Consider the following 144,179-nt stretch of genomic DNA (forward strand, 5'->3'; position numbering starts at 1 on the left):
ATGATATTGTAATAATGTTGTATAGTAACAGAGGGTAGCTACATTTGTGGTGAGCCTAACATAATGTATAGAGAAGTTGAGTCACTACGTTATACACCTGAAACTAATGTAACATTGTGTGTCAACTATCCTCAAATTAAAAAAAAATAAGCTTTTGCACAGTGAAGGAAACCATCAATAAAACAAAAAGGCAACCTACTGAATGGGAGAAAATATTTGCAAATGATATATCCAACAAGGGGTTAATACACAAAATACATGAAGAAATTTATAAAACTCAACACCAAAACAAAACAAAACAAACCCAACAATCCTATTAAAAAATGGGGCAGAGTATCTTCTTTTCCAAAGATATATGCATGGCCAACAGTATGAAAAGATACTCAATATCATTAATCAGCAGGGAAATGCAAAGCAAAACCACAATGAGATATCACCTTACACCTGCCAGAATGACTAAAATCAGAAGGACAAGAAATACCAAGTATTGCTGAAGATATGCAGAAAAAGGAATGCTTGTATACTGTTGGTGGGAATGTAAATTGGTACAGTCACTGTGGAAAACCTCACAGAGGTTCTTCAAAAATTATAAATAGAACTATCATATGATCCAATAATTCCACTATTGGATATTTACCCAAAGGAAATAAAAACACTAATTCAAAAGGATATATGCACTTTTATGTTTATTGCAGCATTATTTACAATAGCTAAAATATGGAAGCAACTTAAGTGTCCATCAATACATGAGTGGATGAAGAAGATGTGACATATCTATACAATGGAATATTACGCAGACATAAAAAATGAGATCTTGCCATTTTCAACAACATAGATGGACCTAAAGGGTAATATGCTAAGTGAAATAACTCAGACTGGGAAAGACAAAGACCATATGATTTCACTCATGTGTGGAATCTAAAAACTAAAACAAATGGTTATAGGTCTGGTTCAGACCTATAAATGCAGAGAACAAACTTTTGGTTGCCAGGAAGGAGAGGAGTGGCAGGGGCGCGGGAGGGGGAGAGACAGGCCTCCAGTTATGGAACGGGTAAGTCATGAGAATAAAAGCACAGCATAGGGAATATAGTCAATGGTATCATAATAATGTTGTTTGGTGACAGATGGTAGCTACATTTGTGACCAGCATAGCATAGCATATAGAGATGTCGAATCACTATGTTGTACACCTGAAACTAAAGTAACACTGTGTGTCAACTACACTTGAATTAAAAGAGAGAGAGAGAGAAAGAGAGAGAGAGAGAGAGAAAAGCATACCAGTAAGACCTTACCATCGAGTTCTAGTAGGTAGTATGTGTTATCTATTATGTTTAGTCATAGTCTTCAAGCCAAACGTGTAAAATTAAAATAGTTTGTGAATGCTATATGATAATCACAGTCATTTACAATATATTACCATTTCAAATAATAGCAGAAGTTAAAAGTCTTGAAAAACATATTAAAAGATAATTCAATAAGAATTATCAAATGAATTGTACTTGACTTATTTCACCTATTTAAGTTAGCAAATAACAATTTTCATGCATTCTATTTCTAGAAGATACCCTGATTCTGCAAATTTTATTTTTCTTCACTTTGTTTTCTAACCCCAATACACTTGGTGCTCTCTGGTGTCCATATGGTGTCAAATTCTATGTCCAATACACCCTATCGTATGGTGCTGCTTTCCATATGACTGGCACTATGAATCCAGTCCCCTCCTGCACTGTTTTTCCAAATTATCAAGTAATAACAACTATCTCACTACTTGTGGACATACATTGTTGTCTCTGGACTGTTTCCTTATCAAACCTTGTTGGAGAATTATAAATTTTTGCTCAGGCAAATACCCCTTTTCTTCTTTTTTCAAGGATCTTATTTAGGGCAACTTTGACATCCTTATTCCGCAGACTGTAGATCAGGGGGTTCAGCATGGGCACAAGGATGGTATAAAACACAGAGGACACTTTCCCTTGGTCCATGGAGCTCACAGAGGATGGCTGCAGGTACATGAATGCAGCGGATCCAAAGAAGAGAGCAACGGCTGAGATGTGGGAGCTGCAGGTGCTGAAGGCTTTGGACCTGCCCTCAGTGGAGTGGATGCGGAGGATGCTGGAGAGGATGAAGATGTAGGAGGCAAGGATCGTCAGGCTGGGGGCAAGAATGTTAAATGCACTGAAGCACAAAACTACCACCTCGTTAATGTAAGTACTGGAGCAGGAGAGCTCCAACAGTGGGAAGAGATCACAGAAGTAATGGTTGATTATATCAGCCTTGCAGAAAAGCACTCTTAGCATGCAGCCAGTGTGAGCCATGGCACCAGTCAAGCCCATGATATATACCCCAACTACCAGCCAGGAGCAGACCTGATAAGACATGGTGACATTGTAAAGCAATGGGTTACAGATGGCAACATAGCGGTCATATGCCATTGCAGCCAACATGTGACATTCTGATATAACAAAAACGAGGAAGAAGTAGAGCTGAGTCATGCATGCTCGATAGGAGATAAAATTCCTCTCTGTCACAAAATTCACCAGCATTTTGGGGGTAATGACAGTGGAATGGCAGAGATCAATGAAGGACAAGCTACTGAGGAAGTAGTACATGGGGGTGTGCAAGTGAGCACTGAGCCCTATCAACGTGATCATGCCCAGGTTCCCCACCACCGTGACCACGTAGATTCCAAGAAAGAGGAAGAAAAGGGGCAGCTGGAGTTCTGGTTTCTCTGTTAGCCCAGCAAGGATGAACTCAGTCACTGTGGAATGATTTCCTGTTGTCATTTTCCTCTGGGAATTTTATGAAGAAAGAAAAGAATAAATTTGTGGTAGATATTTATTGTCCCAGTATGTAACGTGGTGTGAAACAGAATTTGTCTTTCAACCAGGTAGCTCTATGTCTGTTCCTGATCTATGTTAGCGCTCAAAGATCCGGAGGTCTCAGTAATATGGGGCATGTAAATAAATGTCAGATAGAGCAATCCCTTTTTTGTGCTATGCTGTAAGAGTGGGTCTTATGCACTCCTATATTTATTGCAGCATTATTTACGATAGCCAGATTATGGAAGCTGCCCAAGTGTCTATCAATAGGCGAATGGATAAAGATTATATATATATATTTATACACACACACACACACACACACACACACACACACACTCTTATGCAGAACAAATACTAGTATGCCTGATTTACATATTAAGTAACTGAGGGTTATAATGGTTGGATATTTGCCCATATTTAGGCATGTAATAAGTAAATGATCAAGGATATGAGCTAAGGCCTGTCTGTCTCACGTTCCATATCTTATTTTAGCTACTTATATCTGCTCTCCTATTTTTATCTCTTTGTCATAGCAGAGAAGCCATTCACAGCAATTAATGTGAAGGAAAAAAATGATGTAAAGTACTACAATAGTGTATCAACAACTGGTCCAGTCTAGACTCCCTGTAGTGAGTACCTCGACTATTGGCACTTCTTCAAAAATACAGAAATAGTGGCTCTGGAAAGTAACTGGATAGCTAACAACAAGTTATCATTCAACTTGAATTCCACATGCAGGAAGGGTTTGAGTTTCCTAATGAGGAGTTCAGAAGTATGAAATGTTAAAGTCCAAATACATTTGTTCCAAAAACACTTATGGAATATTCACCATGAGCTAAGTGCTTTGTATGATTTGATGTGGTCTGTGACCCTTGGAACTTATGTTCTGGGAGAACAGAGCTGCAAAATGTCAGTCTGGCGGATGCATACTACAACAATGTGCACATTGTCTTGGTGTCTTTGTACTCACCTTCAAAACCAGAGATTTTAACAGCACTCCTTCAGGGGCACAAGAAACCAAAGCAGAAAGAATATGTGTATCTTTCTGTCTCTGGGGTATGGGTTTGGAAAAAAAGTTGATGATTCCAAGCACAGTATACTGTGATGATTGTTCTATTTTCAAAAGAAAGAGATCCAAGAGATAGCATCACAGATTATTGGTGTATCAAAACCTATTTAGATAAAAATTAAAAGACTTACAATAGCCAAATTATGGAAACAGCCAAGTGTCCATCAACAGATGAGTGGATAAAGAAATTGTGATATATATACATATATCATATGTTGTTAAATATATATATATATGTTGTTAAATATACAATAAATAGTGTTAAATATGTTCACATTTTTGTGAACAGATCTCCAGAACTTTTTCATCTTGCAAATCTGAAACTCTATACCCATTAAATAAATCCCCTTTTCTCCCTCTCCCTTGGGCCCTGGTAACTCCTGTTCTACTCTATGTTTCTATGAATTTAATTACTTTAGATACCTCACATAAGTGTAATCATACAGTATTTATACTTTTGTGACTGACTTATTTCACTTAACATAATGTCCTAAAGATTTCTCAAACTTGAATGACTCAAAGGACCACCTTGATTTAAAAAAAATAAGAGGTTATGATGCAATTTGAAGAGCATGTGCCTGGTCAAAAAACATTCTGTTTTACTTTTTAAAATAACATCAGTGGCATCCATAAAAAAAACCACAGCTAACATCATACTTAATGGTGAAAGATTGTATATTATCCCCTAAGATGAGGAACATGGCAAAGATGGCCAACCTACCACTTCTACTCAGCCTTATACTGGAGATTCTATTGACAGCATTCAAGGAAGACAATGGAATAAAAGGCATCCACATTGGAAAGGAAGAAGTAAAACTAACTCTATTCACAGATTATATGATGTAACATATAGAAAATCTTAAGGAATTTATTTTTAAAAAATTAGAAATAAGTTCAGCAAGGTTGAAAAATACATCAACATATAGTGCTCAATTGTATTTCTACACACTTACAATAAAGTATCCAGAAAAAAAAAATCCATTTATAACAGCACCAAAACTAAGAAAATACTTGGTAACAAATTTAAAAAAGAAACACAAGACATGTACGCTGAAAATTACAAAACATTTTGGGAAGAAATTAAGGAAGATCAACATAAATGAAAAGACATCCCATATTAATGAACCAAAAACTTTAGTATTTTTAAGATGGCAATACTCCACAAATTGATTTACAGATCCAATGCAATCTCTATCAACATCTCATCTGTTTTACATATATTAACCAGCTCTTCCTAGAATTCACATGGAAATATAAAGGATTCAGAATAGCCAAAATAAACTGGAAAGAGAAGAACAAGGTTTGAGGACTCAGACTTCCTAATTTGAAAGCTTGCTACAAAGCTACATAATGAATGGTGTGTCACTGACATAAAAATGGGCATAATGGACATATAGATCAATGGAATTGAAATCAGAGTTTAGTAATCAACACATACATCTGCGGTGAATTGATGTTGACAAGGATTCCAAGACAATTCAATAGGGAAAGGACAATATTCAACAAATGGTTCTGGAATGGATAGCCACCTGTAGAAGAATGTAGTCAAATCCCTTCCTCACATCATACACAAAAATTAATTCAAAATAGGTCTGAGACCTAAACATAAAGCTAAAACTATAAAATTCTTTTTTCTTTTTAAGTAGGCTCTACACCCGGCACAAAGCCCATTGCAGGGCTTAAACACGTGACCGTAAGATCAAGACCTGAGCTGAGATCAAGAGTCAGACACTTAACCGACTAAGGCACTGAGGCACCCCTAAAATTACAACACTCTTGAAAGAAAATGTAGGAGTAAGTTTTTGTGCCCTTGGAATAGGTGATATTTTCTTAGATAAGATGTCAAAAGACGAAAGAACCATAGAAAAAAATAAATGATGTCATCAAAATTAAAAACTTTTGTGTTTCAAAGAGTATCATCCAGGAAGATGAAAAGACAACCAACAGGTGGAGAAAATACTTGGAAGTCATATATCTAACAAAGAACTTGTATCCGAAAAATGTAAAAATTCTTACAATTCAACAATAAAAACACAACCCAATTTTAAAATGGGCAGAGGACTTGAGTAGATATTTTTCAAACGAAGATGCACAAATTACCAAAAAGCACCTGAAAAGAGGTTCACCATCATTTGTCATTAGGGAACTGCAAATCAAAACTGCAATGAGATACCATCTCATACACATTAGAATGGCTATAATAAAAAAGACAGACAGTAACAAGTAGTAGCAAGGATCTGGAGAAATTGGAATCCTCATACAGTGCTGGTAGGATTGCAAAATGATACAGCTGCTTAGAAAACCCGCTGAGCAGTTCCTAAAGGAACATAAAGTTTAACGTATGACCCAGCAGTTCTACTCCTAAGTACATACTCACAAGAATTGAAAACAAATGTCCACATAAAAACTTCTACATGAATGTTTAGCAATATTATTTCTAATAGTAGAAAGAATGAAAACCATCCAAATGTCTATCAAATGATGAATGGATAAACCAAAGGTGGTATAGCCGTAAAGTGGAAGAGTATTCCACAATGAGAAGTAATGAAGTATTGAGGCATGCCACACCATGGATGAACCTGAAAACATTATGCTAGGTGAAAGAGACACAAAAGGCCACATATTGTATTATTCAAATTATACAGTGTCCAGGAAAGGTAAATTTATAGATAGAGAAAGTAGCTTAGTATCTTCTAGGGGCTGGGAGCAGAGGAGAAAGGAAGTGACCGCTGATGAGTACAGAGCTTTGTTTTTGGGGGGGAGAAGGTTGAAGTCATGGAAATGTTCTAAAATTAGGACATGGTAATGGTTGTTCAACTCTATGAATATACTAAAAACCACTGATTTGTACACATTGCACAGGTGAATTTTGTGGTGTGTGAATTATATCTCAATAAAGTGGTTATAAACAGTATGATAGTGGTATCATACTGACTATACAAAACATTCCACCACAACCTGCTAATTTGCCATTGTCCTCCAAGCCTTCCCCATCTAGGTTATGCCAGTGTATGCTTTTTTGTTTATGCCAAATATGCCCATTAAGTTTTTCTTCAAACAATGAGATCTTCCCCTCCAAAAAATTGTGCAATATTGGCTCAAAAATTATAACTATCTTTTACAATTATAATATTTTTTTCTTTCTGATACTAAACAAGAAAAATATAGGCATTAACCACAAATTGTTAATAAGTTTCAGATTAAAGAAAGAAATATACTCTACTTAAAATCTTTCCCCTTTGTCCCCTAAGTCTTCATTGGAGAAAAAAAAAATCAACAAGTACAAAAAAAGTAAATAGTAGAGAAGGCCTGAAAACAAGTGTCAGAAAATACCCAGGAGACTTAAGCAAGGTACCCAGTAATTTGCTGTCTGATATCTGCTTTCCTTGCACTCCCAGATAACCAGAAAGTTTGCCATCTCCAGCAGAAGCCAACCATCCCTGGCTCTGGGTCAATTCTATACTTTACTGTGAGGAATTTAAGTATGTCTAATGCACAAAACTGTGGACTCATAATCAAGCCAAACCTGTTGCCAGTTTTGTAAACCCAAAATGGTAGTTTCCCCCATTATCCTTTACAAAATCCCAGTTATTTCTTTTAATCCATCCCCTAATTTTACCTTACCTGATATCAAGGGGCAGAGCTGTGGTATCCTCCTATATTTCTGACTCTTTACAATGGCCAACTGACTGTTTCTCCTGTCCTCCTGGCCCTTCACAAAAGTGACCCACTAAGTACGCCTGCTCATCACAGAAGCTCCATTGTATCTTGTTCAATATTTGTAATTTTCATTGCAGGTGTTGGGCTCTTCCTCATTCTGTGTGACCGGCTCCCCCCAAAGTCTGACTCTGACATAGGGTCATAGTTTCCATTATTTCCTGGTCTGTCCAGGTGACACCACCTCTGTTTGAATGCCCATGACTGGTATACCTGGAGAATTCCCAACATCGCATCAGTGATCTTTTCTTATCTTAGTCAAATCTATCTTAACGATGAATGTGGCCTGAGAAAAACACCAAAACAGTGTAAGAAAGAAAAAAAAAATGTTGAGCTCTTATAAAAGAAATGTTATGACTTATAGCCAGAATAAGATCATTAAGGTAATCCCAGATATTTTTTCTTTAGTTTTACTAGATTAACAGACTAAAAGAATGTTCTAGTCCTAGATTATCTTGATTTTTAAAAAGTGTTAAATTTCTTGTGATGGTCTATGGACATGATAGAATTATGTGTGGTAGGTAAAAATATAGAGCAAACATCATAGTTATATGAATTCAATGAACATCTAAAATTAATCATAAAGTGAGAAATTTTAAGTTATTATTCCATGAGACTGTATACTTGTCTTGAAAAACATTCTACCAATAACTTGGATGATCCCATAGAAGAGATCATGAATTTCAGAGTTAATGTTAACATAGACAAGAGTAATAAACACTTGTATGGTGATAATGATTTACAAAGAGAATGTCAGCCTGTGAATCTAGACTGATATTAAAAAGAAGAATTTAGAAATCTTGCCATTTGCAATGACACGGATGGAGCTAGAGAGTATTATGCTAAGTGAAATAAGTCAGTCAAAGAAAGACAAATACCATATGATTTCACTCATATGTGAAATTCAAGAAACGAAAAAAATAAACAGAGCAGGGAGGGAAAGTGAGAGGCAAACCATAAAACAGACTCTTAACCACAGAGAATAAACTGAGGGTTGCTGGAGGGGAGGTGGACAGGGGATGGGAAGTATCGGCCTCAGAGCTCTCATGTTCAAAAGATCCAGATCAAGGGAAAAAAACACCTAAAAATGCTATTAAAGTCTTTAAAAGGAACATACTATCTAAAACGAGCAAAGTGATAGTCACACAAGATAAACTGCATCTGGTGAATTTTGTTTAGTTCTGGGGGTGGTATTTTATGATTGCAATTTACAAACTATAATTACCCATGAAAACTGAAGATTTGGATCAAAATAATTTATACCCAGTGTCTGCATGACTAGTAGCAGGAATTGGAATTCGATTTATTGTATGTTACCTCAAAGGAAAGAGCTGTGGTCAATGAGCTACCTGTTTCAGCATCAAATATCTCTTTAAGCATTAAATGTGCCTGAAAGTAGTATGGGTTGAATTATGAAAAAGATCATTTTCTATCTTCAGATGCGTTATAGCAAAAGATAAGTAACCATCTTCTTAAGGCTTTAGGAAATTCCTGTAATGTGAGGGATTAGACTCCTTTAACATTCTGAGATTAAAATTTCTAGAATAGATAGAATTGAGATACTCACCCTTTGCTTGGAAACCTTAGTCTGGGTTATATGTACTATTTAGACTAGTTATCCCTTATTTCTAGGGGAAATAGCTCTTGAGAATGACAGTAGAGGTTGTTCGAAATAGAAATGTCTGGGCTCTCTTTTACTTAGGGGATCAAAGGCAGGTCTCAATTACTGAGAAGTTCACATAGATATTATGTATCAAAAACCATGTTTCCCTTTTGTAGCCTCCTCATAATGCTACCAGAGCCACCTGCAAAAGTGACTTGTTTTTATCTCGGGTAACATATAAGTGATAACATCAAAGATATTTACATGCAAACTCCCTTGAGACTTCCTTTCACCAGGGATGAGCGACTGGGGCACAGCAGCAATTAAAATTTGCTTTTTTAAAAAAATCCTTTGTTGATGCTCTCATTAGCTCCCGTATGTATAATATTCTCTCTCAGCATAGAGATAGTAGACAGTAACTAGTTAAGAGCTAGAAATTAAAGTTTTGCAGACAATGGTCTAGAAAGTCTTTATGACAACAGCTTCCTATCTGAATATAATTTCTGAAATATTTGAAGTCATGATTTTAATTTTTTTCTTTTAATTTAAAATTTGGAGAAATATTTAAATATGTATGATTATTAGTGGCGGCTACTCTTTATAGTTTTCAAAACACCATATTTTTGTGTGCATAAATCATTGTTAATAATGATAATAGCCAGAACTTATTGAACACTTAACTACGTGCCACATATAATTCTAATCTTGCTACATTTACTGATTTATTCAATTCTCACAATAGTTCAATGTAAAAGATAATTATTAGGCTGAATTAGGTAGCAATTTCATATGATTCAAATTAACAATATATTTAATACTTTAAAAATAAAGAACCTGATGCAAGAAAGATCAAGTCATTTGCCCAAGCTTACCAAGATAGTAAATTTCCTCATAGAATGGTTGCATCTGTTATATTACATATTTTAAAGTATTCAATCATTTATTCCTTCAATAGACATGCCATACACCATAGTATGGTTTAGGACTGTTGGCACAAAATGAGCAAACCTTTTAGAATTTCTTCAAAAAAGAAGAGAGATTTATTTGAGTCCAAGTGCGGACAGCTGCCCAGGATACACATCTTCACAAAGAAGAGAGTGCTCAGGGGAAGGAATGATTAATACAGGGTTATGTATGTTTTTGTTACATCAAGAGTTACAAATCATCATGACAAAGGACATTCCAGAAAGTTACAAACTTTTAGTATGTGCAAGGTTGCAGGCTTCAGAGGTATGGGAATGGAACTTTGGGAGGTTTTTACTCTTAACTTCAGTTTGAAATGTATCTTTGAGGTTATTTGCTAAGACACAGATGTAAAAATGTGTGCTCAGGACAGAAACAGAGCCCAGGCTTTGAAGTTTAGTTAAGTCATTCTGACCTCGGTAAAAGTTAAAATGTAGCTTCCCTGGGAGCCCAGGAGGAGGGCCCACAAACACTAAGGGTTGAAAGTTTCCTTTATCAGGAAATAAACTTAGAAATGCAAGCTGTATGTTTTTAAATAAGTCTGTAATTGAACTTACTGCAACTATAGTGAACAGATCTGTGGCACGTAGTGTGTCAAAGAGTTTAAGCACTCTCCTGCTTCATACTTCTGTATTTATATATACTAGAATTATTCTCATTTCAAGGATGATGAAACTGAATCACAGAAAGAGTCATAAAAACTTTATAAATAATTATGCAACAACAACTGGCATAAACAAAGATCATGCCTGGTAAGCTGGGACATGTGGTTACCCTATACTTAGAAAAAACTGAATTTCTGCTAAGGACCAAGACTAGTAAAACCAGTCATTCATTCATTTGTTCATTAAAAAAATACATGTCTTCCTGCTTTGCATAGCTTTATGCTGGGTCCTGGGATTATAATGGTGAGCAAATTAAATATAGAAGGATTACTGTCTAATGCTATGCTATGCTCCTCAGTACGATACCCACTATCCTGGTGTGGCCATTCACTTTCTCTGTTACATTAACAGGTACTCAATAGCCACATGTAGCTAATGGCTACTGTATTAGAAAAGGCAGACATAGAACATTACCATCGTTTCCAAAAATTTTATTGATAGTGCTGGTTCAGTGGAAGAGAAGGAAGCTGATGAAATAATCCATCAAATATAAAATTGTAAAAATAGATCCATTGTGCTATGAGACTGTGCCATTTGTGGTCTCAAGCCTCTAAGCATTTGCATACTTAGAGGTGACCACTCATAGTTTTGAACCCTAAGGTCAGTCCCAAGGTTATGTTGTATCCATCTTGACAGTGAAGTGGAAGAGGCATGGGAACTTCTGGCACCCACACCATTCAATTTAGAAGTCTTCTTCCACCAAATGTTTCTTACATATCATTTCATGGACTATTTCTCAAGCCTTCAACATGCTGACCCCTTTGGTGGGTCCTGACCTGACCATGTCAATTTTCCTTTAAAAGGAAAGGATTGCCCAGAAATTGTCACAATGTAATATATATAGCCTGACTAGCAATTCTCATTTTACCTATAAATTGATGCCTTCAGGCTTTTCCTGACCTTAAAGCCTTCAGTCATATATATCAATCATAGGATTTTCTCTAGAATACATTTCGATCTCATGGGAGGACCTACCGGAAAAGTAACTGATTTCTTAAGGTCTTTTAATGCTAAGAGCTATGACTATGCATACATAGAAAACTATGGTTTATTGAAGCCCATATTGTATTTGTGGAATTCTTCTAATTGGCTTTTATTGACAGGATCTATAGAAACAATGCTCAGTGAAGGCAAGTCCGGATAATACTTACAGACATCAACCGACAACTTGGTGGTATCTGGACATCCCATTACTTAAAAGATACAAGTTGACATCTAGAGAGTGAAGCTGATCCATGATTTTCTGTGAATTTCTAGGTGTGTTTAAGAGTCTTACATGTGTGGTATAAAAAGCTAGATTGTTCAAAAATAGTAGATCAATAACACAAGATAGATGTTTGCAATGGGAAGTGGTCTGTCCACTGAAAACCTTACAAAGCCCAGTGATCTAGCCCGGGCAGGGGCATAGCAAAGCCACTCACCCTGTTGTTCATAATTTCACATAATGACCCTGAGAAGAAGGAAAAAACCAAGGTCTCAGTCTGAGTTCAGTGTTCTTTATTATATTCTGTATTGTATATTGCTATCAACATAGAAAAATGAACTATATATTTTTTAATAATAATATTTTTATTATATTATGTTAGCCACCATACAGTACATCTCTAGTTTTTGATGTAAAGCAAACTGAGGGCTTGGGGGGGGGGGCAGGGGGAATGGGATAGGCTGGTGATGGGTATTAAGGAGGGCACATATTGCATGGTGCACTGGGTGTTATATGCAAGTAATGAATCATGGAACTTTACATCAAAAAATGAACTATGTTTCCTCCAAGGTTCTTTCCATTTTTTTCAAAGCCTTAAGAAAATTGGAATCTACAGAAAAAAGGGATTAAATTATACATTAAAAACTATCACATTCTGGGCTAGATGACTAGCAGAGAATATAAATGTCTTTCTTGAAAAGCTTGAAAAGATTATAGTTAATGATTTCGTTTCATTTCTGCCTAGAGATAATGAGCTGGTTGATGGCCTCTTCTTGATTTTGTGTCTCTAAGGGTTTTTCTCACATTTTTAAGTTAAGATCTTTCCATCACCCCTGCTCCCATTTTTGCCACATCCAGTGTCAGCTTTTTATTTCCTTGGACCAAAAACAGACTCTACCCAAACCCCACAATTCACCTGCAAGGCCTGCATTTCAAGGAGCTCACTGCAGAGCTTTGCCTTGTCCTCTCAGGAGATGAGGAGCTGTGAGATTAATTAAAAAGTTGTGCTGTTTCTCTTGAATTCTTAGAAGGTGCTAAAAGAATTAACTATTGAGGGAAAATAAATCTGGAGTTTTATTAGTCATAAACCCCACAGACTTTATTTAATTTTCTCAGGGTATGAGTTCAATTCAGGAAAGAGTTATTTAACCTGAACTAAATTATTCTCAGTGTCTATCATTACATAGCAAGATATCTTTATTTTGACTCCTTTTCTGTTCTTGAGACCTAAATTGTCTATTTATTTTTAAAGATTTACTTATTTATTTTAGAGAGAGAGAGAGGGATCAAGGTGGCTGGGACAGACGGAGAGAGAATCTTAAGCAGACTCCATGCTGAGTGCAGAGCCCCAAGCAGGGCTTGATCTCAGGATCCCAAGATCACGACCTGAGTGGAAACCAGAAGTCAGGTGCTTACCCGACCGCATCACCCAGGCACCCTGAGAGCTAATTTAAAGTCAGTTCCATTTGTGGCCATCTAATTTCTACATTTAGAACAAACATCAGCATATCCACCCATAGCGATAGCACATTCCCTTTCTTGCTGTTGAAGGCACACATTTGCTTATTCTGTATGCAGAGAGGGACATTTTCATGTTCTGTTACTCTCTGTTTTAGTTGGGCAATTGCCCAGCTGAAGAAGCCCAGAGTCTGCATTTCACATCGGCTTCAGGTCACAGGCTGGCCTCTACCATCCTCTACGCGCTGAGTTACTGTGTTCAGAAACAGGCCTGTCTGTGAAAGGAAGGGAGGTATTACCGACACTCTGAGAAAGTTCTGCTTCTCTCAAAAGACTGTACATGTGTGACGAGCTGTTTAACTACTTATTTTCCCTCATTTGTGTAGAATTTGCCATTTGTAAAAACACAATCTCATGCATTACCTAAAATTAGTGAATCCCTGTGAAGACTTGGAATGAATTGTGAGTCCTGTTGTATAGATGAAGAAAATGAAATTTAGTGAATATTAGTCATAGTTGGGCTTGGAATTACCTTTTGTGGACCTTTTCCGTCAAATTTAATTTTTTTAAGATTTTATTTATTTATTTGACAGAAAGAGAGTGAGAGGGCACAAGCAGGGGGAGCAGCAGAGGGAGAGGGAGAAGCAGACTCCCCACTGAGCAGGGAGTCCGATGTGGGGCTTGATCCCAGAACCCTGGGATCATGACCTGAACCAAAGGCAGAGGCTTAACTGACTGAGCTACCCAGGCACCCCCAATTTCTTTTATAGATATTCAGATTGCCTATCTCTTCTCAGGGAAATTTTGTTAATTTGTAAAATTGGTCTTTTTCCATACAGGTTATGATTTTAGGCTTCCTTCTATGGGTTATGGTACTAATGTCAGTTCAGTTTTAGAAGCACCTGCCTTGTTATTTGGATCTGTCCCGCATGTTGGCCACCTCATGCAAGTCTAGGACCTGGGCAGTATACCCCATACTTCAGTTATCCAAACATTTCTTATGCTTTTTATGGTCATATTCATGAATATACATCAAAGGGATGAGCCCAAAGGGTTCATATACAAATTTTACATAATTACCATGTTTTATATAATTACCATGTTACATGCTTAGAAAGCTACCCTTTTAGCTCCAATTACTCATTTTCCAGCTAGAATATTGGAACTTTAGTTTTCCCACTCTGCTGCATATTTCTGTGATGGTATCTGCCTTTAGGGAAAGTGAAAGAAAGAGAGAAAATGCAACAGAGACTATTCCCACATTCTTGAAACCACAGTTCCCCTTCCTCAGAGTTCTGTGTCCTTGCTAGGCTGCCACTGCCCTGACTGTCACTGCCACCATCACTGCTGCCTCAGTATCTCATGGGAGCAGGGGAGTAGGAGAGAATAGAAAACACACACATCCACACACACCAGAAAAATCCAGGGACTTCCTTCCTGCTTTCTGACCCTTGGAATTTCCCTTCCACCCTTCAAATCAGAAGGTGCTTCTTCAGCAGCTCTTTCTGTCTGTAAAATGGTGTGATTTGGAGTTTCGACTTGCCTTCGAATCCAGGCTACAGGACCCTGGGAGTGAGGGGGACAGGAAATTCACCACTATATTGAGTCCCAGTTTCTCTCTCCTATGTGTTGGCTACCATTTACTTTTCAGAGTCTTCAGACAGCAACTTCATGCATTCACTTTGAGAGATTAGATGGAGTGTGCTTTACTTCCTCTTAATCAGAATCTTTTAAGTGATTCTGATGAGCAGGAATGTTTACCTTTTTGTTGTTGTTGTTGAGAGGTGGAGAGGGGCAGAAGAAGAGGAACAGAGAGAATCTTAAGCAGGCTCCACGCCCAGTGTGGAGCCCGCCACAGGGCTCAATCTCACAACCCTGAGGTCATGACCTGAGCCAAAACCAGGAGTTGGACCCTTAACCAACTGAGCCACCCAGGCACCCCTGGAATGTTTAGCTTTCTAACTGTAATTTGATTTTTCCATTAAATTTAACAATTTAGACAAAATCTACACATTTCCTAAAAAGCCTAACTTTCTAAAACTGACGTAGGATAAAATAGAAACTCACATTCGTTCTCTGACCATTAAATGCATTGAATTTGTAATACAAAACAAACAAACAAACAAAACTGCTGTAAAGGAAGCTCAAGGCTCAGTTTCCTAAAACTTTTAAGAAGAAATAATGTAAATCTTAGAGAACAGAAGAAAACACATACCGATCTATTCTATGAGGTAACTATAACTGTGACTCTAAAATCTAACAATGACATTACGAGGAATAAAAATTGGGAGGCTTAAGTCCTTAACAATATATTAACAAGAAAATACCAAAATACAACACAAGAAAGTGGGATTTATCCTATGAATGTTAGTTTGGTTTAACATGTGAAAATCAATGAAAATGATTCAATACATTAAGACAGTAAGGAGAAAAACCAAATGATCATCTCAATAAACACAGGATTATAACATAATATTTAATGACGAAATATTGAATGTTGTTACCCTAAGACTGGGACAAGTCCAGACTGTTTTCCTTGGCTACTTTTATTCAAGCTTGTACCAGATGTCCTAGCCAGTGCAACAAGGCAATGAAAGGGGAAAGAGGATATACAGTTGGAGAGAAGACAGATAATTCTTTATTTGCAGATGACATGGTTTTCTGTATAGCAAGTCCTAATGCATCTATAAAGCAATTATGATACCTAATACATAAATTCAGAAAAGTTACAGTATATAATCTCATTATACAAATATCAAGTACATTTCTATATATAATCATGAAACAATTAGATTGTTTCCAATTTTTTTAAAAAATCTTATAAATAATGTGTTAGTGAACATCTTTGTACATAAATATTTATGCAGAGATTGCCATCTCCTCCAAATTATCAAGTAACTTATAAAACACATTCCTTCATCCATCCTGGCCCCTCCAATGGGAAACACTGGATGAGTGTTCATCAGGGAGAACCTTTAATCCAATACTGATTGGGAGATGTCTCTACATCCAGCAGAGGGCGGCAGAGCACAGTTTGCAAAATACAAATTGGGTGGTGTCCACACTGGGCTAATTTATGTCTAGAGTTATTGACTTATTAGACAGCATCACAGATGCAGGATACTGCCAGAATCCCTGCTATCTGTAAAGCTAATACATGTTGAAAAGGAGAAAGTGACCATAGCTGCCATCCTCATGCAGGGAGAAATCAGGGGAACAAATCAAAAGATCCAGGGATGATTTAAAGAACTAGAAGAGACTCTGTATGCTTCATTCTTTTTGATCACAACGCCAAAATGCAAGGAGAGGGAAAAAGTGAGTTGCCCATTCTTCCACCTTTCAGAGTTTCCAATGGAGACTGCACCCGGTGATTTGCTTTCATTTTGATAAAGTGGATCACTAGCAGGATCACTGTGATTTCGAACCTACAACTTGTTGCATTTTGCATTCCGTTGACCTTATAAAACAGGCTAAATACAGCCTAGAGGCACAGCCTAGTGCAGCCAACCTTTGCTCACATTACAGTAACTGGAGACTCAAAAGAGGAAAGGGATTAAATCCTATTCTAACATATTGGTCAAAGGGAAGTTCCAAATTCTCCAGTTCCTGACGTTGCTAAAAATCAAAAGTTCAGAAAACATTCTTATGACCCGGGCTTACAAATTAGCAGAAATCTATCTCAGATTCATTATAGATTTAAAATGTACTATTTACATACCCCATATGTTTATTACTTCTCTTTTACTCAAATACGCAATCCTAAATAGAACTTTAGGAAAACCTGTGAAGGATTATCATTCCCTAAAATGAGGTGTTCGGCATAGCCATATTGAATGCAAACACATTCCAATGGCGACTATTGGTTTCATAATTGTCATGACCACTATGTGTCAGTTACCAAAAAAATGTCTTTGATTTTTATGGCATCCTAAATATAACTGCTTATGAGAGTTTATGAGTGTACTTCAAACCCTTCTTATAATTTGCTAAAACCGAATTTCAACTGTTCTATAATAAGATCTGTGAGGGGCGCCTGGGTGGCACAGAAGTTAAGCATCTGCCTTCAGCTCAGGGCATGATCCCGGCGTTCTGGGATCGAGCCCCACATCAGGCTCCTCCGCTATGAGCCTGCTTCTTCCTCTCCCACTCCCCCTGCTTGTGTTCCCTCTCTCGCTGGCTGTCTCTCTCTCTGTCGAATAAATTTAAAAAAAAAATCTTAAAAAAAAAATAAGATCTGTGAAACTTTTTAGGTCGACACTGCCATTTTTACTTTGTAGAACATTGACATCATAATTTTGTTCCCTTGCTAAAAATGTTTTTAGTGTGTTCTCTTGACTTCAAGGCTGATCTTGAGTTTGACATTCAAAACCTTTTGGGATCTGGTCCTAAACTACATCACCAGTTTTGTTCCTATTTCCCTTTCATTAACAACTTTCTTGGGACCATGTGGATGGTGTGATAATTCTTTGTTAAATTTTTTTCTTCATACTCTCTGAGAACCAGGAGCTCTGGCACTGAAAGTACACTAGGCTTGTGAGGCTGAGAACATGTGCTCAAGACCAATGTACCATTTCAATTCTGGGGCAGGTGAGAGCTGAGTGTTTACCCTGGTGTCTTTCTAGGGCCTGTCCCATTGAGCATCTTGGGTTTGTGTCCTCCTGTGTGCTTCCAGTCTGAGTGCAGATATTCTCTGCAAGGCTCACGAATCACGGGAACTTATGAGTCCACATATCCACCAGACCCTACCTCTCAGAACTTTGCCTAGTAGAGCAGAGGCCCAGGGCAGCTTCTGAATTAGTTTTCTATTGCTGCTGTAAGAAATTACCACAAATGTGGGTGCCTGGGTGGCTCAGTCCGTTAACTGATTTTCAGCTCATTAACGTCATGATCTCAGGGTCATGATCTCAGGGTTGTGAGATTGAGCCCCATGTCAAGCCCCGGGTGGGGCTCCATGCTCAGCACAGAGTCTGCTTGTTCCTCTCCCACCCCATCTGTCCCCCCACACCTCATGCACACACGTGCTCTCTCTCTCTCTAAAGTAAATAAGTAAACAAAATCTAAAAAAAAAAAAAAAAAAAAAAACCAGAAAAGAGGGGCACCTGGGTGGCTCAGTCAGTTAAGCGTCTGCCGTCAGCTCAGGTCATGATCTTGGAGTCCCCAGATCAACCCCCACATGAGGGTCCCTGCTCAACAGGGAGTCTGCTTCTCTCTCTACCCCTCACCCTGCTCTCATGCTCTCTCTCACTCTCTCTCTCTCTCAAATAAATAAAATCTTTTTTAAAAATTAAAAAAAAATATTACCACAAATGTAGTGGCTTAAAATCATGCCAACTTATTGCCTTATAACTTTGGAGGCTAGAGGTCCAAAATGAGTCTCACTGTGCTAAAATCAAGGTGTTGATAAGGCTGGGCTCCTCTTCAGCTGCCATTTCTGTTTTCCTCTTCTGCCTCTCTCTTCAGCTTTTAAGAACATTTGTAATTACATTGGGCCTACTACCATCGTCTAGGAGAAGCTCATCATCTAAGTCAGCTGATAGCAACCTTAACTCCGTCTATAACCTTGACTCCCCTTTGCTGGTAACCTAACATATTCACGGGGTCCGGGGATTAGGACATGGGCATCTTTGCGGAGCATTATTCTGCCTGCCACACCAGCTGACAGGTTTCTCCCCTGTTGAACATTCAGATTCCAGAATTAGTCAATTCTCCCTGGACAGGAATGTTAAACACTCCCAAGGATTGTCAGGAACACTCGGTCTACCCAAGCAGGGTTTCTGGATTTCATAAGAAAAGCCATCTCTCCTTTTATGTCCATCAAGAAGACTGGGTTACCAAAAATGTCACCTGAATACTCATTCACAAATCGAGGGATCTGAAAGGCAATACATTTCTTTCGCTGCTCAAAAATATTAGACAAGTCTTTCAGGTCACTTCATTTTGTTTCAAAAAATGATAGCTGAGTTGTTGCCAGAGGTGAAGTAGAGGCATGGAGACATAGAACCTGAGAGGGTAAGTCTGACTTCCTTGCCTGTTTTGCATCAGACAAGTATTTCTGTTTTATAAGTAATTGAAATTGATGCCTGAGCATGTTGCCATGACAATTTGTACACGTTGCTATAACAACAGACATCTTCCCAGAAAATGGATTATGTAAAAACAAAGAAAAAAAAAAGTAAAAACGTTCGCTCAACTAATCAAAATCAACAAATTATCTCGACTACCTAGTGACTGCCCCTGCACCATCCATGGGGATAGACTGATTCTAGAAAGACAGCTCAATTGTTCCTGTTCGTATGCAGCTTGGAGCCTGGCAGAGAACCTGATGTACTTCTGCATTAAGCATTTTGCTCAAGAGAGCATAAAGCAATCATCTCTAGCAAGACAAGTATGAGTCAAGTCCTTGGAGTGAGTCTAAAAGTCAGGCAGAGAGAACAAACAAACAAACGAAAAATTAATTCTAAGGGAATTTAAGTATTGATAAACAGAAAAAGAGTCAAAAGGCTGGATCCAGGCAATGACAAAAATGGAAATGGGTCATTGGTATAGCAAGTAGAAATGAATTTAGGATGTTTGCCATGAGTTCCATTAAATGCAAACCTGCTGCTTATCTTAAATAGTTGTTGTGGACTCAGTTTCCAAAAGGAAAGAGGGATGTCCTCACACATCTAAACGATTCTCTGACATCAGCTGGGTGTCCTACAATCCAGCTCAGTTCTGACACTATCTACCTGGAGGTAGCATCAGATCGCACAAGTTGAGCTCCCCCACTTGTACTTTGGATGCTAATCGCAAGTCTGGGTTGTCACGTGGGCTTCTGACCAATTGGTTACAGATTGGAGGTTCCCATGACCCCCTCTTTGAGTTCAATTAATTTGTTAGAGCAGCTCGCAGAACTCGGGGAAATATTTTACTTACTAGATGACCAGCTTGTTATAAAAGGATATAACTCGGGAACATCCAGGTAGAAGACATGCACAGGGCAAGGTGTGGGGACAGGGCACAGAGTTTCTGTGCTGTCTCCAGGCACACCACTCTCCCCGAGTCTGTATGCATCCAACAATCTGGAAGCTCTCTAAACCCTGTCCTCTGAGTTTTTATGGAGGCTTCATTACATACTCATGATTGATTAAATCATTGGCCAGTGCTGATTGATTCCACTTCCAAGCCCTCTTCCCTCTGTAGAAATCAGAGGGTGGGATGAAAAGTTACAACCTTTTATTCATTGTTGGTTCCCCTGGCAACCAGCCCCCATCTTTAGGTGCTTCCAAAAGTCATCTTATGAACATAAACCCAGATGTCGTGGAAAGGGGCTCATTATGAGCAACAAGACGCCCATTTCACCATTATGCTCTGAAGTGATCTCAGGAACTGTGGACCAGAGACCAAATATTATAAAAAATGGTCCCATTGCTCTCATCTCTCAGGAAATTCCAGGGGTTTGGGGAACAGTGGACAGGAACTGGGGACAAAGACCAAATACACATGACAAATATATATTTGGTCGTGTGAATAACCAAATATATATTTCTTATAAATCACAGTATCACAGCATGCTAAGTCATTTCATAGGCAAGTCACTTACAGAGTACATGAGGATATATTCAGATACATTTATTCCATGGAAATCTGCATAAACATCAAAAAAGCAAAAGTATTATTATAAGAAATTTGAAAACCATGTCAAGACATAGAAAATATGTATAGTGTTATAAGGGAAAAATGGGATTTCAGAGCTCATCACTTATGAAAAAATCCCATTAAAAGGATCTGTGTAGAAATTGGAACCCTTGTGCATTGCTGGTGGGGATGTAACATGGCGCAGGTGCTGTGGAAAATGGTATGGAGGTTTCTCAAAAGATTAAAACTAGAGCTACCATATGACCCAGCAATTCCACTTCTGGGTACATACCCAAAAGAATTGGAAGCAGGGTCTCAAAGAGGTATTTGTACACCCATGTTTATAGCAGCATTATTCACAATAGTTAAAATGTGGAAGCAATGCGTGTTCATAGACCAATCAATGGAGAAGCAAAATGTGGTCCATGCATACAACTGGATTTCATACAGCCTTAAAAAGGAAGTAAATTCTGCTGCCTTAGCGTCTACATGGGTAGAAGGTCATGATGCTAAATGAAATAAGTCAGGCACGAAAAGACAAGGACTGCATGATTCCACTTGAAGGAGGTACTTAAAACAGTCAAAGTCATAAAGACAGAAAATATAATAGTGTTGCCAGGGGCAGGGGCAGGGGAGGGAAGAAGGAGATTTTTGCTTAATAGACACGGAGTTTCAGTTTTACATGATAAAAAGTGTTGGGAGGGAGGAGGTGATGGCTGACCAATGTGAATGTATTTAATACCCCTAGACTGTATACTTAAGAAAGGAGATGTGAAAGAGTATTATTGGGGAGGGGGGGAGAAAACAGTTTTTTCTTCTCTTTTTCTATTTCTCCAATAATAGAATTATAATGATTTCTCTTTTCTCCAAAATTGATCTGTGTTTAAAGCAACTTTTATTGTCATTTTATGGTTATGAAATTAATGCATGAAATAGGAAAATACAGACAAATGTAAAGAAAAAAGTATTTTTTTCTGATAACGCATAAGCCATAACTAGTTTCAATATCGTACTTAATGTTCTTTATTTTGCAAATATGTGTGTATATACTTTTTTACGATTTATTTATTTATTTTAGAGACAGAGAGAGAGCACATGTGTGGGGGGGGCGGCACAGAGAGAGAGGATTTCAAGCAGGCTCCTCGATGAGCAGAGCTCAATGGGGCTCGATCTCATGACCCTGAGATCATGACCTGAGCCGAAATGAAGAGTCTGCCACTCAACCAACAGAGCCACCTGGCTGCCCCTGTACGTACTTTTTTTTTTTTTAACGTTCAGAACTGATTCCAGGATATAGGCCAGAGAAGCTTGCTCAGGACCAGTGGGTGGGAAGGGGTAGATCAGGGGGACTGAGCTTCAGGGCTCAACCATTAAAGACCAGACTGAAGGCCCTGAAGACTAGGTGAAGATAAGAGAGTAGGTAGGAGGAGATATGTAGAAAGACACACAGAAAGACAGAGAAGGAAAGCAGAAAAAAGCAAATTTCTTTTAAAATGACCACATTAGGGGCACCTGGGTGGCTCAGTTGGTTAAGCGACTGCCTTCAGCTCAGGTCATGATCCCAAGGTCCTGGGATCGAGTCCCACATCAGGCTCCCTGCTCAGCGGAACCTGCTTCTCCCTCTCCCTCTGCCTGCTGCTCCCCATGCTTGTGCTCTCTCTCTCTCTCTAATAAATAAATAAAATCTTTAAAAAATAAAATAAAATAAAATAAAATAAAATGACCACATTAAGATGTGAACGAGGATTAATGTGGGCTTGGGATTCTTGATGCAACAGAATTAACAGAATTTATCTTTATGAAGTCTGAATGACTTGAAATTTTGAGGATGAGAAAAATAGAAATGAAGTTGTTCAGAATACAATACAAAATATTCATTAATCAAATTTTAAATGACATTGAACACAAAATGGAAGCTTAAAAATTTTATTTCAAAGTTAACTGTTGTTCCCCCATCATCCCCTGTTCCCTCCCAACTTCATCTCATTCTACAGAATTTTCACTTCCCCCTCTTTAGAGTTGCGTCAATGGAACATTTTAAGAAACACCGGCTAATAGCATATGAGTAGGACCAAGAATCAGAAGACTTGGATTTGGAAACCAGATCCACCCAAATTATCCCATTTCCATGCCTTAGTTTCAATGTCTTTGAGTTTTTTTCTTCGTCAGTACAAAAAGGCTAAGAGTGTGGAACTCAGCAATATATATTGATGTATAACCGGGGAAAAGCCAAGCAGCTGTTCCAAGAGACAACAGAAACTGATACTTATGACCTCAGTGAATTTCTCACAGTCTAGACATCTGACCTTTAGATTTTTAGCCTTGGAAACTTAATTTTTTCTACACTCGGAAGGGGAATTGATCTCTCGCAGGAATATTTCACATTAACCAAGTACATAAAGCTGAGGCATAAAACCGGATTCTTAATTCATTAATTTATCATGAATCTAGAATACTTTAAATTGTTAAAAGAAATACTCTGCTACACATGGCAAGTCTGAATGCCCAAAGTTCAACTTAAAATGTGAATCCTAAATGTCACACTAACTAGCAAAATCTGAAGCCTGCAGTCTTTCTCCAGTAAGGTCTTACTAAGAAGCCAAATTAGATGGAAAATTGGTGAATTGAATCAAATTGTTGAACAGAATTGGCTTTTTTCAGGTTTGGGATTTTATTTGTCAACAAATTAAAAAAAAAGAAAAATATTTAACTAGGGCTACAGAGTAAAGGCAAACAAAGACATTAAAAATATAACACAAGAACTGCCATTTTTTTTTAAAAAAGGAGGAGAGACATATAATTGCAGAAGGAAAAATGCATTCCTCCCAAAGAAAGGAAACACCAGCCTTAAAATTTCATTTTTGCCATTGACTGGTGGAAATTTTATTGTACTTTCATGCTATTCCCTAGGCCAGAGAGAGTAAATCATCAAATGAGCTATTTTAAATAGCTGTTGCATTCATCTCTCTGGATAAGTAATTTTCCAATGGGCTGGTAACACCTAGAATCAACTGGCTACGACTTGTTTTATCCCTTTCTACGCAAGGGTGAGCTTGACTTTGAGACCAGAATATTTGGAATTCATCAATTCATTTGTTTAGATTTCTTACCTCTTGGATTTATTTTAGCTATAAATATTTGTCTTAAAGAGTTTTTTATGGTTCTGAGGCCCTACCCAACTCCCGCACACTGTCCAGCTGCTGTGGGCTGAATGTTTATGTCCCTCCAAAATTCATATGTTGAAGTCCTAACTCTAATGTGATGGTATTAGGACGCGGGGCCTTTGGTGGATGACTAGGTTGTGATGTTAGAACCTGCATGAATAGGATGAGTGCTGTTATAGAAGAGACCCCAGAGGGCTCTCTTGCCCTCTTCACCATGCGAGGACACAGTACGATGATGGCCACCTGTGTCCAGGAGGCAGGCTCTCACCAGATCCTGAAACTGCTGGCACCCAGGCTTCAGAACTGTGGAGAAATAAGTGTTTGTTGTTTAAGCCACCCTGTCTGTGTTTTCTGTTATAGCAGCCCAAATGGACTAAGACACTAATTACTGCATTGTATTTTGGATAAATAAACACATTTATTTGGATTATAGTCAAGTCCAGATGGGCCAAAATACATTGTTTCTTAAAGCTCATTTTTCTGATAAAGTATGCTTTGATTATAAAACATTAGCTTCAGAGAGTGATCTTTTTACCTTCCCAAGTTATTTGTGAACATCTGTCTTTGGCATTTGGTTTTAAGAGCAAATAACAATATCTTCTTTATACTTTACCAACCTCACAGGTTTATTTTGAGACTAAAATCATGTGGTTTGTATATAATAACCTTGCAAACCACAAATGACTATGCACATATTTAGGTTTGTTACCATTATTTGTAATAAGGGCTACATATACCAGTGATGGACATCTTTTTTATTTAAATTAAATTTAAATTACTGGCTCAAATCTGATAGTCTTCTCCAACAGGCCAACTTGTATCCATCCTACCTATCATTCAAGTTCTACTTCCTACTCTCTTTCTCCTGGCTCAGAGGACCCTTTTGAAGCTTTATCATTATCTTCTACATTGGCTGATTTTATGCCAATGACCAGAGAATGATCCACCAATTATGGGAAAGGGAGACATCGGGAGTATCACCAAATATGAGGAGAAAAGGACCTTGAACAGGTGATCCTACAAGGAACAGAGACTAGTTTCTAGCTTGGGCACCACCATTCCCAGAGCTTTGTACATGTATACTTGAGGACTCTGAGCAAGAATTGAAAAAAAGTCAAGAAAACGTCCATAAATGCATATGCATATAGGGGTGTGTGTGTGTATTTTATGTTTTAATGGGACTAAGATGAATTATTGTGTATTTTAGGACATTATTAATACATGCTTAGTTATTGAGCTTCAGTTGACTTGAAATCATTAGACTCAGAAAATGGGATTCCAGACTGGAAAAATATTTAATAGGTCTTGGAATTAAGCATTCCACTAATCCTGCCTGTACCGCTACTCGTTTGGTCCTAGAATGTCTCAATCTCTCTGGTTCTCAATTTCCCTGCCTATAAATGTGGCTAAAATAATTCTCATGTCCATTAACCTTCCTCAGTATAAATTAAGACATTCTACACAAATACAAGACACACTAAGTCTTCTAGCTTTTAATCTTTCTCCTTTTTTTCCATGTTACTACTCACCCTTCTGCCTTTTTTTTTTTTTTTTAATCACAGAGATTAAATTTTTCCTTTAGTGATGTAGTCCTTCCCAGGTAAAAGCTCAGATAAGAACAGGCTTTAGGAAGGGATACATTGTGTCAACTTCAATGTAATCATTTTTTAATTTGAAATCTATCATCATTCCTTGAATAATAAATTTTAAATTATACTTTATAAAATAGAACAAGTGTTCATATAATAAATTCAATAGATATGTAGTTTTGTTAATATTTTATGTGATGAGTATTTGGACTCATAACTTCCCCTCTCTAGGTCTCAAATTCCTCATTTGAAAGTGGGTAAAAGTTGTTAGATGTTCTTGAAGATCTTCAAGATTCTATGACCAAAAAACATAGGCGATATGTTTGTTTAACATGTTCCAAACACTCTAATAAGTGATTTAAAGATTTTTATCACTACATCAAAAACTAAGGATGTATTGCATGGTGACTAACATAACATAACAAAAAATTGTTATTAAAAAAAAGATTTTTATCATGCGATCTTCACAAAATCCTATAAGGGAGGTAGAGTTACTGTCCTCATTTCCCCTGCAAGAGAACAGGACTTGAAACCTAATATTTTTCTTTACAAAATTTATAATTTATCCAGAGATTCTGCCCATGAGCTCAAGGAGAACTGAACAATAGCTGAGTCACAACTAAGCATCATGGAGTGAACAATTTTAACCTAGCTAGCTTGATGAGCGGGTGTGTTGATTTGTGTTAGAGGAGTAAAGCAAGGTTGACCTGGTCTGCTTTCTGCAGTTCCCTGCCCATACTATTGTCTTCCTTGCAGTCAGGAAGACCTTGGCTCAGTGAGTCTTTGATGGAATCTACTATAACGGGTATCATAGCTCCTTGGAAAAAAAACATCCCCTGGGAGAGAATCTCAAGGTTTTCTGATATGATTCATAGGGAAAGCCTTCTGACCACTGAGCCTTACTACCCGATTCAGTGTTGTTGCTGTGCTTTTCAAGTAGTGGGGAAAATAGTGTCTTCAGAAGTCACAGAGACCGAGGGGCAGACTGTGCAAAGCAACCTGTGTCTCCGGCCTCTGTGCCAAGTCAGCACATAATCTAGGGGCCTAGGCCTAGTTTCACCGGTCATTATTACACTATATGGTAATCCCTCAATTCTGGATTTTCACACAGTACAGTGACTCAGGCAGGAGTCAAGCCCAAGATCAATCAGAGACCTGGCGTATCACAAAAACCAGAGAGTGAGAATAAGGAAAATTCCTGGGACAGAGGAGTAATATGGGTTAGAGTAACTCAACAGAGCTGTAGTTATAAACAGAATACAGAATGTAGAGTATACACACTAAGCTGAACAAATCACTCCCTTTGCTCCGCTTAAGTTTCTGCAATCAAATTAATTTTCATCTGCAATCAAATTAATTTTCAACATTGGCCTTCAATGTTTAATAAATTCCTTTAAAGTGAGAATACATTATCACTCTACAAATGAGCTTATTACCTGGGCTCTCTCTTAGTGGTTTGCAGGATATGAACAAAGAAAGAAATAGCAAAGATAGAGACCAGTGTGATACCCTTAATAGCCTTAAGAGAACTTGACATAAATTCTGCAGCATGCGGAAAGCTACTGTAATACCTCAAACCTAGCTTCAAAAAACAAACTTGAGAAAATAGTTCATATAAGCAAAGCCTCCCCTCCATAGTGCAACACCTTTCACAGCTCTTTACCACTTCACCTCCTTACCTTTACCTTAGGAGCTCAAACAATTGGGGACATTACGAGGGAGGGTGGTGTGTTTCGGGAGTCACATCTGGTGATCTTTCCATTCTTTGGGGGGCACTTGACATATTTAGCATATATCAACCAGCATCCATCCGTAAAAGTTTTCCTGAGTATCTAGCATCCAAACATCATAAATAATTCAAGCAACAAAATGTCCTAAGTATCAGCTAGAAAATACGGCCAAAATAGGTAACACTATTATTTAACCATAACTTAATCATAAAAGATGACTGAAACGCAGTTAAAAACCAAAGGGAATATAGGACTCAACAAATATAGGTGGGAAATATAAACTTTCAGAACACTAAAAGGTCATCCAGAATATTAAAGGAAAAGAGGCTCAAAAAATAAAGGAAAATTTGAAATACTCATTAAGTGTAGGAATCTTCCCCTTACATTAGTCCTTTATGTAACTCAACTCAACTCTAATCGATTACCTTCTTTTAAAGTCATTCCATTGGATGAGATTATTGGGGGAATGATTAAGTAGCGGAATATGGGCCAAACCTCTGAAAAAGGTAATCCAGGAGAGAGAAAAGGTCCGATGAGAGAATTGAAAGCAAACCATCATAAAGTAGTGTCACAGAATCTAGGAGCAAAGAGAATCTTGGGATAAGCCTTCATATCTATTTACCTGAAGATTGCTAGGAAGAATAATTTTGATTGAGTGGGAAGGGGTGATGAATAAGTAGATATGGAAATTGCAGACTCATGAATGCAAAAGTTTGGAAGTAGAAAGAAGATCAGTGGTAATGATCACTGGGTCTGTGAAAAGATGACGTGGAGATTCTCAGCACCTTCCTGGTCATAAACCTTGTGAGCCTAAGTGTCAACCACATTCTGCTGACTCTGAGACATTCCACTTAACAAAGCAAAACATCTCTCTATCTGATCCTTTGTGATGGCAGTTGTTTTGAGTTGAGAGCATATTTTCAGAGAGGCACTCAGTTTTACTGTGGCTTATCCCTCAACCTTTAGTCATGAACACCAACTCGTGCAGACGAGCATGCATAGATACTGAAGCACGATTCCCTTAGGTTTAGAAAATTAAGAACCTATGATACATATAACTCTATATAATAATATAGAAAAACAGAACATTACTTACTCACATTTGAGAAAAAATCTAAGTGGTTCTACTTGACAGAACGTAGGACAGAGAAATTGGAGGTTTTGATCCAGTCCTACTTCTACCACAAGGTTGCTGCATGAGCTCCGATAGGGAGGACAAAAGGTCCTGGGAGCTACGTAGCTGACTGGGACAGCCTACCTCTGATGGTGCAAAGATTAGTTAGTGTTAAGTGTTAAGTGCTCCCCACAAGAGTGTAAGAGAGCAGAGTTCTCTCTGTTAATGAAGTGCCCTGCCCACAATATGCTTGGCACTGGCTGGACCGGCAAATATTCTTGGCAGACGTAGGTCATACTAAGCCTCCACACTTTGATTGGGTCTCGGTGTCCATATGATTTCTCTCACAAGTCAGAGCACTTTAGGCATCATTAACAATCATGCACAAACTCCCCTGGTAAATATAGATATAGGACATCCCTACATACATATGAAACCCAATAGTTTGATTAATCTCCTTTCCATCACCCTCTTTTGTCTCCCTACTGTTTCTCTCCTCATTTCCACTCAGGCTTCCAATCATCTTCTATTCCACCAATTTTGTTTTCCCTGAAAACGATGCTTACATCACACCATCCCTGCTTCCTCGAGATGTCCCCTGATCTTTTACTCTATGCTCTTTCCAACCCTCTGTCTGACATTTACTCAACCTCCCCCATTATTCATCCTTTAAAGCCTAGCTCCCATGCCACCTTTTCTGCAAAGCCTTCCCCAAAACCCCTACATAGAAATAATCACTCACTCCTCTGAGCTTTTATACTTTCTCTGTGTTTATGGTGCTGATGTTGTCATTCAGTTATTAAAAGAAAGGACACTGGAGTCAGATGGTAGGACTTTTAATTCTTGTTTTGTGACTTACTAGCTGGGAAAATTACTTAGCTTTGCATGTATAAAATGCAGATACTACTACTACTGATACTTAAAAGGATTATGGTGAGGGTCAGATGAGTTAGTATATGTAAAATGTTTATGAAAATACCTAGCGTGTGGTAAGCACTAGGGAGTGTTTTCTGTTGGTATCATCACATTTTATTATGGACAATTCTATAATATCCGATTCTAACATCAAGTGGTGGAATCCTTCAGGACAGAGACCTTATTCATCTTTATAGACTTAGCACAAGAATAGTATCTGCTGCAAAACAGATATTTAATAATTACTTCTCCAGGGTGTCTTGCTGGAAAAGAGATTTGAGGGTATTAGGCTGAACTTGAGCCAAATCGAAACCTAGAGAACCATATCGACGTATCTTCTCATCTGCTTTTTGTTTCTCTTTCCCTCCACCATAAACTAGACAGCTCTCTTTCTCATTTCTGTTACTTCCAGGGGAATTTGCTTTTGAAAAGAGAATATAGAATTTGGGAGGAAATTAATTTTTTTAATTTATTTTGTTATTAGTTTCAGCGGTAGAATTTAGTGGTTCATCAGTTGCATATAACACCCGGTGCTCATTACATCAAATGCCCTCCTTAATGCTCATCACCTAATTCATTTTTTAATGGCAGAATTCCAGGCATGAAAAACATAAAATACTTTGTGTTTGGTGCTCTGACCAACATGATTTAGAGTACACCTTTATGGAGACTTTAAAGTTGGCTCAATGTACATGGTTTGTGTCCCCCTTCCTTGTTTTATTATAGTAGCAAGAATGTTAATGGATTCACAGGATCTGAATCCTCCTTAAGGAACAACACTAAGCTATATTTTATTGTTTAGGCCTTAGGCCTCCCACCATCTCCTAATTGGGGGTTCGGAGAAGAAATTATTGAATAAGCTAAATAAATGTATCTTGTAAATGTTTTGTTAACTGAATTTCAATATTCCTGAAGCAAAACTTGCTGTTACTTTAAAATTTTTTAAAGATTGCTTGAGCGTATTGTGGGAGGGAATGGAGAAAATCTCTGGGAACTGCTAGGTCCTGTTCTTCTTTATGAAACTATTTATTGGATAAAGTGAATGGCTCTGCTGAAAGGAGAACCCAAGTGGTGGTTGCCGCAGACAACTTGATTTCTAATTAAGAGATGAAGAGGGAGGAGGGTTAAAGCATAGAGCGCCACTCACTCCACTGTCTCTCCAGCAAACTGAAACAAGGACACAAAGGAGCATAACTTGGAAGCCTTAGAATAAATTCACAGGAACCCTGGGGCTCTTTGAGTCTTCCTTGGAAAATCACTGGTTTAGTCTAATAATCCGACCCAGTAAGACCACGGTTTTATCACACTCATAATCACACTATGAGCTGGTAGTGCAATGGAAGCATCTGGTCTAGAGCGCTAGTCACAAAGCTTTCACTTTCCTTACATAGTTGGGAGCTAATTGTATTTGCCTAAGGACCTACAAGGGGAGAAAACAGGCATGAGGACAATCATGGGATGGAGAGGAAAGCGTCTTTGCTGATAAGTTCTAAGTTATTCCCCTTTCATTCAGTTGAGGAGGCAGAGAAAACATTTTATTTTGCCTTTGACATTTAGTCTGTTCATATTGAAAGAGAAGATCCTATCATGCTCTCAATCAGTTATTTAGAATCCATTTCTCCAGCTTATTGCCTTTCCTCATAAACTTGGTCTCATACAAAATTTAGAGGAACATGAGCTGGGAAAGGTAGACAGAATGCCGCAGGGGAAAAGAACATCTTCCTTCCTTCCTTCCTTCTTTCCTTCCTTCCTTCCTTCCTTCCTTCCTTCCTTCCTTCCTTCCTTCCTTCCTTCCTTCCTTCCTTCCTTCCTTCCTTCGTAGAGGTTCTCCAGAAGAAAGGCAAAATAACAGCAACCCAGATGGTTATTTTGAAGCTGGGGGAGCAGACAGGTAAAACAAGAAAATAAAATAGACAAAATGATAAAGGATTGTGATGGAGTGAGCCATGCCCTTCAGCATGTGCCGAAAAGTCACGTTAGGATTCTAGAAGGATATTTTGCATGTGGGGCCAGAAAGAATTCCATGCCGTCAACCCATCCAGCCACTCTTACTAACTCTCAGGAACATGGTTTGTCCTGTGCCAAATTATTTTTAGGGCTGTTTTAACTTCCTTATTCCTCAAGGTATAGATTAAAGGGTTCAGCATTGGTCCTACCAGATTCATCAGAATTTGAACCACAGTTCCCAGCATGGGATTGGCCATGGGCTGCAGGTAAACAGTGATGATGGGCCCATATGCACAAAGGATGGCAATGAGGTGGGCACTGCAAGTGGAGAAGGCCCGGCGGCGGCCCTCTGTTGAACGAATATGCAAGATGGAGATGGTGATTCGAGTGTAGGATAAAAGGATTAGGAGAAAGCAGAGGAGAGATACCAGGCCAACATTGGTGAAACTCACCCTCTGGGCTAGGGATGTATCAGCACAGGCCAAAGGCAAGAGTGCTGGAATATCACAGAAGAAGTGATCCACTTCATTGGGACCACAGTATGGCAAAGTGAAGGTGAGCAAAGTCAAGATACTGGAATGGATACACCCTAACAGCCATGTGCCCACAGCCAGAGCCCCACAGATTCGAGGGCTCATGATGACTGTGTACCGCAGAGGGTAACAGATAGCAGTGAAGCGGTCATAGGCCATCACGGTATACAAGAAACATTCAATGCTGCCAAGGAAATGGAAGAAGAAGAGCTGGGAGACACAGCTCTCATAGGAAATGAGTGGGCTCAGTCCCATGAGGTACAGCAGCATTTTAGGACACGTCACAGAAGAGAAACTCATGTCAAACACAGACAGGTTCCCCAGGAAAAAATACATGGGTGTGTGAAGGCGAGAGGAAGAAAGAATAGCCACAAGGATGGACACATTTCCCAGCAAGGTGCAGGCATAGAAGGGCAAGAACAAGACAAAAAGCATAGTTTCCAGCCCCTTTGTGTGTGGAATCCCCAGCAGGATGAATTCAGTCACCACCGAGCAGTTCTTCTTCTCCATGAGAGATAGTCCTAGGGAAGGAAAAGGAAGCAGAGGACATGGAAGAATGCCCTGGCGTGATGTTAGTGAACATACTGGGCAAATGAAATGTGTAATTGAAATGATAGCATTTTGGCTCAAAGTTAAGGAAATATTGCTGATGACCATATCACAGGGTATTTTAACTGGAATATAGTTGCCATAGAAAACTTAATGGTTGCTGTGCCAAATATTTTTGTTATACTGATTCTAAATGCAGACATTGCTTATTAAAACAATACTTCAAAAAAAAAAAGCATCTTAGAACAAAGATTTTCAAAGGGAAGGACAGGGCCCACACAAATGTGTGCTCTTTCAGAGAGGAAAGATATCGGAAGCCTCAGAATCAACCAGGGCCTTTTTCATATGTTGAGATATGAACTACAACTTAGGAATCACTGTATTTGTGGACCACTGCCTCTGACAACATCATATTTTCTGTCTCTGATTTTTCAGAAAGCCATGTGTTCGACAATCAGTGCTTTACATTGGAAATGCTTATACAACATGATTTCAGTTCAGTTAACCTTCACAGTTACGTTTTTGAGATGAATCTGTAGAAAAGAAAACATCAAGGCAACTCTCCTAGAATGAGATCACTAGAAATGGCAGAGCTAGGGATCTAATTTTTTTTCTCCTGACATCATCAGTCTTTCCAATGTATGGCATCTGTGATGGACTGTGACATTACTAACCTTATCACATTTTCTCCATGTTATTCATGCTTTCTTGGTGATGTCACCAGGCTCTGAAAATGTTCCTGCTCCTCCTTAGTAAATAATGGAAAGCCAACCTGTCCCCCAGCCACCCGCACCACCACCACCACCACATACACCCTCAGATGTAAAGTGTAGGGGAGTAAATACTTTTTGATGTGCACGGCTATATCCTCAGTGCAAAAAACAGCATCCAGCACAGAGTAAGTTCTTAATAAATGCTTGATGAATGAAGTAGTGAAATGGTTCACTCAATGACTGGCAAAATTGGATAACATTCAGTATTTTGTCTTGTATAAAGACTTATATGATACTGTCGGATATTAGTCTCCATACACATCCTTGTAAAGAAGCACGATCATACACTTGTTCCTGTTTGGCCCTGTTTTTCTGAATATTTAGAATTTCTCTGTTTATCTTCATGGCATCTGTACCCAGGAAGAAGTTCTGCACTGTCCTCTAAAAAGTGACTAGACTCAAGATAAGAGCCACACATAATCTATACTGCCCCCCCAAAAGTCCTGGATGTTTATCAAGAGGAATCACACATTACAGAAAGAATTGGACCGAAGGTGTCCAGGTGAAGGCTCATTTGGAATATCCAGCCTTTTAATTATTTTGAATCAAGTCCAAATCCCTGGTTATATAGGACAATAATAAGAACGGAGTTTTTGAGTTGGTTGGCCAACACGATGAGTTGAAAGACAAACCAAGCAAATAATGTCCTATTCTTGGGGTTAGTAGTTCCATGCTCCTAGTCACCCTAGACTCTGAGACCCTTTATAAACCAAGGACTACAAGTACTCCTCTCCACAAGACGTATGAAAAACAAAAAAGGAGCACAAAGAGATGAAGATGGCACTTATGTGACTTACAAGGAGGCAGTTTGATCCTTTCACTCTGTCTCTCTAGGATCTTCTGCCCAAATTTGCCTTTGACATCACATCATAAACCGGGGTCAAGAATCTCCTCCCAAGGGGCGCCTGGGTAGCGCAGTCGTTAAGCGTCTGCCTTTGGCTCAGGGCGTGATCCTGGAGTTCTGGGATCCAGTCCCACATCGGGCTCCTCGGCTGGGAGCCTGCTCCTTCTCCCTCTCCCCTGCTGTGTTCCCTCTCTCGCTGGCTGTCTCCCTGTCACATAAATAAATAAAATCTTTAAAAAAAAAAAAAAAAAGAATCTCCTCCCAAGGTCTGGAAAGCTCTTTCTTGGTGAAATAAACTCAGGTTAAATGACATAAAGCTGAATGTACCTCTGTCTTCTGCAAAGATTTCTTCCAGGACACTAATAGCTGTTGTTTTCTCTTATGTGGAAATTTAAATGCCATTGGAGGCCTTTGGGATCCCATTCCTGAGTGAATTCTGATTCAAGGGGATTGTTGAACAAAGGGAGTAATTAGAAGTAAGTAAATGATCTGGTTGAAACAAAATATGCTAATATTCCCCTTTGTGGCATGACTATGGACATGAACAAGATAAAACCATATCTAATACTTTTATTTCTGTGGTTGATCTAGAGAAGTGAGACAAAGGCAGAGAGGTACAGCTCAATCTTAGGATATATGTAGAAAGCATTTCCTCAGTTTCAGAGTATAGTATTAGGATGAGAAGCAACTATATATCCTAGGCTTTTAAATATCCAGTTTCAAGTACCTTATCTCAAATTGTTCTCCATAGCTCTTCTCCTACTTTTCAGATGCTGTTTTCTAACATTTTGATTTGGAAATATAATTTCCATGATTAGACTCTCCAACAAGCAGTTTTGTCAATTGGCAAAGTTGGCTTCCCTGAACTAGGACTTGTTCTCCACATGATTTTTCTAGAATTGTATTAATGTATTTTTTTAAATAATTTTTTATTATGTTATGTCAGTCACCATAAGGTACATCCTTAGTTTTTGATGTAGTGATCTATGATTCATTGTTTGCGTATAACACCCAGTGCTCCATGCAATACGTGCCTTCCTTAATACCCATCACCGGTCTATCCCAATCCCCCACCCCCCTCCCCTCTGAAGCCCTCAGTTTGTTTCCCAGAGTTCATAGTCTCTCATGGTTCATTCCCCCTTCTGTTCCCCCCCCCTTCATTCTTCCCTTCCTTCTCCTATCGATCTCCCTGCTATTCCTTATGTTCCATAAATGAGTGAAACCATATGATAATTGTCTTTCTCTGCTTGACTTATTTCACTTAGCATAATCTCCTCCAGTCTCGTCCATGTTGCTGCAAATGTTGGGTAATCGTTCTTTCTGATGGCTGAGAATTGTATTAATGTATTAAACAATACATATTTATTAAGAATTTATACAACTAGGCACAAGACATGTTGCTGAACCTGGAATTTCTTTTCTATGAAGGGTGGCAAGAACCTTGCCCCTTGAGACCAGATATTTGAAATGTGAGAATTGTTCATCTTTCATATACGAGAGGGTTATAATTTTCAAAGAACTAAAATAGATTAATTAATTTATTAATTAATTAATGAAATGGAGAAAGCAAAAGGAAAAAGGATCAACAATGCTAAAATCTAGCTCTCTGAAAAGACTAAGAGATATATCTCTGTAAGATGACTGCTAGACAAAAGAGAAAAAGCACATATAAAAGTTAATTTCCAATAAATTGGAAAACCGTGATAAACTGTTCCACATATGAGTGTAACCATATAATAATCGTCTTCCTCTGCTTGCCTTATGGAACATGAGGAATAATGCGGAGGACCACAGTGGAAGGGAGGGAAAACTGAACGGGAAGAAATCACAGAGGGAGACAATCCATGAGAGACTCTGGACTCCGGAAAACAAATTAAGGCTTACAGAAAGGAGGGGCATGAGGGGAGGGGGTAACAGGGTGATGGGTATTAAGGAGGGCATGTGTTGTGATGAGCACTGGGTGTTATACACAACTAAGAAATCATTGAACACTACATCAAACACTAATGTACTACATGTTGGCTAACTGAACATAAAAAAAAACTGTGATAAATTGGACAAAAACTTTTATTTTGATTTGCATTTCTTTCTTTTTTTTTTATTATGTTAGTGACCACACAGTACATCATTAGTGTTTGATGTAGTGTTCCATGATTCATTGTTTGCGTATAACACCCAGCGCTCCATGCAATACATGCCCTCCTTAATACTCATCACTGGGCTAGCCCATCCCCCACCCCCTTCCCCACTAAAATCCTGAGTTTGTTTCCCAGAGTCCTTTTAAAGATACAACTTATCTGAGAAACAAACTGAGGGCTTCAGAGGGGAGGGGGATGGGGGAATGGGATAGACCGGTGATGGGTAGTAAGGAGGGCATGTATTGCATGGTGCACTGGGTGTTATACGCAACTAATGAATCATCGAACTTTACATCAAAAACCAGGGATATACTACTGTATGGTGACTAACATAATATAATAAAAAAATATCATTGTAATAAAAAAAACAGACTCAAAAAAGAAATAGAAAATATGAATAGTCATATGTTTTAGTTTCTGTTGCATAACCAATTATTCCAAATCTTAGTGGCTTAAAATATCTGACATTTATTATCTCATGGTTTATTTGGGTCAGGAATCCAGACACAGCTTAACTGGGTGCCTCTGGCTCAAAGTCTGTCTTGAGGTTTCAAACTGTTGCCTGGGACTATAGTGTCTTTGAAGGCTTGACTGGAGAAGGATTTGCTTCCCAGCTTATTCACATGGCTATTGGTAGACCTGAGACCTGCCCATAAGACTGCCTTGCAACATAACAGCTGGCTTCTCCCAAGGCAGTCATTCCTAAAGACAGCAAAATAGAGCAAGTACACCCAAGATTGAAGCCATAGTCTTTTATAATGTAATTTTGGAAGTGATATCCCATCACCTCTGCCACATTGTATTCACTAAAACCAAGTCACTAAATCCAGAGACCTGATTGCACAAAAGCATGAATCCTAGAAGGTGGGGTCATTGGAGCCCATATTAGAGAGGCATTGCAGGACAGTAGGGGATGTTGAAATATTAAATAAATGATGCTGGGACAATTAATTGAATACTCATTTTTTTTAAGTAGAAGGGAATTGAATTCTTACCTCATCACAAACACAAGTCAACTCCCGGTTATCAAGACTGTGTGAAAGGAATCTATTCAAAGTCCCTCCCGCCCCACCCCACCACAGTTACAGAAGACAAAACTCACAGTTGTCTGCATTTGGCTGTAACTCTTTATTTTTCTAGGTCATAGTACCCTATATTCTCAGAAAGTAGACTCCCAACTGCAGAACATATTCTTCTCTAGCCTGACCACAACCCGCATCCCAGTCGAGCCCCAGACAGAGTCCAAGAAACCTGCCACCTCCTGCTCTACCTGGCCAAGAGTCCATGCCCTCCCCACACCGTCCCTTGGGCACAGCTGCACCTTCTCACATCCTTAAAAAGCCTTTAAAAGGCCCAGCCTAACAGAAACTCAGGGCCCACCTTTGTCTAGATGTCTGGCCCCTCCCATCCCTCGGAGAGGGAATAAACTCTGTCCTGCTACTTGCTCCACTCCTTGTGAAATTCTTTGCCACCACGTCACCTGCCACCCTGACACTATGAAAACATTAAAGACATAAATTAAGAATAATATGATTGCTAAACAAGACACAATCACCTCTGAAAGAGATTATAAAGGAAAAGTTTGATATATCATTCACATTAAATGAACACATTGATTTTATTTTAAAAAAATGCCTTAAAGTTAATAGAGGAGCCACAGCTAGGAAAAGATATTTGTAGTGCATATTATCCATAAAAGACCAGTATCTAGGATACATACAGAACTACTGTGAATCAATTTTATAAAAGTCAAAATACTAAACAGGAAACTGAACTAAGAAAATAACCTAAATTTCCCAAAGCAGGAAACCCAAACTGTCATTAAACATAGGGGAAGTTGCTCAACTTTATAGGTAATTGAGTATCTGTGATTTGAGAATACAATGGCCACAATTTAACAACATCAGATTGGCAAGTATTACGAAGAACATCATTGCAAAGTGTGGACAATCATGAGATATGCTCTGAATTCTCGTCCACTGAGGGTGTGGCTTTCATTCTTAGAAGCACTTCAGAAAGCAGTTTGGCATTACCTAGCAAATTTGCTATTTGAATATCCTCCAATTCAGCCATTCTGCTCCTGAATGCATCTTCTAGAGAAACTCTTTGACCTGTGCTCTAGACACATGCAAAAGAATGTTCAAAACAAATTAGAAGCCACCTACATGCCTTACAACAACAGAATGAATAAAGAAATAATAAAATGTAAAATTTCAGCCATATGTGTCAAAATCAGTGAATCTCAAAAACAAGTTTGAAAAGAATAAAGGCAATCATGTATGAGTCTATTTAAACAAATTTCAAAACCAGAAAAAAAACTGTACAATATGTTGTTTAGGGATGCATACATAGTGCTAAATTCATAAATAAAATAAAATAAAGGTATTTCCTTAACAAGAACACCTTGCTAGTAACATGTGTGAGAATGAGGATAACAGAAGTACACAAAAGAAACCTCTAGATTATATTCTATTTTCTGTACTGGCTGAAAAATATGAGTATTCTTTAAATTTTATAATATTTTTAAAGTATGAAAGATATTTCACAATACAAATAATTTTTAAAACTGCAATAAATAAAAACATATTATTAAATTTGTTTTGGATACCAAAACAATATAAATAATAGATAAGATACATATATTGATTCCCAATCAATAAAGAATGCATCCAGTTAATTTCTTGATTATGGAAAACAACACACAATTTATTGATACATAATTTTTAACAGGTTGTATTATGTTATGTTTGGTTTATTCACCAAATAAATTTTAAAATTTCATTATATGTTAGGGCATATAAATGGACAAAAACATCTTAGGGTAATTACAAACTTCCACCCAAGCCCAAAACAGCCATGATTCATAACAACCTTTCTTGAAAAGGTCAAAATCAGTAGTTGGTGTGACTATGCCAAAGTATTCTGTAACTTTTGGCTCTGTCCTTTGGAATAAATATATATTTTACATTTATCCAGAGAATTAGGAATGTCAATAGAAGAACCCCATTATACTAAGTCCTTTGAAAGTTTTGGGGGCTTGACACCATGGAGATTTAGGGGGTTGCTTTTATGGGTAACTAGGAGAGAAGAAGTTACCTCAGTATAGCTAGAAAGAAGGCGATCTACCTATCTCTCTGTCAAGCCAAGGCCAATTCTATTTGCTAGTACAACCCTAAGAGCCCAGTTCCTTAATAAGAACTAGTCAGGTTCCCAAAGTAGATAGAAAATAATTAAAACATGCAGGTGGATGGTCCCTCCTAGAGAACTATCACCACAGCCCATCAGTTTGTTTCTCTGTGAAGAGAGGGGAGCACAAAACCCCATGATTTGTGGGATTATTCTCAAGGGTCTGGTCCCACCACTTGAACGAGCCACAGCACCTCACGTCCATACACACACCACACATCGTGTCCTTTAGTACCGAGCAGTCAGGCTACAGGCAGCAGGAGCAAGTTCACTCTGTCTAGCACCCCGCTAAATTGATGCGATAATCCTAGCTTGTGACAGATTCTGGTAGACTTGTCAAAATCATATTCCAAGGTGCCTACCCAATCACTCTTGGTGTTTGATGGATGGAAAACGAATGCAGTGATTGATGCTAACAGGCAGAAGCTGAGAAATTTCGGAGGTTAGTGGAGATTGCTTGTATGAGCAAGAATAATGTTCATTGACCTTCATGCCTAAGAAACCTGGCCACGAGGACACAGGAGCAGTGGCATCAGCATGGATCACATCCAGATGGCCCTGCTGCCATGAAGATTTCTCAGGTCTACTTGAGGTGCTACAGAGTTTTCTCACAGTGGGGGTGTGTCCCCATGTCCCTTATCATCCACCCTTTCACCCTCTGTCCCTGGTCAGTAATTCGCCTTGGGCCCTGGTGGTACCCAGCCCACGTGAAATCCCACTCTTCAACCATTATCCATATAGCCTTGAAGAAAAGTGTTCTCAAATTCAACTAACCTCTGTGATAGAAATCAGCAAACTGTGGCTTATGGGGCATATCTTTTTTGCTGCCTGATTGTATAAGTGAAGTTTTATTGGAACAAGACTCATCCATTTGTTGTTATGCTTTTCTATGGCACTTTTCATGCTGTCATAGCAGAGTTCAGTATTTGCAGTTTCAGACAATATAGTCCTCAAGGCCTAAAATATACACTATCCGGACATTTAGAGAAAATGTTTATTGATCCCTGTCTGTTAGATGGGGATTATGTCACAGGTTTCTATCAGTTAGAATTGCTGTTCAGTTGTCTTCATGGCAGAAAGACTTACAACTGTCATGGATATATATTTTTTTTAATTAATTTAATACACAAATGGGAAGGAAAAAAAACAGCTTTACCCACAAGGGGACTAGTGACCTTCTGAAGCAATCTGGCCCCCAGCCAGTTTTTTCAGGGCTCCTTTGACTTCTTTGTTTCTCAGAGTGTAGATTGTGGGGTTCAGCATGGGGGTGACTACATTGCCAAAGATTTGCACTGGGGTTACCAGCACCTCAGTCAAAGATGGCTGGGTATAGATGAGGGCACAGGGCCCGAAGAACAGTGTGACCACTGAGAGGTGGGAGACACAGGTGGACGCTGCCTTGCGCCTCCCCTCAGCAGAATGCATCTTTAGGATTGCAATGACAATACGGACATAAGAAGCAAGGATGAGGAGAAAACATGTCATGGGCACAAGGCCGATGTTGGTGAAGCTCACCGTCTCTATGATGAAGGTGTTACCACAGGCCAATTTGACTACAGGGAAAATGTCACAAAAGAAATAGTCTACCTCGTTAGACCCACAGTATGGCAGTTGGAAGGTCAGTGTGGTGAGAATTGTGGCATGAAAAGAGCTAGTAAACCAGGTGCCGGCAGCCAGCAGGGCACACACCCGGTGATTCATGATGATGGTGTAATGCAGTGGGTGGCAGATGGCAGCAAATCGGTCATAAGCCATCACCGTGTAGAGCAGGCACTCGGTGCTGCCTAGGAAATGGTAGAAAAAGACCTGAGACATGCAACCACCCAGAGAAATGACTCGGTTCCTCACCAGCAGGTTGGCCAACATCTTTGGGGTGCTCACAGAAGAGAAGCCGATGTCCAGCACAGAGAGGTTACAAAGAAAGAAATACATAGGAGTGTGGAGGTGGGGATCAGATGTCACAGCTACAAGGATAAGCAGATTTCCTAGGAGGGTACAGAGGTAGAAGAAGGAGAACACAGCAAAGAGCGTGGTTTCTTGCCCCTCTGTGTGTGGGATGCCCAGCAGGATGAACTCTGTAACCGAAGTGTGATTCCCCATCGCCATGGAAGTTAGGCTTTATCCTGGGAAGGAGGAAGAAGGACAAGAAGTTAACGACCCAAGGAATGAAATCGCACTGCTTACTACCAGTAGATTCATAAAGGGAAACATAATCATAGGCTCTATCAGTGAAAAGATAGTGTTTATTGTTACTTGGACTGCCCCAGAAGGACGTATGGTCTCTGGGGTGAGGACACAATGAGGTAACTTGACTGGTATATAGACAGGTATTATTTTATTATTATGAGATGGAGAAGAGCAAATGGCAAAAAGTGTATAAGTTTTGAGAGCTGAGAAAGGACAGGGAAGACAAAGGAAGGATAAAATTAGAGAAAAGAGGAGGCAATGGATTAGGCACATTTATAGTTGACATGGAATTTTCATAACCATTTTCTCTGACACTTGAACAGAATCCCAGAAGTCAGGTGTAATATCTCCATTTCATAGATGATGAAGAAATGACGATTCAGGGAAGTTAAATAACTTGCTCAGGTTCTCAGATACAAATCATGACAGATTCAGGAGTGGAACCCAAGGATTCTAAGTGCATCAGACCATAACTGGAAAAAGAGAAAAAAGAACTATGGAAATGCAAATATAAGAAAAATCAATATATTCTCTGAACTGAAAGGGCCTTAACGATAATTTAGCTCAATCACTGACTTTTTAATTTTGTTGTCTCCATAAACATCCTTGCCAGGTGGTTCTTGAGTTTCTCTCAGACCATTCTTATGTTAATTCTATCCTTTTATCTATTATTGCTCAACACTCCAGACAGCCATGCAGCAAAGAATGTTAGTGCTTCTTTATTTCAGTCGACCCCTCAAACATCTCAAGAACAATTAAAGCAACTTTGAGAACACTGTGACCTAAAATTGAACTTTCTCATATGTAAAACTATAAGGAAGATTTTCATCTTGGTTTCTGCTTAGTGCTGGAACCATTAATTTTTCTTGTTTTATTTTGTTTCTGCAAAATCACAGGTCCTTACATATATAGTTTAAAGGTACCCAGTTTCACCATTTTAATATTTACACACCACCTGAGCTTTTTAAAGCATCTTTGTGGATTTTTACTCTGTCATCCGGTGTACACTCTGTTCTTTTCTGGATGACCTTCCTTTAATCATGTGGCCTCCTGGTATCCATCTTTAAGTACTTGCCCACTAGAAATACACACACACACACACACACATACAGATTAGATAGATAGATAGATAGATAGATAGATAGATAGATAGATAGATAGATACACACACACAAACATATATATATATATATATATATATATATATATATATATATACATACATATATATACACACACATACTTTGAAGAAACTGGTAAGAGAATCTGCCCAAAAAAGTAGTAAATTCTCCTTGACTAAGAGTTGGAGACTCTTTTCCTGATCTCAGTAGAGAAGAGATCTAGATTATATGTAATGTCTCTCAATTTAACTATACTTGGGGGTTCCATTTAATATCGTGCAAATGTATATACACATTTTTTTGTATCCTATGGGTTAAGAAAGTCACTGCAGGGGCGCCTGGGTGGCACAGCGGTTAAGCGTCTGCCTTCGGCTCAGGGCGTGATCCCGGCGTTATGGGATCAAGCCCCACATCAGGCTCCTCCGCTGGGAGCCTGCTTCTTCCTCTCCCACTCCCCCCTGCTGTGTTCCCTCTCTCGCTGGCTGTTTCTATCTCTGTCAAATAAATAAATAAAATCTTTAAAAAAAAAAGAAAGAAAGTCACTGCAAAGATAGAATATTTTATAAGTTTCTAGAGAATTTTGTTTTTTGTTTTTTTTGTTTTTTGCTCCAAAAGAGATTGAGAAAGAACAAATTCCATGACGTGAAAGCTTTTCCTCTAAGAGCAAGAACAAGGTAAGGATGCCGAGTGATACCACTTCTGGCCAGAGCAATTAGGCAAAAAACAAAAGAAACAAAAACACAAAAACCAAAACAAAACAAACGGAAAACAACAACAGCAGCAGCAAAACGTCCAAATTGGAAAAGAATAAGTAAAATTTTGTAGATTATATGATCTTCTATATAGGAAACCTACAAGACCCCACATACACACACACAAATAGCCACCACAAGTGAATGGATGAAGCAAATGTTGTATATACACGCAATAGAATATTATCCTGCCTCAGAAAAATTCTGTAACGTGACACGTGGTTAGACCTTGAGGATATTAGGCTATGTGAAATAAGCCGTTCACAGAAGGACAAACACTGAATGATTCCACTTACATCAAGTATCTAAAACAGTCAAATTTATAGAACCAAAGAGTGGGATGGTAGTTGCCAGGTGAGCATAGGGAAATGGGGATTTACTAATCAACAGGCATCGTGTTTTGTTTAAGCAAGGTGAATGAGTTCTAGAGATCTGCTGTACAGCATTGCACCCAGAGTCAGTATTCTGTATATACAGCTGAAAATCTGTTAAAGGGGTAGATCTCATGATAAGTGTTCTTACCACAATACAAAAAATTCAGGGGAAAAAGTATTTCTAAAAATGAAAACAAAAGGATCACATAAGGGCACCTGGGTGGCTCAGTTGGTTAAGCATCTGCCTTCCTCTCAGGTCATGATCCCAGTGTCCTGGAATAGAGCCCAGTATCAGGCTCCCTGCTCAGCGGGGAGCCTGCTTCTCCCTCTCCTCCCTAATTGTGCTCTGTCTCTCACTCTCAAATAAGTAATTAATTTTTTAAAAAAAAAGGATCACAAAGACTAAAGGGAAAATCAAAGCAAATAAATAAATATGATACAGTGTAATAATTATAGCATTAAAGATATATGTCTGTTATAGTTATGATTAATACTTTCTGTTGGGGTTTTGCGGGAAGTCTTCACAAAGAGTATCCAGGGTACATGCTGTAAGAGGCACTATATGAAGGAATAAAATCTTTGGATTAAATCAGTGATGCAAAATTAGGAGCTTCATGTTTGAGATAAATGACTTTGATAACAGTGTATAGGGTTTTACAGGGGGAATAGGTTAGAGCTAGTGAGATAAGAATCTAAAGCAACCACCCAGGCAAGGGAGGAAAAAATGATAAATTCACATACATTTAAAAAGTGAATTAATGTCTTACTAAATAATAGAAAGACTAAGGATGCTGGGGTGGCTCAGTCAGTTAAACATCTGTCTTTGGCGCAGGTCATGATCCCAGGATTCTGGGATCAAGCCCGTGTCTGGCTCCCTGCTCAGCAGGGAGCCTGCTTCTCCTTTCCCCCTCCCCACTGCCTCATGTGCTCTCTCAAAAACAAATAAATACAATCTTTAAAAAAAAATAGAAAGACTAGGTGGATGGTAGTGCTTTAAATGAGATATGGAATTAAGTGAATTATAGAATGAATATCAGATGATGTCTAGAAAGCAGTTGGACGCATGACTCTGAATCTAAAAAGCTCAGGGCTAGACACGTAACGAAAAATGGAAGATTACTCCTTGAATGTATGAAGTGGAAGAGTGCTGAAGATAGAACACAAGATAGGACACAAGAAACGAGCTGGGAGCATCTGAGAAGCGTCTGGAGTTCTGAGGCCATTTTTCACTCCATCCCCCCACCACTCCCCAGATTATTCTGTGGCTCAGATACACTGTTAAAATCAGTGTATTTAAATAAACAAATGAAAATAACACTCATCCAGCACTCACTCTCAGCCAGAAAGGCATTACTCTAAGCCCTTTATAGACATTAATGTACTTAATCCTCTTAATAACCATCTGTAGTGGATACTATTATTCTTCCTGACTTATAGAAGAGTAAACTGAGTCATAGAAGGTTAAGTAATTTGCCAAATTACGTTAAGATTAGCAGGCAGTAATTTCTGGAGTTAAATAGAGATCGTATGAGTTCTTGGGCTAAGTGTGAGTCACGTGATTATGGTAGGTCTATTTTAGGAGATGATTATTTCTAAGTTTTTTAGAGCTCAGTCCAGGTTCTATGTTGGAGAGGAGAAAAAAAAGCCTTATACAGTTGCGTGGCGTAAACTGCATAGGGTGAGTCAAACGCTTCACTGGACATAGAGAAGAGTGCTAACTTCCTGCACAATAGTATTGAAGTGAATTCCACAAAGCGATACATTAAGCCATGCTAGTCCTGTGAATGACTCTCCAGAAACAATACACTGTGAGTGTGTTAAGTTAGTGACTTCAAATGTCTTCTCTTCATCAAGTACCGAAATGCATTAGAACAATTATGCTAAGGGATATTTAACAATCCAGGAGCCCAAATTTTAAGGGTCCAGTGGTTAATTCCATAGTACAATTCCTTAACTATAGAGACGTCTTTATCATCATGAGACCAAAGAGGGCCATAGCGCAGGCTTATATATTGGAACTCATGCAGAATAAATCTTAGATGATTCACTCTGGAAGGAAGCAAAAAGATGATCTCAGTTTGTGCTTCGAATATTACATGAAGAGGTGAAAATCAAGAACAAAGAAATTTGCCCAGTGTCGTAGACAAGGTAGGTGTGATTCTCAGTTACACCTAATCCCATGGCATCATTTCCAGCATTATTATGAAGAGGGAGATACCCCCCCACACACACACACACGCATGCATTTTTCTGGGGAAATGTCCAATAGTATTCTTGTGTTCTTAAAAGAGTTCACAACCATCAAAATGGTAAAGAATCTCTACTCAGGGGGGCGCCTGGGTGGCACAGCGGTTAAGCGTCTGCCTTCGGCTCAGGGCGTGATCCTGGCGTTGTGGGATCGAGCCCCACATCAGGCTCCTCCGCTATGAGCCTGCTTCTTCCTCTCCCACTCCCCCTGCTTGTGTTCCCTCTCTTGCTGGCTGTCTCTATCTCTGTTGAATAAATAAATAAAATCTTTTAAAAAAAAAAAAAAGAATCTCTACTCAGCCTAGAAAGATGATAACATGACATCTGTGATCGAGCAGGTTAATGTGAAGGTGAAATGAATACATTTTTGTTTACTTATTTTCCATAAAGAAAGAGTGAAAACATTGTAACTAGTTCACTAAGAGCGAACGGTGAACAAAACAGAGTAAAGAAGAGATGTAACAGAAAGGGCAGAGAGGAGAGAGAGCAATAGGGAAAGATAAAATGAGAGAGAGAAAGCAAACTATGTAAAAGAAATATAACCTTGGGGAACCTGGTGGCTCAGTCAGTTAAGTGTCTGACTCTTGGTTTCAGCTCAGGTCATGATCTCAGGGTCATGAGATCAAACCCCGAGTTGAGCTCCATGCTCAGCAAGGAGTCAGCTTAGGGTTCTTTCCCCTTTCCCCTTTCTTCTCCCTCCCCCTCTGCTCCTCCTCATGCACTCTCTCTCTCTCTTTCTCTAAAATAAAATTTAAAAAAAGAAAGAAATACAGGCTTACACCCCACATGTAAACTGTGTTCTGGTCCAAGTCAAATGCAGGCTTATTCTCTTCTGTTCTTCTGAAACCACTTATAGATGCTTTTCTGGGTCACCTTATTGAGAAAGGATCCTAGAGACTGGCTTGGTCCTGGGGCCTTTAGACTTATCTTACGTTTCTATGTTTCTACCCTTGAGCTAGTGAGTGTCTATGAAAATAAACCCCCAATCAGAGGCTTAAATGGTTTCCCTGGAGTCTATGTTGAGTCCCTAAGACTTAGAGGCAGCATCATTTTCTCACTAATTAGGTTTGGAGAAATTAATAATTATGTATTATTTTTAAAATTATTATTATTTTAGAATAGAACATAACCAATTAATCCTTGTACACAGATGATGAAACTTCTTCCCAAGACTATTTTGGAAGAGCTATCAGATACCTTGGTGAACATTCCACTTATTATCTCTGAAAAGCAAAGAGATAGTGCTACTTAAAAAGTGTTTATTTCTGACACTTTAATAGAATTCTCAATGATTGTTTCTTCCCCAAACCAACTACGGGGTTCATGATTGCTCTATAAGAGCCAGAGCATAATATTTTGAGTTGTAAGGTCTGAGTTCAAGTTCCAGCCATGCAATGATTGATGTATGAGAATGAACAAGTTACTTAAACTGTCCGATGATCACCAAATTTCTTTATATGTAAAATTGAGATGATGATACCTCTCACATTATATATATATATATATGTGTGTGTTTGTGTGTGTGTATATCAGTGTATATATATATCATTATATATATCATATATATTTATATACATATATATATTTACAATTTTTAAAGATTTATTTATTGTAGAAAGAGAGAGCGTGGGGGTTGGGTGGGGAGAGACGGAGGAAGAGAATTTCAAGCAGACTTCCTGCTGAGCACAGAGCCTATTGGGGGCACTTGATCTCATGACCCATGAGATCGTGACCTGAGCCTAAACCAAGAGTCAGACACTCTACTGACTGAGCTACCTAGGCACCCTGCCCTCACATTATATTTTTATGAATTTCGAATGAGATACTGTGTGTGCAAAGCAGTTTTTAAAATGTAAATCTCTCTGTAAATATAAAGAACTAACACTGCTTTGATTATTTTTCATTTAATAAGTACTATTAGAAATGGCTGGTATGATGTCTTGAAGAGAGCTAGACTATTGGCATTTTTAATAACAGTTTTACTGAGATAGAATTCACATACCATAAAATTCATCCTTTTAAAGTATACAATTCAATGATTTTTAGTAAATTTAGAGAATTTTGCAATCAATACTGCAATCCAATTTTAGAGCAATTCCCGCACTTCAGAAAGATCCCTCGTGTCCGTTTGTAGCCAGGGCTCATGTTCTCATCCCTAGCTCCGTGAATTTACTAATGTACTTTCTTAGTCTTCACGGACTTGTCTTTTCTGGACAGTTCATGTAAATAAAATCGTATATTATGTCTTCCTTTGTGACTGACTTCTTTCATCTAGTGTAATGTTTTCAAGGTTCTTCCACCTAACTGCACTTTGTTCATTTTTATGACCAAATAATAGTCCACCGTATGGATATACCACTTTTTGTTTATCCATTGCTGGGTACGTGGGTTGTTTCCACTTTCAATTATTATCAGTGATGCTGCTATGAAAATTTATGTACGAGTTTCTGGGTGAACATGTGTACTCAGATCTCTTGAGGATATACCAGTGCTGGATCTAGATGGTATTTCAACTTGACTTACAAACAGAAGGGGAAAAGTATTCGTGTTGACTTATACATTGCTTATGTGTTATATTATCTCAACTATACAACTAGATATGAACTCTTGCTTACAACGTTTCTGCAGTGATAAAACAAATATGAACTAAATGTAAAAAAAAAAAAGCCCATAGAACCAATACAATTCTAATAGCATTCATTTGTTCTAATGGATTATGGGGGTTTTTTCCCCTGAAACTTGATTATTGATACTGAATTTAAAGAAAAACATTAGATTTGTGAATCTTAAATGTTTTATTTGTGAGCTTGATTCCACTCCAGGTATATTCAACCATCATTTGAATTATCCTTCTTACCCTTTGTTGTAATCTTACTTCTTTTTAAAATGACCTTTTAAAATTATCAATATATGATGTTTACTGGTTAATTAAATTTTAAAGTAACGATGACAATGAAATTTCAAAGGAAAGTCATCAATCCAAAGTAGTGTCTGTATTGGATGTCAGTGTGGGGGCTGCTGGGGAGCAAGATCGGCAAGCCCCACACTGTCCCATGCAAGATGACAGGCCGCTGGGGCTCTGTGCTGGGGCCACCCCTGTCCCCAGAGGCACTGGTATTGTCTCAGACCCTGTGCCCAGGAAGATCCTGATGATGGCCTGTATTTACGACCGCTATACCTTGGCCAGGGGCTGCCCTGCCACCCTGGGCAGCTTTGCCATGGCCACTTTAGATGTCATTTTCAAGACCTACAGCTATCTCACCCCTGACCTCTCGAAAAAGACTGTGTCCACCAAGTCTCCCTATTAGGAATTCACTGACCATCTTGTAAAGGCCCACACCAGAGTCTCTGGGCAGAGGACCCAGCCTCCAGCAATGGCCACCACATAGATTTATATAAACATACATACATGCATACATGCATACATAAAGTGAATTGAAGCCTGTTAAGAAAAATCCATAACTGGAATGGGTCAATCCTAGCAGATGTGGAGACAGATAAGGATGACAAATGCCACCACAGGACATTATGCATATCAGAGGAGACCAAGAGAAGGTGTATCAAAGTGGAGGAGTGAACCTTCCTCCCCACCAATGCTGTAGTGTTAAGTAACTCCCAAAGCTTAGAATCTGTTTCGGGGAAATGAGGGATGAGGGCAGAAAGTTTAAAGTAGACTGGGTTTCATAAATTCCACATTTGAGTGAAATCATATGGTGTTTGTCTTTCTCTGACTGATATATTTCACTTAGCGTAATGCCCTCTAGTTCCATCCACACCATTGCAAGTGGGAATTTAAGAAACAAAACAGATGAACATAGGAGAAGAAAAGGAAAAATAAAATAAGATGAAAGCAGACAGGGAGGCAAACCATAAGAGACTCTTAACTACAGGGAACAAACTGAGGGCTCCTGGAGGGGTGGTGGGTGGGGGATGGGGTAACTGGGTGATGGGCACTAAGGAGGACACCTGATGGAATGAGCATTGGGTGTTATATGCAACTGATGAATCACTAAACTCTACCTGAAACTAATAATACACTATATGTTAACTAAATTGAGTTTAAATAAAAAGAAAGAAAGAAAGAAAGAAAGAAAGAAAGAAAGAAAGAAAGAAAGAAAAGAGAAAAGAAAGAAAGGGAGAAAGAGAGGGAGAGAGAGAGGAAGAGAGGGAGAGAGGAAGAGAGGGAGGGGAGGAAGGGAGAAGAAAGAAAGAAAGAAAGAAAGAAAGAAAGAAAGAAAGAAAGAAAGAAAGAAAGAGAGAGGAAAGGAGGGAGGGAGACTGGGTTTGTAACTTGAATGTAATAACTTTGTAATTCAAATATAACAAATGTAACTTGAATGTCACCGACTTGAATAAAACTAGAATATTTTTCCCCAGCATTTCGTAGAAATGGGGGTTCAAGATAAAAATAAACTTAGTTATGGAAAAATAAAGGAAGTGACATTTTGTACATTCATGTGCACAAAGGAAGTTTGGAGGATATGAAGTACAGTTTACCCTCCACATATCCTCTCAGTATGTTTGAAATTGTGACTCCCCAGGAGACACCCAGTGACATCAGCTATATATATTTTATATATATTTTATATATATTTATATTTATATTTATATTTATATTTATATTTATATTTATATTTATATCAAGTCAATCAAAGGCCTAAGAGTATGAGGGCTAAGAGGAGAATTACAAGGGAAGATAATAGCCCTAATTATGTTTAATGGACTTTGGAAATCGTCTGACCAGTCTGTTATTTTACTTGCAACATTTTCACTGACCTTAAAGCTTACACCTCATTTCACAGGGTTTAGCAAACCAGCTTTGGTCTGTTGCTGACTCACAGGGTCCTCTCTATAAGGTCTCCATGGAAACCAAAGGCTGAAAGGAGCACAGGGAAAGATAGTCTAATTAGTTTTAAGCCTGCTGTTTCTTTTTCCTTAGACTCTGACAATAGAGCCAATGCTTTTAGCGTGGCTTACGCCAAATGAATATAAATATATTATATATTTTATAACACTATGCCATAAACATTTTAAATACTGTAAAAATACTATATTTAGCATAAAATAAAAATAATGTATAACATTGTTATATATGTATACACATATTGTGTCTACATAAATCTGATATATAATAATAATTCACATTATTTTGTAATAAGATACTGCATTATAAATCTATAATATTAAATATTATATATTACTGGTTTTTTAGCTAAAGAAAAAAATGGCATTTTTCTTATTTTCTTAACATTTGTATGCCTTAGCCTTTCCTAAATTTTCCTCCAATGGTTACCCCATGCCCAAATTTTTAAATCCTATCAGCCAATAAGACTCCGTCTATATGTCATCTCTTCCTTTAGGCTCACCCTGATATTCCCAGATCAAATTTATCTCTCTCATTTGAACCTACTTCATATTTTAACTATATTTTTCTTGACAGGTAATATATAACTTGTTTTATAACTTAATTACATAAAGACCTCTGTCTCGTTCACTTTTTATTCTCCATAGCACCGAGCTAAGTGACTTAATAGATTTTCAAAGAATGTTTGCTAAATTAATACTCACTTAATTAAAATGGGAGAAAACCTATTTAGGCTTCAGATCTCTAGCTGAAGAACAGAACTCCCAATTTAGTACATTCATTTCCATTCATCATTTAGCTACATAGGGCTCTTTCCTCATTTTGGGAAGAGGTATTTCTATCAGGGATCTCTGAGGTCCCTTCCAGCACAAAGGTTCTGTTTAATAATCATGACATAAATATAAAACGTAATTGTGATGCATTTAGACTAGTTTTTCTTGTGGGGTCCAGTCTGAATTTTTCCTTTTAGTCCTACTTGACATTAGCTTCCAAGTAGATAAACTTAGGTCTGTAAATAATGAAACTGGCAGAAGACTGCGGTTCAGGCTACACAAGGATATCATTTACACGAGGATATCCAATTGAATGTTACAAATCCTGAAAGTCTTTCAACTGTGCTCTGGCCCGTGCTGAACCACTGCAGGGGGGGTAAAAGATGGGATCCGAGGTACAAGACATATGGGGCATACAGGGCCTATTCTCAGGGAATCAGCAATCTATGAGGTAGATGGGACAAATGCAAAGAACGTTGTAAAAACTTATTCTAAGGCAGATAAGATCTACAGATTTAAATCCTAGATTATATTCCATTCCTTTAAGTGAAGTAACTCTGAGTAGCAGAGCATCTCATTTTGTTCTCACTTGTCCTGTGTCAATTTATATATATTATTTGGCCTCCCAGGGTCCTGTTGTTTCATCATATCTAAAATGAGATAATGACTTGATGTGATATTTAAGGTTTCATCCATCTCTATCCTCTTAAAAGAACGTAAGAATTCATCTCTTTAGTTTGATAATGATAGTTTGTTTACTGAAGGCCCTAAAAAGATTTTGGTGATATTTAGTTAAAAACAACAGATTTCATTCAATCAGTATTTTATCAAAATTATTATTATTCCCATTGATTATGCTACGCATGTGTGCAGGTGTGTGTTTCTTTATGTGTGTTTAGGTAATTAAATATTCCTTAGTGCCCATGGGGTGCCTAGGTGGCTCAGTCAGTGAAGGGTCTGCCTTTGGCTCAGGTCATGATCTCAGGGTCCTGGGATTGAGCCTAGCACCAGGCTCTCTGCTCAGTGGGGAGTCTGCTTCTTCCTCTCCTTCTGTCCCTCCACCTGCTTGTGCGCTCTCTCTCAAATAAATAAATAAAATCTTTTTAAAAGATCCTTAGTGCTCTAAAAATACCTAAGAATGTAAAGCACTCCTAAATCTTGGATTTCAAAATTGGCAGGGCAGTGACCTGAGCCATGAAAACCCTTCGCAGCGTGCACTGATGGAAGCAATCATCAAGTGTTCAGTTCATTTAAGCCATGAGAACTGTCATGGTTGCTAAATTGAGCCCCCTGCATCCCGCTTGAAATTCACCCTGAGTCTCAAATTGCTTACTCTGGCCCTGCTGTTCAGTCTAACCACCTTGTTTAATTCAATTCGCCTTGTGCTGGGCAAAGCCGGCTCCGAGCCCTGAAATGAGATTGACAGATTCCACTGATGCTTCTCTGAGAAAGAAGATTCCACACTTAGAATACATAGCCATTTAAAGCCCTGATGTTAAAAACTCCCTGTTTTCACTGTTCTGTGAAGACTATGTAACTGCATCCTAACTGGCAAGCGGCATTTTTATCACCAACTCTCACAAGGAAGATAATGTCATACTCTCTCTCCCTCAATGCAGTGATTTAGGAAGAGTCAGCCTCATGTTGGAAATGCTAGAAAAACTGATGTGAGTGAAATTGTGTGTGAGCGTGTGCCCAGAAAGGAGGCTATAAGTTTTATGTGTGTTACATGAATGTTACATGTGTGGTTTTCATGCTTTGTTTTTCCTTGGAGTAATAATTGCAGAGGGAACCCAAGACTGTAAACACTTTAACAAGGCTTTTGCACTTCCTAAGCCAATTTCCAGTCTCATTAATTCACTTGGCCCTATTACACTACTCACAAATGGGGAACCAAAATTAGAGGGAAAAAAAAAGCCGAAGTCATAATGAGCTTGAGAAGCACCTCATAGGAATGAGTACCTTTGAGATTAATTAGCTAAAAAGTTCTCTTCTCAATGACTCCCTTAGGGAAATCTTGTAGCTTGAGTGTAAGAAAAGTTTTGTAAATATGTTTCTTTTCTGGAACCTTCCATTACCTACTTTGAGAAACAAGGACCATCTTTCTGAGTTTCAAACAATGATGTTAATAGGCACGAACACAGAAATTACTTGCTATGATCAGTCACAGAAATCATACACTGTGCAGGAGCGGCGTTAGAGCAGGGTTGGGCTTGGAAGTGTGTTAGTTGGCCAGGGCTATGGTCACAGAATACCACAGACTAGGGTGGCTTAAACAACAGACATTTATTTTCTCAGTTTTGGAGGCTAGAAACTTAAGATCAAGGTGTAGGAAAGGTTGGTTTCCACCAAGGGGACAGAGAGGGAATCTGCTTCAGCCTGTCTCCTTGGCTTGTAGATGGCCTTCCTCCTGCTGTCCCTTCCTGTGGCCATTCATCTCCATGTGCACTCTGGTGTCTCTGTGTCTCCAGCTTTTCTCATCTCATAAGGACCCTGGTCACCTTGGATTACAGCCTACCCCCAACAGCCTCATTAAATTGAATCACCTCTATAAAGGTCCTCTCTCCCAACACACTCACATTCTGACGTACTGGGGGTTAGGGCTTCACTATATGAATTTGGGGAGAAGACAATGCAGCCCGTAACAGAGAGGAGACACACTTAGGGCTGAACGCTAGCTGGAGCACGCACACATGACACGTGTGATCACGACCAGCTTGCTTAAGCTCTCAGTCTCGCATTTCTGAACTGTGAGGTAGAGATAATAAGCAGCACACATTTCTTGGGTTACTACGAGGATGAACTGAGGCGAGCGTGCAGAGGACCCAGCCCAGTGCTTAGCACATCACAAATGCTCTATAAATCTCAGCCGATCACCACTTCGATGTGTTCTTGGTTTCTCAGACACCTCCTGATGGAAATTTCAGTTTATCCCTCCCATGTACGGTTACAATGTAGTAAGTCTGTCAGCTCGCTTCTTTCATCTAAGTCCCAGTCGATCTCATGTAACCTTTAATCTTGTATTTTCACTTCTTTTAAATTGCTTTGACAGATTCTCAATCTCGGGTAGTATTTAGAAGCAACAGCAGCAGCATTTCTGGTATTTCTTGAGAACTTTGTGTCTCAAACTGGAAACGGGATCTTTTGGTTTGGTTTGGTTTGGTTTCCTTCCTAAGTCTTTTGTTTGTATCTGCCTACAATGTGTTAGCTGTAGCTAAAGCCCAAAGAGATGTTACATGGAGATGAACTGTGTAACTCCAATATTAATTCCATCATCTATAGCTTTGGGGATCATAGCTTCAAGGGTTCAGCATGTCAGTGACTTCAAATAAACAAAAAATAATTGTGAGAACGGTAATAGGAAACAGAGCCTCATCAATTTTGCCTCAATCCAAAATAGTACATAACTATAAATTAATGTATAAAATGAATGTATTAAGTTAAATTAAAATGTCATATTATACACAGTATTGGCTATTACCACGTACTTATTCAATGCTAAGCCCTGCACTAAGCCCCTTTGCATGGATAACACCATGTGATCTTCACAGTGACCCTATGAGTTGGGTACTTACATCCTTCTCAAAATACAAGTGAGGAGAGCTTGCCTAACACCACACAAATGACAAGTGGCCAGGAGGGGACTTAAACTCCCATCTGTCTGGCTATAAAAGCCAGCACACTCCCAAACACTGTTCTTAAACACTAGTCCCTGCCACTAACAGTCTTGAAGAATTGTTTCCAAAGAAAAATCTTGTAAACTGAACACTGCTTTTCTATTGTCTATCTTTTACTTAAAGAAATGCATTTTTTTTAAGAAACAAAAAGGGGAAGGTAACCTATTTATCATGTTCAAGATACAGTGTTAGGCAATTTAAAGAAACATCCAAGTCAATATTTACAATTCAGGGGTGCCTGGGTGGCTCAGTCGTTAAGCGTCTGCCTTCGGCTCAGGGCGTGATCCCGGCGTTCTGGGGACCAGCCCCACATCAGGCTCCTCTGCTGGAAGCCTGCTTCTTCCTCTCCCACTCCCCCTGCTTGTGTTCCCTCTCTCACTGGCTGTCTCTCTCGGTCAAATTAATAAAATCTTTAAAAAAATATATTTACAATTCAATGAGGTAGGTGTAAATACTGCCATTTACCAATTAAAATACAGCAATTTAAGTTACTTAAGTAACTTATTAAAAGTCATAACGTATATACATGTTGAGGTAAAATTTAAACCACATTTGTCTGATTTCTGCTGATTCAGCATAAACTAGTGCTATTTTTCTCAAAGTGGAGCAGAGTCTGTTCCTAGCCGATGTTTAGTAACATCTAACAGCATGTATAGACTGAGGTCCTAGCCAATAACAAAATGTCATCTAGGGGACCACCTAGGTGGCTTAGTCCTTTAGGCAGCCAACTCTGGGTTTCAGCTCTGGTCATGATCTCAGGGCTGTCAGATGGAGCCCCATGTCAGTCTCAATGCTCAGCGTGGAGTCTGCTTGAGATTCTCTCAGTCTCCCTCTGCCCCTCCCCCCACCCACTGTGTGCTCCCTCTTTCTCTCCAATAAAATAAATAAATATGTTTTTTAAATATTTTATTTATTTATTCGAGAGAGAGAGAGACAGAGCTGGTGAGAGAGTACATGACTGGGGAAGAGAGGGAGGAGCCTGTCAGCATGAAGTGGGCTTGAGATTCTCTCTCTCCCTCTGCCCCTCCTCCAACTCACTGTAGGCGCATGCTCTCTCCCTCTCCAATAAAATAAATAAATCTTTTTTAAAAATATATTTTATTTATTTATTTGAGACAGACAGAGATCGTGGGAGAGAGCATGATCAGGGAGGAGAGGGAGAAGCAGGCTCTCCGCTGAGCAGGGAGCCCAATGCAGGGCTCTATCCCAAGACCCTGGATCATGACCTGAGGAGGAGGCAGACACTTACCCAACTGGGCCACCCAGGTGCCCCCCCAAAATAAGTCTTTTTAAAAATGTCATCTAGAAGTCACGCTTTGACTTATTAATGCAACAAATGAGGGGTTGGCTAGTTCTGAACTGTAAGTACTCATCTGTCTCCCTTTCTTCACCTCTCTGCAGCTAGTTAGCTGTTACCCTTTAGGGTCACTTTGTCAATCTTTTTCTCACATGATGAATTGTTACTTTATGTCATAATATAAAACTGAAACACAGAGAAATAAGAACTTGTGTCTGAGATAAAGAAATTTCACAAAGGAAATGACCATTCAGCTTGGGTTTTGAAAGATGAGTAGAAGTTTTTCTAGCAGAGGAATCAGGGAAGGGCATCCCAAGAGGAGAGAATATATTCATAAAGGCACAAATTATGAATGAGTATACTTGAAATGTTTTTCGGAAGCCTCTTCAACCTCTTTTCAGGATTAATCATTTATGTTTTCATTTTACTAATCTATTATAATCTATTTTATATTTTTCATTAAATATTTAGTATATTTTTTCAAATTTTTATTTAAATTCTAGTTAGTTTACATACAGTGCAGTATTGGTTTCAGGAGTAGAATTCAGTGGTTCATCACTTACGTACAATACCCAGTGCTCATCATAATAATAGTTCCTCCTTAATACCCATCAACCCTCAATTTTTTCTCTGTCGTTAAGAGTCTCTTATAATTTGTTTCCCTCTCTCTTTTTGTTATATTTTACTTTAATCATGTGTATATCCGCCTCCCATGTTTAGCTATAAGCTTCTTAAGAATACGACTCACAGATATTTGTAACTTCAGTGTTTAGCATAGTAATTACTTAATACATATGTGTTTGTTAAAAGAACAAGACAATAAATAAATAATGCAAAGAGGTACCTTTAAGGAATAGCAAGGGCAGTTTAGCTAGAAAAGAGAGTATGTGTGAGAGAGATGTATGTGTTGCTGGGTGAACGTACGACTTTGAGGAGACTAAAGAGATAGGTTGGATCTCATTGGAAATTCTACAGATCCTTTACTAAGTTATTAAATTTTTGTAATTCAACCTATAAGCAACAAACAATTGTTGGAGAGGCTAAAGAAGCGGACTAGTATTGTGTGGTTTGCATTTTGGAAAGATACTAGTTTAGAAGTGGAAGAATTCTGACCATAACACTTCTTAGGACCTCACTCTGTATCCTCTTACCCCACTCCAGAGGTCACCTTCAGACAGTGTCCTTAGGTTCTGTGGACTCCCCATGTTTTCTGCCTGGGAGTAGTCTCTGGCCAAGGAATTGAGTCTACATATATGGAGCAGATCGGACATGTGTGATAATTAATGCTCCCAAGAACATCCACTGACCAATATGGGGCAGGAATTGGGATAAAAACACCCCAGATTCGTTTGCAACTCAGTAGGACAACTTGGAGGTTGTTATACACCATTTCTCAGAGGATCCCTGGTACAATTGAGCCCCAGTTCCTCTCAGTGGTGACCCTTTCACTGACACTTGCTTAATTGACTGCTCTTTCCCTGTGTCACTTTCCTCTCTTTTATCATGTTGTCTGGGATAATAATCAAAAAAATTGTTTATCTTCACCTTTGTCTCAGAATCTGCTTTTGGTAAAATCCAAACTAAATAAAATTTTCATTTTCTCTTTTCCCTATAGAAGGAAGTCTTAAAGAGAGGCTCGTGATAGTATCCTTGTGTCATATCTATATATATATTGAAAAGTAGAAAGAACCCACCAAAACATTTTGGCCGTTTAAAAGAAAAGGATTCTTATATTCTGGAAATTCACATTTATTTATAAGTAAAAACAAAAGAAAATAAACTTTGACAGATTCACACAACAGAATTTGCACTTTGGCAGTAATGAATTATTTCAGACACATGCAAAGACATGAATGTCAGAAGAGTAACATTTAAGTGAAAATAGTAAATTTCAATAGAATTAAATTAAAGTTCAAAAACTTGCAATATGGCATTGAGAGACACAAACATATAGGGTAAAACTTAAAGAAAAACAAGAAAATAATAAGCACAGAATCAGGAGAGTGATGACTTCTAGAGGGGGTGAGAGTATGGAATCAGGCTGGGGTCTACTAAGAATAGCCAAGACACTGACAGTGCTCTCTTTCTTAAACTAGGTAGTAGGACCCAGGTGTTCATTATATCAGAGTTCCTTATACTTTACATATTTTTAATTAACATTATAAAAATATGTCCATCAGGATGATGATGTTTTTTGGATGTTGTCATTGATGATGATGTCATTTGATATTGTCACTATGTTATTTCTCAGCAATTTAGCACTCCAATAACCACAGGCACTATTGTTCTTCTTACCCCAGATGAACTAGCAAAACATAAATAATGCTATTCTCTTAGCCTGGATAATTATTTTTGTAAAGATGAAGCCAGTGTTCTTAACCCACCAAAAATTGCAAACCAAGTGATGAAAGCATTAATTTTTAACTATACATTCATTTCAATCAATTCGATTGAGAACAAATCAGTGGGGTTCCAGGGAGAGCAAGGAATACACAGAATGGGCCTGTACTCCTGTGAACACTCCTTTGGACACCTGTCTTCACAACCCCCCCACGCCTGGTGAGAGCCATCATGTCACCACCACTGCCAGTGTCTATGTCATAGGTGCCCACTTTTGATGCCCACATCATAGTTTCTCTCTCCGGGAGCTGTAGGTAACACAAAATGCATAGGTAAAATTCACAACAAACATTGGTTATGTAACAAATTTAGAGAGGAGCCAAAAGGAACAGTGATTGGAGACTATAAGGATATGTTGCAAAAAGGGTTGGGATGAACAGGGATGCCTTTAAAGAATCTAGAATCTGGGGAGCCTGGGTGGCTCAGTCAGTTAAGCATCTGCCTTCAGCTCAGGTCATGATCCCAGGGTCCTGGGGTTGAGCTCCGGATAGGGCTCCCTGCTCAGTGAGGAGTCTGCCTCTCCCTCTCCATCTACCTCTCCCCCAGCTCATACTCTCTTTCACTCTCGCTCTCTCTCTCAAATAAAATAAATAAAATTCATTAAAAAAAAAAAAAAGGAATCTAAAATCCACCTGGAGTCAGGTCTTGGATGCCACTCCTAGACCATGCTTGAATCCAGTGTCTTAGGAGATGTTGCTGCTATAGCCTGCTCTGCTCCAAACATTCTCTGAAACTCTGCTTTAAAATTCTTGTTCTTCTCTGGCCTGCCGGCTCTTAGATCTTGATTCTCTGTCTTTGCTCAGTCCCTGGCATTAAATGTTCTGCTAAGGAGTCCACCTGATTTCAGGTTTCTCAAATTGACATTTTTTTTTTCAAATTCTTCTTACATTGTCCCTTTAACTATAGAATAGAGAAAAGTCTCATTCCATCATCAGACCCAGCCTAGGCCTCCACGCCCCAAGCTAGGCTCCTACTTAGGTGGAAGGATGCTGGACACTACTTGGAGACATGAGAGCTGCCAGCATCTTTTAGAACCCTGGGACAACAGAGAAGTCAATTGTTTCAGGAGACAAAGATAGAGTCCTTTTGTGCAAGGGAGTCCTCCAAAAAAAGGAACAAAGAGATGACCTGGAGGAAGAACCCTAAAAACAGGTGAAATCTTTTTTTTCCCCCACAAGAACTCACAGATGGCAAATAGTTAAGAGATACCCACCCAAGGAATTATCTCTCACCACTACCACTCTCCATACACACATGGGCACACATGCACACAAAACAAAAAATTAAGTGTGCTGCTTCTTACAAAATCATTCTTCATCTAGGGGGGTGGGGAACAAGCAAACAAACAAAAACTGCTCAATTTCAACACCTCTTCTGGGAGGTCCCAATCAATAAGTGAAGGAATGTAGGAGTGGGCACCAAATTCTAACCCCTTCAGTAAACAGAGACACCAAAGATACAAAACAATGATAGCGTGGACCCAGCATTGCCCCCTGGGTGTGGCGAGCAATACAGGGCCACGTCCAAAGGGAATCACAGCACAGTCACCCCTCCGTGGATTCCCCCGTCTGTCCTTTCCACCACCTCCTCCGCATGCTGCCCTTCCGCCCAGCAGATAGGGTTTGTAGCTGCCAGTACACAAGTCAGTACCTCCGCTTCACTCAGAGACCCGCCTCAGCCCCCAGCCGGAAGACTTTCTCTTTGCACAACTTCTTTATGTTTTTTTTAGGGTGTCACTTGAAGCCTTGGGCATGCACCCCTCCCACTTTCTTTCAACAACCCCTAGACCAATAAAAGTAGGGCTTTGCCAATGCAAGCATTTGAGGAGACAATCACTGCAGCCAGGACGGAAGAAGTGCCAGGGTGAGGGGGAAAGAAGCAGAGAAGAGGATGTAGGAAGAGGCAGAAAATAAATACTGGGAAGCAGAAGGTCCAGGTTGTTCTGCCTCGTGGGGAGAGCTCCCTCCTTCCTTCATCAGCAGCATGAGATCCTCATCCTGAGAGGGCACAAGTCCCAGAGTCAGAACACCTGCCCCGGAGTCTTCATTCTGCCATTCATTCCTCATGAGTCCCTTGACAAGTCACTTCAAGCTCTTGGAATCTTAGTCTCCACACTGTAAAATGGAGATAACCATAACAATACCTGTGCTTTCCGATTCAGAAATATTTGTGAGAACCCCATAAAATGGTCACAGAAGCTACAAAGTGCCGTTGAAGCCTTCGCTAGTGTTCTCTCCCTACAACTGCTCAGGAAAGAAGCCCAAGTGATGTAGCACCTTCCTCAGAGATGATTTTACTTCCTTATTCCTGAGGCTGTAGATCAAGGGGTTCAGCATGGGGGTGACCAGGTTATTCAGGATCTGGACTGTTGCATCCAGCCAGGGGCTGGGGGTTGGCCTTAGGTAGATGAGGACCACTGGCATGTAGAAAAGCAAGATGGCAGTGAGGTGGGCACTGCAGGTGGAGAAGGCATGGCGCCGGCCCTCCGCAGAGCGGATCTGCAGGATGGAGCAGACAATGCGACTGTAGGAGGTGAGGATGAGAAGGAAGCAGCTGAGGGGCATGAGGCCCACACTGACGAACCCCACCATCTCCAGCGCTGAGGTATCAGCACAGGCCAGCTTCAGCATCACCGGGATATCACAGAAGAAATAGTCCACCTCGTTGGGGCCACAGTAGGGCAACTGGAAGGTGAGAACGGTCAGAAAGGTGGCCTGGATGCAGCCAAAAAAGGAGGTCCCCACGGCCAGGATGGCACACGCTCTGTGGCTCATGATCACGGTGTAGCGCAGAGGGTCACAGATGGCAACGAAGCGGTCATAGGCCATCACAGTGTACAGGAAGCACTCCGTACAGCCCAGGAAGTGGTAGAAGAAGAGCTGGGACACGCAGCCTGCATAGGAGATGAGCCGGCTGTTCCCCGAGAGGTAGAAGAGCATCTTGGGGGAACTCACAGAAGGGAAGAATATGTCACACACAGACAGTTGACACAGGAAGAAGTACATGGGGGTGTGGAGCCGAGGGGAGGAGACAATTGCCAGGAGGATGAGCAGGTTCCCCATAAGAGTGAAGATGTAGAAGCCCAAAAACAGGACAAAGAGCATGGTCTCCAGACCCTCGGTGTGTGGGATGCCCAGCAGGATAAATTCAGTCACTGCAGAGAGATTCCTCATAGCTGTGAGAAAGTCAGACCTCAGGAAGGAACCCAAGACACCAAAGTCCGAACGCCAACATCAGATGATCAAGCTTTTTGCTGATGAGTGCTTTGGCTCTGTTTTTGAGAAGCAATACCAGCCTTCTTGTGAATGGCAAGATATATGTAAAAATACCAGGTAATCAGAAATGCCAATTTCCATCCCACTCCCGGGAGGAATGTTTTATAGAGGCTGATGGTTGTCCTCTGTGACAAGATCAGAAGTTTAGAGCTATATACAAAATATTCTCATGTTGAGAAATCATTTTACTACTGTTTAGTTCTCCCTTTAGTATTTTCTCTCTTTAGGCATATTTGTATTTTGAACTCTCGTGATTTCTTTGAGTAAAAAACCTCCGCTATTCATTTTCCTCTAGAAAAATCAGGGGAAAATTGTGTTAGAAATCAGAACACTTCATTTGAATCCTGGCTTTGCCACGTATTGGCTAAACTAGTTAAAACCATTTATACATCTTTCATAGACATAGTTTCATCATCTACAAAGTAAAAATCGTAATTATTATAACAACAATATCAACAATAAAAGTATCTAAAGTTTATGACATGTTTGTGAGGGTGTCTGGCAAAAACATAAATAAATCCTAATGAAAAGTGGTCCTAAATTTTATGTATCTTAAACTTACTCCTTCAAGTGCTTTCCTTTAATGTTGGCCTTCTGCAATTATTTGTAAATAAATGTCTGTTAAACAAATTATTGAAGAGACTTCAATCATATCGTCTTCAGATTACATCCCTCCAGACTTAGAAGGTCTAATACCCCATCTCTATTGGGAGATGTTGCTGTGGCTTTCCTGGTGCTTTTAACCTTTTCTAAGTAGGTGACAGGCAACCCTGAAATATTAAGCAAAAGAAATAGTAGCAAGAAAACACCAATCTCATGTTACTGTGATGAAGAAGTAGAGTGACCTTTATAGTAAGAAGTCAAAGAACAGCTCAAACAATGCAAGAGCAGGGAGTGGTTCCTGGAAGACACAGAGGCCTCTTACTCCCATTTCTCACTTAATAATACTACTACATAGACACATGCATATATATACATACATACATACATTTAATGAATATCTACTGTGTTCCAAGGACTGGGCTCAGCACTTTCCAAATATGATTCTTTTTTTTTTTTAAGGTAAACCTGTAAGAAGAAGCTAGTACTATTATTTTCATCTACAAATCAGGAAACTGGAGCTTGGAAAAATTAAGCAAGTTGCCAAAGGTCACAGAGCTAATAGGTGACAGAGCTGAGACCCTGTTTCATTCCATTCAGACTGCTTTGTTCTCCTAATCATTAGGAAAACTGCCTTCGGCCTCTGCTTTCTAAGACAGCGTGTTCCACTGCTAGGCAATGACACCCTTCTAGACAGGTTCACATCATCATTTTAAATTAAGGTGGGAAAAACCTTCTCGTCTTACTTCTTCCTGCTTATTTCCAGTCTTGACTTTATAGCACACCTAGTTAGTATCTAATTTAGTTTTAGAGATCAGACAATAGCCTTTTCCCTCCCTTTGACATGAGACTTTATTATCAACCCCAATATAGGAGCTTTCAGGTGATAGAGTCACATTCAAACATGGGGATTCCAATCATAAGCTGTGGAAAATAACACTGAAAAATATGTCAAAGAGAATGACCAAACCAAAATGAGTCACCATACATCACCCTACAACTGGGCAACATTGAAGACAGCAAAGAGAAACAGGGACATTTTGGGGGGAGAAATGCTGCTGACAACCTGCTTCTTATTACGATTCTAGTCACACCTGAATAGTGTCTCCAAACCATGCAAATTTTTGTGAGCTCTGGATCACCTCTCCTTGATCAAAAAAGATTCTCAGAGGTCTGTGGTCCTTGCCTACAATCAGACAGGCAAGGATATTATATCATTCTGTAGTCCTGTTTGATTTAAAAGTCTATTTCCAGAAAAAGAGTTCCCAGAAAAGCCCATGTGTGTGGACCTGCTGGCCTGTGAGAGGCAGAGGCTAACAGTGTGACACAGGCAGTAGCTGGACACACACGGTCCACCTGAGAACACAGTCACCTTTTCCAAAGTGTCGTAACAAGACCTCACCTTTACCGTCTCTGAGCAGAGCACAGAGTGCTCCAGCCAGCAGACCTTCAGTTCTCCTACTTATAAAGAACTGAGTCTCATAGGGTTTGTACAAGCAAGACTTGTTACGTACTCACTCTCCCTGGACTGCTTCCTTGGAACTTTTTTCAGATTCCCTTAAGCCCTACTTGGGACAGAGATAGCTCTAAGGGAACAATTAGTTTTTCAACGTTACTTATCATCCGGCTGTGAAATAATAGCAAGAAGATCATCAGAAAGAGATGCTCTAAAACAGGAAATTTCTGCTCCCTCAAGGTCACTTACGTGGTAGTGTGAGCTCTAATTCTATCCCTTTTTTTTTGGTTGCCTCATACACCCTCAAGGCTTTGCTTATGATATCATCTGTCAATTGCTTTTGAAGTTACCTATACATTCATGTGACTATATAGTTATCTCTAATAAACATCATTATTCAAGACAGAAACCTATCAGTAATTATTTATCAGGTCAGTACTCCTAAAGAGAAATATTTTTATACTGGACACATCCATAGCAGATGACCAGGATAGAAAAGGGAGCTGGCTATAAATTTTCTCAAAATGACTGACAAAAATGATTGACTAGCTAACATTGAGTTAATCCATAGTAAGCATTTACCATGAGCTAAGTGCTATGCTAAATTATAAATTCATGATTACATTTGATCTCCAATAGAAACCTTATAAAGTAGGTGGTATTATTTGACAAGGAAACTGAAAAGTAGGGGCACCTGGGTGGCTCAGTCTGGTAAGCATCATTGATTTTGACTCAGGTCATGACCTCAGGGTGGTGAGATCGAGCCCCAAGTTAGGTTCCTCACTCAGTGCGGAAACTGCTAGGGATTCTTTCCCTCTGCCCCTCCCCACTCTCTCTCTCTCTCTCTCTCAAATAAATAAATAAAAATTTTAAAAAGAAACTGAAAAGTAGATGAAATCACTTGAGGATTACACAGCTAGAAAGAGACTGAACTGAGACTCTAATTGCCAAACCAATGCCTTTAACCATCATGCTATGATGAGTTCCAGAGATCTGAGTTTTGTTCCCAGACAGAAACAGAGATATAATGTGGTCCTCAAGTGCTTGCAGGGCTGGTAGTCTTGATATGTGCCACTCCATGAGATGACTCAGGAAACATGGACAGATGTGGTATAAAGACAGATTTATTTTCAGAATAGAAAGAAAGGATTTAATTATTAGCAAATGTACGTAGATGCAATACACAGGCTTCTGAGATGGTTAGCTCCTTGCCACTAGAAAGATCCAACGTGTGGAGAGAATCATCTTGTAAGGATGCCATTAAGAATATTCTCAATTTGGGGGCGCCTGGGTGGCTCAGTCAGTTTTAGGCATCTGCCTTTGACTCAGGTCATGATCTCAGGGTCCTGAGATCCAGCCTCACATGAGGCTCCCTGCTCAGCGGGGAGTCTGGTTCTCCCTCTCCCTCTGCTGCTCCCCCTGCTCGTGCTTGTGCGTGTGTGTGCTCTCTCTCTTTCTCTCTCTGTCAAATAAATAAATAAAATCTTTTTTTTAAAAAAGAATATTCTCAATTTGAATGAGTAACTTGAATTAATGCTCTTACTAATTCTGAAAGTATTTGGTTTTATTTATACTGCAAAACTTTTCAATGAGGGGCGCCTGGGTGGCTCATGTTATGATCCCGGGGTCCTGGGATCAAGTCCACATCAGGCTTCCTGTTCAGCAGGGAGCCTGCTTTTCCTTCTCCCTCTGCCCCTCCCCCTGCTCGAGTGCTGGCTTGCTCTCCCTCTCGCTCTCTATCCCAAATAAATAAAATCTTAAAAAAAAAATTTCAAGATACTGACCTGACAAAATAACAGTAGAACTTTTATTTAATGATGATAATTCTACTAATCCCTATGCAAAAGAAATTACAATATGACCATAGTGATTACAAAAGTAACTATTGTAATACCAAGACTGTTGTGAAAACATTTTTGAAAAAGGAGAAACAAACATAGGTCATGGAGGGAGTCCAGATGCTACTCAGACAGGGTCTCATTATATGAGAGTGGCCTGTTAAGATGTCTTAGCACAGTTTTATTTTATTTTATATTTTTATACCACGGTTTTAATAATAGCTAACATTTATTGTGCATTTGCTATATGCCAAAACTGTGTTGAGTGTCCTACAAGTATTATCTCTTTCAGTTCTCACTAGAACTCTATTAGGCAGGTAGTATTATTTCCCCCATTTCTTTTTTTTTTTAAGATTTTTATTTATTTTTATTTATTTATTTGACAGAGATAGAGACAGCCAGTGAGAGAAGGAACACAAGCAGGGGGAGTGGGAGAGGAAGAAGCAGGCTCATAGCAGAGGAGCCTGATGTGGGGCTCGATCCCATAACGCCAGGATCATGCCCTGAGCCGAAGGCAGACGCTTAACCTCTGTGCCACCCAGGCGCCCCTCCCCCATTTCTAGTAGGAAATTCAGGCTCAAAGGGTTTAAGCAATTTAATCAAGGTAATAAAGTTGGTTAATGGTAGAGCTGTATCTCAAATCCAGGATAACATGGCTCTTTCTTTTGAGTTATAAAGAAAAATGTTCAGAACTAATTCTGACTTTCAAATACTCATTCATAACTAATACCACCTTACTTTTGTGATTGCTTCAGTTTTCTGGGGCACTTTTGTGTCGTTTTTAATTAATTCTCTCAAGAACACTGTAAGGTGGCCCTTAGGAGACCCATTTTACAAATGAGGACAGTGGAACTCAGAGCAACTGTACTTTCCTAAAGTTAGACAGTAGAAGAGCCCAGGCATTCCCAGGCTTAGCCTTCTTTCCACTACATCATTCTTGCTTCCAAAAATGACTGCCTACAGACAGCAGCTGTCCCTGTATGAGAGGAGAATTATTAGTAGACTCTAATTCTACAGATTTAGAAGAGGCTTATGTATACCCTCATAGGCATTACTGTTTTTATCTTGTATTATCTGACAAGATTATGGCCTTCCACTATGAGAGAGTGAGAGAGCAAGAGAGATAAGTTGGTTCAGCTCATGTTCTTTTTCATAGGAATGAGAAAGTTCAGTAGATACCTCACAAGAGAATGGTCTCACTATCCTATATTTGCAGGGAAATTCACCTTATATTGAAATCATCCTTGTTTTAATCAGAGAAAGTCACCTGCCTTGTTTAACTCTTTTTCCCTCTACTCCAGGAATTTAAGTTAGTCACTGGCATGTTCCAGAAACAACTGGTTTCTCAAGTAATCATTCAGCAGAACTTCTGATTATAGATAGTAGGGCTAAGTCTAGGCATTCTTGGTCCAGTGACAGGTGCTTTATCGTTTGTTGGCAAGACTGGGGTCAGGGGGGAATGGCCAAGCAAAAGTTTCCTCCCTTATTGCAAAAACTCTGGGGAAGAATTGGACTATGAGCCAAAATGGAAAAGAGCAGGATGATGGCTAGTTAAGGGGTGATAAATTTCTTAGGCTGTTTGCTTTCTTTCTTTCTTTCTTTCTTTCTTTCTTTCTTTCTTTCTTTCTTCTCCTAGTGGGAGAGTGCTCAATTTCTTTGCTTGACTTCTTGACAATTTAATGGTTTCTATGAATGGATGTGATCCATCTAATGGAGTAGTTAAGTAATAAATACAGGAATAAAACTCATATTCTCTACATTTTTGGTGACAGAGAGATGGGAATGATAGAAATATCAGGGACTTAAACCTCTGGAACTCTCTTGAATGACTTGGTGTCTTCAGTCATCCCCAATTCCTAAGTCATTTCTCATGCTCCCATCTGGTCCCCACTCCCATTATCAAAGCCTGTAAACTGCTGGGATATGGTTAAGGGAGCCACAGCAGACTAGAATACCGGAACAGCTCCTGGATCAGAGGGCAGACAGATACCAGCAGAGATGTCATTAATCTGGCAGGGTCTGAGATATAACCCCATCTGCCAAGCAAACTACAGTATCCAATTTCCATGGCATAAGCAGACAAGTAGGTCAAGTTTCAGAAAGAGTAGAAATTTTAGTAAGCAACAGATATCCTAGAAGATGCATCCCTACAAAAGGAAAAATATATATAAATACAGAAAGAAAACCCAAAGATGAAGAGAAAATCTTGAAAGAAGCCAGAGTGGGGGAAAACATCTTACCTGTCAAAGAAGAAGAAGAAGAAGGAGGAGGAGAAGGAGAAGGAGGAGGAGGAGGAGGAGGAGGAGGAGGAGGAGGAGGAGGAGGAGGAGGAGGAGAAGGAGAAGGAGAAGGAGAAGGAGAAGAAGAAGAAGAAGAAGAAGAAGAAGAAGAAGAAGAAGGAGAAGAGGAAGAAGAACAGGAAGAAGACGGGCCGATTTCTTGTCAAAAACTATACAAGCAAGAAAAGAGTGGAGTGAAATTATTAAAATGCTTAAAGTATAGGATATAAAATTCTTCCAGAAAAATATTCCTCCAAAAGTGAAGACGAACTATAAGCTTTCCCCCCCAAAAAATCAAAGGAACCCATTTCCAGCACACCTGTCCTGCAAGAAATGTCAAAAGGGATCCTTCAGGAAGAAGGAAAATGATATAGGTCAGAAATTCAGATCAACATTTAAAAAAAAGAAAGTGTTGGAGAGTAAATAAATAAAAGTGAAACAAATCTTTTCTCGTCCTTAATCGATGTAAAAGATAAATTTTAAAGCAATAATAATAACAAAGCATTGGGTAATCGTAATACACGGGTAAGAGAAATGAATATCAGCAACACCACAATGGGTGGGAGGGGGATTAGGAAAGCTCTGTTACATAACTAGCTGTACTACACATGAAGTGACATAGTGCTATTTGAAGATGGATTTCAGGCTAGTTTCACATGTATATTGCAAATTCTAGGATGGCAATTAAACAAATTAAGAAATATAATTGATAGGTCAAGAGTGGAGATAAAAGGAAATCAAGTAAAATACAAAGAGAAGGCAAAATAACATGGGGGAAAATAAAAAACAAATGCAGCAAATAGAAAACGGTTAAACATGGTAAACATAAATCCAGTTACATTAATAATTGCTTCAAATATGAATAAGTACATAAATTAAAAGACAGAGATTGACAGAGCGGATAAAAAAAAAGAAACCCAAGTATATGTTGTCCACAGGAAACCTACTTTGAATATAAAGACGTACGTAGGTTAAAAGTAAGGGATAGAAACAGAAGGGGGACTGAACCATGAGAAACTGTGGACTCTAGGAAACAAACTGAGGGCTTCAGAGGGGAGGGGGTGGGGGAATGGGATAGGCTGGTGATGGGTATTAAGGAGGGCACGTATTGCATGGTGCACTGGGTGTTATACACAAATAATGAATCATGGAACATTGCATCAAAAACTGAGGATGTGCTGTGTGGTGACTAATATAACAAAATAAAAATTATTTAAAAAAATTAAAAAGCAAAAAAATAAAAAAAATAAAAGTAAGGGATAGAGAAACACATACCATGCTAATGTTAATCAAAAGAAAGTTGGAGTGGCTATACTCATTTCAGACAAAGCAGATTTCAGATCAAGGAAAACCATCAGAGGTATTACATAATGATGAAAGGGCGAATTTTCCAAGAAGAGCTAATATTCCTAAATGTATATACACCTAACAAGAGAACATCACAATACGTAAAGTGAAAACCAATGAAGCCAAAAGGAGAATCCATGCATGGAGTTAGCTCATTGCATGAGGTTTTTCTTGTTTTTTGTCGTTTTTTTTTTCTCTGGTCAGTCAGATACTAGAAACACATGGCCTGTTTTTAAGGAAGCGAGGTGAGCTGGGAGAGGAACAGCATATGCTAAATGATCACCAGTGTGACCGTGCTGGAACTGGGGAAGATCTGCGTTGGGCTTCTAAATCTATGGGCACCAGGGTACCGTGCACTGGAGGTACTGGGCTCAGTGTGAGTGGGAGAATCTCAAGGCAGTGCTATCTGCCATCTGCCTCGTGGCCAAGACTGTGCAGCCAGGAAAGAGCTTCGGGGTGTGGACGACCAATGGGAGCTGAGCTCAGCTTCTCTCCTGGGCTCCTTGCCTGGAGCATCAGTTCCTGAAAATACAGATGGTGCTTTATATTTTCCGAAAACATGAGGCACCAGCCTGGAAAGCGGGCTTCAATAAATGTGCCAAAACATACTTGTTGATGATGAAGACCGACGCTTGTTTAAATGTGGGGAGTTTACAGTTGGCATAACATTTTATCGCGTGAGCCCAAATGGAAATAGAAAATCATGCTACTTTAAAACCATAGCTGGTTCATGTTAAAGAAGACAAATGGAAAGTTGCTTTTGATGTTATTTTCTGTTTTGTTTTTTGCTCTTGAAGTCCCCAAGCCCTAGCCTAGTCCACAAGCTGAAGGGTAAGAAAAAAGGAAGGAATAGTAAATGTAATAAATGTAATAAAAAATGATCCGTATAGGGTGCCTGGGTAGCTCGCACAGTTGGGCGTCTGCCTTCGGCTCAGGTCATGATCCCAAGCCCCTGTGACTGGGCCCTGCATCGGGCTCCCTACTTGGTGGGGTGCCTGCTTCTTCCTCTCCCTCTGCCATTCCCTCTGCTTGTGCTCTCTGGCTCTCTCTGTCAAATAAATAGATAAAATCTTTTTTTAAAAAAGTGATCCATATAATCAATGTAAAGGGCCATATCTTTGTGAGTGCAGGATAGCTTACAAGTTGCATGGTCTTTAGGAAGCTGTCTCTTGTCATAGCAGGGATAGGACCTATCCAGAGGGCAGCCGTGGATAGAAGCCTAAAGACTGAGCCCTCAAACTGTAATGTGCACGGGAATTACCCGGAGGCAGACTTTGATCCAATAGTTTTTGGGGTTGCCTAAGACTCTGCATTTCTCACAAGCTTCCAGGTGATGTCACAGCCCTACTCCACGGGTCACACTCCGCCATAAACAGACTCAGGAGAAAGTCCTGGGCAATCAGTCTCCACTATGCAAGTCAGGCTAATCTCCCTAATGTTCAGTCAACAGCTCAGAAGAACTCAGGTCTAGGCCATTCTCTACCTGAGTGAACAGATACTGAGGTCCCGTTCAGAATTCTTGAGTATTCGAGATGAAAGTGATAATGGAGTTCTAGTGTAATCCCACTTTTACAGATAGGGACGCTAAGTTCCCGGGGGGTTAAAGTCATTTGTCCATTATCACGTAACTATTTAAGTGTACTGTCAGGATTCTAATAGTGGTTTTCTGATCAGTGTTCTTTACTTGCCTCATGTAAGATAAGAAATCAGCCTACAACAGAAGACAGAGGGACAGGACACGGTGTGAACGGTGTAGGCATCAGCAAAGCTGGGAGGGAGAATAAGGATTAATAAAACTAATGCAGGTTCTAACTGCACAAAAGAGCGGATACAAGAAAATGCAGTGTAAATATAATCATTTTAATACTGATACAATCATATTTTGGGGGACAGTACATCAAACAGGTCATTTCCGCTAGGATAGAGTCTGTAGGACAAAGGTCAGAAACAATCATGAGGACTTCCTTTCCTCCTCTTGGGCTGAGTGATCCAGGCTCAGGCCTCAGGCAAAGCTGCCTTTAAACCCACTTTTTTCTTTATTACAGATCAGAGCCCAACTTAGAGGCCTCATGGGTTCAGGCCAGGACTAAAGATTTCATTATCACCTTCTTACTAAGATGTTAAACAATTCAAGAGAAACATCTGTATCCAACAGGTATGACTGAATCCAGTCCCGTAGGCAGTGAGAGGGAAAGCGTGCAGTATTGGCTAGCGAAATCCAAGCAGAATCAACCAGGAAGGCCGCCAGCTGTGCCATCTCTCACAGTGGACCCCTGGAGTCTCCCTCTCTGTGATCTTGAGGTTGTATTGACCCCGATGTTGGCTTTCAACCTCCCCTCCAATTCTCCGTCCTATCTTAGAATAGAAAATTGGATAGCTCCCCTGTCTGGTCCTGATAAGTATATAAGATCAAAAGGAATAGATAAATATAACGCACAGCAGTCCCTCACTCAGGCATCCCTCACATCAGTGCTGTACCCTCCGGTGTGGAGTCTACGCCACCTGTTTTTCATGTGGTCACTCTGGAAAACCCGGGAGGAACGTTACTGCCTATGAAGGCTTTAAATCCCTCCAAGAAAGGGAACAGGTCCTGGGACCACTGACGCTGGGCTGAGGGTACATGCTGGGGAAAGTGGAATAGAGAGGCCAGATGGTGTGGGCATCCTTCACTTTTATGGCAAGAAACTGATAGGATAGGGGTAAAATACAAAAATACACTATAGCAGGAGAGCATAAAGGAAAGGGCAGTAGCATGGGAGAGGCACTTGTTTTCTGGACAGTCTCCTCAGAGGGCAAAGATGGAGGGGTCCACGGATGACTTGGTAAAAGCAATAGCAGCTTTCACAAGCTCTTGCATGATGGAGGCTGTTAGGAGGAGAAAACAAGAATTAGGGCTAAGGAACCATGGTGAGAGGAAATACTCTTCCCCCAGTCTCCCCTATGCATGTCTGCTCATCTCGCCTGACTCCTGCTCCTTTCTTCAACACCACTGACTTTGCTTTCCCTACTGCCCAGATTCCCCTTCATCTTCTCAGGCCTCAAAAATACTCAAAAGTGGTGAGATAATAAACCCCCAAGGAGTGAGAGCTCCCATCCAGCTCTCTACTCAGTATAGTACTAAGACAGTCCTTCTCACAACTCACAGTCCCCATCCATGTCCCTTTCCCTCTTTACTCACCCCTGCCCCGTCTCCCCCAATTTAAGATCGCACCCTCATCCTGCCAAGGAGAGGACTATCTGGGAGACCAGAAAAGGTCTGAATCAGGACAGTCAGGGGAGGGAGCTATGAGAACTCCTCCCCAGCCACCTTCTAGCAGGCCTGGAGGCTCCGTGCCTGGGAAGCTGACTCGCTTCCTAAGGAGGGAAGGAGATGGGGTCTTAGGATTGAACTCCTACCTGCATGGATGTGGATCCAGGTTCTGGCCTTCTTTTCCAGAAGTTCCCACTCACCCTTCATTTGCTTAGCATTGGAATGCAGCCAGACCACTGCCAGGACTGTTGCCCAGCTTGAGGAATCTGCATCCTGTACAATAGACAAAGACTTCCCTGAAGCCCTCCAGTTGGAGCTGGAGCCCCTCACCGGATGCAAACGGCTCAGCTCCCTCCTCACGCACTTTGCCCCAACCTGCTATGAAATGTAATGACCCCTTCTCTCTGTCCCTCCTCTATACTTGTTTAATGCCAGGCCCTGAATGTCAGGGCGATAATCCCCTGAGTCTTAGGGTAGAAAAGTCTTCAGTTTCAAATCCAGCATAACCATCAGGACAGTGCTTAAAACTCCTACAACTTCCCCAACAAGGATTACTAAGCTATAAGAAGAGAAACACGTGCATAATTGCTTTGTATTTTATAATGTATTTTCATTTGAATCTTTGCCAAACAAAAAAACAGGAATTATCAATAATGACATTTTTAAGAGAGAAAACTGATTCACACAAAAGTGAAATGATTTGCCCAAAGGCAGCCTTCTAGCTAATGTCACAGTTAGGACTGGATTCCAGTCATCCTGCTCATGTCACTCTAGAGAGAGTCTCAGCCACAGAACAGAAAACAGTCCCCGTGAGTTTTCACCCAGGGTCCCAACTTCAGTTTTTATTTTTATTTTTTTTAAAGATTTTATTTATTTATTTGACAGAGATAGAGACAGCCAGCGAGAGAGGGAACACAAGCAGGGGGAGTGGGAGAGGAAGAAGCAGGCTCATAGTGGAGGAGCCTGACGGGGGGCTCGATCCCATAACGCCGGGATCACGCCCTGAGCCGAAGGCAGACGCTTAACCGCTGTGCCACCCAGGCACCCCCAACTTCAGTTTTTAAAGTCAACAGATTAAGAGAAATTGCTCTTTGATATCATGACATTTACACTTTGGAAACAGCTATCAAGTTTTCTCTGAGGAGTCCTGTTTCAATCAAAATTCTCAATTCCTGGGGCACCTGGGTGGCTCAGTCAATTAAGCATCTGTCTCTGGCTCAGGTCATGATCTCAGGGTTCTGGAATCGAACCCCACATCGGGCTCCCTGCTCAGCGGAGAGTCTGCTTCTCCCTCTCCCTCTGCCCACCCCCCAGCTTGAGCTAGGGCACGTAAGCACATGTGCCCTCTCTCTCAAATAAGTAAATAAAATGAATAAATAAATTTAAGAAATTCTCAATCCCTTTAATTTTTCTTGAAAAGGACTGCTCATGTCAAAGCACGAAGAATCCCCATGCTTGACCTAGTCTAGAAACAAACATCACAGCGATTTTTAAAATGTAGCTCCTTAAATAGTCATATCTGGATGTCAGTATACTCATGAATTTCTATGACCACAGCCCAAAATATGTAACATGCACAACTCTTCTGACAGCCCTGTTGCCTTACTGATTGCATATCACATCGGCTGGTCCCCCTGAAGTTGGCGGTCACCTCAAATCTCCATGTGCAACCGTTGTTAAGTCATTTTGCTTCTATTTTTTTTAATGATTTTTTATTATATTATGTTAGTCACCATACAGTACATCCCTGGTTTCCGATGTAAAGTTCGATGATTCATCAGTTGTGTATAACACCCAGTGCACCATGCAATACATGCCCTCCTTACTACCCATCACTGGTCTATCCCATTCCCCCACCCCCCTCCCCTCTGAAGCCCTCAGTTTGTTTTTCAGAGTCCATAGTCTCTCATGTTTCATTCCCCCTTCTGATTACGCCCCCTTTCTTTATCCCTTTCTTCCCCTACTAAGTCATTTTGCTTCTAATCTCTACTTATATTGTTGAGGATTTAGAACGAAAAACAGTATTTTGATTCCTAGTAAGTTGTGTTTTTTTGTTTTTTTTTTCCACAAAATATTGCATGTCTTTCATTGTTCAAGGTCTTTTGAGATCTCAATTTTCTCAATACTCCATCTCCCAGTTTTGGCAAATTTACAAACAGGAAAGCACGGGGTGTGAATCTTCACTGAAAATATAAACCTCCAGAGAATTCAGAGCCCGGTGGCTCTAAAAATCTCTTTTAAGTTTGAATAAGTTCATTACTCAGCACAATGAATTTTCAACAAGTTTGTTCTCAGTCCATACACTCATCATTTAAAAAGTTCAAATTCCTAAAAAAAAAAAAAAAAAAAAAAAAAAAAGTTCAAATTCCTTACTGAAATTCAGGTACACCAGAGTTCCTGACTCTCTGGATTTACTGGCCCAATTACCATTATCAAAGAAGGAAATGTTAAATAATTAATTAATTAATTTTTAAAAAAAGGAAGGAAATGTTAGTCTGACCTCTCATTGGTTTCCCAATGAAACCAAGTTAGAATGTCATGATTCTTGTATCTTCTTCCACTTGTTCATAAATTATCCTTTGCATTAATTGTTCTAGAACAGTGTTTTTCAACAGATATATAATGCTAGACACACATATAATCTTAAATGTCCTAGCAGCCACATGTAAAAATATAAAAATAAACAGGTGCGATTATTTTACTGATCTGCTTTATTTAACCTAATATATTCAAAATATCATTTTAACATGTAATCGATTTAAAAATAATTAATGAGAATATTTACATTCTTTTTTTTTTTTTACATTAAGTCTTGAAATCAGCATGTGTTTCACAATTATAGCACATTTTAGTCCAGTTAAGATTTTGGCTCCTCATTTGCATTACCCGTATTTCAATTGCTCAAGAGCCACATGACTAGTGGGTACTACAGTGGACGATGCGGTTATAGGATCTCTGAGGTTTATTTAACCACCTTTCACATATTGAAAATTCAGAATGACACCCGTCCTTCAGGCTTTTGGCATTTTGTCCATATTTAACAATTTCTCAATTAGAAGATTGGGTCAGTGACCTTAAAATTGTGGAATGTAATCTGCCCTCGTCAGTACACTCAAACACATTTGAAATGACTCGGTCATCCCTACTAATACTTCACCTATCCTGACTTCAGTAAAATTTTGCTAATTTGTGGACCACGTCCTTTAGTTTGAAGAGAAGCAACATGGGTCCTGAAGACAGTTCTAGAATCGAATCCAGCTCTGCCCCTGACTGGCTGGTTAAACTCAGACACATCATTATAGTTCTCTATAAACAGCAATGTGAATAGTATTTACCTTATTTAATTATGATGATGAATAAACAAGTGGATGTTAAGTGCTTGCACCCTGTCTGGCACAGAGTAATTGCTCAAAAAATATTAGATGATTGGCCGGGAATATAAAGTGAAAGAGGATGCTTGCTTTGTCATCCATCAACTCCCACCAACTAGGTTATTCGTTCCTTGTTCTTTCTGTTCTAACACACCAAGAAAAACCTTCGACCTCTGCTCATGAGACATTAATTTAGTTTACGGCCTCCTCTATTCTCCTTTCTCAGATGAACAATGATTCACTCCAAATCTCATTACTGACCCCAACCCCTCAAAAACATGCATCCTCCCTTTTTTCTCTGACTCTTACCTTGACAGGGACTGCAGCCAGTAGGTCTTCCAAACTTTTACCTAGAATCACAGCCAGATTTTCATCCAGATACCAGGAACCATCTGCATTCTGGAGGGAAATCAGCTGCACGAGATGATTATCTCCAAAGACTTTGGGGAAGAAAAAAAGAGAGGATGAGAAATTATGGAGCTACTGACCCCTTAGCATACCTGAGAAAGACAGAGCTGACTTCAAAGATGGGCTATCGCAAGGGTGCAGAGCAGATCCTACCAAGTTGCCTGTTTAGTCCTTCCCCTGTGTTTTCTCTGTGACAATGTAGGTCACCTGAGTGACCTAACTCTAGGGGAGCTGCACTTAAAAATTTAGCAACAAGGTAATGAAAATGCTGCTTAACGCTTTATCCAGTCCTACTTAATGGGCCCGAAAACCTGACATATATTTAAAAATTCTAGACCAATATAGCTTGAATTTTAATTTTAGAAAATTTTAAAAGAAAGCAGATCTAAAGGAGGCACTCAGCAATGTACCTCAGAGTAGTCTAGTGTCTAATCCTGGTGGTTTGACAATTGCTTAAAGACCACACAGAAAGTACCCCCATCTGGCTCCATCATAGATGGTGATGTACTTAGAGCAACTTAGATATTAGCAGGCAAGAAAAACCATAACTAGAAAAACAATTTGACTCTTATGGGGGAAGAAAATTTAAGGCTCTGAATGTCAACAGTCTACGTCTGAATCTGTTTGGCTAACTCTCAAAATGCAATAGTTATGTAAACATAGGAATGTCAGCCTTCTCTCTAAATTGGAGGCAATAATGCCTAATGCATGGGGAAGAATGCAAAATACCTAGAAGGCCCTTTGTTGGCTCCCTATAAGAAGTAGTTGCTAATTAGTTCACAAAAACCAGAAGCCTAACACTCTTGGGTAATTTTTCTCTCTACTTTGGTAAGAGGATTCATAAGAGAGAAAGGTCAAAGCTGGAATATTCTAAGTTAGGAAGACCTAGGGAACTAACACGAAGTGAGAAACTACTCTGTGACTAAAATTAAGAATTTTCTCATGAGAACCCTGTGAGATGAGTAGTTGTGCAGCTGAGGGAGCTAAAGATCTGGAAAGTGACTTAATTTACCCCACAGTAACTGGGAAGACAAGAGACCTGACTCCACCTGAGACCTTGAAGGCCTCTCTTTAACTAGCAACCTAAAGAGAATGAATAACTAGAGGGTAAATGGCAAACAAGATGTTTAAACGAGTAAACAACTGTATACCACAAACTCTTGCTACAAAAACTAGAGACTAGAAAGAAGTTGTCTTTAAGCCAATTTTAGTAGAAAAGGTACTTCTTGGTGGCAAAATGTACTTTGACTCAATTTATCACGTAAATGAGAAGCCCGGCTGTTCGGAACACAAGGTAATGACCAAGAACACCATTTGGTCACACAACGGAAGTCATTAGCCAGCATCAGGAAGATCTCTTTTCAAACCCAACTTGTAAAAGGCTGACTAGCGCAGCAGATGGCCCAAACAGGTTGCCAGCAGAGTTCTGCAGGGGGAGGACCCTGGCCTGCAGGCCACCTGGATGAGCTGAGATGGCAACAGGGGTATATTTAACCGGGGCTTACCCCAGACTCCATTGGCTAGGTTTCAGGGTCCATACCATAGACTAATCTAAGGCTGGCCCTGGCAAACACAGAGACTGGACAATCTCACCCTCTGCCTGACACGTTTCAAACAGATTACCTCCCAGCTAGAGGAAGCCAAAGGAAGTAGTGTGTGGAAGATTAGTTCTTCAGTCCCACAGGTCAGAGAAGAGAACTGAGGCCCATCTCACCTGTACAGTGAGTTTCCAAGTTCGTCCTATTGGTAGGAGAATGAGCCCTTTCCATCTGAGGAGAGGCCTTTTTGAAAAACATGCATTTCTTCTTTAGTCTATGACCAAGAGCATTGGTTCCATCTAGTCCTACACAGGTGACAGACAAACAGGGGTGAGGAAAAAGTCCCTGGAAAGATGCTTACCTAGAGCACACAGGTCCTTGCTCACCATGGGCCTACACGGTCTGCAAACATCCTGCTGATATGACGTACCCTTGTAACGACTGGTCCGTGTGGACTGAGTTGTAGGAAGAGGGCAGGAGGACATGGCTTTTGGAAGAGCTGAAAAACGCCAGTACAGACATTAAGACTGAGGCCTCTCTGCTCTCTGCTATGGGAAAAGGGCCCTGAGAATGTGGGACACCTGCCCTCCTATCCATGTCTGCCTCAGCCACCATCTTTACTGTACATTTTTTTCTTCTCCCATGACCCCACCTCCTACACACACCCTCACCCCCTGAGCCCTTCCTACTGTGTCCTCTGGAACCTTGATACCTGACAATGATCTTTCTTGCACCTTTCCTTTCATTATAGGAGGCTTTTTTCCAACTACTTGTCTTAACTTAAAAACTAATTTTTTCTTCCAAAAACTGTTCTCCCTCTATCCCTCTCACAGGGTGCTCCCTCGAGGTACAATAGCCCAAGTACCCAGGTTCAGAAGGTGGGATTGGCAACCTCTTCAGTCCCAGTTGTGGCATCCAGCTCATACTGCTCCACTCTGGATTGCCTTCCTCGTATTCTCAGTGCTGTCAACCTCCAACCTCTCTGTCACTTCCCATTATTCATTAAAGTAGTTGAATGCTAGTTTCTAGACTTGCACTTCATTGCAAGGTCTGCCATCATCTGGAGAGATTTCAGTACCCTTGTAGATACCCTATCCAGCACCCTCATTCAAAGCTTCTTGACTTGCTCAAATCAAATGGCTTCAGCCTCCATTCTATTTCAGCCTCTCCCTCCCAAGCCAAAATCATTACTGTTCCACGTGTAAAAAACAAATTGAAAAAACCAAAACCAAAATCACAAGATTCCTACTTTTTAAATACAGTATCGAATTTTTTCAGCCTTCTAACTCAGAGATCTGTCTTCTACCTGGTCTTTGACTTCCTCTGGACCTCTCAATCTGTGTCTCCTCTGCTTTTTCCCTACAATCCCCTTCCTTCCATCTTTAGTCTCTTTTCTATTTAGTTTCAATCCCCAGTCCTACACTTCACCACCCTCTTACCAGTCTCTCCAATTCCAAGTATCTGACTTCCTTTTCATCACACCTGTCTGGCAAAACCCCAACCTCGAAAGTGAGCCAACACTCTGCCCCCTTTGTTCTTACACCAAAGCTTCTGAGTCCCACTGACATGAATCACATGGGGTGTGCTTCCCTTTGCTAGTTTAGTGCCACTAAAACAGTCAAGGTATCAAAATTAAACTGGACCCTCAACACCCCTTGGCCAGTGCTTTATTTCTCCCTGGGAATTTCACTCTCCAGTTGCCCACGATGCTACTTCAAACCCTTTCCTCAAACCCTCTATTCTACCACTTCTCGTTGCATACTCACTAGTCACTTTTGCTGTCTCTTTCACTAAAACTATTGAAAACCTATCAGACAGAACTCCAAGCGCTTGTCTCTCAGCCTGTGAACTAGAATCGAATCCCACCACCTTTCCTCCTCTTCCTGGCAACAGTGGGAGAGTGTCCTAATACTTGTCCTGTTACAGGCTAATCCTTTCACTGCTGCTCTATGAGTCATCTTCTCTTCCTTAAACACCTGTCTCAATTAACTACCCCTCCCCCCCCCCCCGCCCGCCCAAAAATGTCAGCCCTCTCTGCTGACACTCTCCTACTGGTGTTACAACATCCTCAGATCTCTCCCTTTCTGAAATTCTAAGGAGATATAATAAACACACAAAAATCTACCTCAACTCTACAACTTCTATACATATCACTCTCTATTTATTCCCCCTTTCGGCTAAATGTTTATCAAAAGTATCTATACGCCCATTTCCCACCTCTCTTTCTCTTTAACATTCTGTAATATAGGTTCTTTCCCGATCTAAGCCAATGAATTTGCTCTTGATTACATTAGCAAGAACATCTTTGATAGTAACCCCATTATCCCCGTTCAAGTTTTTACTTTGACTTGCCTGCAGTATCTGATACTTTGATAACCCCTTTGTTATATCATAGTTTCCTTCGTCTGGAATATGCACTCACGTCTTTTCTTCCTACTTCATTCCTTCTTATTCTGGTTTGAGGAATGCTCTGCTACCCATCCCTAGATACTGGGTTTTCTTCAGTGTTTCAATCTCATCCCCCTTTCATCTCACTCTACATCTGCCCTATGAATAATCTCATCTATTTTCCTGATTTTAGTTATGACCTACATGTTAAATATGGCCAGATGTGTATCTTTATCCCTGAGCTCTGCTCTGAACACCAAACCCATCTATTTGTTTTCCTACTGGACAATTTCATGTGCATATTCCATACAGATCTCAAGTTCAAAATACTCAAAAATAATTCAACATGCTACCTTCTAAACTTGCTCCTGTTCTTTTGTTGCTCTATTTAAATAACTGATCCCATTATACACACAGTTGTCTCAACAAAACTCTGGGCTCACCTTGAAGCCTGCCCCTACAACTCAGATCACACATTCCCCTCCAGCCACAGAATCCTGCCCAGGGAATTTCTCCGCCTGATTCTAACCTTCAAGCCCCTCCTATCTATATGCATATGCTTGCTTGGCTTTCACCTGGGACACCCATCCCCTAACACTCCCAGATCATTACCGTCAGCCTTCTGTATAATCATTAACCATCGAATTATCAATAGGATCCCCTTCAGATTTAGATAGTTTGAATACTCAGTGTTTATGTGCACTTTCTGTTTGAATTGTCCTTATTTTTTTCCCCCTTGGATTATTTAAAATCTCCTTGCCTATGGCATATTTTCTAGTTCCCTAGAAAGGCACCACACCAGCCAGAAATCCTAGATGTGGAAAGACAGGGAAAAAAAATCAACATCCCAGGCTTTTACTTCAAATGATGTGTTTAGATATCCAAGAACCCTTAATTTGCCTGAGTACCAAGGGGGTAAAACTTACCACATCCCTCGTATTGTGGCATCATTAAAGCTGCACTGAACAGAGTTGGCCTTGGAACATCTCTACGAGTCAGGGGCCCCTGAACTGGTTTGTTGAGATTCTTATTGACGGCAATGAAGGCTGTCTGGGAGCTTATGACTCCACAATCAATGCTGATTTTCAGCACATCTTTTTTATCTTTTGCTGAGGTATCCCTGAAGCCCATGTCCTTGGTCTGGAGAAAGGACTTGGCAGCAAGGCGGTGAATGGTGAAGCTAAAAGAGAATCATCCCCATGACTTAGGGAAGAGCACGCATGCGCCAGTTACTCAGGGCCCTCAGAAATTAGCATTAGCAGATAGAGGAAAAAGCCAGATAAAGGGAGAGATAAGATTTGAATGGGTTAGAAAGATGAAGTGATTGTAGGGACACAACTGAGCCCCCAAATTAAGAGAAAGAAACCAACCCTCTCAATGATGGGAAAGAGAAAGAAAGAAAGAAAGAAAGAAAGAAAGAAAGAAAGAAAGAAAGAAAGAAAGAAAGGAAACAGCAAAGCAAAACTGAATTCTCACTTGTCATCAGGCTTGGGTTGTAGAGCAAATGTCACCTTATTCTCAAAACTCTTGCCCTGGAGTGTGTACTTGAGATCGACTTCTCCTGTTGCTTCTGCTGGCTACAAAATAGAGAAGAGTAGACATGATGGAAGGGAGAGGTCACCAAGAGAAAGGTCACAACTGAGGCTGCTCCCTAGACCAACATATTAAAATGTCTGACTAGGAACCAGGTAGCTCAGGAAACCAGAAACCGGACATTATGGAGAGGGGGATAGGCTGGCTCCATCTGGCAAGTACGATCTCTTGATGAGACTCCACCAGTTTTAAGAAAGCTGTCCAGAACACTTTAGGGAAGTAGCTATTCTGATAAGAGGAACAAACAAGAAGAGGAACTCACAGGCATGGTCCCACTCAAAAGGGCATAGACGATTAACCTCTGACCCTTATAGAGGACAGTCTGTTCTGGTGAAAGCATTTTAGCAGACAGGCCATGAGGCAAGTTCCAGCTCACAGAAACATCGTCTACTGCAGGCTGTAAAGCACGTTTCAGGGCCCTAAGAGCCTGGTGGAGGAAAGAGAACAGAATCAGCACAAAAAATAATAATAGCAATAATATCCACTGTTAGCTGAATATTTATTACGCACCATGTTCTATGCAACATGGTATATGCTATGTCTATTCCTTAAACTATACTAGGACATGGTAAGGGGGGAATAAGGTAAAGGATGACGCCGCCCGAGAAAGAGGAACTTCCAAGTATAAGCAGAGCTAGAAGGTGCCTTCCCTTGTGCATACTGATCAAATGGAGTATCAGTCTGCCACACGCACTACAAGTGTTCCTTCTTGTTTTGTCCCATGTGCATGGAGGACAGGATATGCCAACCAAAAGAGTTCCTCAAGCACACATCTAGACTCTCAATCATGGCAGTCCGAATTCTGTTTCTCTATTTCTGGTCTTAAACACAAAGCTCTAACCTCTTCCAGCACCTTGTCTCTGGGCTTCCAACCAGTAGGACCAGATGCCATTTCTCCAGAAACGACAGTGGGCCCCTTTTACATAAGGCCCAAAGGAGCCCCACCATGTATGTATGTATTATAGCTCAAGGCGCTATGGACGTAAGAATGTGAATCCTGGTGTCAAGCTGTTGTCTCTGCCCTCATGGCAATGTCCCCCCGCTCCACACTTCCTCTGGATCACCCTCTCCGGACACAAGCCCTGTGCCTCACCTTGAACTGCATCCTGTCCTTGCCTGTGATAAATTCTGAAGTGCCACCTGCCACCCGGGCAATGCCTTTTATTAGGCTGGTAGAGGCTCCTTCTCCAATTCCAAAGGAGAAGCATCTGCAATTGTACAAGGATAAGAGCTTAGAGACAGGCACCAAAGAGTGAAATTATAAAATTAATACGAAGTAGTCAAGAATACATAAAGAGATAGTCTACTTCTTCGACCAAGAGCATAATAGCTACAATTTGTTGAGCGTATTCTGTATTTCAGGAGACAAATGCCTTAAACTGATGATGCAGTTTAATCATGACAGGACTCCTAAAAGGCAGGCTTATGTTTCATTTTACGGGTATGAAACGGAAGCCCAAAGAATTTAAGAAATATGTCCCAGATCACATACCTACTAAATGGTAGAGATGACATTTGAGTACTGGTCTGTCTGACCATAAGATCCCCTGGCAACAAATATATATATATATATATATATATATATATATAAAATACTGTATTATATATATATATATATTATACTGAATCTAGGAGCAGAAAAAAACAAAAATCACAGGATTATGTCTTCATCAATTATTTTAATAATAAATCCAAAGAATGGGTTAATCGGACAGTGGTGAGTTAGGGCAAAATAGACACTATCGTCAGTGCTTGACTAACATTGTACTGGAACCATATCTGCACTGGCAAGACCAGTCTTAGGGTGGGAAAGAGTTCTAACTGGAGAGTTCTCTCCTTGCCATAGTCCATGTGCGTCAAGCTTTTTAATCACAATTTGGCTTCGCAAATAGAACTGTCTATAAACAGAATGTGTTGGTAATACGAATACAAGCATTTTTAGAAGGCATGACAAGGGGACTTTTCATTGTAAATTAATACACTGGAATTTTTGGCTTATGTATCAGTCTTTTTTGAATTAGGTTAGTGTGAGTCATCAGCCCCAATTCTAGTGACGTCAGCATCAGGATTAATATTCTAAACTTGTAGGGCTAAGAACCGAACTTCTAATTATGGTAACCTACCTTTGACCGTGCCCCCTAGAGACCACAGCCTGCCAGCATCTTGATATCATCACCTTCAAATTTCCAACACAATCTTGCAACTGAAGCCTACACTCCTTATGGCTTACGAAGGGCATTTATGTGTATGTTTAAGTGTTTTATGTATAAAACTAAAACTAAGCAATATTTATAGATGGCTAACAATATGCTTAGAACTTACTTAAGCGCTTCTTGTGGCTGACAATAATAAGGAATATAATTATAATAATGGCAAAAATTTATATAGCACATATTTTGTGTCAAGCACAGTTCCTAATGCTTTGCTTATGTATACCCTTTGAACCCTCACTATAAACCCATAAGGTAAGTGCTGCTATTATTCCCATTTTCAAATGAGGAAACTAAGACTTAGGGAGTTCAGTTGATTTATCCAAACAGCCAGCAAGCAGCAGAAGTAGAACTTAAATACGTGATTTTGACTGAAAGTAGAATGCCATAGGACCTTCTGCTCACAGCAATGCCAAAGTTGTTTTAGCTAGTAAAGAACTGGAAAAGCTGTATACAATATTATTAATAATCTTTTTGAAAACATCAGATGGTTACCAAGACAACAGGGATCTATGCTCCAGGACATGGGGGAGGAGGGAGGCAAGAGAGATGAGTCTGACATCTGGTATCCTGTTACCCCTTAAAGCTGCCAGGTATAATGGATGGCTCAAAGCCTGAAAAGCCAAGTGGTTTCAGACTTGGACTTTCCAAAGAGAAGTTGCCCTTAGACACCCCAGGTTTTTTAACACAACCCTGTAGAACTACAACCCAGAGGTAGAGGTGAATCTGAAATAAACCAGCTAATAAATGACTGAAGTTCATTTGACTCTAATTGGACTCAAATTATCTGCTTCTAGTCTAGCAATCCATCAGAAGCAAAGACTACATCTTTGCAGAGGGAAGATAACATCGTCTAGAGCCTCAAATAATTTCTACGACTTTTCATTTAAAATATCTGACAACTAATAACAGAAAAGAAAAATCCCCAAATATTGGGAAATTATACACTATACTTCTGAGTAACATAGGCTTTAAAAAATCAAAATGGTAATTAGGAAAATCTTAAGTGGACAGAAAGTCACAGATCCAGATTTAAGATTCAGATGTAGATATGCTTAAATTTAAGGATCCAAATACATATATTAGAAAAGAAAAAGAAGTCTCAAAATAAACTACTTGAGCACCCATCTCCAGATGTTAGAAAATGAACAGCCAATAAACCCAGAGAATTTAAAGGGAAATGAATATACATGGGGGTGACTTTAAAGGGAAATAATAAAGAGAGGGGAAACATTATTGATATTAAAAGCTACTATATAATAGACAGGATTTCAAAACCTCAAAAGCACTGGTGCTCTGAAAGGATTACTAAAATTGACAAGCATTTAGGACAAGGAAAAAAAAAACAGAGAAAACACAAATAACCAACATCAGGAACGAAAAGGTAATATATCACAGATTCTACAAAATTTAGCAACAGCATAAGACAATACGACATAAGAGAATTTTATGCAAAGAAATTTGAAAATTTAGATAAAATATACAAATGCCCATAAAAAGCAAAAACATATAGAAGTATGACTAGTTCTTTTCAATGAAAGATATTTAAAAACTTTCCCACACAAAAAAAGCCTCTTGTCAACTTCTAGTAAACATTTAATAAAGAAAATCTTGCAGATAATTGAAAAATAGACAACTCTTCTCAGCTCATTTTATTATGCCAGCCAGCATAACCCTGATTTCAAAACCTGACAAGAATATTACAGGGAAAGAAAATACATGTCGATATTCTTCACAAAAATAGATTTAAAAATCCTAAACAGGTATTCACCAACCGAATCCAAAAATACATAGAGAAGGTTAATAGATCATAACTAATTTGTTTTTTTTTTTTTAGAAAGGCAATGTTGCTCTAACACTAGTCATTATAATTCACATATTTAAAAAAAAGGACAAAATCATACACTTATCTCAATAGATATAAAAAATGCATTTGATGTAATTCCACAATCACTCATTATTTTTGTAAAAAAAAAAAGAAAAGAACAAAGAACTCTCAAAGCAGAAATAAAACTTCCTTAATCTGATAACTCTCAAAACAGAATTAAAATTTCCTTAATCTGATAAAGGATATCTATTAAAAAACCTATAGCCAACAATCACACTTATTTTTTTTAAAGATTTTATTTATTTATTTTGAGAGAGACACAGGAAGTGAGAGAGAGAGCACAAGCAGGGGGAGCTGCAGGCAGAGGGAGAGGGAGAAGCAGCCTCCCCACTGAGCAGGGAGCCCGATGGGGAACTAGATCCCAGGACCCTGAGATAATGACCTGAACCAAAGGCAGACGCTTAACCAACTGAACCACCCAAGTGCCCAACAATCACACTTACTGATGCAGTGTCGAACACATCCCCCTGAAGGCCAAAGTAAAATAAAAATGCCAGCTATGACCACATTTATTCAGGTTTATACTAAAACCCTTTTCCAGGGCAACAGAGAAGGGAAGAAAAAAAAAGATGTAAGGACTGGAAAGGAAAAAAATAAGGCTGACATTATTTGCAAATATGATTATCCATAGAAAATCTATAAGAATCTTCAAATATACTATTAGAATTAATATTTAAATAAGGCAAAGTCAATGAATAAAAAGTCAATGTAAAATGTAAAAGCTATTAGAACCAATTTCTACATAGAAATAAGTGCCCAGTAAATAAAATGTTTCAAAAATACTATTTAAAATGGGGGAAATCACCTAGGGGAAAATCTAATAAAAAAGGCATCTACACAGAGAATTAGAAAACATTATAAAGAGATTTCGTGTGTATTGTTGGATTAAGGAAATGCATATATTTACTAATCTTATGGGAAACCAGATTTTTCACCATGGAGGAAAGAAAACACAAATATGGAATAGAAGAAAAAAGAGAGAGAATATTATGTCATTACCTTGGAAGTAGGGACATCAGTTAAAAAAAAAAAAATTAACATTTGCTGGTTCAGTCTGCCAAAAATGCCTACAATCAATAACAGCCCAGTAACAAAGAGTTACACCTAATACTCAAATATCGACTTCTATTTCTCATTTTCACTAATAGAAATGAGGCTTCTTGCAGAAATAGCTGGCTACAGGAATGGGAAAGTATAGGTGAGTCTGAAACTCATTTTGTAAGAAAGAAAGGAAATCTTCCAAAACCAAAGAGACACACAAAAAAGATACAGGAGCAAGTGAAAAGCAGCTCCCAACTGACCCAATCTGGAATTTTGAGAATCTAAATGAAAAATGAAAGTAACAAATCTTAAAAAATTGAAAAATAATGAAAGAATCCAAAAGTATATATTGATACAAAAAAAGGAAGGGAGGGAGGGAGGGGGAAGAGAAACTTCTTTACAGTAGGATGCCAAGTAATCTGGAAAAGTTGACAGAATTTAAAAATCACTGTTTTTTTTTTGTTGTTGTTGTTTTTGTTTTTTTTTTTAATAATTTTTTATTAAGTTATGTTAGTTACCATACAGTACATACCAAGTTTTTGATGTAAAGATCACCATTTGTAACCATCGACAGTAATAACATTTGGACAGTAATCATCAACAAATGCTGAATCTAGTGACTAATATGTGTTGAGAACAGGATGTTTACAAAATTTCAAAGTTAATTGTCGGATACCACCTTGAACGAAGCAGTCACACTTACCACCAGACCCAACATTACTTTTGGAATATTTCTTCCTGAAATATTTAATATTACCCTAAACATGAATTTAAATAGTTAAAAAACATAAATTGAGATTCTACAAAAATAACTAGCTAGTATTCTTTCAAAATATCAGTGTCATAAAAGATAATGAAAAGCTGAGGATCTCTTCTAGAGTAAAGAAGATTAAAGAAATATAACAATGAAAATATTTGGTCTTGGATTTCCTCCTGGAACAAAAGCAAAGACAAAAAAAATCTATAAAGGACATTATTAGAAAACTTGTTGGGGCGGCTGGGTGGCTCAGACCATTAAACATCCAGCTCTTGATTTTGGCTCATGTCATGATCTCAGGGTCTTGAGATTGAGCCCAGTGTTATTATCCAGACTCTGCAGGGAGTTTGCTTTTCTCCTTCTCCTTCTGCCCCTCCCCCCACTCATGCACTCTCCCTTGCCCCCCCCTAAAATAAGGATGTAAATCTTTTTCAAAAATTTCTTAAAAAAAAAAAAAGTTGGCAAATATGGCCTGTATTTAGATAATAGTATCATCTCAACATGAAATACCCTGAATTTAGTAGTCTTATTGTGGTTATTCAACAGGATGTCCTTGCTTTTAGAAGATGAGTGCATTATTATTTGCATATGAAGAATTACAATATCTGTGGCTTGCTCTCAAATATTTCAGACAAAAAAAAAAAACAGGTGAAGCAAATGTGGGAAAACGTTGACATCTGGTGGAAGAGTATATTGTTCTATTCTTGCAACTTCTCTATAGATTTAAATTTTTTAAATAAAATATTGGAAGCAAATATTTAGAAGAATCAAAAAAGACCTAAATAAACAGATGGACAGACCATGTAAACAGATTAAAATACTCAATCTGGTAAATACTAAATTCTCCCAAAACTGATCTATAAAATCAATGCAATTCTCTTTTTTTAAGTGATCTCTATGCCCACCTTGGGGCTCAAACTCACAACCCCAAGATCAAAAGTCATAGGCTGTACTGACTGAGCCATCCAGGCACCCCTAAAGTCAATACAATTCTAATCAATATCTCAAGAGTCTCCTTTTTAGGTAAAAATTGACAAGCTAATTCTAAAATACACATATAAAGAGTCATGAATAGCTGAGACAATCCTGGAAAAAAAATAAAGTTGAGTACTCACTCTATTGGAAATCAGTATTTATCAGAAAGCTACATAAATTTATTTGGTATAGTTCTAGCACATGTCTAGATAAATACACTATTGGAATGGAACAAAGGATCCAGAAATAATCAATACGTGTATAGATGTTTATTTGTGACACTGTATCAGGGAGGAAAAGACAAACTTTTCAATAAATGGTACAGGGTCAATTTGATATCAACATGAAGAGATAATGAAAATTGGCCCCTACCTTCCACAATGCACAAAAATTAAATCCAGGAGAACTATAGATCTAACTATAAAAGAAAAAATGATAAAACTTCTTGAAAATACTAAACAAAAGTGGCTTCATGACCTTGGGTAGGGAAAGACTTTTAACAGGACACAAAAAACACTAACTGTAAAGGTAAAGACTAAAAAATTAAACTATATTAAAACGAAGAACAACAATTAATCAATAGATATCATTCTGAGAGTGAAAAGGATAGCTAGAATAGGAAAAAATATATTTCCAGAACATATTAATGAAGTCCTTGCATCTTGATCACAGATTAAACTAGAGATCAGTAAAAAAAGAAAGTCTAACAGAAAAAAAATAGGAGAGACTTGAAGGTACATCACAAAACAGGACATCCAACTGGTTAATAAACATGAAAAGGCACTCAACTTCATTAGTTACCAGGAAAATGCGAATTAAAACTATAATGAGATACCACTTTACACCTACAAAATTAGTTAAGATTTACAAAGACAAACAATGCCAAATTTTGGATGGGAAGCTGGGCAACTAGAACCCTCATACAATGCTGGTATTTATTAAATTAGTGTGGTAACTTGGAAATATACATAGGCACATACACATATATATGAAATAAGTATGTATACATGCATATGTGTGCATGTACGAAAATATACATATGTAAGAATGCTAGGATATTCACAGAAGAATTATTTTCAGCAGCTAAACCAAAGTCCATCAGCAATAGAATCAATAAATAAATTATGGCCTAATCACCCTATGGAATACTATACACCAATAAAAATTAACCACAGCTCCATGCAAAACATGTAGGAAAATCAACATACTGCTGAGGGAAAGAAGATACACAAAAACAAAAACATATTGTATAACCCCTTTATTTTTACTTAAAAACAAGAAAAAATAATCCATGGTGTTCTAAGTTAGGAAAGCTATTTCCTTTGGAGAGGAAAAGGTTGATAGTGATCAGAGTGATATAGTGATCAGCTGTATACTTACAATTTGTGTAGCTTTGTGTATGTTTTACTTTGATAAAAATGTTCATAATTTTCAAAAACTGTCTTACTATTCAATTTTTGTTTCCACTGTGGTTTGGAAAGAATAAAGGACAATGACTTTGTGGTGTTACTGATGTTATTTAGAAAATTACTTTTATCTTTTAGTAGAGAGGGGCGGAAATGATAGAGAAAAAACTTGTCAGCCAGTAAAACTAAAATTCCTGAATCACTGTATCCTCGGAAAGGACTGTCACCACTGGTACCCCGTGGGTTAGACCACAGGCGGCCCTACCTGGGTCAGTCACCCAGAAATCACATTCTCCACCTACCTGTGCCTCAGCCTGTTCCTCTTGACTTCGTTGATTACATTAAACGTGTCAGTAACTTCTCCATCTGTGAAGACAAAAAGCTGTCGAAAGAAAGAAGACATTCATCAAATCTCTGTGAAGATCATTTTTAAAATACCGGAATTCGCCCTTGGAAAAAATCGACCATTTCATTGCAGAGACTGATGTCTCCTCAGACTGGCACGAGGTCCCTAACTTGCCACAGTCACTTGTACCACGTTCTCACAAGGTTTCTTGGGCGCCTGGGATTTTCCTCACCTCCCTCTACTCGTCTCATCTAAGGTTCTTGTGGCACTCTGCAAAAGGACGTCCATCACCCACAGCCCACAGCACGGAGCTAAAGAAGACGAACTCTATGACATGCCTCTTGTCCTTTTCTCTTTACTATAGGATAGAAGACTCCAAATTATATATCATATTTTAACAATCCTACAACAAAGCTCAGGGGATGGATTCTTGAACAGAGATTTTTCGTTCCCTCTTTCGCCTTCTATCAGCTCTCTTCCAGTTCCTACCTGAAGGGGGTGGCCCTCAATGGAAGGTTCCCTGTAAATGATCTGGAGTGGCGTCAGGATTTCTGTGCCCCCCAGGTCAGCCTGCATAAGCTTAACTCTCTTCAGTGCCTCCTCCATGGTCTGCTGACTGTATTTCACACTATTCCTGAGAAAGAAACAAACATGCCCAATGACATCGTCCTGTTTAACATCATGCAGTACCAAGTCCCTGAACTGAGAAGCCCCCACTGTAAACACCCTCACCTGAAACACCCAATGCCAAAGTCAACTTCCTTCAAAAATCTAGTCCTTTAAAGTATCTTTCTGGACTCTCAATGGGCTTTCTAGAAACTTACGGAAAGAACGCCTCATAGGAACTTCCAAATCCATAGACATTGAAATAACAGCCTAATGGCAAACTCTTCAGCAGCAAAATCAGTGTTTCCTGAAGGAAGAGAGTATGGAGGACAGTGAGAGAAGATCCTCTCAGACCCACAGATGCTGCCAATCTAACTGCTGAGGGGGTGGACCTTCGCCCACTTCATGAGTCCGGGCCCTTATATTCCAGGGCTAGCCTCAGGGTGGTCATGCTAGATGTAGCTCAGATGCGGAACACACCCAAAGTTCCAGATGGACTCTAATTTAACTGCTGAGATTCACCCCCACTTGTGCGTGTTCCCTGACAGAGAAAGGAATGAGCTTACCTTGGCTGCCTCTATGCGAAGCTGAGATTGATCCTGTTTACTTATGGGGCATTGCATACTTCCCGAGCGGTCCATGAGGAAGACGAATTCTCCACAGATAACTGGTGACGGAGCTTCTGGGATATTGGGGTAGAAACACACCATCGCAGACGGATCTTTCATGAAACCATCTACTTAGAAAGGATAAGGACACTGTAATATGAAAAGGAACTCAAGAATACGAAAGACCTCAAGAATCAATTGTAGTGAGTTAGAGAGGGAGCTGAGAAAATGCAGACCTAAAACACTGTTTGATCTTTATTCTGTGTCTGCTGGCAAAGGGTTTGAGGTGAGTTATAAACATAAAAGATATAGAAGCAGAAAAGATATGAAAGAGAAAAAAGAAGGTAGAGCTTACCAGCCACAAGCAATAATGAAAATATATAATTGGATGCTAGTTTCCTAGCAGCTAGGTAAATGAGTGAAATACATGAAGTTAAAATGTTCCAGCATTTGCCAGAAGAATCAAACTAATTTATTTTCAGAGACACCTTCCTTTCAAATCAAATCAATGGGAAATTTATCACATGGGTCCTTGTTTAAGTCTTTCATTACACTTTTGACAACATGATGCTCATGAGCAATGCTTACGTTGACAAATTGCAAGAGCTGAGAGTATAGTGTCAAACACACCAAGGAAAGTCCGTCTGCTTTGGGTATGAAACATCTCCAGAACTAGGATGTGTTAGACTCTAAGAGCATCACCCAAACAATACCATGCAGGAAACCATGGGAGAGGGCCTCTGTTACCAAGTTGTCAAAGCTTTGATTTTATTTTGAGGAACAAGTGAAAACTGATGCAGGAATTAGAATGTTAGTATTGAGATAGAGATGAAATGAGAATGGCTGGTTTATATCCACTTATTTTACAGTATAGAAAATGTAAATTAACAAAGAGTGGAATTCCAATATCCTATTTTTATACAGTGATTCCGGGATGATGCATTTAAATTCTCATTAGCCTTGAGATTCAGTATGCCTGCAGGACATGGCTTGGTTTAATCCCTTAATCCTAGGATATTCCAATGACCAAACTGGCTTCCAAATAAAATGGGTGCAGCTCAGCAAATATTTGCATACACACTGGTTCAAGGATAACTTCTAAAAAATCCAGATCTCTAGATACATGGTGCAAGAGTAGCTTTTTTTAACAGGAAAGGTAAATTCCCTTCCATTTTAAGAGACAGCTGATTTTAGTGGGATTAGCACTAGACTGGTAAATCAGAAAGGTTGCCATGACAATGAAATAAGTACATATCTCTAATGTGTTCAGAACAACACCAGATACACAGTGTGCACTATCTAGGTATTTCTACTATAACTCCTTTGGTGTGACTCAAGTTATTTTCACCTACATGAGTTTCTGCTTCCTCATTTTTAAATAAGACATTTCAAGCCCTAGCTCCTCAGTTTGCTAGCCTCAGTTTCTTCATCTGAAGAATCCAAGTGGTAATACCTGCCTCAAGATTATTTTAAGGGTTAAGTGATATCATACATTTAAGGAACTCAACCTAGGTCTTAGGTTAAACTCTTAATAACAATTTTAGAAAGTTTTAATAATTTTTATATTATTTTTATTAAATTATACATACAATTTTTTAAAAATCATGTTCTTAATATGGTTAAGTACATGCTAAGTTTAAAAAAATACATATTTTGTATTTTCATCATGTAGTGGAATGCTTCATTTGGCAGAACTCCCAATGGTTTTAGTGAGCCAAGCTGCCAGTTATCATTTGCTTCTTTATATGGATGGGAACAGCAAGTCGTCTTGACCAGATATATGATCTGGAAAGCCAGATTTGAGTGGCTTTGCTAGAAGGGATTCAAAGATCATAAACGCTGCCCCTAATGTCCCCCTCTGGCCTGCAGAGCCCACCATAGGAACAGATGAGGAATTCCACATAGGGACCAAGGGAACTGCTTGGAAGGAAAGGAACTGAGATCTCAATTCATACCTTTTAAGATTCAGCCTTATAAAACTTTCTGTGCTGGATTAAAATAATCCTGACTGAAGACCAGACTCCCGCTACTGTCGGAGTATTTCATGGACACCCAAGGGGGAACCCACCAAAGGGAAAGGACAGAACCAGTACAACTAATGTACAGAGAGAGCATGGAGCTTCACAGAAGAGGAGCTAGAGCAAACCTGGTTGAGATTGGGAGCCCCTCTAACGGCTTTAGCATGGACAGCTTGCCTGGAGGAAAAATGGTCCAACAAGTGAGGACAAACAAAGGAGCTCTCAGCAGCCTTGACCAAACATTAACAATGAGGCCAAAGAGGCCTCCAGAGGATGGCCTATGGAAGACTAACTACAGGAGATTGTCTTCACAGTGGTTGTAGTTACAGAAGTAAGAACCTAACCCAAGCTATAGCACTTTGACTATGTTCCCAAACATCCATCCACTCAACCAATGCGGAAAATGCTTCAGAAGTGGCAGGATCTTTCTAGTTAAGTTTCATGGTCCCTGCAATCCAGGGGCATGGCTGCCCAGGAAGGCCCCAAGAGAGCAACGGACTGACATGGGTGATATCAGTTATTATCATAAGAAAAAGTACACACATAGATAGGAAAATTTAGAAAATATGAGAAATTAAAGAAATTAAGAAACTAAATGTATTAAGAAACTAAACTTATTTGTTTATTTACAATACACGAGAAACAAATAAACAAATCAAAAAATGGGCAGAAGATATGAACAGACACTTTTCCAATGAAGACATACAAATGGCTAACAGACATATGAAAAAATGTTCAAAATCATTAGCCATCAGGGAAATTCAAATCAAAACCACACTGAGATACCACCTTACACCAGTTAGAATGGCAAAAATTGACAAGGCAAGAAACAACAATTGCTGGAGAGGATGTGGAGAAAGGGGATCCCTCCTACATTGTTGGTGGGAATGCAAGTTGGTACAGCCACTCTGGAAAACAGTGTGGAGGTCCCTTAAAAAGTTAAAAATTGAGCTACCCTATGACCCAGCCATTGCACTACTGGGTATTTACCCCAAAGATACAGATGTAGTGAAGAGGAGGGCCATATGCACCCCAATGTTCATAGCAGCATTGTCCACAATAGCTAAATCGTGGAAGGAGCCGAGATGCCCTTCAACAGATGACTGGATTAAGAAGTTGTGGGCCATATATACAATGGAATACTACTCAGCTATCAGAAAGAACGAATTCTCAACATTTGCTGCAACATGGACGGCACTGGAGGAGATAATGCTAAGTGAAATAAGTCAAGCAGAGAAAGACAATTATCATATGATTTCTCTCATCTATGGAACATAAGAACTAGGATGATCGGTAGGGGAAGAAAGGGATAAAGAAAGGGGGGGTAATCAGAAGGGGGAATGAATCATGAGAGACTATGGACTATGAGAAACAAACTGAGGGCTTCAGAGGGGAGGAGGGTGGGGGAATGGGATAGACCGGTGATGGGTAGTAAGGAGGGCACGTATTGCATGGTGCACTGGGTGTTATACGCAACTAATGAATCATCGAACTTTACATCGGAAACCGGGGATGTACTGTATGGTGACTAACATAATATAATAAAAAATCATTAAAAAAAAAAAAAAGAAATTAAACTTAGTCTTAGAAATTCAGAGACTAGGGTGAGATGAAAAATTTCTGGAGATGGATGATGAGGGATTATCAGATTTGGAAATCTTTGATAGTTTGAAAAGTGAAAATGTCAAATCGTTATTTTTATTTTGTTTTTTTCCTACAAATGAATGTTTACTTTTTTATTAACGTATAATTAATATACAGTGTCATATTAATTTCAGGTATGCAACATAATGATTCAACAACTCTATACATTACTCAGCACTCCCCACAGTAAGTATAGTCACCATCTGCCATCAAACAACATTATTACAATCTTGTTGACTCTATTCCTTGTGCTCTCCTCTTCCTCTCTGTGACTTATTTATTTTGCAACTGGAAGTGTATACCTCTTAGTAAAAGAGATAATAGATAAGGGGAGAGAATGGGAAAAAAATAATGTAAGGGATTAAGAGATACAAACTTCCAGTTGTTTTTATTTTATTTTAATTTGCACTTGTACCAACTGATCATTGTCGTTTATGTTTGTAAACCAGTTGTGTTTCCTCTTGTGAATTATTTGTCCATGTCCTTGATCCAATTATCTACTGATCCACTTAAATCTGTCTACAAGACATAAGCATGTAGCTAAATTCTCTTTGTATCTAACCATTTTTGCACACCATAATGTAAGCTATTTGAATGTTTCACCCACTACTGAATAGGAGGAAAGAAAAGTGAGGGTAATTCCAAGACAGGAGTTCCCCTTTAGACGGTAGTGACCGTCTAAAGACAGGAGTTCCCCTTTAGACGGTAGTGATGGTAGTGACCTACAGAGGAAGAAAGAGAATACCTCGGTTGTCTTTAGGTTGCCCCATCTCCACAGCTACAGTGGGGGTATGCACCTCACTGTAGTAAATCAGGAGTTCCACATCTCGATCAAATTTGTGTCCTTCAGCCAAGGAAACCTAAGTTGAGACCAAGCAAAAGATCCATTGTTAGAACCATCCCTGCTTGCTGCGTGCAGTGGAGGTCAGGGCTGAGAGCTACAGGCTTCTTCCTATAGTGTGGTCGGGAACAGGGACAAGAATTGAGAGAAGGCTCTGGAGAAGAAATGGGGATAAAGAAGGAACAAAGTGGGATTCTCTCTAGTTAATAGGGAAAAGTAAGGAACATTTTGGAAGGACTGAATGAGGAACAAGATCAGAACTCAAAGAACAGGGGTGCTGGCAATAACAGTGCTTCCTTACGAATTACCTGGGCAGAAGTCTTATCTTCTCCAAGGTACTCAATAGGACTGAAGGGGCAGTTGGATTGGATCCTCTCAATGCCGTGCTGGGAACTGATGGTGGCAACCATGCTGAATGTATAGGGCAGGTCCTCCAAAGGAACTATCGGAGTCTTCATATCAAGGCAACTGTCCTCAAACGATCCTACAAAAAGTTGCCTTAGTTCTGTTTCCCCTTCCCACACTTCTTAGCACCCCTACAACCTTGAGGGGGTTTCCCAGATTATATCGCCCACCACTGGGATTTGAAAGGAAAGGATACTCACCAGAGCCACGGTATCGAGGATTCAAGACAGCCGGAAGCACGTAGCGCAGGGCTCCATCTGCTTCCAAGGGCAGTTCCTGAACATACTTCAGGGTGAGTGCCACCTTCGACCCTGGGTTCAGGTTCCCCACATTGCAACAGAAGACGTCCCTGGAGTACTTGTCCTCCTCCAGTAGGAAAGCTTGGCGGCGGTTGCTGATGGCACTCTCATAGATGCTGTGGGCCTGAGGAGAACAGGGAAAGAGAGGCAATATCAAAGGTGGCTTGGTTGAATGAAGAGACAAGTAGCACAGGAAACAAAAACTGATGGAGAAGGCCTGTGAAGCTCACGTCTACACTTTGAGTGCCTCTGATTGATTCCCCCCACCCCAGAGGAGTTTAGGAAAATAGCAGCTAGAGGGAAGTAGAAGAAACATTCCACATCAGCACTTTTTGTGAAGGCGTCTTTGTAGAGATCCTAAGACAATGCATTAAGGAAATAAGAAGGGAGGAGGTAATCTACTCATCCCTAATACCTTCTTCTTCTCCTGTAATTCTGCTTTAATTTTCTTCCCATCCACCACGGCCTCAAAGCTGTAGACAGCTGAGTCGTCATCCATGGGGAACACAAAGAAGGTCTCCAAAGGCACTTTCTCCTCATTCTCATAGTTTAAGGTAGCAGACACACCAGCCACAAACTCACGAATGGACAAGATCACACCGATGCTCTTCAGGGGTACTGAAGATAGACCAGAGTTCAAGAGGTGAATAAACTTTAATAGAAGGCCTCCTGCCTGCCAGGCATGGGGCTGGATGCCAAAGATACACTGGCAAGTAAGGGTCATGAATCAGGCTTACCTGGTTCCTCTTTGCGGGTTAGTAGGCCACCGGGGAGCACCATGGTGATGCAGGGCTACTGTGGAAAAGACGCATTATGAATACAGTGACATGCTGGGGATTATCTATTCAAATACCAGACTTTATGTGCTTCTCTCCGGCGTAAGAATATATTCAGAGGACTAATGATGGAGCTGGAAGGAGAAAGAAGCTATAAAGAAGGGGACAAAGATACCAGTAGTAAGGCTCCTCCTAAATGCCAGACCCGAATGGGGGAAGCTGTAAGATTCCAAGGCCCCACTAACTGGAAAGTCTCCAAAACACCCCGAGGCTGGTTCAAATATCAGTTCCACTTTTTCACAAGTGTATTTAATACACCATTCCTTAGGTACATGGAATAAGTGTAATTAACTGCACCCCTGTGAACCTCAGTATTCTCTTTCTAAAATGAAAACCATATACCTTTTTGTCATATATGCATATGTGAATTCATATACGGAAGTCCCTAGAATAGTGCCTGGCCTATGGGAAGGATTTAGTCAATGCTAATAGACTAGTGTTGCTCCTGTTATAATTATTACAGTTGTTAAACAGACCTCGGCTGTTACTTTGACTCATGCTACCAAGAGACCTTCTTCATAAGAAACTGCTTGATCCAAAATGGTCCCCTGCAATTTACATCACTTCCCTTGTGACTCTTCTTTTGGGGCTCATAACTGAAATGCCGTTTGTCTCCTCTGCCCAAGGTATTCTAATATACATATATAAATATCATATAGGCAACACATCCTCTATTTTAAATCATGCCATCCTAACTGTATCTTCCACGTTTTATTATAATCTTAGACAACCACTTCATGTGAAAGGGTAACAAGGAGATAAATTTACATACTGAGATTACGATTTACATTATAATTCTTTTATCTGGAGAATCAGCTGGTGGGTCTGGTCCTAGTCCTAGGCCCTAGTAGCCCTGGAAGCTGCCCTCCGACCATTCTGAACAGAATCACTTGTGACCTTGCCTCTCCCTGCTCTGTCAAGGGTGACACGAGCTGCAATGTCCAGCACAAGTTAGGGGACTTTTCACTGAAAATACAACTTAAGGAACTAAAATAGGATTGCCTGGTGCACAGAGAATGCCGAAGGAAAGTGATATTAATGTGCTTATCCAGAGTCCCAGGGCAGATGAGTCATGGGGAAGCCCAAAGTTCACTCAGGAACCCACAGTCCAAAAAAACATGGAGGCTCTCGAGAAAGGCAACTTTCCTTCCTAGAACAACACCCCCCTCAAGGATCCTGAAGCTTTTGGCAGAAATACTTCTAGGCCTTCTTATGCTCAATCCAATCACCATGTAAAACCTCACACCCTATCCCCATCCGGAGCAATATCCATGTGGCTCATTCGTGGAATAGCAACGGTGCCTCTTGTGTATGGTGTCCCATCTCCACACACCAGCACCAATAAATCAGGCTTCTGGTTTGCTGTTTGTTATTTTAAAGAACTGGATAAAAACTGAGCGCGGGTAAATGGCTCGCATTTGATAGAAACACAGAGGGCAGTAACAGCTGTAGGGAGAGGAGAGAATGCTCAGGAAAAGGGGTATCACGCAGATGCTTGACTGGGGTGAGATCTCTAGTGCAACAGGCTGGCGCTGGGGGGAGGGAAGAACTTCTAATAACATCAGCAGGAAGCTTAGAACAGGACAAGGACCCAGGACACAGGGGCACAACGGCTAAAGAAACGTGTCAGGCACGCAAAGCTCTAAGGCTTGGCAGTGCTCACCAAGGGTGGTTTTCAGGTGAAGAGACAAAGCAGAGAGGTGTCTCCTGCAAAAAAAAACAAAAACAAAAAACAAACAGAAAAACACAGCCTTGTGTCCCCACAACAAATCCCTCATTGAGGAAAATGTGCTTTTCTGCAGCTTCCGCCCCACCCTTCCCAGTACAAACTATGCTGGGTCACAATTAGTCCTCTGCCCCTCAGGATGGCATTTTAGAAATGCACCTAGCAACAGGTACGCAAAGACTGACCACAGCAGCTGACCAAGGTCAAAGCGTTGAATCCCAGGCAGCTGGGAGAATTGAGGGGGGCTCCCTGAGCCGGGGGCTGCATGTTAAGGTGGACCCTCAGGAATCCAGGAGTCTTGGCACCCTGCGGTTCAGCCACCAGCCGGGGAGAGGGAGGAGCCGGCCGGCGAGCTAGCGGCGCAGCGAGCCACACCCCTGCAGCCTGTTGCAGGGAACAGGCTGAAAACTCGCGATCCAGCCCGAGAGGCTGTTTGAATGCGGAGTGGGGCTTAGATAGAAAGAGAAAGTGATTTAATCTTTAAAGTTTCCGCTCCAGATTTGCGGTGTTCAAGCATTAACAGAAAGGATCAGAGTCGGCCCCTTGAATATCTCTATATGAAAGCGGTTAGGGGCTGAAATCAGGCTGGGGTCGCGAGTGGGAGAGGTTTTAAACTAAAATAAAAGAGAAATAAAATAAAAGAGAAGGAAAGTAAAAAGGGGGGAAAAGGACCTTGACAGGATCAGGGATGCCTAAATCCCCTATCCAGCCCCCAGAAGACTCCCGCTAAACTGCCAAACCTGCAGGAAAACCCCCAGGGACCTAACACCAGGACTCAATTCCCTACCCCTTGGGCTTGCAGTTAAAACAAGCCCCTGCAGATGTGGCGATGGGGAAAGAGCGGGTCTCAGCCATCAGAGTGAAGGGGTGGGATCCAGCCCCAGTGAGGGCTGCCGGTCACCTACCTTCTCCCGAAGTCTGAGGCCTCTGAGGACTCAAGAGTCACAGCCAGCAGGAAACAGCCGCTGTCAAAATTTCTGGGAAGACCTCCCTCTTCTAGGGACCGGTTATAAAGTAGCGACTACTTGATTAAGGGATCAAGGGAAAATTCCTCAGCCCTAGAACGTTTGCTCGTTTGCCTAGTCTCAGTGAGGGAACCATCAGAGGCTAAACAAAGGGAAGAGATTTTTTTTTTTTTTAATCCGTGAAATGCTTGAACATCAACAATCACATCATATTTCTATAACAGACTTAATTATCAAGGGCTTACTGTGCACTGGGCCCTGTTAATAATGCTGTGTGTTAGACCCTGAACTTCATGGGCATTGTATCATTGACTCTTCGTCTTGAATTTGAGTCATTTGTCCCAAGATTGCATCCTTCCTAACAGCATGGGGGGGTGGGGGCACAGGGGACGAGGAGACAGGGCAATGTTCACAGGGACCAAGTCTTCCAGTCTTGAGCGGTTTATGGGTTTTTCATTAGGATCATAAAATTACGGTGTTTGGATTTGGTTTTGGGGAGGTTTTATGTTGCTATTTTTTTTTTTTTTTTGGATTTTTTGATGGTGGGGGTAACAATGTAAGTGAGAACATCAATGCTCATTTTCCTGGCTAAAGGACACTCAAAGCGATCAAGTTTCTTATGTCTTCTTTATTTCAAAATGATGTTAAATCTGACACTTAAAGAAACAATCATATTGCCATTGAGAATATGTATAGGATAAAGAGAATATATGTATGAAAACTCAGGTTGATTTTGGTCTCTGCAATGTCACTCGTGTTTACTTTCTCTGAGTTTGTTGTCTTATTTGTAAAATGAAAATAATGGCATACCTACCTCCCTGGGTTGTTATTAAAGCTTTAATGGATCTTAATGGAGGTGATATCTGTGTGTGTGTGTGTGTATGTATACATGTGTGTGTATGCGTGTGTATACACACACGTATAGTAAAGCACAATATAAGCACAGATTCCATGGTATTATTATTAGGCTTTAGGACTGCGTTTTTTACATGTACCAAACTAATTGTGAGAGGGAATGATCCTTTTCTCTTGGTAGAAATCACATCTGGTATTGTTTCTCCTGACTGTAAATTCTGTTGGCTGCAGTGTCTGGTCAACAACAGGGAAATGCTGGAAAAATGGACAGAGTTTATCATCTGACCCAGGTGGACTAGAGAAATGAAAACTAGAAGTCTGCCACAGACTATACATGGCAGCAGGGTTGGAAGGAACTGAATCAGGAAACATACATATGATCCTGGTTATTGGAAAGACACTTACGTGAAAAGCCTTTGAACCTGGCACAATATACATAATTAAACAGACCTTTATAGCTATTAAAAATATGAATACATTTTATTTATCTGTTTATTCATACTTTGTGTAAACACAAAGTGAAAATAATTTCACTCTTTGCATATAGACTATTAAATGAATCCAATGATCAAATTTTTGTGTAAACACAAAGTGAAAATAATCTCACTCTTTGCGTATAGACTATTAAATGAATCCAATGATCAAATTTTGAAAGAGAACATGTAATTCATTCTTTTAGTCAACATATAATTATTGGACTTCTACTGTAAGCAAGGCATTGTTCTAAACATTGGCATTGTGGCAATGAGAAGACACAAAGACCCTTCCCTAGCTGGAGTTTACATTACAGGGAGAGGAAATATTCAATACACAAATAAGCAAGTAAATAAACAAGAAAACATCTGGTAGTATAAATGCTTAAAGAAAGCAAAATTTATAATATGATAGAGGATAAATGCAGCCTACTTTAGATTAGGTGTCTGTACCCAAAAATCTGTCCTCATGACTGCCTCATTCTAAGTATCCTCCAGTATCAATTCTCCAGATGAGCCCAAGTTGAGCCAAGTCTATGGCCATTCAGAAGAAAGACATGTCCCAGCCTCCCTTAAAGCTAAGTGGGCTCTTAAGACGGAGTTCTGGCCAATGGGAAATAAAAAATGATGTGTGCAACATCACCCCACACCCTTCAGGGAAAAGATTATGACGTCCTCCTCACCTTCCCCTCTTCCTGTTCACTGATGGGAATGCAGATATATTCTGAGCCACTTTGGACTATGAAGACGAGGATGAAAACCCCTAAGAATGGAGACTCCACAAGACAGATGGGTTCCAAGTCCCTGAGGCTTTCGTGGAGCAGAACCACTGCATTCGCACAGATCTCACAGGACAAAGTAGTGAATTTCTCTATGATTCATTACAGTTGTTTGGGCTCTGTGCCACACCTCCTTATCCTCCCTGACACCTGACTATGATCAACAAGAAGAGCAACTTTTAAAGCCAACAATCTTCTTTGGAATATGAAAAGCATATTTACATAAAATGGAAAGAAAGGTCTGAATTATGAGAACAGTCTCTGATCCATTTCAGCACCTACCTAGACAACACATATGCCCTGCTTATGCCCGTGTGTGTTGATCAGAGAATGCTGCTTATTTTCATCCAGTTCTTTCGGCACTCGTTTCCCTTCCTGAAAGAAGAGCTGTTTCTGTTTCTGCATAGAAATCCTTAGCACGGGGGCACCTGGGTGTCTCAGTTGGTTAACGGTCTGACTTTGGCTCAGGTCGTGATCTCAGGGCCTCTGGGATGGAACCTCCTGTCCGGCTCCCTGCTGAGCGGGGAGTCTGCTTGTTCCTCTCCCTCTGCCCCTCCCCCTGCTCATATGGTCTCTCTCTCTCTCAAATAAATAAATAAAATCTTTAAAAAAAAAGGGAGATCCTTAATAAGGTCAGAACAAGGTGTTTTGATCATCCCCTCATTTCCTGCTGTTCTCTCTCTTCTGTCTCTTAGCATCATGGAGTTTCATGTAAGTCTCCGGTTGTTTTTCTCTCTCGATGTTTCCTCAGTGATTCATCCAAGAGTTCCTCTTGTTCTTATCATACTTGAGCCCTTTATGTGTGCTTAAAACTTTTAAACCTTTAAGTTAAGAAATGCCTAAAATACATGAAATTATTTGATGAAGGAATAAATATGTACCAGTGCTGATGGCTGCGTACTCTCAGGTCTTGTGATTGCTATCCATCATAGTATTGTAAGATAGATTTCAAACAGATCAAATGAATAAATGCTCAGAAATATACACAAGTCTTATAAGCATTTATTACCTGACCTATCAGTGATAACAATTGCAACTAATAACCATCATTTTTATGTAATCACTGGTCACTTGCAAATGTTGGAGAGATCACATGAAAACTGAGCCCAACAGGAACTTATCATAGATGGATGGATACTCAATAGGATGGATACTCAATAGGATGGATTGAAAAAAAAACACTACATATTGAATTCTTATTAGATCTAGCTATTACATATTGAAATCTTATTAGAAACCAGTGCTAAGTAATTTACACAGTAAGATGAACGGCTTACATTTCAGATAGGGAAAATGGCTGTCATCACAAAACCACTTAGTCGCTTGTCAGAAACTCCTTAGAAGACGCTATTATTTAAGAGTAATAATTGTCATCGACTACAAGCAAATATACTTTGGGCAGATAAGCACAAGTAAGTACAAAAGGAGATAGGCAAGATGAGCTCATGGGTCTAAATTCCTGCGGATCAATAGAAGGCAAACCCTCCTCATCCAGAGGCTCAAAAATTGTAAAGAAAACTCGGAATCAGGTTCTGATGTTTTAATATCAACTTGGTTTTGCCGCTGAATTCAGGCTGTGAGTCTAGGCTCAACTCCTACCTCTGCTACTGAATAGCTGTGTAATCTTGAGGAAGAAACTTAACTTCTCTGGTGATCCACGTCATCACTTGTGAAGTAGACTAATAATACTTACTCTGTATGTATGTTGTGAGAATTAAAGAAAATGCGATTTTTAAAGATGCCTCTCACAAGTAGGTACTCTTTAAATGCTACTTCCACTTTCCCTTTCTTGGGACTTTTTCCCCTTTCTTACAATGGCCTGATTAAATGCTGAGAGTCTTGAAATCTTATATCGCTTAGATTCTCTAGACAACAGGCTATTATTATGATAAGGATTCCTAGATTTCTTATATTTTTTCTAACTCTAGAAATATTTGTATGTTTTGTTTCTGTTACTCACTGTCTTTCACTTTAATTACTAATAGTTAAAATAAACAAAACTAAAAAAAAAGCAAAACAAACAAACATAAAATTAAGATAACAGACAAAGAAAACAAAACTTCATCCTAAGATTGGGTAGGGCAGGAGTAAGAGGGGGAAGAAAGCAAAGTTTCTGATAATGAAGAGAAATCTATATTCCATCCACTTTCAAAAAAAATCGTAGAAACAAGTAGTTTGTGTCAGGAACTGTGTAAGCATTATTTCATTTACTCCTCACAGTCACCTTGTGAAATACTATTATAACTCCATTTTATAAATGGCTATATTAAGGTTCAGAAAGGACTACTGACCTTCTCAAGGACTTAAAGCTAATGAGAAACGAGCTGGTTCTTCATCCCAGAACCTTCTAGCTCCAAGGTGGATACTTTTTCACCATGCTAGAATTTCTCCTACAACCAAAAGAGCTGAGGGAATAGATGGGAACTGGGGGGGGGGGGGGGGACACCAGAGAAGCAGCCAAATCTCTGAGGTTTGTAAAGAACAAAAGGATTCCATGGGAAGTCTACTCAGAGCAGAAAAATAGGGTGGTTGGGGGAGCCACAAGCTCTCTGACTCCCAATTCCTTTCAAGATTATCTTGATTACCATGTACTATTCTTTCACTGTTAAACTCTCTCGACACCCAGCATCTAATTGCTCCGTGTGCTCAGAGGGCTCCTGTTCCCTGAGTCTTGGACTACATCTGCATGGGGCTCCAGAGGGACTATGAGATCATTTAAAGTCCTACAAAGGTAGGAGATCATTTTGCTTCTGCTCACTCTGAGGAAATCACACTAGGTGATAGGACAGTCATCGAATGTATAACATCCTCCCTCTGTGTGAGTCTGAATGCAAAAGACCATTTGGGGTCTACAGCTAGAGCACCCAAGTCCAATTCCTTGGACATTTGAAATGAGCCCCACACCTCTATAGAAGAAGCTGAAGATAAAAGGAGGGAAAAATTTGTTGTCCTTACTCGCGCCAGGCATGACCATTTGACCACGTAAGTTTCAGAGCATCTCCCCATCTTTCTCAATTTTTTGCTTTGACTCTCACTGTGGAGTCTTGGGTAGCAGGGACTGTTGGAAGACATCACAGTCGAGGGTTTCCTTCTCATTTTGTGCAATGACTAGTATCCTTTCCTCCATTCACTCTATCAAACAGCACACAGGAATGCATTCATTTATTCTTTTTTGTTCATGAAGCCTTAATTCAGTAACTTTCATGTTCAAAGCACCACAGAGTTGCTTAGGATTAAAGAATTAGATATATTCCCTTACACGGAGAAAATATATTTCTTTTTTTTTTTTTTAAGATTTATGTATTTATTTGAGGAGGGGAGGGGATGGGGGAGAGAAGGAAGCTCCTCACTGAGCAAGAGCCCAACCTGGGGCTTGATCTCATGACCCTGAGATCAAACCTGAGCCAAAATCAAGAGTCTTCAGCTTAACCAACTGAGCCACCCAACTCCGAGAAAATATGTTTCTATGGCATAGAGAAAATAATCTGTATGATACAAAAATACATAAAAGACATTCTCCTGGTTCTCTTTCAGATTCTTCGAAGGATGTATATATTTCTTCATATACATTCCCTTTCCATCTCCTCTTAAAAATGTAGTATTTCTCAAGGTTTGGCCTCCATACCTACTTTGGCCTCCTTTATCGTGTTTCCCATAGCGACCTCATTCAGGCTTAAGAGATTGACAGTCATCTTCATACAGGTAAAAACTTCCCAAATTCTTTAACACGAGACTGTCTATAGTAAATATAATAATAATGGACCATTATATAGCACTTTATTATGTGTTAAGAGCTTTCATAAACATCATCATATTTAATCTTTATAACAATTGTGTGAAATAAATTTTATCTCAGTTAATCAGAAACATTTAGTGGGTACCCACTATATACCGAGCATGATTACAAGACTATCCCACATTTTGGGGTACCTGGGTGGCTCAGTTTATTAAGCATCTGACTCTTGATCTCAGCTCAGGTCTTGATCTCAGGGTTGTGAGTTTAAGCCCCACGTTGGGCTCCATGCTGAATATGGAGCCTACTTAAAAAAGAAAAATACCCCATGTTTCAAGGAACACAATTATAGTGGTGCATATCAAAATACAGATTTGTGGGACACAAATGAGGGGCATAATGCTAAGGAGATTATTCAGTGATATGGCAGGAAGTTTCCTATGTTACCCCTATTGCCCTGTCTTAATTATTAATAATGCCCTCTTTCACTCTAAAATGTCCTAGTTGGAATGATAAATTTAGGTTGAGGTTACTGGTACAGAGAATTAGGTTGAGGTTACTGGTACAGAGATTACTGGTACAGAGATTACTGGTACAGTTTTCTGCTTCTTTATCGATGAGAAGATGAGGTTCAGAAATATTAAGCTACTTATCCATAGTCATACCACCAAAAATCAGAACTTGAACATGGGTCTTTAGATCTCTAATCCAAGTTCTTTTAATATGTCATATTGTTAAGAGTTAGTTGGACAGTTAGGTAGTCAGGGCCAGGGTCCCCAACAAGGAAACAGGGAGCCACGATAGCTAAGATGAAACCACATTACCATCCTGTTTTACAGCTTAGGCAAGATCACAATAGTATTCTGTCTAGTAGCCTCTGCAGAAGTGACTTTTGCGAAACATCCTGAAACTAAACAATTAACGATAAAACAGTGGTCACTGGCACAAGTTGAGGCAGTTAATCTCCTGATGTCAGCCCAAAAGACCATCATCACAGGAACAATAACCCAATAGGTGCATGATCAAAACCCTGATTGGCACACTTTAGCGGCCAATCCTCAGGAGACCCATACTCACGATACTCAAGACAGTTCCCAAAACAGCTAATAAAAACCCCTAGATTTGAATGCCAAAATGGCAACCCTCTCGGGTCCCCTCCCTCTTTGGGAGCTTTGTACTATTACTCAATAAACTTTGCACCAATCATGACCTACTCCAGTACCTTCGCTTCCTTAGCTCTCTACTTCCGCCTATCATTTACATGTTTTTTCCCCAGCAAAAGACAATGATGAGTTACCAGCAATTATGAAGATGTTCAATGTGTGGGTGCCCACATTAACCTTTGATGAATATTTAGGGCATTTGACGATGTTATTGAGTAACCCTGGGCATATTCTGAAAAGGAATCAGGAGGATGAGGCTTCCAAGCTAGTCTAGTCTAGGGCATTTATTGCTGTATAATCAGTTGTGGATGTTAATTAAATTATGTTCATCTGTTCAATATCGAGGTCTTTGTTCCCTTAGCCCCTCCAGTATTTTACTATCGTAGTGTTTCATATTGCTTTGTATCTGTATTCATGAAGGAAGATAATATCTTGAGATATGAAAGCATAGATTTGCATTACCATTCCCTAAATATCTTTGGCAGAAACTCTAATTCTTCATTTCAACATCATATTTATATTTATACAAAGATTGGGGCACATGGCTGGCTCAGTTGGCAAGCATGGGACTCTTGATCTCCAGGTTGTAAGTTCAAGCCCCATGTTGGGTGTAGAGATTACTTAAAAATAAAATGTTTAAAAAATTTTAAAAAATATTGGTGGTGATGAATGTGTCGGTATTGTGTCTGCCACGAGTCAGCCTCTGCATTCATGCTTTCATCATCTCGTCTGCTCCAGGAACATGAGGAATCACACAGAGCTCCATGAGCTTATTCTACTGGGGATACCTCAGACAGAGGGACTGGAGACTGTGCTATTTGTCATCTTCTCATGTGTTTACCTCTTCACCTTGCTTGGCAATTCACTCATCCTCACAGCGATTGTTTCTTCCTCTACCCTTCACACCCCTATGTATTTCTTCCTGGGACTCCTATCTATTTTTGACATGTTGTTCCCGTCTGTAACCTGTCCCAAGATGCTATTCTATCTCTCTGGCCAAAGCCAAGCCATTTCTTATGAGGGCTGTGCTGCTCAGCTCTTCTTCTACCATTTCCTGGGGGCTACCGAGGGCTGCCTCTATTCTGTGATGGCATATGACCGCTTTGTGGCCATCTGTCACCCTCTGAGGTACATGCTCATCATGAGACCTGGGGTCTGTGTCGGCTTGGTCATGGCAGCCTGGGTGGTGGGTTGTCTTCAAGCTACCATCTTGACCTCCTTCACTTTTCAGTTAACCTACTGTGGCTCCAACCGGGTGGACCACTTCTTCTGCGACATCCCTGCCGTCTTACCCCTGGCCTGTGCGGACAGCTCCCTGGCCCAGAGAGTGGGCTCCTCTGCTGTTGGCTTTCTGGCTTTAATGCTTTGGTTCAGTGTTTGTGTCTCCTACACGCGCATTGGGATTGCCATTCTGAGAATCCGATCGGCAGAGGGCAGGCAGAAAGCTTTCTCCACCTGCAGTGCCCACCTCACCGCAATCCTCTGTGCCTATGGCCCTGTCCTCATCATCTATCTGCAGCCCGCACCTGACCCCTTGCTTGGTGCCGTGGTGCAGATATTAAATAATATTGTCTCACCCATGCTGAACTCATTAATCTACTCCTTAAGAAACAGAGAAGTGAAAAGCTCCCTGAAAAGAGTGTTCCACAATGTAGTATTTATTTCTCTGGAATAAATTATGGGTTTTTTAAAATGGATTATGGAAATTTATTTCTCAACATCATCCACCTATTTCCTCCTTTTAAAGGATAGAAAATGCTTCCTTGAAAGCACTCTATTTTGTTTGCCTACTGAGATTTTCTGTGTTTGTTGTCTCTGTAACCCCTGGGGCTCTGTAACGATCTCTACAACTGATGTTCTCCTCAGTGCCTTATTCCTGGATAAGGAATCCATGTGGCATAGCAAGCAGCTGGAGACAGATTTCTTATTCTTCTAATGCGCAGCCCAGTTTTGTCTGGTTGAGGATGGTGAGGACTGTGGTGGTCCAAGAAGCACCCCTCAATAGCCCATCTCTGTGCCAGATCACCCTTCATTTCATTTGTCTTGTTGCACTTGGAATATTCTTCTTTTCTTCCTATAAACATTTTAGTTCCTCCCTGTTGCCAAGAATGTATTAATTAACATTTATAGAGCACGATCTGTTCTCCAGGCACTATCATGAACGTTTCACAGATATTATCTAACCTTCACATCACCTTCATAGTAGAGTTTTGGTTTTGTTAAGCAACAAAACAAACAAACAAAAACAGCTTTGAGGATTGTGCTATGATATCTGGTAAAGCCTAGATGGTGGTTATGGGCAAATATTCATCACAGTAATAGTGATTGTTGTTCAGTAGATTTCTGTTCTGTCTCATCCACCATCGTGTGCTTAGGACATCACACAGTGACATAGTAAGCATCCCACGTAAGTTTGTTGAATGAATGAATACCACTTACCCATTCAAATTATGATATATTACATATTTATTCACACAAAAAGAACATGAGTGAAATAATTAGAATGCATGACAACAGGCACTAATTTAAATATAGATCCACATTTAAGTAAAATTAAAGCTACGTAAAAGCTGAGATGTAAATGGACTCTGACCACCTTTTTGACCACTTCTAGATCAGTGTTGTAATGACTGTTTGGCATTGGAGAAAAAGAAACAAAACCTTTCAGTTTAAACCCTTCATATATCCAGAACTTTAGGACCGCACTCAACAGAACATTTTATTTAAAACATACGCACACATACATGATCAACAACAAAAAGCCAAGTAACTTGATCTAGAAATGCACGGCTGCACTTTTAAACAGCTACTTCTCCAGAGAAGACATACAAATGGCCAACAAGCATATGAAGATGTGTTCAATATCGCTAATCATTATGGAAATGTAAGTCAAACTCAAAATGAGTCATCACCTCCTACCCTTTAGATGGCTATTACTTAAAAAGGAACATAATTAAGTGTTGGCAAGGATGTGCCAAAATCGGAAACTTTGTGCACTATAGGTGGGAGTGGAAAATGGTGTGGCCGCTGTGGAAAACAGTATGGCGCTTCCTCAAAAAATGTAAAATTACCATGTCTTCAAGCCCTTCAAAAATCCCTTCTCTTAACCAACTGTAACTCTTCCTTTTATTTTCCACAAGTTACTCTGGCCTTTTCTATTACTCATGAATCTTTCCTTCTCCTTACCCAATACACTGATTCTATAAAACAAAAGCCCAGGGACTAGGACAAAGACAAAACACAGCCGGTGGAAGCAACGAAAAGATTGTGAATATTTATACCTTATTTTTTATCTCCATATAAATGTATCTGTATATAAATGAATGGTTGAAAGAGTGTTCAACCAAATATTAAAAATGGGTAAAACAATTTGGGGTGATTTCTACTTTCTTCTGTATGGTTCTGCATTACACTTACGATTTTGCAATGAGATTGCAACACTTATTTTTTAAAAGAACTATTTTCTTTCTTTTTTTAATTTAAATTCAATTAGCCAACATATAGTACATCATTAGTTTTTGATGTAGTGTTCATTGATTCATTAGTTGTGTGCTCATCACATGATGTGCCCTCCTTAATGCCCATCACCCATTTACCCCATCCTTTCACCCACCTCCCCTTCTGCAACCCTCAATTTGTTTCCCAGAGTCAAGAGTCTCTCGTGGTTTGTCTCCCTCTCTGATTTCTTCCCATTCAGTTTTCCCTCCCTTTCCCTATTATCCTCTGCATTATTTCTTATATTCCACATATGAGTGAAACCATATGATAATTGTCTTCTTCTGATTGACTTATTTCACTTAGCATAATCCACATCGATGTAAATAGTAGGTATTCATCCTTTCTGATGGCTGAGTAATATTCCATGATATACATGAACCACAACATTTTTACCCATTCCTCTGTTGAAGAACATCTCAGCTCCTTCCACAGTGTGGTTATTATGGACTTTGCTGCTATGGACATTGGGGTGCAGGTGCTCCTTCTTTTCATTACATCTATATCTTCAGGGTAAATAAGTAGTGCAATTGCTGGGTCCTAAGGTTAAAAGAGCTATTTTTAAGAGAAAAAGAAAATCGATATCTCATTATGGGACCAAAAGAGGATAATTATGCAAACCAGAAAGTTTTAGGGGGAAAAAAGAACAATTACTTTGGAGGAAAGACTGGACAATAATTTCTAAACCCAAAGGTATAGTATGTATTATGTGGCTTATAAATTGTGTCTGAACTAATTTGTAATAAAATGTCTTAATCCCCCAGAGGGTGGTCCTGTTTTTCTCATCCTCACTAGTTTCTATCCTCAGTTGGCTCTAGTCTTCTGAGTGTTCCCAGAAGATACCTATGTGGGGGCTCTACCGATTATCAGAATCAAAGTCTGGTTCTCAGTGTATGTTCAGGTACAGAAACTCAAAGAGCACAAAATGAAGTTCTTTCTGTTCTGGTGTCATCAGATTAGGCTAAAGCAGGGCATTAATCCACATACATTCTCAGTAGCATCTCTCTGACCTAGTGACTGTCTTTTCTCCTTTTTTCCTGACCAAGTATCTCAAATTCTGTAGTGCAAAGATCTTCCTCATTTATCACCCTCGGTGTATTCTAGCTCCCTCCAGCAGTTAGGATTATCTGTTTGTATTCCCTCCCTCCCATAATACACTCAAATGCAAGGCTGCTGAAATCCTTCTTAGCGCTTCTTAAAGCTCTGCGCAGAGACACCATCCATCCCTTTACAGAGATCCGCCAGGCCCTGAATTATCATTTCCCATTCAGCCTCTCAAGCCTGATCTCACAATTCTTTTCCTCTCTTTCCTTGGGTCGTTCAAGCTGTGCTCCCTTTCAAAGCATTTGCACACGCTTTGCCGCACCTCAAATGTGCTGTGCTTTCCCCTTCCTGCACCCTTACTCACTCTTCAGGTCTCAGGTGGGATAACATTTTCCCAGGGAAGTCCTCCCTGACCTTCAGGGAGCACCACCTAGCTCCAAATTATAATGTGCACATATGTGTACTGACGGGAAGGAGGAACTTGAGCAAACACAGATATTCTCTCCCTTTTCAAGCCATTGAACTTTTCTTCCTAGCATTTGCCACATTAAATAATTATAAGTTATATGTATGATTATTTGATTAGTGTCCTTCTTTTAGTAGACTGTCACCTCTTTGAGAGCAGAGACCAAAGACAATCCCTGTTCACCAGAACAGAGTTGTTTTATTTTTTATTTATTTTTTCATGTATTTGAGAGAAAGAGAGAGCATGAGCAGGGAGAAAGGCAGAGGGAAAGAGAGAAGCAACCTCCCTGCTGAGCAGGGAGCCTGATGTGGGACTCCATCCCAGGACCCTCAGATATGACCTGAGCCGAAGTCAGACACTTAACCAATTGAGCCATCAAGACACCCCAGAACAGAGCAGTTTTAGCATGTCACTACAGCTGCTACTAAATTTTTCGGGAATGAATAAATGACTCCAATGAAACTTCTAACTTGTTTACATCACATTCTTTCCTCTTCTCAACCCTTCCTTGTCTTAGCTTCTTATTTAGTTTGGATTTTTTTACTATTATTATAACTAGTTCCAAAGTACTCAGATCCTTCCCTCCATCATGTACTTCCCACGCAGTCTTCAGGGATCCCACCTGCTTGCTCCATTCCTGAACCCATCCCATGAGGCTTTCTTAGAGAAAAATCACAAACCAGGCAGTTTAGCAATACTATTAATTCATGGTTACCTACCTCAAGTGTTTGCTGGCAATCCTATGACTTTTCTTTATTGGGATTGCTCTCATGCCCTGTCAGAATGACTTGTTACGGGCTTAGCACCTCGACTTCTACCCAATTCTTAGGTGCTAACTCATAAAAAATGAAAACAGCATTCACCAGCAAACTGAGGACTAAAAGGTCAGAAAGATCTCAATATTCCCTGTCACAGTGTTCTCTGCTAAGTTGACTGGAAAATGTGGTTTAAACTGAGTCCAAGTGGAGACTCTTCCTCTTCCCTGATTGAATTGGAGACAGTAGGACCTGTAATACAGGAGCTGCCTGATTCATCCACCCAGTCACAGGAGAGAATGCTGAAACAAGGAGAGAAAGGGAGAATGGCTCTTTCCCCCAATAGGCCTCCTTACTCTTCTCCCTTTCTCTGTCCCAGATTGAGAACCTGGAGCAAGGGCGTCATTCTATCATTCAGTTTTCTGTAGGACCTTCACTACCAAACACAGTGCTGTGTATACTGCAAGGCTTTCTGAATAAATGTTAGTCTTTAATAAATTAAATTTCCTAAAGGGTGAAATGCTTTTTTGTATGATCATTTCTTTAATGTGCTCTTCATCTGTTGAAGCAAATAAAAAAACCTAGGTACATAGCTTTGCTGAGTAAAGCATAAATAAATCATTAATTTAAAAGGTCAATGTCATTAAATAGAAATACTTGATATACACATAGAATCTACATTTAACACACAACTTGGGGGACAAAGTTTTAGTTACACAAGATGAGTAAGTTCTAGAACTGTATTGTACAGCATGGTGACTATAATTAACAATGTTATATTGAATATTTGAGATTTACTAAGATGTAGGTCTTAAATGCTTTTACCATACACATGGGAAAAAAGAAAAGAAAAGGAGAAGAGAAGAGAAGAGAAGAGAGAGAAGAGAGGAGAAGAGAAGAGAAGAGAAGAGAAGAGAAGAGAAGAGAAGAGAAGAGAAGAGGTTATTTTGTGAGGCAATATGGATATGCTAATTAGCTTGACTGTGTTGATCATTTTACAGTGTATACATACATCAAAACATCCAGTTGTATAAATTAAACATATACAATTTTTGTCAATTACAGCTCAGTAAAGATTTTTTTTTTTAAAAATGAATGACCCCTATGTTCATAGCAGCATTATTTACATTAGCCAAGATATGGAAGCAGCCCAAGTGTCCATCCATTGATGAATGGATAAAGATTATATATATATATATATATATATATATATATATATATATATATATATATATATATATTTGTGTATATATGAATATTATATATTATATATATTATATATATATATATATATGAATATTTGCCATTTGCAAAGACATGAATGGAGCTAGAGAGTTTAACACTAAGTGAAAAAAGTCAGTCAGAGAAAGAGAAATACCATATGATTTCTCTCATATGTGCAATTTAAGAAACCAAACAAGCAAGCAAAGGCAAAAAATAAGAGAGAGAGGGAAAGAGACAAAGAAACAGAGAACATTAATTATAGAGAATAATGTGACCAGAAGGGAGGTGGGTGAGGGGATGAATTAAAAAGGTGATGGGAGGGGCATCTGGGTGGCTCAGGGGTTAAGACTTAAGCCTCTGTCTTTGGCTCAGGGTGTGATCCCAGGGTCCTGGGATCCAGCCCCGCATCAGGCTCCCTGCTCAGCGGGAAGCCAGCTTCTCCCTCTCCCACTCCCCCTGCTTGTGTTCCCTCTCTCACTGTCTCTCTCTGTCAAATACATAAATAAAATCTTAAAAAAAAAAAGGTGATGGGAATGGTGTTGTGTGGAAGTGTTGAATTACTATATTGTACACCTGAAACTAACACTACATTGTATGTTAACTAACTGGAATTCAAATAAAAATTTAAAAAACAAAAAACAAAACAAACAAAGAATGAATGAAACCTGCCTTTACAGGTTCAGCCTCAAGGCCAAAGATTAACTTTTCAGTTATTTATTCCTACACAAAATACAACCACCAAACTGAGGGGCTTAAATAGCAATATATTATTATAAAAACCAAACTTGAAACCTCGCTTAACAGTGTAGATAAAATACAGCTTGCAATTATACTTTTGTTGCTTATGATAATTCTGGAATATTTTACACTTTCTGGAGGAAAGTGTAAACAAAAATAAGAAAACTTCCTGAGTTATTCTATTAAAGTCTGCCCTGTTGAGATTTGATCACTGTTCTGTAATAGGTATCATCACTGAAAGCAGCTGACCTTTTGGGAATGTAGACCATTTGTATTTTCACGTACCCATGATATTAATTTAGCACACAATCGCCTCGATTCTAAATGTTCAGGTTGGACATCTAAGACAGTCCATGACATATGTCTTCCCTGAATAAATAGGTACCAGGCCAAGGTAAATTTAATGGTATTTCACTTCTTACTCAAAAGGGTATTTACCATATTTTCTATTTGTACAGCTTTTTCAAGTCAGTCATCCTGCCTCAAAACATTAAAGACAATCAGAAATATATAGGATGGTAGAATGATTAACTTTTATATCCTTTTATCATTAGTTAGATATGCAACAAAAGCATTGTTTACTTTCACATTAAAATTCCAGAGGTGTTTGGAATAGTGTACCTACCTAAACACTCCTTTAAATATATATATATGTATATATATAATTTGTTTATTTGAGAGAGAGAGAGCACAAGCAGGGGAAGGAACAGAGGGAGAAGCAGACTTCCCGCTGAGCAAGGAGCCTGAGTCAGGGCTCCATCCCAGGACCCTGAGATCATGGCCTGAGCCTAAGGCAGACACTTAAGTGACAGAGCCATGGAGGAGCCCCAAAGATTTCATGTATGTATGTATGTATTTATTTATTTAGAGAGTGTGTGTATGAGCAGTGGGGAGGGGTGAGGAGAGCGGCAGAGGAAGAGGGAGAGAGAGAATCCCAAGCAGACTCCAGGCTGAACATGGAGCCTGACTCAGGGCTCCATCCCACAACCCTGAGCTGAAATCAAGAGTCAGACGCTTAACCGACTGAGCCACCCAAGCACCCCCTAAACACTCCTTAAACACTGAATCCTGCAGATCAGAAACTGTATGGCCAAAAGTCCTAAAGGATAGGCCAAATCCCCAAATTACTTTCAGAGTGAGCTCCATGATTTGTTCTTTGATTCAAACTTTCCTCATCTGTAGAAGACTTCATCAGAGTTTTATGAGGTTAAAATAAGACTGTAAAAAACTCTTTGCCTCTCAGACGCAGAAAACTTATTTTTGAACAGAGGGACTATGTCTGACCACCCCTTCCCTGATCGTTCTAGTTCTTCTGGCAAGTAATCGATGCCCTGCCTGTCATAACTGGTATTTGTTGAGACAAATGAATCCACGTATGCATAAATAAGCAAATGAACGAATGTCTTTAATGAGGAATTTGGTAAGCCATCCCTTGCCAAAAAAATTACTTCTAGAATATACGAGGCATTTAACTTGGAAGTTTGAGCAGATGCCAAGTGATATAAGACAGACGCTTTGAGTGATAGCTGAACTTTCTCTTGGCCTCTTAACATTCTGCTTCTCTCTTTTTCCTGGCAATAAACCTTTCCACTATCCTTTGGAGAGCTGCCCATCTCCATTCCACTGTATCCTGTACCCTGGCCACAGAGGTAGGCATGTGACCCAGCCAAGGAAATCAGATTTGAATCTGGAGCTGAGGCACATGGAAGAAAAAGGCAGCTGAGGCTGAATCATCTGGTGGGGGTGCTCAGGGACTACTCCCTAAATTCTTACTGCTGAGGGCCCTAGAGCTGCCCTACTCATTTCCACTCATTAATGTAATTCTCTGGCTCATCTCAGTTCCTGTTGCTTGCAATAAGTCGATCCTATCATATAGTGCAATAAAACAATATAATTTGTTTATTAAGATAACACATATGCATAAGAGAGTAGTAAATACATAAATCTACATATAAAATGTATGATATATGCACCAAATGAATTTTTTAGAAATTATTATTCCACTGAAGTATATTTTACAATGCAAATCATAAAAGATTCAATCTTTAATCACTTTTCTTCCCAGCTCTCTCTCTCTCTCTCTCTCATTTCTAAGGTCCAATTAGTCTAAGTCTCTAATTGCTCTCTTGCTCAATAGGGTCCCTGACTTGGGGGATTAATACCCAAAGGAAGAGAAAGTTATTTAAAATCTTCTACATTTGGTAATGATTGCAATTCCTCGAGTCAGAGAGGAGTCTGTGAGGGAGTTAAAGCGCATTTAGATTTGTGACATTCTATTTGAAAGTGACTGAAAAGAGAAGAATTCAGGATATCCACCTGCAGACTATAAGCAGATGGGGATTTAGCAGAGGAGGGCTCCTTCCTTCACTGGAGAAGGAAAGGGAAGCAGCATTCAGTAGCGCCAGCCAGTTACATCCCCTGTTTGCCATGTAAGTGCCCAAAGCTTGCCCTTCACTTCTCTTATTTTGGCTCTCACTCCCCTCATAATCACCAAAAAAATAAATAAATAAAAAGTAGATGGATGGATTGATTGATAGATCGATACATAAAGGGCTTAGGCAATAGCATTCATGAGTTGATCTATAATTTAAGGATCTCACTGTATTGGAAAAGTTGAAACAAGTTGAAAAAGATATCAGAATTTTTTAAAATATGGAAATTGGACAGGAGCCTCTACTACCCCTGTGCCTTCTGCTGCCATAAGATCAGGCCAGTACTTAGCTTGGGTCTGGTTAGACAATTATAGACTCTAGAGACTGAAGTGGAGACTACCTGTTATTCATTGTACTAAATTCAGGAAAATGGAGGCTACTGGTTACTTGCGTGCACAAAATCCAGAGCACATGGACCCTGTTAATGTAATCTTGTGTTCACGAAGAGCTATCTGGGACCCTTCTTCTGGATAGTTTCCCATTGTTGACCCCATACCTAGGGAGGCAATCCTGGAAAGAGTCTGTATCTTTTGTACGTATGGCTTATAGGATCATAAGTGGTTTTTGGAGAGTTAATGTGACCAAATTGTCTTAGACAAATACAAGAAACTTGGATGGGACCTTGTTTGTAACAAAGACATTGAGTCTTCATATTTATCCTTTTAGAATCACAAAGCAGCACTAGGAATCGCTGCAATTTAGTAGAGTACATGAAGAATGGAAGATAGGAGACTGGTCACGTAGGGCTTCTTGGTGAGATGGTAATAAGGGGCATCTGTAAGTAGAAACTGCACCTGCAGAGAGATGCCCAGAATGGAGAGAAGCAAGCAGATGAAGACACTTCTATCAGGAAGCACTACTCTGTAAACCTCTAGGTCGTCTGGCTCCTTTTCCATTTCACTGGCTTAAACACAGTTAATTTACATACATATTAAATTTAACCACAGATTTCTTTCCACAGACACCCAAGAGTTGATTCTTCCCTAAAAATGAGAAATCACACAATGGTGACTGAATTCATCCTGCTGGGAATCCCTGAGACAGAGGGCCTGGAGACGGTCCTCTTCTTCCTGTTCTCCTCATTCTATTTATGTACTGTCTTGGGAAATGTGCTCATCCTCACAGCTATCATCTCCTCCTCTCGGCTGCACACCCCTATGTATTTTTTCTTGGGAAACCTCTCCATGTTTGACCTGGGTTTCTCTTCAACAACTGTTCCCAAGATGCTGTTCTACCTTTCAGGGCAGAGTCAAGGTATCTCTTTTCAGGGCTGCGTGTCCCAGCTCTTCTTCTACCATTTCCTGGGCTGCACGGAGTGCTTCCTGTACACAGTGATGGCCTATGACCGCTTTGTCGCCATCTGTTATCCTTTGAGATACATGGTCATCATGAACCACAGGGTCTGTGCCATCTTGGCCACAGGGACCTGGATGGGTGGCTGTGTTCATGCCATTATTCTAACCTCCCTCACCTTCCAGCTGTCCTACTGTGCCTCTAATAAGGTGGATTACTACTTCTGTGACATACCTGCCGTCTTACCTCTAGCCTGTGGTGACACATCTCTAGCCCAGAGGGTAGGTTTTACAAATGTTGGTCTTTTGTCTCTCATTTGCTTTTCTCTCATCCTTGTTTCCTACACTCGCATTGGGATCTCCATATCAAAAATTCGCTCAGCAGAGGGCAGGGAGCGAGCCTTCTCCACCTGCAGTGCTCACATCACTGCGATTCTTTGTGCTTTTGGGCCTGTAATCATCATCTATCTCCAACCCAATCCCAGTGCCTTGATCGGTGCGATAATTCAGATATTGAATAATCTTGTCACACCCATGCTGAACCCACTAATCTACAGCCTGAGGAATAAGGACGTAAAATCAGCCCTGAGAAGTGCATTTCATAAGCGAGGCTTCGCTGTGGAGAATAAGTGAGAAAAGCCTAAAGCTTTGCTGGGCAAAGTCTGAGTCTCCATTTCTTAGGACAAATTTTCATTTGCAGCTTCCAAGATATTGAAATTAAATGTACGCTGAGTACATCTACCACTTAACCTCACCAAGTTTAAAAATATATGTCTGTCTTCCTGTTTCCCTCTGTTTTTCTTAATATTTATTTTGTTATATTAGTCACCATACAGTACATCCCCAGTTCCTGATGCAATGTTGCATGATTCGTTACTTGCATATAACACCCAGTGCGCCATGCAGTATGTGCCCTCCTTACTACCCATGTTTCCCTCGGCTTTATAATGGAAGGTGATGAATAGACTCACTTAGCAGACAGTGGAATGATTGTTATGCTGCGTGGAATTCTCTCCCAGAACCACAATCCTCCCTAAAGTGTTGCTTAGTTGTTTAAATATCTGAAAGTTAAGAGGACCTATGTTCTTATCTTATCTTATATCTTATCTTTCTTATCTTATCTTATAATCTCAGTCAAAAGCACATTCACAAAAATCTAGAGAGAAAGGAGGATGGAAAAAATTTCAAGAAAGCCCAGATCAATATAGAATACCAGAACTCAATATCCTTCCTTTTTGTAGAGGATAACCTTCAACTTGCTGTCAATCAACACCACAACTCAAACTAATAAAGTAACATTCAAAGCAAGATCTTTCTCATGCATAGTCAAGTGTGGCTTAAAGATTTTTCTGGTATGCACACTCCACCAGGATCTGAATATTATTCTTGCATTATTAGCTGCCTGGAAGGCTATGAACTTGAATCATTTTTTTATTAGCTCCTAAAAGAATCAGCTTTAGTTTTGTAAAAGATAGTAAAAAAACAAACAACCCAATCAAGTTTAAATATATTACTACATGTTTTTCCAAAACAAGGAACACTGATTTATCTTTGTCTGTTATAGAAAGCCCATGTTAGAATTTTCACTCAAATTCAAGCAGCAGTAATAAATTTCCCTCTCCAGGGCACCTCGGTGGCTCAGTCGGTTAAGCCACAGGCTCTTGACTTTGGCTCAGGTCATGATCTCAGGGTCCTGGGATCCACAAGTGTTGGGCTCTGCACTGGGCATGGTGCCTACTTAAGGTTCTCTCTCCTTCTCCCTCTGTCCCTCCCCCGCTCGTGCTCTCTCTCTCTCAAATAAATAGATAAAAGAATTTTAAAAAACAAATTTCCCTCTCCATTGAAAGAACATATTTCTTTCTTTTCTCATAATATGATCAATGTTATTTATTTTGATTCCTTTAATTTCTAGGTTCCATAATGTTAAGGAAAAAATTGATAAATTTTATTTATAGAAACAATGTTAAATTTTGTATTTAAATTTGAAATTAAAAATCCTCTTGATTTTTTTTTTCTTTGTATATTTCACCTACCAGTTGTTTATGGCTTTTCTTGTAAGCCACTTTAAATCCTTTTTGGAAGGAAGCAGAGAATAAGTAATGCACTAGAACAAAAAGAAAGAAGAAAAGGAAAGGAAGGAAGGAAGGAAGGAAGGAAGGAAGGAAGGAAGGAAGGAAGAAAGAAAGAAAAGGAAGGAAAGGGAGAGAGAAAGGGAGAGAAAGAAAGGGAGAGAGAAAGAAAGGGAGAAAGAGAGGGGAAGGAAGGAAGGAAGGAAGGAAGGAAGGAAGGAAGGAAGGAAGGAAGGAAGGAAGGAAGGAAGGAAAGGGAGAGAGAAAGAAAAGGAAGGAAAGGGAGAGAGAAAGGGAGAGAAAGAAAGGGAGAGAGAAAGAAAGGGAGAAAGAGAGGAAGGAAGGAAGGAAGGAAGGAAGGAAGGAAGGAAGGAAGGAAGGAAGGAAGGAAGGAAGGAAGGGAGAGAGAAAGGGAGAGAAAGAAAGGGAGAAAGAAAGGGAGAGAGAAAGAAAGGGAGAAAGAGAGGGGAAGGAAGGAAGGAAGGAAGGAAGGAAGGAAGGAAGAAGGAAGGAAGGAAGGAAGGAAGGAAAGGGAGAGAGAAAGAAAAGGAAGGAAAGGGAGAGAGAAAGGGAGAGAGAAAGAAAGGGAGAAAGAGAGGGGAAGGAAGGAAGGAAGGAAGGAAGGAAGGAAGGAAGGAAGGAAGGAAAGGGAGAGAGAAAGAAAAGGAAGGAAAGGGAGAGAGAAAGGGAGAGAAAGAAAGGGAGAAAGAAAGGGAGAGAGAAAGAAAGGGAGAAAGAGAGAGGAAGGAAGGAAGGAAGGAAGGAAGGAAGGAAGGAAGGAAGGAAGGAAGGAAGGAAGGAAAGGAGGGAGGGAGGGAAAGCAAGCTGTATTTTAGGTGTAAAACAGCATTTTTCATAATGGAATGATTATTTTCTTCCTTTTCTTACCTTTAGTTCCTGTCTATTAGCAAATGATTGAAAGTAAGTTCTCCAGGTAGATGCTATAACCATCACACTGAGTGTGGAGTGAGCCATTAGAAAATATTAAATGGGCTCCAGTGACAGAGATGCCACCCACCACTGCTTTATGGTTTGCTATATAAAATCTCTAATGTAAGATACTTTAATTGTACCTTACAAGCAATGAGGTAATCACTCTGGCTAAAAATCAGAAGGACACTAATTCAATTTCAAACAACCTTGGTTGCGCTGAAGGCCTTTCCAGATAAGTAACAACTGAATTGAAATAATAAACATGTCAAATGTTAAAGGATAAAATGTAAACAATGGCTTGGTTTTCCCTTATCTCTTTAATATAAATATAACCAACATTAATGACTTCCATTATAGCCAAGTTGCTATTATTTTAAATATTCCATTAACTGGGAAACGCAAGAGTTAACCCAGTTCTTTAAGCCCTGCTTTGACACTGTCAGCTGCATTCACACCCATTCACCTCTTTCTTACTTCAGACTCCAAGGATTCATGCTCCTTGCTTTCCATCTTCCTAAAAGGAAGCACCCCCATTTTCATCCCTGAACTCCCCCACTGGCAGGAAAGTGCTGAAATAGGCATATGTTTTAAAACCTCCATTCTTATGTTCTTTAAACATACACACATACACACACACACACACATTGTTTTAAGCATTTTACTACTTGTCACTGCAAAGAAACACATACTAAATACTTAAAGATATAAACAGTTGTAAAGCTACAATGGTTGAGTTTTACCCTAACAGTTTTCCTACAATATGTATTAAAATGTAATGCCAGCCAATCCCGTATCTCTTCTCTTTTCTAATTTCTTCACCTTCTGTTGAACGGCCAGGTTTATAGGCTAAGAGCCTGGATTGAGACTTTTCTCTGGCAGAACCAAAAGTAGAATCCAGGTCTTCTGATTTGCAGGTCAGTTCTTTCTCTGTCTCACAAACTTATAAATAGCTACTGAGAAACCTATGGATGGTCTTAATGCTACAGAACTTTGGTTCATTTCTAGGCAAGTCATCACGACAATAAAAATACTAAAATACAAAATAATTTATCATTTCGTTGTAAGAGGGCATTTCTATTGAATCTGAACTTTTGTTTCTCCTAACATAAAACAAATAAAGCTTTTACACATAAAAAATTCTAATACCAAAGATGTCTAACTTTTCTGTTATGATGAAGCACCCAGAGAAACTCCATTAAATTGACTTTTTAAATTTAAATTTGGAATTTACCGAAAAGTTGAAGTAGAACAAAGAATCCATGTATACCCCTCCCTCAGAGTCCCAAAACTATTTTCATTATATTTGCTCTATTCTCTCTTTTTATATATAAACACATATATACACATATGTATACATACACTCACACATGTGTACTCATTTTTTTCTGAGCTAGTTAATCATAGATAAGATGAGTTACAGACATACCTTAATTAGAGTGTTTTTTAGAACTAAGGACACCACTTATATAACTATAATACCGTTATCAAAACTAGGAAATGATCATAAATACAGTACTATTATCTAATCTACATTCTTTAGATTTTACTAACTATTCCAATAATGGCCTTTTATAATAAAAGAAATTTCCAGGAGTTATGCATTGCATGAAGTTATTTATCTCTGGTTTCCTTTCACCAGGAATAGCTCCTGAGTCATGGTTTGTATTACAAGATACTAATGTTTTTGAAGATTTTAGGCCTGGTATTTTGTAGGACATCCATCAGTTTGAATTTGTCTGATGTTCCCTCTTCATTAGGTTCAGGTTATGCATTTTGGGAAGGACTAACTCAGAAATGATGTTTTGTTCTTCCCAGTATATCATACCAGGAGGTTCTTGCTGTGGCTTAGGCTCTTTTTCCAATTACTAGTGAGGTTAACTTTGAACATTTGGTTAAGGTGCCAGATTACTCAAGTGCAAAGTTATTATTTTACTTTCTTAATTAACAGTGATCTTTAATGGGGAGGAGGGGTACTTTGAGATTATGTAAATATTCTGTTACTTGAACTTTTACCTGCTAGTTTTAGCATTCATGTATGGTTCTTGCCTGAATCAATTATTATGATGGTTGACAAATAATGGCTTTCCAATTTAATCATTCCTATAATACTTACTAATCGGTTTTCTACTGAAAGGGAGAGCTTTCTCATCTCCCTTATTTATTTATGTAAAAATGACCTTATAACAAACTGAACAAAGCATATGATTCCTATCTTGAGAATATGACAAAGGCTGTCATCTAGAATGCTGGGATAAGATAATTATATTAGGACCATATCTTACTGAGGAAGAGCATCATTTTTTAAGAGAGAATATGTAAAAGAGATCAGTATAATATTCTTCCGCTGGACTAAATGATTTCTAAGTTCCCTTCCAACTTTGAAATACTAATTCTGTGATTTCATACAGCTATCGACCGACTTCTCTGGTTGGGGAAATGGGAGTATGGATAGAGAAAGGAATGCAAATGGGAGATGAAAATGGGACAGAAAGAAATATTTCTTTCTTGGTATGAAATCCTTGCTGAACTATCCAACAAATAAAAAAACAATTCCTCCGTCATTTGCTTGGTGCCAGCTAGTTGAAATATTAGACATGAAACATAAGTCAAGGACACCAGTCAATGAAATAACCAGATTTATTTATTTTAAGGCTGTGGAAGACAAGTGGCATAATCAGGATACATTCCAGAGATAACGGCAACATTTTTCAAGACAGAAAAGGCAAGGTTCTTGGACCTAAATATCACCATTAAACACAGGGTTGTTCACGATAACATAGGAATGAAGCCCTGATGTCAAATGGCCTGGGGCCAGAAGACTTCTAAAACATGGTGGTTTTGCCCATTACCATATTAACATTAAATCTTCATATTTTGCTTTAATTGGTCATCTTTGAGCAATGATATGAAAGAACTCTTCTAAAACTCACTTATCTGGGGCAAGAAGCAATGAAATGGCAAATCTCTAACATTTTGAAACAATTGTAGTGGGTGGGCACTGAGTAGCATGGGATACGGTGTTGTGCAGTCAAACTTAGAGCAAATCACCTCTATAGCAGGAAGGAGATTTGGGCTGGGGAGACTACAAGGCCATTTTTGCTTCCAGACTTACAAATGTGGGGTACCCTGATTATAAAGTGAGGTAGAATGACGGTGCTTCATTCGTTCACGACAAGAACACAGGCCTCAAAAGAAACGGAAATTAGAACGTGAAGCGTGTACTGGAGGATGTGTTAGTCAACACATATTTATTGATTATTTATTATGTACAATAGTTAGGATCTCTACAATCTTTAGGACGTGAATAAAATGAATGTGGGCCCTGTCTTTGGAAAACTTGTGTCAAAGGAAGGGAACCTTAAATAGAACCTGGAAACTAGATCACCACTGTACATTTTTGAATACTACAAGAAACAAGAATATTTAAAAATCCTCTATTAAAGAAGAAGTATCTCTAGGTGAACCCTTCCCCAGAATATGGCAGCCTAATACAATAATGAACTTTTCAGTAAGATATTTCTCACAATTGGATATTAAGTCCAAATCCATGGTTCATGGGCTCCAGGCAACCGACACAGGCTGATGGGCATTCTGACGGCTAACATGAAGATTTACTCTCTTCTCTCACACTTCTCTGCCTACACTCCTACCCCTAGAACCACTACGTCTCTTATGTAGTTTTCGTTTAGAATAGCAGTTGAGCTGAAGTTATATCATGTAACTGGGTCCTGCGAATATTATTTTCCTTGGCGTATTACTATATGGCTAGGAATTTGCTTTTGTTTTTAATATTTTAGGTACCTGCCTGGTTTTGTGAAAATGAAAGATTTCCACATGCGAAAATAGAAATTAATTGAAAGCCTCTACAGTAGGGCAATTCAAATTGGGAAGTATGAAAGGAGGCTCACCCCATTCCGTCAGAAAAGAGCCCAGAAATGAGCCACAGAAGAAGGAACCATGACCCTAAATGAGGCCCCTCAACCTTAGAATAAGATGAATATGAAACTGTGGAGGGAAGAATTTCGTACCCTTAATTCTTTGCACTTTAATATACAACCAAAGGGTACTTTGTATTTATATTTTAATTTCCTCCTGAAATTTTAATAAGAAGATTCATATTCAGAACTGATACCTATATGCAGTTTAATTTTGTTGGCATTATATTTATGGCATATTTTCACACTGATGAGTGCTCATTTTACAGCGTCTTCTGTTGGGCTATATTGAAAAACGTGGCTAGACATAATTTGTGATGAGAAATAGATTAGAGAATGCATTTTTGGCTGAGGGTGCAGTGTGTCCTTGATATTAAATCAATTTATGTTCTGTTGTGAAGAGACCAGCAGGCTGGTCTGCTGGCTGATCCAGGCAGACCTCTCTAGGTTGCTAGGCAACCAGCAGGCTGAAGTAGGTGTGCTGCCTGCCCCCAGCAAAAGGGGGAGGGCAAATCAAGATCCCACTGGTCCCACGGTGTTAGGGGGAGATAGACTATGCTCTTGCATGATCAATCCAACTTTATTAGTAATAAAATCAATATTTTATTTTGACCGTCAAATGGATCCTTAGATTTGTTCATCAATTTTAGCACTCAGACATGAGGAAGTGAGCAGAAAGATGATTGATAGGCTCCCTCGATATACGTGATGACATTATTCTATCCTCAGGTTGTTGTGGTACTTCACACAGCCCAACTTGCTTATAGAAGAATTCGTGAATTTGCGCAATGTGGTTCAATGTTTAAAATTCTGACCTCGGCCTAATACATATAAAGAAGCATCACAAATGCTTTCCAAGTGGATGCCAAGTAGGCTTCATACTGAGCACAAGACAAAGAAAGTAATTCTTTATCAATCATCAGCACCTTTTTAAGTGATTAAAATAGTACACAAGAGAAATTAGCAGCTCCCCTCTTCCCTTCCAGTCTTGTGAGTGATGGTATTACAGCATGCCCAAATCCCCAAGCCACAGAGAACACACCCTACCTTCTCACACCCTCACTCAGAATCACCCACGAAGTTCCACTACTCAATTTCTTAACTAGTTCCCACTAATTATCATCCACTGTCCTTCCTAATTGCCACCACCTCTTTTCACACCTCCATCACACGCGGATGACTTCCCAAATGGAATCCTGAACACCACCCTAACCTGAGTCCAGCCCCCTGTCCATGCTGATTCCTACTTACCCCTTCTAGAACTCCGTCAGATCACACCGCTCACCAACAGCGCTCTGTAGGCTACGGTAGGAAGTACAAACCTTCTAGCACATCACATAAAACCCTTCACAGCCTGACTCCAGCAGAACTTTCTAGTCACATGACCATGTATGAAACAAAGTTGTGTTTTCTCGAACACATTATGCTGTGGGCCCAAGAACGTTTAATGAACCACTACTAACATCTTCAATCTACACTTCTCTCAAATAGTATCTCTTCCATGATTCCAACCTGGAGAAGCTGATTTCTCCTCCGTTTGTCTGGCATGTATGCAATCTTACTGGCCAGCTTCCTTCAGCATCATGTGTTAGCGAGAGTGAGAATACAGACTTGGGTTGAATTCTCACACTTGCTGTGTGACATTTGGTTTATTAAACTTTCCAGGCCTTAGTTTCCTCCCCTTCAGTTCTGAATAGTAACACATCCCTCATGTGGACATTGGCAGGATTAAATAATATTCTAAGCACCTGTCATGATCCTGGTTCATAGAGCTAGCACAGTAGTTTTAATTATTTTTCCCCTTTCCTCTCCTGCCCACCTAAGTTGTAAAAGTTCCTTGAAGCAATCGTAAATCTTAAGCACTCGCACGATAATTTTCCATACGAATGTTCAGTAAGTGTTCAGGAATGAACTATGTCATCAATAAATACATCTATAAACCAGAGTCAATGAGCAAACATTGATTAACTATGATAATCAAGGAATTAATTTGTGTGCTTTTGGAGATACAAAGCAACTTAAAATTAGCCTCAGAAAAACAGGAAAGAATCATGTAAAATGATTACACATGTCATATTATGACACACGCCAAATAAATTATTCTGAAACAACAGTCATGATTTTTAATTAAAACTGGTTCTACGGGGCGCCTGGGTGGCACAGCGGTTAAGCGTCTGCCTTCGGCTTAGGGCGTGATCCCGACGTTGTGGGATCGAGCCCCACATCAGGATCCTCCGCTATGAGCCTGCTTCTTCCTCTCCCACTCCCCCTGCTTGTGTTCCCTCTCTCGCTGGCTGTCTCTACCTCTGTCAAATAAATAATAAATAAAATCTTAAAAAAAAAAACTGGTTCTACAAGGGAATTATTATAGGTTTTTATGCTAGAATTAAGTGTTTTATTATCACCAAAATCTAAAATAAAAACTACTTATCAATCTTTCCATAACAAGAACTATAACTATACAGAAAAAAAATCTCAAAGGAAGATCAAGACCAAGTTTATTTAAACTTTCATAGACTAGGAGAGATTTGTTTTCAAAGCAAAAATAAGTAGAAACTGGTATATCTATCAAAATCTGGATAAATGCTTTATGAGAGACTTATTCTTTGTGGATATCCTAAAAATGACACTTTCTGGCCACTCTGTATTTTATTAGAGACAGTGCTCTTGTCTCCCATCATTTTGATACTCCCATGTAATGAGATGAGTTTTGACATAGGATAAAATAAGTGTCTTTGTCCTTGTGTCCTTTTTAATTATTCTTAGAGGACTATCATATAGTTTTAATGAAATCAGATAGGCACAGAGATGAGGGCAATGCTGGAGTGGGGGCAGGAGCTAATGGGCACAGACTTTGTTGGTCCAGGGCGGTAAAAGGAGGGAGAACAGGAAGAATGCTATATGTTGGTTCTATGAAGATTTATAAGATGAAAACATATGGAAAAATGAATCCAAGACTATTCAGAGTTTCCTCTCTAGGAAAGTGTTAGTGAGGATTTCCTGAAATTAGAGGCTCAACTCAAAGATAGATACTGTAAAAAAGAATGGCCTACCGATCCAAACTATACATTAACAGTGCTTTGTATGGCTTTTCTATCTCTTATACCTAAAAGTGGTTTCTCTATTCTAGTCTAGTCTAGTCTAGTCTATGTTAATATATTTATATTAAGCAAAACTTTTCTTTCATTGATATTCTTCTGTTGACTCTTCTCTAAAATGAAAAGTCAGAGTAAAGTCTGAGTTTATCCTACTGGGAATCACTAAGAGCTGGTAACTGTATTTTATTATTCTGCTCTTACCTTTTTAATTATGTATCCTCTTGGGAAATGTTATATTCTCTGTTACTGTTTGTTCCTCTGGGCTTCACACCGCCCCCTTTTCTTGGCTTTGACGAATGTCTCTCATGTTTGACATGAGTTTGTTTTCAGTGATTGGCCTGCTTTGCAAGCAGAGACAGGTCATCCATTTTAGGGGTTCTGCAGCCCATGTTTTCTTCTCTCACACACAGATTTTCCCGTCCACAGTGATGCAGTCCCACCAGTTTGCTGCCATTGGTTACCCACAGCTATCTAGGCTCACCAGGAGACACGAGCTCTATATGCTACTAATCACAGAGACCTGGCTAGAAGGCTGGTTATGTGCAAATCTCCTCACTCTTCACCTTACAGTGCCAAAGAGATGGGCTATTATTGCTGGAACATTCCTGAAGCTAACCTGTGACCCATGCAAACCAGCAGAGAGGGTACGCTTTCCTAATGTTGATCTTTTTTCCCTCTCTCTCCTGCTTCCGTTATTCTTATACTTGCAAAGGAACGGTAATCTCAAAAATTTTCTCAGCAGAGGGCAATGCATGGAGTTTCTCAGCCTGTATCACCCTCCAACCTGCAATTCTTTGTGGCCATGGACAAAAAAGCCCAGAACCAGAGCCTTCCGTTATTCTGTGATTCGGATACTGAATTTGTGGGACCGTCTCATTGAACTCCCTGATCTCTAGCTTGAGAAAAGAAACTGTGAAGCAAGTTCCAAATAAAATCGTTAAAAGACAAACTTTATTCATAAAGTAAATGAGAACATTCGGAGGAATCTTTATTCTTCTAGAGGAATCTTTATTCTTTTCTTAGCCACTTTCAAGGAACTGTGCTTTAACTAGTACTGTCTTTAACTTCTTTCCTAAGTCCTATTTTATGCTGTGGATAGTTACGGGAACTCATGCTTTAAAGGTGAATATAGCTCATTATGAGAATGTCAGATATTCAACTGTTATTCATCATTTGACGTTCCCTCCCCAAAACTAAACAAATTTTTATTCTTTTCTCATTTCTGTGGAGAAAGCAAAGGAAGGGAGATTATGTCACGGCAAAACATTTGCTAAATTTCATATCTCCTTTATCTTAGAGCATTGGTTTTCAAACGTTTTTTTAGAAGACATTACTAAAAATTAAATATTTTCCAATGCTTCTATGTGAAACAAAAATAGATAAGGTAATTCTATTTTGTTTTTTTTTTTTATAAAGCCGCACTTATCGAAAGAAAAGCTCACCTTAGTTGACACAATAGGATAGTCTCTCATTATGTTCATGTGGGTGGGAATTAGTATTATCTTCTACCCAGTTCTTTTCTATTAAAAAGAGAAAAATTCAAGGACTCTTGATTGTTTAAAGAAAATTATATTTTTCACGCATGCTGACTCTATTACTGAAATGATTTAGCCACTGATGCCCGAGGATTTAATCATGTACTTTCAAAGCAGCCAGTACAAGGCAATTGAAAATTGTATGACTCACTATTAAGGCTGTTGCTTATTTTTTTAAAAATGATGAGGCAGAACAGAAAGGGAAAATGAAGGAAAAAAATGGCTAGTGTTCTACCTAATAATGCAAAATACTAACTTCATTGTGGAAGAGACAATCTTGCAAATTGTCACAGTTTAAAACATATATTTCTTCCTTCTCATCGAAATAGACTACATTGAGCCTGAGAATTAATGTTTTCGCAGGGGAGGCTTGTCAGGCACAGATTCCACGGTAGTTTATAGACATAAAGATAAGCAAAGAAGAATATGTGAAACTGGAGGGAGACAGGGCTCCTGGAGGTGGGGTGAGGGAGGTGGGGTAGGAATTAGGCTTTTAGACATTTGATGAGCAGTTAGACGACAGAGTTAGAAGAATTTTCAGAAGGATGGGGGCCCAAAGGGAATGAAGGAAGATTGTGAACTGGGAACATCCAAAAGGAGGGGACTGCTAAAGGCTTACCTTCTTCAGTGAATTAACCCTGTCTTATGAGAACACTAATATTGAAGTGTGGATTTCTATCTTGGAAATCCTTTAAACGTCTGGCATAGCTTCTCAACTTTGTGGGGGAATATCATAAAGAATAAGGAAAAGAAACAGGAGGAAGTGTGGCCTGCCCCACTGGAAGGAGGGGGCTTCCCAGCTGGACTTTCAAACTCCCCTCCAGGCCCAGAGATGAAAATGGATCACGCTACTTACAAAAGGAGTGAATGTCAACCAAATAGAAGTGAGGCATATTTCTAAGGTTGCCTGCTTCTTTGCAGTGTTTCTCAGAGCAACCAGAACCTGGTTATTGAGACTCTCTATTGTAAAATAAAATTCACATGGTCCAGCTGCAGGAAAACTGAGAGCAAGTGTCCATACGATTAACAAGAGATGCCATCTTCCTTGTGCTAAGAAATGTTCACGCATGTTGCCTCGCCTGTTATGTACATGCAGGGCCCCTACTGTGGTGGGGCCTGGAAGCTGTGCCTGGCTATTTTGTGAATTCTCACTAGGAAGGCCATGCTTCCTCTCCTGCATCCGTGTTTAAAGCCAGATGAACTTGGTCCTGCAAGTTCATCAAACCAAAAAGTCCTTAAAGCTCTGTGGGTAGCAACTCGTTTACACTCTCTCCTCTACGGATATCCAAGTTGAAAGAGAAACAGTCTCTCTAGGGACTCTGCCCAAGAGTTGCAGGTGTTGAAATGATCAGAGGCCATCACAGAGCTTAGAAACAGTGGAAGGTCCTTGGGAGACAACTTCCAGAGGGATAACTGAGATAAGATACTGGGACGAGTCAGTCTTGCCTTGCTAGGTACATAACCCAACAAGACAGCGGGAAGGCCGATGCACAGGCCGGGCGTGGCCCAAGGATCTCAGAGCTACAGTATAGCGAAAGAGCATCGAAATTACACTTTCTATGCCCTTTCCCGTCCCTTTTTTCTCTTCTTACCACCCAGTCAAAAGACTCAACGAAGCTTCTCAGTAGAAACAAGGTTGACTGAAGGAAGAGTGAAAAATCGGATGCTATCAAGGACGGTTACTGTGTCAACAGGAGCCAATCACCAAAGAACCCTTAATAATCGTAGCAAAATCTATATAGAAACAAAATAACCAGAGAGATGATCAGAAATGAATATTTACCTAATCATAAGTGACACACAGGGCACAAAAAGTCCTCAGAGATAAATGATAATCTGATGGAAAGTGAAATAATCTCATCAAATGGTGAATGTTGCTTTGACATGCGGTCGGTTTCCCCCTATCTCTTTGAGACACACACCAGATGATTTTCACAGTGATGTGATGCAGCGCAGTTTGGGATGTTTTCCAGAGCATGCCCTCGGGGGCCCACACTGGCCTCTGGCTCATTAGTACTGTCCCGTGCCCGCTGCTGGATACTGATATTGCTTGCTCTACCCCTACTTTAAATTATTTAAAAGCCCTAGAGAATCAACCTGATGTCCGCTTTTATTTCCAACTCCCACTTTTCACTTTTTCCCTTCTGAGTTTTATTCTCCTTAGGCAAAGAATGAAAAGACACAAACTTCCTGGGTATTTATGCTGCAGTGTGCCAAACCCACTGCTTCCTTTTAATTCATTTTAATTGGTTTTACCACAGATCATTACAGGGTGTTGGAAAAGCAGAAATATAAAAAGCTTATGAAGTTATAATGTAAATAATTAAATCTTTGGGCATCTGATTCTAGAAGAAAGAGTAAGTACATATCAGAACTTCGATTTCTTTTTCTAAACATAGAGAAATTATAAAAAAATATAATAAATATATAACTGCAGATGAAAACAAGTAAAAAGAATTCTCTATGAAGAAGAAATTGAAAATACTCAGCCAGGACACCCATAGCACCCATCTGAGGCTGGGGATCAGAGCTGCCCTGTCCAAATTAGGCTCACACCAGAACTGCACAACCCAAGCCAGCTGCAGGCCAGAGCCACACCCACAAAATAATCAGCACCCAGTGGGGACTCACAACTGAGAACTGTTTTTTGAGTTTTCATCCACTATTCAAGGAAACCAGTATTCTGAAGAGATACGCAAAAAATAAAAATAAGAAATCAGAAGTTATAGTAAATTTTAAAATGGGGCACCTAAAAGAATTTAAAATAGAAGTATAAAAGAGGCAATTAAAGCAATAATATAATTATGAAACAAGAACAAGAAATTCTGAGATAAGGACAAGAAAAGTTATGAAAAGAAGTCAATAGAAATATTATAAAAATAATATTATTAAATTTAAAAAAACGATATGATAAATGACTGAAGAGCAGATGAAAGAGAATAAATTGCTGAACCAGAAGATTTAACTCTGAAAATCACCCAGTATGTAACACACACACACACACAAATTTAAAACAGAAAACATAAAATCGATAATTTCTTTTTCTTTTATCATTTTTATTTTTGAGAGTATGTTCAGAGCTCAAGGAGCTTCCTTTCCTTTCATCTAGCTTTATACAGTGGGCCCAGTAGATTCCAATCATGTTAGGGCAGAACAATTACTAGAAGATTCATTCAAGAGGATTGTTGTGGGGTTTTTTTCTTTTAAGAACTACATAATTTTTAATAATAAGATGCTAATGATGCCATATATAAAGAAAAACCCAAAGAAAAAGTATTTTTTTATCCACTAAAAATCTCACTACCCATTAAAAATCACTGATAATAGAGGTGCCTGGGTGGCTCAGTGGTTAAGTGTCAGACTCTTGATTTTTGCTCAGGTCATGATCTCATGGGTCATGGGAGCTCCTCAGACCCCATGCTCAGCAAGGAGTCTGCTTGAAGATTCTCTCCCTCTGCTCCTCCCCCCACTCACAGGTGTGCATGCGCACACATGAACTCTCTCTCAAATAAACAAATTGTAAAAAAAAAAAAAAAAGGACCACTGATAATAATTTGGTGGACATCTTCCCCCCAAACACACATATGCGTGCCCACATATATACAAATTTAAACAAATGAGATGAATATTATTCTATACTCTAATATTCTTATTCCCTAAACATTTTCCACATCAATAAATATAGATAACCATCTCTTAAAGTAGATACCAAAAAAATCCATGTTATGGCTTCAGAATGTACTTAATCCACTAATGGAAATATTGTTTCTTAACTGTTCACTATCATAAGCCATCATGTTTAATCCTCCCAGTTAATGCACTTACTTCATAAGGCTGTTTTATCCATACACGTATAACCTAAGTTTCTTCCCTGGTTTAGGAAGGCAATGTAACATAGCTATAGTCGCACATCTTTTTCCAGAATAGTTGTGCATTATCTTAAAAGGGAAATCTCTTGGAGCGCCTGGGTGGCTCAGTCGGTTAAAAGGGAAATCTCTAATTTTATTACTTTTACAAAATTTTCTTTGGGTTATAAAATTTGGGAGTGAGCATTCTAAAATGCAAAGAAAGGAAACTCAAATTTAAAAACGAAGCAATTCAAATAGAAGCTATTTAGAAGGACAGCCTGAAAGGAAGAAAATTATAGATACCCTTTCCCACAGGGGTATGCACTTAAGAAGATGTGGGGAGAAAGGCAGAGTTTCACCCCTCCTTCATTGCTTACACAGTAACTCATGGTCTCCCAAGAGCAAAAGGAAAGGGATATAGGGCCCCTAGCCACCTATTACGATTTGTGTTAACTACAACGAGACAAAGGCTTTCAAAGACTTTCCTTAAATTAGAAACATATTGGGCTAATAGGTTTATATTATACCTTTATGAATATGTGGAGAGAGGTGTTGGAAAGACCATCTAGAGGATGTGACCATAGGTTGACCTTGAGCTGAATCTGGCAATCTGAGGCTCCTCACCCCTCCCCTGTCCTTGGAAAGTGCATCCCCCTTGCCTTCCCCACTCCCGGAAGCTGCCTCAAGGTACAAAGCCTTGAGATAATGTTGTGGTATGGGGCCCAGTTTCAGATTATACTGGAAAGATCCCGAGGTTTTGAACTAAGAAGAGGAAAACAATTCTGCCTGAAAAAAATTTTTCTAGTGATACTTTCAGAAAAACACAAGTATGTTTAAGTACTAAAATTGATGCAACAAATTATCAACCCAAGTGACCAAATAGGAAAGAGACATTTTAGGCAGCGAAAGTTTCATTTCAGAAGACATAGAACAATTTCCCCACTATAAGCGGGTGTCCTAAAAATTCCCATTGTTAAAGTAACACTTACAGGGGCAATTTTATAAAAATCAGAGACAGAAATATGGCACTATACATTTTCTCAAGACCTGGAGTTTTGTGAATGTTTTCCTTTATCATTTATCATTTTATCGAAAGGGACTTGACAATACCAAATGGTGTAGATTGCTACAGTTACTGTCAAGGAATGGTGATAATACCCTATAGCTAAGAAATCCCCTCTATTGTTTCCTTTCGTTGAAATGAAACTTGTTATCATCACACAGTTTCTAGGCTAAACTCAGTCCCTGGGGCTTCTTGATAAAGGAAATGAAGGCTTTTTCTATGATAAAGAAAATGTCTAATTCTCTTCCTTTCTTTAGTAGCTAAGGTGGGTGTGATAACGAAGATATCGGCTAGTACAAGTACGTGCATTACCATCAGAATAATGCTTTTGCATTCTGTAAATGCAATGCGGGGTCCTGTAACCTTTGCAGCTGTATTCCCATCAAGACTTTCTCTCTTCTTACCTAAATTACTTCTGTGGCAAGCAGGACGATGCATATAGTGGCACCTGAAGGTAAAAATGACAGTAATTTGAAGCCATTTCTCTAGAAAGAGATTTATATGTGATAATATCATCAGAAAATCATAAGCTTCCCAAACCTGCCTTACATGGTTGTAATCATCATTTCAGCCATTCTTTATCCTCTTCAATTCAGTCCCAGGATCTTTTTTGCTGCCTCTCAGAGTGCAGAAACGAATCTAGCTTGTCGATGTCCCAATGGTGCCATCTGCTGACCAATATGGGGCATTCACCTTGATTCAGAGGTCAATCTCAAGGGCAGGATTCAAAATTAAGTGTCTTAATTCGATTTTTCCTCATGATACATAATCTACTCTGAACATAACTTAAATCAGTTTATTAGGTGTAAAGGCAGGACCCAAGCAGTTAGTATCATATAGGAATCTACAATAAGTGGAATTAAATGGTACCAGAATTATTTTATGCCCTGAAATATTTGATAACATTTCTGTAAGATTCTCATTAATATAATGATCCATTTCTCCTTTCTTCTTATTCAAAACCACGAAGATATATCATCTTGGCACAATAGGGAAATATTCCATTCTTCTTACCTCTTCTCTAGATTTATCACACATAACTATGTCCAATACGTTATTCTTCTTTGTATTAATTGTCAGGACAAATCTGTGATTTTAAGTGATATCAAGATAGTAGTCTCTGTGTTAGCCTTTATTGATTTCCCATAAAGTATTTATGAAAAATCAGAAATAAAAAGAATTCCTAGGAAGACTGAAATATACTAATGGCATCCAGATTATTTCATTTAGAAGACTATCTGTTAAATATAAAATTTACAGAGCTAAATTGTGAATCACAACCCATGGCTGACTGATGCAATCTTCCAAAGATAGTAATCATGCCCCCCTAAGAATGGGGATCAGGATCTTACAAGGCCCACAGTTATTAAGTGTTAGATTAAAGATAAGGTAAAAATGTCACATGTTTTCTGCAACTAAGATATCATTATGTTTATTATACATTGGTTATGAAATCCCAAAGTCTGCATCTTGCAATCTAATTTTGAAATGAAAATCTTTGCCTGGTCTTTAAAAGAAATACCTTTGCATAATACGTGTATTGGAGAATTTTGGAAGGTGTGAGAGCCTTCTCTTTACCCATATGAATTTTGCTCATAAGAAATTGAGCTTGTCTGGTCTATACCTAGCTCTTAACCTTGATCTAGAAACCCACTCTCAATGTGCTGTGGTGTAGCCACTCTCTGAAACTGGATGGTAACTATGACACAGAGCTAAATGTGTGATTGGGAACCAATGAGTGTAGTCCTGGAAACACAACCCTGGAATTGGGAGAATGTGGACAGATAGCTTGGGTTATTCACAGTATTGCATGTAAGATCTAAGACCTTGGTCTGTTAACTAAAAGAAATGACTCAATGTGTGTTGTGTAATTATGCTCATTAAGCAAATTAATTTATTAAGAATAACATTAATACTGATTATTGGACCTGAATGAAAGTGAGAAAACAAAAAAGTTGGAGCATTATTTAAAGATACAATTAATTCAATTGATTTCAAAAATAGATTTAGCTCCTTCTATGTTCCTATGTACTATAGTGGGGATTTAGTCTCTGTCCATACACAGTTTACAGGCTAGTGTTTATGTGAATGTGGGCTGGAGAAGGTTACATTAACAAATTTCAAATTACTATTTCAAGTTCAACAATAATAATGTATTAGACACAGCAATACCACAGAGCAAGGAGAAATCAGTGCAGTGAAGCTGGATTAGGGAGAGCTTCCCAGAACAGAAGATAACTGAGTTGTGCTGGTAAGAATGGGAATGATAGAAATTTACCTCTTTCTGAAAGCCTACCATGGTTCTGATATTGTGTAAGATGCTTTGTACACATTATCTCATTTAATTCTTACAACAGAATCTTACAGAAAGCTGTGAGGTAGGAGTTTTTATACCATTTTTACAGAAGATGACACTGTCACCCATAGTCATGAGTCAAGAATCTGAAGCCAAAAATCTCTGGTTTTCAAATCTTATACAATTCTTCCATCGTATCTATAATGCAGGAGCTTAGAAGGGGAAGTGAAGGATGCTTATGGAATGATATAGAGACACAACTCATAAAAGAGCTTTCTTGGAAATGGCTGAAGTGTGGGTGTGTGTGAAAGAGGTGATTGTGTATGAGAACAAAAAGAGAGGAGGCTGCTCTACTGAGAGTTTCGCACACTCGACCTTCGGTCAAAGTTTTCTTTGTGATAAATTTGTGAATAGTTATGGGAGAGCATGCTGTAAAAAGATTAGGCTGAGGGATCAGAGGATGATGGGAATAGGCACCAAGAAACCTATCCAAACACAATAGAAAGAAGACACATGGGAGCTATATGTTCAAAGATGAATGGAGAAGAAGGTAAATGGAGGAGAAAACAGTGAGGTGGAATTATGGACAGGAGATTTCACTGAGGTAGAAGTGAAAGTCTAGTGGGAGAATGGGGTGACAAATTTGAAAGACAGGAGGTTATATTCAGAATGGAGTATTCAAGTTTGAAAGTTCAGAAATGGAGCAGGTAAAGGTGATGGCAGGTTCTACGGAATGGCCTCAGGTTGGGATTCTGGAATACAGCGAAGTGAGGCTGCATGAGAGCTTTGAGGCTGGGCTGATGAGTGGTTCATCACTGAAGACCTGAGATTGGAGTAGACTTGAGTTAGGGAGAGAAAGTTCTCTTGCTCCCAAAGATTTCAGTGAATGTTTAGGCATAACTGTGAGAATAACTAATGATAAAGGATGAGTACAGAAGACCTATTTGGACTTCTACAGGAGAAAAAGTTTTGCAGAACAGGAGTAATGAACTAAAGAAGTTCAAACCTGACTTTGTGGGTAGGCTTTGGATAATAAATTTGGTTTTTTCTATTAAGTTAGTTGCAACGTTTTAAATTGGAAAGCTTTCCGTAAATACCTGCATGGCTGAGTTATTTGAAAAATCAGAGGCACTAACTTAATTACCAATATGGCAACTAACAGAGCCGGTATTTTGCTACATACGGAATTTTCAGAAGAAACAAATACAAATCTCCTGAAAGAAAGAATCTTCTTTTGGTTAATACAGGAAGTGTAAGTAACATTCTAAAGAAGGTTTTTGCAGAAGAGAATAAGAAGGGTTCAGGAAGATGTCAGGAGTGCATGGAGAAGCACTGTGGAGGAAGCATTGCACAGTTTGAATGTGTGAGCAGCGCAGAAGGTACATATGAGCAGAGCTAGGGGAGGCCTTGTGTGTATAGTGATTGGGAATAACTAGGGTGAGAGTCATGGTAGAATTAAAGGGACCCAAGGCTTTATGCACATGCAAACAGATGGTATTGGAGGCTTGGTACAACTAGGGCAAATTGCCTGATGTGTGAAGGACTGAGGTTAATAGAAACTAAAATCTCAGGGTGCCTGTGTGGCTCACTCCCTTAAGCAGCTGCCTTCAGCTCAGGCCCTGAGATAGGCCTGGCCTGCAACTGGGCTCCCTATTCAGCGGGGAGCCTGCTTCTCCCTCTCCCTTGCCCTCTGCCCATCCCCCCTGCTCGTGCTCCCTCTCTCTCACTCTCACACTCTCTTTCTCTCAAATAAATAAATAAATCTTAAAAAAAAAATTCTGCAGCTTGAAAGTCCAGATGATTCCCAAAGGTAGAATTTCATGCACAAATATTGAGTTTTCAAATACTATTGGCTTAAGAAAACGCATTTGCTTTTATATTCAGTATCTGTTTTTGTTTATGATTATTTTAAAAAGGAAGGAAATAAGAAATTCTTATACAATTGCTAAAGAGTGAGAAATGGTTGAGATTCCTATTTATTTCACAACAGAAATTTACAAACTGAGAGAGGGTAGCTAACTTCACTTACATCTCGTGGCTCCTCCAATGCCATTTCCATCAAAATGGATCAACCATTTATAGTGAGTTTAATTTCATTTATTGTGCTTAATTCACTGATACGTAGAAATGCAACCTTAAACACAGTGCAAAACTATCATTTTATTAAAGAGATTAATGAAGTGTTTTTCATTTTCTTTAAGGGAATAGTGTGTGTGTGTGTGTGTGTGTGTGTGTGTGTGTGTGTGTGATCTAGTAACGTGCTCAGAAAGGCTACCCTCTAAATATTAATAGCAAGTTTTCTATATATTCTGGCATAGACAATTGACAAGTTCCCCACCAAAACCAATATGGAATAAGTCCAAAATTGTTAAGACAGGAAGTATAAGTAACAAGTGTAAGTCCAAAACCAATATGGAGTAAGACCAAGAAGAGGAAGTACATTTTATAATAACACATTTCCATTTGGGGAGGTTATGAATTGATGTCGTGGCACACTAGCCACATCGAACACAATATCTCCTAATTAAAATGCCCATAAGGATGTTCAAAACTTGTAATCACACCAGAAACCAATGATATAAAATCATTTTTGAAAAAGATCTTAGAATCTGGGGAAATTTTCCAATAATAGGAACACAGATAGGTATCGTTTGAAACAAAGAAAAGAGTGAAAAAGAGAGAGATTGGAAACCATGACCTAACCATGAATTGACCTCTAAAATAATAATAATAATAAATACAGGTTAAGGACGAAGAAAGAATGAGGAAGAAGAGTAAGTCTTTTGTCTGGTCCCAGTTCCATCACCTTCTGACTCAGACTAAGCCACCTTCCCATACACTCTCTTCTCCAACAATGTTCTTTTCTACAGTCCTGTGCAGATAGCAATTTCTAATGCAGAACATAGCTGGAGAGCTGCAATTAGAGGGAGAAAGGAGACAGTTCTTTGGACATATAGGGCAAATAAGGAGAAAAATCTGTAACTAATGCACTGTAGGTGATAGAAGTGAGAAAGACAGGATCCCTAGTAAAAGGAAAACAGGAGTCAAAGAGATATCAAGTTTAGATCAAGAGGAACTTAATTAAGATAAAAAGAAAGTAAGAAAAATTTCCAGTTAGAAATCCAATGGTAAAATTTAATGGCTTTTGTCCTCCTCAATTCAGTATGAGTATTAATAAATTCTATGTCCCAGGTTGCATGTTATCATAAATTTGTATGCTAAAGCCATTAAATATTATAGTATCAGGAAATATTAAAAACAAAAAACAAGTAAACTTCAAGAAAATCTGATGCTTAAATTGATGTTAAAAATTTGGTACATTAACAAGCCTGTTTTTGATGCTGGTATACACAGACAGTGACACAACCTGATCACATGTGAGGATATAAAAATATCTTTAATCAATTCCAAAATATAAAACATATCATTCATATTTTCTAACAACTAAGATATAAAATAATAATGTATAAAGCAAAGTTTATAAAAATCCTACAGCTCTTTATAATTAACCATGAGGGTAAAAACATCATCCATATACTTACAATTTTATACAAAGCAAGTGAAAAGACCCAAGTTAAAAAAAAAGAAGACAGATATTAATGATATTGAAATGAATGAGTAACAAAGATACAACCCCACATCTTTCACCTCAAAACCAAATGTCAAGATAACTATTAAATGACTTTAAAAGTTTTTCGTTCAGCAACTAACCGAATAAAAGACAAATTTTTGGCAAATCTAATTATGTAGACAGCAAGAAAGTGCAAACAAAAATTACAGTGAGAATGGGAATATAATAACAGACACAAGGATAAAAAGTTAATATAGTTATTCTGATTAACTTGAAAGCCCAAATTAATCCCCTGAGTGTGCTTGTTACAAATAAGGATTTCTGGTCCTCTCTTCAGACTTTATGAATCAGAATCTCTGGAGGATGACACATAGGAACTGATTTTTAAATTATAATCTCTAATCCCACAGACTCAAGGTGATTTAAAGGAGCTAAAGTGTGAAAGCCACTGAGTTGATAAAATGAAATTTTCATGAGGAAACTATTCATCACAAAAACACCTCGAGAGAAAAATAGAAAATCTGAATAAATTAATGGTTACAAAGAAAAAGAAAACCATTTTCCAAGAATTACTTATATAAATCACATTACAGCCAGATGACGTTATAGACTATTTTAAGAAAGAGATAACCCTCCTGTGTTCTCTTTTCTACAGCATACAAAATTTAATCAGTACGTTTATCGGATTTATTTTATAAAGGTAACAGATGAGACTAAAAATTAATTTTAAAAACATGCCACCAAATCCGTAATTAAAATAGATGTGAATCTCTGAATAAAGTTCAAACAAATGAAATCCAAGCAAATACTAAAAAAGTCCAATATCAATGACTATTTAATTTATTCTAAGAGTTCAGAAATAGATCAATATTGGAAATGCATTCATATATTAAATAATAAGACAAGTTAGCTATCAAGAAGAGAAACAAATTAAATTTACAAATTTTAATCAAGTAAATTCCAAGTATATTAATGAATTTATTGTCTAAAAAGAACACCTAGAACTCATTATTAAACAGTTATTTAAAAGGAGTTATTAAAATTTCTAAGTTTACCCAAAATAAGGAAATAAATTAAAAAACAGAGAAAAAAGATTGAAAATTTTGATTACATATAAAATGAAGACTTCTGAACGTAAAATACTGCAAAGGAAAACAAAAGATAAATAACAAAGTGGGTGAAAATATAACACATGAAAAATTAATATTCTCAATTTCTGAAGAACACAAAATAATAAGAAAATCCCCAAACCTATATTAAAAAGTTTATCAAATAAATATATAAAATTATACTGCCTCATTTGAAATAACTATGAACATTCCAACAATGAATTATTAGCTTAACAAATTTTGTGACAGTATTCTGAAGGGAAAATATTTTGGGGGGCATGTTTATAGACACCTCTCTAAAGTATTTTGACAGGGTGCATAAAACAAACAAAACAGCTTATATTCTTTGACCCAGTAATACTAAACTAAAAACAGATATGAAATGTGGGGAAAACTTTAAGCACAAAAATATTCACATAGGGTATTGGCTAATGGGGAAAAATAAATCATATTATAAAGTTGGTGATACATGAATTATTATGATTGTATTAATAAAATAGAATACCATGCAGCCTTTAAAAATATGCCTATTAACATTTTATTGTGGGGAGGTGTTTCTAGCAGAACAGTGGATCTCCTCCCAGCAAAACTGATAAAAATTATAATAAGGAACCATTTAAAGGCTCTGTAAATGGTCCTAAGGGTATATGTGAAGAAGAAGAAGAAGAAGAAGAAGAAGAAGAAGAAGAAGAAGAAGAAGAAGAAGAAGAAGAAGAAGAAGAAGAAGAAGAAGAAGAAGAAGAAGAAGAAGAAGAAGAAGAAGAAGAAGAAGAAGAAGAAGAAGAAGAAGAAGAAGAAATATTCAAGAAAGTGTACTGTAAACTGAGGACCTCAGAGGGGAGGGGGGTGGGGGAATGGGATAGACTGGTGATGGGTAGTAAGGAGGGCATGTATTGCATGGTGCACTGGGTGTTATACACAACTAATGAATCATCGAGCCTTACATCGGAAACCGGGGATGTACTGTATGGTGACTAACATAATATAATAAAAAATCATTAAAAGAAAGCATACTGTAAGTTGGTAATAGCAGAGAATATCTGTAGATCTGCTCCCCACCATCCCCA

At 39.2% G+C, this 144,179-nt stretch overlaps 8 protein-coding genes across 8 annotated transcripts; 3 read left to right on the forward strand and 5 right to left on the reverse strand.

Moving 5' to 3' along the window:
* Positions 1 to 1,838: 1,838 nt before the first annotated feature.
* On the reverse strand, positions 1,839 to 2,807 carry LOC123792481 (olfactory receptor 8G3-like). Its single transcript, XM_045797621.2, has one exon. The coding sequence runs from the start codon at positions 2,781 to 2,783 to the stop codon at positions 1,839 to 1,841; it is 945 nt and encodes a 314-aa protein (XP_045653577.2). The 5' UTR covers positions 2,784 to 2,807.
* Positions 2,808 to 31,681: 28,874 nt separating this feature from the next.
* On the reverse strand, positions 31,682 to 32,620 carry LOC123792398 (olfactory receptor 10D3). The gene has a single exon (XM_045797551.2). The coding sequence runs from the start codon at positions 32,618 to 32,620 to the stop codon at positions 31,682 to 31,684; it is 939 nt and encodes a 312-aa protein (XP_045653507.1).
* Positions 32,621 to 40,767: 8,147 nt separating this feature from the next.
* Positions 40,768 to 41,706, reverse strand: LOC123792397 (putative olfactory receptor 10D4). Its single transcript, XM_045797550.1, has one exon. It carries the CDS (start codon positions 41,704 to 41,706, stop codon positions 40,768 to 40,770), a length of 939 nt encoding a protein of 312 aa, XP_045653506.1.
* Positions 41,705 to 49,589, forward strand: LOC148108800 (uncharacterized). The gene is made up of 2 exons (XM_087868025.1): positions 41,705 to 41,887; positions 49,248 to 49,589. Exons 1-2 carry the CDS (start codon positions 41,705 to 41,707, stop codon positions 49,587 to 49,589), a joined length of 525 nt encoding a protein of 174 aa, XP_087724151.1.
* Positions 49,590 to 61,529: 11,940 nt separating this feature from the next.
* On the reverse strand, positions 61,530 to 62,465 carry LOC123792396 (olfactory receptor 10D1B-like). The gene has a single exon (XM_045797549.2). It carries the CDS (start codon positions 62,463 to 62,465, stop codon positions 61,530 to 61,532), a length of 936 nt encoding a protein of 311 aa, XP_045653505.2.
* Positions 62,466 to 71,926: 9,461 nt separating this feature from the next.
* On the reverse strand, positions 71,927 to 101,235 carry VWA5A (von Willebrand factor A domain containing 5A). Its single transcript, XM_087868331.1, is given in 19 exon segments — positions 71,927 to 72,952; positions 73,484 to 73,610; positions 77,018 to 77,148; positions 78,831 to 78,999; positions 79,002 to 79,153; positions 81,969 to 82,222; positions 82,519 to 82,619; positions 82,898 to 83,062; positions 83,729 to 83,843; positions 91,215 to 91,294; positions 91,748 to 91,892; positions 92,083 to 92,171; positions 92,431 to 92,600; positions 96,880 to 96,994; positions 97,284 to 97,459; positions 97,581 to 97,803; positions 98,095 to 98,297; positions 98,417 to 98,474; positions 101,147 to 101,235. Coding segments are annotated over 18 exon segments (2,538 nt in total). The 5' UTR covers positions 98,460 to 98,474; positions 101,147 to 101,235; the 3' UTR covers positions 71,927 to 72,872.
* Positions 101,236 to 108,951: 7,716 nt separating this feature from the next.
* Positions 108,952 to 109,884, forward strand: LOC123792395 (olfactory receptor 10N1-like). The gene has a single exon (XM_045797548.2). It carries the CDS (start codon positions 108,952 to 108,954, stop codon positions 109,882 to 109,884), a length of 933 nt encoding a protein of 310 aa, XP_045653504.1.
* Positions 109,885 to 119,352: 9,468 nt separating this feature from the next.
* LOC123792480 (putative olfactory receptor 10D4) lies at positions 119,353 to 120,288 on the forward strand. Its single transcript, XM_045797620.2, has one exon. It carries the CDS (start codon positions 119,353 to 119,355, stop codon positions 120,286 to 120,288), a length of 936 nt encoding a protein of 311 aa, XP_045653576.2.
* The last annotated feature ends 23,891 nt before the right edge of the window (positions 120,289 to 144,179 follow it).

This window comes from Ursus americanus, chromosome 16 (assembly GCF_024610735.1).
Source record: "Ursus americanus isolate L20-20 chromosome 16, mUrsAme1.1.p, whole genome shotgun sequence".
Lineage (NCBI taxonomy): Eukaryota > Metazoa > Chordata > Mammalia > Carnivora > Ursidae > Ursus > Ursus americanus.

Excerpts from the sequence above, each read along its gene's own strand:
- LOC123792481 (XM_045797621.2), bottom strand. The coding sequence starts at position 2,783 with ATGACAACAGGAAATCATTCCACAGTGACTGAGTTCATCCTTGCTGGG.
- LOC123792398 (XM_045797551.2), bottom strand. The coding sequence starts at position 32,620 with ATGGAGAAGAAGAACTGCTCGGTGGTGACTGAATTCATCCTGCTGGGG.
- LOC148108800 (XM_087868025.1), top strand. The coding sequence starts at position 41,705 with ATGGAAGTTAGGCTTTATCCTGGGAAGGAGGAAGAAGGACAAGAAGTT. Across the intron at positions 41,888-49,247 it reads AAGGACGTATGGTCTCTGGG|GAAAGTCATCAATCCAAAGT; the intron begins GTGAGGACACAA and ends GAAATTTCAAAG.
- LOC123792397 (XM_045797550.1), bottom strand. The coding sequence starts at position 41,706 with ATGGCGATGGGGAATCACACTTCGGTTACAGAGTTCATCCTGCTGGGC.
- LOC123792396 (XM_045797549.2), bottom strand. The coding sequence starts at position 62,465 with ATGAGGAATCTCTCTGCAGTGACTGAATTTATCCTGCTGGGCATCCCA.
- LOC123792395 (XM_045797548.2), top strand. The coding sequence starts at position 108,952 with ATGAGGAATCACACAGAGCTCCATGAGCTTATTCTACTGGGGATACCT.
- LOC123792480 (XM_045797620.2), top strand. The coding sequence starts at position 119,353 with ATGAGAAATCACACAATGGTGACTGAATTCATCCTGCTGGGAATCCCT.